Source organism: Xenopus tropicalis, chromosome 3 (genome assembly GCF_000004195.4).
Source record: "Xenopus tropicalis strain Nigerian chromosome 3, UCB_Xtro_10.0, whole genome shotgun sequence".
Classification (NCBI taxonomy): Eukaryota; Metazoa; Chordata; class Amphibia; order Anura; family Pipidae; genus Xenopus; species Xenopus tropicalis.
Window position 1 is genome coordinate 41,492,391 of NC_030679.2, and position 144,179 is coordinate 41,636,569.

Genomic DNA, 144,179 nt, shown 5'->3' on the forward strand with positions numbered 1-144,179 from the left:
ACCCTGCCTGTGTGTGCCATACTCTGCCTTCCCTACCCTGCCTGTGTGCCATACTTGGCTGGTTTGTGCCATACTTGGCCTGTGTGTGCCATACTCTGCCTTCCCTACCCTGCCTGTGTGTGCCATACTCTGCCTTCCCTACCCTGCCTGTGTGTGCCATACTCTGCCTTCCCTACCTTGCCTGCGTGGGCTATACTTTCACTGTGTTTGCCATTCTTGGTTGGTTTGTGCCATACTCTGCCTGTGTTTTTAATTGCAGTACCACCTCAGTATATTTTCTTTTTGTAGTGTGCAGGGATTATTTGTGGGTTTCTACTGCTCCTGAGGTGTGAACATGGGAACAATGGGGGTGATTACAGCCTGAGCCTGAGGTGTGAACACTGCAGGGGGTGAACAATGCAGAGATTAAAAGGTGTGAACAGTACAGGGGATTACATATTTAAACAATACAGCCTGATTACAGCCTGAATCTGAGGTGAGAAACATGCAGGGGGCCAGTTAATCACAGTACTGATACCATTTAAAGCTTACACAAGAGTAAGCCATCAAAGCAGCCAGACAGGTGGGGGGCCACACAGAGGGGGGTCGCGGGCCGCATGCGGCCCGCGGGCCGCCAGTTGGACAGCACTGAGCTAGAGGATTGTTGATGCTGAGAGGAAGTGATGAGCCACACCACCCTGCCATTTCCCATAAGTTACAATTGCATGTTCCATAGATTAAAAGTCCCAGGAAAAATACTGCCTTACCCTCTGCAGACCTATTCATGTAATCAGTCTGCCATTTCTGGAAGGATTATGAAGGGACACCCTATCTCTTGTGCTTATTTATTAAAAAAAGATCCACATGGGTTGATCACTAGTAAAGGTCTTTTCGGGCATATGCCTAACTTGCACACAACATACTAACTTATCTTGCTGGCCAAGTAATTACTGTAGACTGTACCCTCTTTCTGCTTCATTATGGGGTGTATTCCATAAATGATATGGATTTATGCATTTTTTTTGCCCCAGAAGTATTGTTTTATTTTGGTCCCTATGTACAACAGTATTCACCCACGTACAGCAGTATTTGCCCATGTGGAGCAGTGTTCACCTTTGGCAGTATTGGCCCATACACAGCAATATTCACCCATGGATCGTATTTGCCCATGCGGCGCAGTATTCACCCCTGTGCAGTGTATTAGCCCATGCGCAGCAGTATTTGCTAATGTGCAGAAGTATTTCCTGTAAGCAGAATGTAAGTATCATTCTTACGTTCAAATTAGTTGAAATTCAATTGCTATAATTCCCCTGCAAGGTGGCTGTTGATACAACAGAAGTTGAGAAGGATTATGGGCTGCTATTCTTTCTTGGAATGCAAGAAGAGACATGTACATGTTGGAGAAAGTATGTATTGTGTATTTCTATTGTATGAGCTTAGTAGAGGCATGTAGCTTAGGGCAAGAACTCCCGAGATCAGGGGCGAGGTGGCTTGGCCCACCCCCTCTCATGTGCTTTGGTTGGGGGGGAAGTGCGATGGGTACAGGTATGTTTGATAATAAGCGAATTTGCACTTTGGGCAACAAAGTGCCAGAGAACATCTTTCTCTTGCCCTACAGTAGAACTACAGATGGTGGCATTTTCATGAGATTCATATTGGTTGGTTGCAATTCCCATTCAGATCAAGCAAAAGGCATTTTGGGGAAAGCAATTTCCCTTGGACACCAAAGCACCTATTGGTAAATGTACTTGGTATTGAAAGCAGTATTTATCCTTTCCTATTATTTGCCCTGGTGGCTCTGACTTTTAAAACAATGTAGCAGAAGCCAACTCATTAACAGACCGGTCTACTTTCCAATACGAATGTATTAACATTTTTAGTGCTTTAAAAGTTATTTGTAAATGTAATTGCTATTGAAAGCAGTATTTGCTTAACTCCTGCTTATGACTTTTTATACAATGTTGCAAAACCAAAGCCATGCGTAGTCCTTTTCACTGTTAATTGCCTTTGTTGCTGGTGGAAAGGCATTTCAGAGCAATTAGTTACCCGCAGTAGCAAAGATCTATCGCAGGCAACTAAATTGCTCGGTGGGAAATTAGCCTTAAGGTCCCCATACACGGGCCAATAGTAGCTGCCAATATTTGTCCCTTAGACCGATTCGGCAGCTACTTGGCCCGTGTATGGGCACTACCGACAGGCCTGCCCGACCGATATCTGGCCTAAAATCGGGCAGATATCAATCGGGCAGGTTAGAAAATCTAGTCGGATCGGGGACCGCACCGGCTCGTTATGACCCGACATTATAATTTGATTTACCCTGGGTTCTCCCGATATCGCCCACCTGTAGATGGGGGATATCAGGATAAGATCCGCTCACTTGGTGACACTGACAAGTGAGCTGACCTTATGCTGTATGGGGACCTTTATGATGGCCACAAATGGGCCAATTTAGCAGCTGAGTTGGTCTGGAAGTATAATCGGCTTGATCGTCTGATATGTGGCCAAAATCAGGATATCAGTAACCCCTTTAATAATTTATATTTGCTGTATGTGCAACTCGCACAGCACAAGAACTTATGCTCACTACTCAACTACTCAAGATGGACTCTGTGGAGCTGATTTTTCTGCTTTCACAAACTACATTCGCCTCCTGGTGGGAATCTCCACACACTGACCCGCTTTTATACGCCACATTGTCACATGATCTTATTAACGCCGAGATTTTAAGTTCGTCGCGGAAGCAATTTGGAACCAGAGGCTTCTCCCAAGTCACGTGTCCCATTGAGAAACAGAAAGATTGAGCTGGCAGAGCGCTGTGCCCAGTGGGTACCCCCGCTGTATGGCCCAGCCCAGCCTGGCACAGAGAGATGAATGAATGCGGAGCCGGCCAGAGACCAGCCCTCAGTCCCACTCAGTCACCCCTCTGCCTCTACAGCGTGTGCTGTTCCTGCAGCTTTAAATAGTGGGCTGACTTTTCCAAGTGTGGGAGGGGAGGGGTGAGGAGGAGTGCGGTTCTTTTCTGAAACTGTGGAAGAAAGAAAAGAGAGACAAGGGGAAGAGAGAGGGAATAGAGTCCGGATCCTGTGCCTCTGTCTAGGCGAGCGCCGCTCCTTTCTTTGTCGCCCCCGACTGAATGCAAGATCCTCTCCCCCAGCTGGATGTACCCAGGGCCGGACCGCCCCAAGAGAAGTCCCAGGCTCTGATCTGCCCTTTGTTTGCTGCTGGAGAGCAGGGATCCAGCCAGAGCCATGCCCAGGAGAAGCATCGTGCAAGTCAGTGTGCAGGACGTGCAAAAGCGGCGCAGTCCCAACAAGCATTATGTGAGTAAGCCTTTGCCTTATAACTGCAGCCGAGGTCTCTGTCCGACCCAGTGCCATGCTGCAATACGCCCATACTGTGCAGGGGCAGCCTTCTAATGTTGGGAAGTGACCAACTGCACGGAAGTATTTCAGGGTAGCTATAAGCACAAATCAGTGGCAGGATCTGCTGTTACTCTCTAGTAAGTTAGAATTTTTGGAAAATTGCTCTACCCATAGCATTGCACTATAGATAGAGGGTGGGAAGTACAGCCTGGAGGGAGATGGTTCAGGCATGAGGAGCAGATACTGTCCAGCCCTTCTCTGGGAGGCATTGTCAGGAGCACAATGGAGCTGCATATTACAATTATTATTAACACATATTCCACAGCACTAAAGGACAGAAGAGTGTGTCTATTAAACATACAATAACTGATCAATATGGCAGGTCAAGGGAAATACAACAATTTCATCTATAGGTTCCCGAAATCTGGCCAGTGAGCAAAGTGCCCATGGGAATTTTCATTCAAGGAAAAGGTTGCCCTCTACATTCTTTTCTCTGATATACTACTGTGATAGACTTAATAGGCACTTTGTTTAGAATCTGAGACAAGGGCTAAAGGTGCCCAACCTTTATTCCAAGCGCTACTGTTGTACTGTCATTTTTAGTGTCCCCCATAGAGCAGACCATCCTTTGGGATGGAGTCCAGCAATGGCCAATGTAGATATAAAATTCCATGGGGGCTGATCAGCAATTATAATCCAGAGCCACAAACTGTGAGCACTAAATCGCAACTGACTTTCAATTTTTATCCGTGTCTACAGAAACTGCTCAATATTTATTTAACCCAAAAACATATACGCAAAGAAGATACATAAACTGAAATAATGTCTGATGAGTGTGACATGCAAATAGGTTACTGCGTGAGTCCTGTTAAATATGTCACAGCATTTATAATACCTAATTGGAATAAGGATCTGTGGTTTAAACTGGGCAGAAATTTGACATGGAATAGAAGACTTGAATTTAGGACTGGCTGAGTCTGCCAGTGTGCGAGAAAGTAATCAGCCTAATTACAGACTGGGTCTGGCTCTCCTTGGCAGTTCCTATTCCCAAATGAGCTGACAGTAGAGATTTGCCTGTGTTGCAATGTACTCTGTAAAGGCAAAGCAAAAATGTAAAAATAATGTAAAACCTTGGTAGTATTGGTGGGTCAGGAATGCACTGGAAAGTGCCGGCACGCTCTCACCTACAGAGTGGGATGTTGGGCTTGTCTTTGTCAGAAAAGGATGGCTAAAAGCTCCAGATTGTGTATTGATTTGTATGTATGCATTAGTCTGATAGAAAGTATATCCAGCTGTAAGGCTTCCATTTAGGATCATTACAAGTCATTTGGTGCTTTCAGAGTACTTAATCCATCCACTGTGCTATGTTATTGTGCAAGTCCCACTGAGCACTGTATAAAGGAGCCCATCAGTATATCAGCCATGTTCCAAAGGCCCTGCACTATTCATCTGTTTTTACATCTCAGTTTAAAGGGGAACTCCACCCAAACACAATTTAAGCATTTTTAAAAGTAAACATAATTGTAAGCAACTTTGCACTATACATCAATTAAAAAATATGCAGCTTTTCACTACTTTGATGTAATAATATGTGTTGAAAAGTTACCTAAGCCCCGCCCCCTGTTCTCCTGCTGATCTGGCTGACTGCTTTGAGACTGTAAAAAATGTAATCATAGTTGACTGTCCTCAGCCTGCCTCCAGTCTGCATCCTCCAAATCCCACAATTCCCTGCACACGTGATGTCAATAAGAAAAGTAACATCACAGTGCAATGCATTGCGGGTTATGTAGTTCCAGTATGCTTGCCTGTAAGCTTTGGAGAACTTGTTACCATTTGTAACATCAGTGTTTTTGTCCATCCTCCTTGCCAGGATTTCAAATGATATAGAAAAAGAAGAATATTGGCATAAAAATTGGTATTTATTCATATTTTTTAAAGGAACAGATTACAGTGAAGTATAGGAAGAGTTCTTCCTACAGATTATAGGTATAGTTCACCATATAAACTTTTATGTTCATGCAAGATATTTAGGAGCAATAGCTCTGATTAAAGAACAGGGGGGCTGAATTGTACATGTGCAGTTGCCAGTAGCAACCAGTTAATTCTTAGCTCTAATTTTCCAATTTGTAGTAAACTGTTCAAAATGTAATGGTGATTGGTTGCTGCTGGCAACTGCACTCATGCAATTTAGTACCTATGTTTGTGAATTAGCCTCGGTGAGAGAAACAGTAACACAGATATATTCATCTTAGATTCAATAACCTATGCAAAAGTAATACGATTTGAGGTATATTAAATGCTTTTTAGCTGACTGAGGACCTGTTTTCTGTAACATATCTTTTTTGCAGTAACTTACAAGAAGTGACAGGTCATTCTTCAAAAACAATATCATACATCTCAAGAATATTGTTCCATTTCTACTTTTAAAGAAAACTGTATTGTTGGCTTCCTGTCTTGGAACTTCTCTCATGCTTTTGTCATGCTGGAGGAGTCGCCAGTTGAATAACAGGAGCAGGTGACTCCAACCCTTGAGTATGTGAACTTGATGTGCCCTATTGTGATTTCTACGCTAACCAGTGTATAGGGTGGTCATGTAAAGTCCTTGATAGCCACACACACAAACAGAATTTTTGGAATGACTCATTGTTGCCCTGTTTAATTTGTATTTTAATTAAGTATAGGGGTGATTATTCAAAGTTGTGCTAAATAATTGGCATTCAGATTCCGAAGTTTGTCTCCTTTTAACTTTATACACATGATTTATTTTAACGCTATGGCTGTTTAATGACTTTGATATATGACATTTTTGAGAACAACTCAATGGCCATTTAAAAATGGGTTCTGGTATATGGAGAAGACTTTCTCATTCCTCTTAAAGCTTAGTCTAGAGGGTGGTGCTTGAAAATGGCATAGTATTAGGAGCAACTTGAGAAACTATAGCAAGTTCTTATAGAATATAGATGATCCAGAAAATAAAAAATCTCCCCAAAAGAGGAAAACACATGTCCCTGCTGACAAGGTGCATCAGCGGGTTACATTTTTAGTTTGAACAGATTAACTGTGCACAGAAATGTCTGTCAAAGGTTAACTGCTGAATGCCCTGGTCATAAACCTAAATGCTCTTTACGACCAAACATGGTCATATGTGGCCAGCTTTAAGCAGGTAATAGAATGGCTGAAATTGCCTCAGGCACTCCTGACCGAGTCTGTGGCTTATTAACCTGTGTATGCAGCCACACAATGCCCTCTATGAATGATATCTAAGGGCTCTGGCACACGGGGAGATTAGTCGCCCGCAACAAATCTCCCTTGTCACGGGCGACTAATCTCCCCGAACTACCATCCCACCCGTGAAAATGTAAGTCGCCGGTGGGATGGCACACGCTACGCAGGCGATTTCGGCAAATCGCCAAAGTTGCCTCGCGAGGCGACTAATCTCCCCGTGTGCCAGAGCCCTAATAGGAGTAGTGCAGATGATGATCAGGCTGTCTGAATGCTGGCCACTCCATCTGGTTATATATAATCAACTTGTATTTATAAAATGCCAACATATTCAGAAGCACTGTACAATAGAAGGGTGTATACATCAAACACTTAAGTTACATAGAGAATTACAACAAATAGAAGCGTTAAAGAGGTCCTTGCCCAATAGATTCCACAGAGGTCCCCCTTGCTGTCCAAATTGGGCAAAGCTCTGCTCATCTGGCAGCCAGATAAACTGAACCAATTTTCCAGTGTATGGCCAGCTTTCATTAAAAAAGAGATAATGAACTCTGTGTAAACAAACCAGTCTCTTCCTATAATTCTGGACGTGTCACAAGTTTTTACATATGGTTTCAACATATAGGGGTTTTACTAATAATTTACTAATAATTTGTTTAACTTCCTTCTCCTTATCCTAGAATTTCTCTGAAGAGAAGTGGGGTTAAAGCATACAATAAAAACAGCTACCATTTGTCACGTCTGCATTGTTTTGTGCAAGATATAAAAACAAGAAATGTTTTCTTGATTAAAGGTGGCTATGCATAGGCCAATAATAGCCACTGACTCCAGGCCAAGTTAGCATCTTATTGGCCTCTGTATAGCACCCTTCAGAGGGCCTGCCTGACTGATATGTGACTGGAAATTGGGCATATATATCTGTCAGGTTAGAATATCCTGTATGGGAAAGACCATGTCAGCTGCAGTATGAGTTGTTAGGCTTTGTGCCTCACCATATGGCCCTTTAGGTGTATGGCCAGCTCAATACAGTAGGCATAATGTATGTCCAGAACAAGCTGTTACATACAAGTGTCTATGTGCCTCTTTCTATATTGGCTTGTATGTTGATAATAAATTGCTATTTTTTAGACCTTTTCTTGGATGTAGGCCTCGACTAAGGGTTGTTCTGTGGTTGTTTATGTTTTGGAAATGGTAGGACCATAAAAAGTTAAAGAGAACTAAGTGGCCCACATCTTCCTAGACAGTGCTGTATATATGGATTTGTATTAGATTGCCTTTGCCTACGCTGACATTTCTGAAGAATCATGTTGCCCTTAAAGTAAAGTTAAGACTAACCGACAAATACTTCATTCTTTACTAAATCCAATAAGGTGCTTCTATGTGACCCAGGGTAGCCAAGACCTGACCACACATGCTCGGAATCTTCTCCCACACTGTATGCATTCCATAGCAATGGTTTGTTCCTGTCTGCAAGGCAAGGTCTCCAGTGCAGAGCTGTAATTATGATGTGAGAGCTAGACAGCTTAGAGGCCATTCATTTCACCTTATCTTGACTTCCACACAAAGGAACAGCTAAAGAAAGAGATGTATGTTCTGTTAAATCAAAGTAGCCGTTGCATATACAATAAGTGCCCATTTGTAAAACACTTGTTACTCTTGTAGACAGAAAATCAGCAGCTAGGCAAAACCTGAACGTGCCCCATGATCAGGTTAACCCTTGTCTGACTGTGAAGACTGCATTTTTTTTAATGTTTGAAGTATGAATGGTGTTTTTATACAGACTGGGTGGCCTAATGGTATAAAATACTGTACATCTGTGTGTCAGCATATCCCACTCATCCCTTTCATCTTGCTTCTGGTTTCCCACTGCTGTTTTTTTTTTTTTGCCATCCACAATTTCTCTATTTTCCAATGAACTCTGGGATACTGCTTTCTTTCTTAGCCCTTCCATAATATATAAGTAATAAGGTTGAGATTTGACTGGAATGCCTATTTTCTCTCTTAGATACTACTGGAAGCCCAGACTGAAGCTCAGTTAGTATAAGATTTAGGCTTAATGTGTTTTTGCTCTTAGTTGTCCAATACACCAAAGCCATGTTACAAGCTAATAGGTCCAATGTTGGAGGGGCTTGAGCTACAAAATCCTGAAAACTGTTGGTATAGATTATGCATGTAAATATTAGAACTTCTATATGAGGATGGTTGATGTACAGATTTTTTAAATTTGACTTGAGTCGTCTGAGTGTATTTGTTCTCTTTGTTTGAGGTTACCACTTTTACTTCTGCAATAAGCATTTCACTGGGCCCCTCCTCTTTTCTTTAAGCCCTAGAACATGACCTCTTTCACTTTTGCACCAGTGTATTAACTAAGCACTCCCAGGCAGAGTATGGCGCAAACAGGCAGTATTCTGCCTGCCCTACCCAGCCTCTGTGTGTGTCATACACTGCTTGCCCTGTGCTGCCTGTGTGTGTGCTACACTCTGCCTGTCCTATGCTGCCTGTGTGTGCCATAATCTGCCTGTGTGTGCTACACTCTGCCTTCCCTTTGCCGCCTGTGTGTGCTACACTCTGCCTGTCCTATGCTACCTGTGTGTGCCATAATCTGCCTGCCCAATGCTGCCTGTGTGCTATACTCTGCCTGCCCTATGCTGCCTGTGTGTGCTACACTCTGCCTGCCCTTTGCTGCCTGTGTGTGCTACACTCTGCCTGTCCTATGCTACCTGTGTGTGCCATAATCTGCCTGCCCTATGCTGCCTGTGTGTACCATACCCTGCCTGCCCTATGCTGCCTGTGGGAAGTGAACCTGGCAGGGGTTTGTTCTGCGAGTTTGTTAGCCTTTGAAATTAGTCATTATATGGTTCCTAAGGTGTGTAATTATGTGCTGGGTTGCTGTGTTATCCACAGGGGAGGAGGAGGCATATGGATTTAAGGTCAATATGACATAATATAATCCTTATATTAATGTGGGTATGGTCTTAAAAGCTCTTATGATAACATGGGTGTGGTTTAAAGTGGGTGCAGTTTAAAAAAGGGGCACAAGTTGGAGAGCACTGCTATAGATGGTTGAAGCTTTGGTGCTCTCTCTAAAACTGACCAGACAGCTGGGCTCTTGAGTATACCACCTAAACATCTGGGCATGTATGGCACCTTGAGAGGTTAGGATGGTTGACAGAACAGGCTGAAGTTATTTTTCCAAATGAATAAGTAAATAAATATATAAATAAATAAGTAGATGTTTGTTAAAAAGGAATTGGGCTGCCGCTGCTTCTTGGTCCTGTATATTAGGCCAAGGGATTTAAATGATGGAAGTTCATAAAACAGCTAAAAAGACACGTATAATGGCCACAAACCTGATTTCCCAGATATAGAGTTTATTTACTAGCTCTGGAACATATCCAAGTCCATTAGACTAAGACTTAAAGGGAGTCATTTCTCGTGAATCAATGCAGTGCTTGCTTCCAATATCTCAGCTATAAAAGAAGTAATCCTTTCCATGTCTATATAAATGACTCTGTAATAACGTGTAACTATATACAAACCAAGTGGTTTTTGCTTAATATAACAAATATGAGGATATGGTACACCTATTTGCTGCTGGATACTGAATTTATATTTTCATACATCGGTTTAGCCTCCTTTGTGTGAGACTGTGTAACTGTATGAAATGTAAGCAAGTTGTTAATGTAATACTAATGCAGTTCATAAGCAGAGATGTTTTTTTTGCTATAAAGAAATCATCTTGCTCTCAAGAGGAAAACACCTCTATCCAGAATGATATTATGATCCACATCCCAATCTAATTCCAGCTTTGCTCTTCCGCCTGTATCTACCAGCAGTTGGATGATAGGAGAGGTTCCATATCCTACTGGATATTGTTATGAATGTAATAAAAAGAGAGTTTGATTCACTAAAAACTGTGCACGTGAATGTTAAGACTTCTGTCCTCATTTTTTATTCAGAATTGCTCATCATTCCATTTACATGCCTTTGTTCACATTTGGGTAGAAAATGATTATTTGAACTAGCATATTTTACTGCCAAGAGGTTGGACCCTCAATGCAGCCAACCTAACACCACGTATATCAAATTAGCCTAGCAGTTTTCTTATATATTCTCCATGTGCTTTAGAAGCTTGCCAGATTAAAGAGGCAGGTCACCTTCCAAAATTAATTTTTTCAGTTTCGTTCTTTACAAATACTACACCAGAATAGCAACTTAAAAAAAAAAAATTCATTCTGAACTTCCAGAAATACATTTCTTTTACACAGACATCTGCGAGATCTCTCTCTGCTCAGTTGGACTGGTTCTACGCCCCCTTAGGCTCACAGTGTAATAAAACCCCTCCCTTACTTTGTTCCATTGTGAAGTGATAGATTGTGGGACATGAAGTCTTTCTGCTTTCCACAGTTGGTGGTGCACTGGTTCTCTGAAAAACAGAGGCACTTCAGGTCTCAGAATCTATCACTTCACTGTAGAACAAGATAAAGGAGGGGTCACATTACACTGTGAGCCTAAGGGGGATGTAGAACTAGTTCAGACAGACTATCATGGTTTCGTCGGTGCACCTTTCAAAGTTTCCTCTCAAGGCAACTTCCGCGATCTTGTTGAAATCGCGGCGCCGCATATTCCATCCCACTGGCGATTTAAATTTCTCCGGTGGGATGGCAATTCGGGGAGATTAGTTGCCCGCGAAAAGGGAGATTTGTCGCGGGCGACTAATCTCCCCGTGTGCCAGAGCCCTTAAGTCTAAGCAGATTTTCTGTTTATCTTTGGTATACTTATCTCCTAGGCAATGCAAAGCCTAAACTAATTAATGATGAAAAGAAAGCTAAACATATGTGAGTTTATAATTACTGCAGAAATCACAAGTAATTGCATATTCTGTTCATATTGAGGTACAGTAGCCACAAGGATATCCCTTCAGAAAGTGGCAAAAGAGATTTAACCTTCAGCAAGGATAATAATATGGTATTTCCTATATCTGATGTATTGGCATATGCATAATGTAACATGGATGGAAAGTGCAGCACAAGGAATATTTACAACACAAAGAATTTCTTTCAATACAAGCAAAATCTTGTTCTAGATAGAAATCAGTCCCTGGAATGTTCTTCCTTGAGGCAGCATCGCTTCTAATTTGGGTAGTTTGTGGTTTAGTGGCAAGGGTTGCATCAAAGGAAGTTTTTCAACTTTTTTTAGATTGTTATTCTGTGGCAAGGGTTTTTTTTAAAGCATCAGCAGAAAACTAAGCTGGCTATTATATGTATTGTTCAGTCACTTAATTGAGTTAGTATTTCCAATGATATGGAAGCGATTGTAGTTCCTTTATTTAACAGAGCTGTTGCATACAGGGTATTTTACCTGCTGCAGGGTTCCTGCCTGTCACCAGTTCCACTGGAAATGCTCAGCTTTTGGCAGACACTGGTGATGAACATTCCTGATCAGTGCCAGTCTGTCCCAAGTGCTTTTAGTTCTTTGCTGTGGGAAGCCATCACGGGCAAGTAGGCCTATGCTTTGCAAGTTGCCCTGTGTGCTACAGCCCTATGGAGTAATTCATTATGGGTGCCACCATGGTAAGGTTACCATCAGTCCCCGTTTCAAGGGAACTGACCCACTTTCGAGTTCCCTGTCCCCTTGGAAGATTAACCCACAAGGTATCCTCGTTTGTGAAAGCTGTCTCTGGCTGTCCCATTGGCGACAGGGCCACCCCCCAGCCAATTATTGCTATTCCAGTGATGGAAGGAAGGAGTTATCTTCTGTCACCTGACCCCCTTCCCTTTTCTCACATCCTTTAGACTTCCCTCACCAGCTTTTCTTTTGCCGCAGAATGGAATATCTATAAAATTATTTTGGAGCTTCTCCAGGGACAAATATTGAGATTAAAATGTGTGGCTGTGATTTTGAGTGGGCAAAGGGGCGTGGCCAACAGTGGGTGTGGCACCGCAGGCCCATTTCACTTTGGAAATCCAGTCCTTACAGCATGACCGCTATTTTACATTGTGTGTGTACATCCTGCATAGGGAATTAAAGGATAGTGTAAGTGTAAGGACCACCAGAACAGTTCCAAAGCCAGGCGTATTGACTTAGCAGTAAGGTCTGTCTTGTGTTGTGTCCCTTAGCCAGTGTTTCTGTGCCACTAATGTTTGAACCCATCTTGCTCCACAAAAAGAACTTAACTTGCCATGATTTAACAGTCGAGTCTGTTGGGGAGTTACAGGTTGATCGGGGGTGTATGTTGGTCTGCTGCTGCTCAAGGCTGAGTACCTCCTGTGCTTTCCTTCATTGCACCAATCGGGGAGAGAAGTGGTTGAATTTGCTTATAGAAAAAGCTAAATTTCCTGTAAAAAAACAAACAAACAAAAAAACAAAACTGCTCTTTGAAATAGAGATAATAGCAAATTGTTTAAAGGAGGCTTCCTATAGAAGGCGTTCCACTATGTATAGTTCCAACTACATGAACTGTTTTGGGGAGGCTAAGCATCTGTTGGTGCTATTATGTTTATTGGTGCTAAAACAGTCTCCCATTATATGAATGCGGATATATACTGAATTAATCACCTATGCCCCATGATTTGATCTTTCTATTAAGTAACTGTTTATGGGGGGGAAAACTGAAATCAAAGTCTTTTTTTAATAAATTGTTAAGGGCTGCCCAACTGGAGGATTATGGGCTGAATGTATCAATTTAAGACATTTCTATGGCACTACGCCTGCGAAGGGCCGCTATAAGGTACCAGCAGGCACTGGGAAAAACTTGATTGGTGGACCCCAACTCTAAGAAATTTGTGATAGGATAACCCTCAAGCACATGAAATTCAATATAGTAAGGCAGGCAGTTAAGAAATGGGCTGTGCTTACTGAAGTAGACATGATCCTCAAGTGTGCTGCCCTGGACCAACAGCCCTGGGAGCAAAAAAATGACAAAATAGTGCTGTCACAAGAAAAAAGGAAAAGAAATAAACATACTGTAGAGCTCTTCTAGTTGATTAAAATGAGGAGCCTGCCATCTCAGAAGATGCCAAAAGTTATCTCAGATGAAAGTTGTGCTAATGGGCCTATCCTGGTGGGTCCTAGGCTATTGCCCCCTTTTGCCCATTTATTAAAACGGCCCTGAGCCTTCCCATGGACATCTTAGACTTCCATTTATGACTTAATTGTTTCAATATGATTTGCCCAGTGTACATAGTAAATATCAGATAACCGGCACTTGAAAAACTTGTAAAGCTTTGAAACAGGGTATAAGCTTTTCTGTAACTGGAAACGTTTCTCTGTATTACAGATGTATTTGGCAGACTGGGGACCAGTTGTTCAGTTATTACCCATTATCCAGTTTTGAAGAGTAACATCTAGAACTGTTTGCTTGCACAAAGGGGAAACAGTGTTTTCATTTCTGCAGTTCTTCCCTAGAGGGCATTGGTGATGTTAAACTCATGCTTCAACTTCAGCTCATTTACACATGGAGGCACAAGTGCAGTGTGCTAGTTTTGGGCCCAAAATTGAGAGGGCATTGACTCTATTTAGAGAGGTACTTGCTGCTTTGCCGTTTGTGGCGGAGAGCCACGTAGCCTGCTCAGTCTGCTCTGAAGAAGTGCACCCATTTATGGAAGCTAGCGGTGGACTACTGGCAGTCTGAACCTGCTGAGAGTTCCAGGGTTTCTTTAGGAGAGAGCAAACACCTCCGCAGTGCTACCATGCAACTGCTTAATTGACCGTGTTAATAAACCAGTTGTTTTGCAGCATAGCATTGTAATGGTGTTTATTTAAAAACAATTCAATGTAAATTAAATTGTCAATTTAAAAGAGTGTAAGTAGCCATTTGATTGCCTTTGTCTAACATTTCTATTTAGCCACAAAGAGTATAGCACTATGTAGATTTGTATGGCACATGGGGTGAATTTTAGTTTGCCCACAAATTTCTGGCTACACAAAGGAAATAGAAAGCATAAAAAAGACTGTTTAGTGTGTAGCCAGAAAGAGGTACAAAGGTATGAACGAAAGCCCACAACTGTACCCTGGTGTTTCCCTTACAGTCATATCGCCTAATAGAACTATAGTGTGTGGCCATATGCAGAAATGAACTATGAAGAGAAAGAAGGGATATTCCTACTTTAGTCAGTAGCTGCCATAACTAGATAAATTCTTCAAGCCCCCTACTTCAAGACATGTTCTATATTACTTGATGCCACATACTTTGGGTAAGAATTTTACCTTATGCATAAACATAAAACAAATGAGACCAATACTTTCAGACTTTGGGGACATTAGTTGCCACTTAATGCTTTTGTATTCAAGTTTGCCACCAGTTGCTTCCCACTTTTTGAAGATTGCCCTTTACAATGTAATGATATGACCATATTTGGGCAGATTTTGGCTACCCACTTGACTGTGTCACCATACTGTTGGCCCATTCATGGGACCAAACCAGTGGCCTCCCTGAAGGAAACTTTTGTTTCAACTCTTGGCTGATGGTCCTGTTTGGTCTCCACCATACATCCAATCATTAACCCGGGGGCTGACTATTTTGATCAGTCCTGCAAGTAGTTAAATGAGTATATCTTTCCTTGTATAGCCAGTTGTAAACTCGTCAAATAAAACTGTGTGCCCCAATTATGGATTGCTTGTGTAGATATACTAAGCAATTACTTTGGAACAGAGCATATCGCAGACACATGTGTATACTTGTTTTACTGAATAGGAAAAGCCATAAATAATAGTTAACTAGTTTTAAAAATCCATAAATGACCAACATAATGTTTCTTTAATTTGCATCCCCATTAAGTGAATGTTTAAAAAAAAATAATGAAGCCATTAAGCTAATGAATGAAATTAGGTTATATTCCTGCTTGCCATGACAGATGCATATTTCAAAGTGGCCTAGCAAGTGCACTGACCCAAGGAGAAGTGAGAGGAGTGTCTCTAAGAAATATCTGTTTAGATGGAGAGTTCAGAAAGTCACAAATACCTCCCTATCCCACACATGTGTTATTCCTTTCCTGGCACCCTTCCCACTGGAACACGCCTTGAAGTGCAGAATATTTTCCTTAATAGTCAGGTGTCCTGCTTCTGCCTGTAGAGCTTCGGAGGGTATTGTCCAAAAAGCAGGATGTTTCAGGGGTCCTATATCTAATATTGTACACATGCATGCTGTATGTGTGTGTGTGTGTGTGTGTGTGTGTGTGTGTGTATATATATATATATATATATATATATATATATATATATATATTCAACAGCTGTCGGGAGTGCTAGGAAAGTCAATGGCTCCTAGAAGTCTTATGGTGGCCCATTACTACAGTTTAACATTGAAGGTCGATTAATAACACAGGTGCTAAACCGTGGCAGTCTAGTTACCAATCAGTGAAAGTATAGATTTGATCTGATTTGTTGTTCTACGTAATTACACCTATGTGTGTGCTGTTATTGATAGATCAATGGTTTATAGTAATTAGGCCTCAGAGTGCTAATTTCATAAGCGCATATTTGGATAAAACTAAATAAAATTTTGCCCCACCACTTAATGTCAGGTAAAGCGGACCTGACCTGCCTGCCCGCTTCCTTCCTTCCTGAGCAATAGTCTTTTACTTTTACTAATTTTGTTTTAGAACTGTTTTAACTTTTGCATATTCAAAGGCTGCAGGCAACCAGATTAACCGTATGATTTTCTCCCTACAGTTTTCAGTGCCATTTTTGCTGTAGACTGTATGTCTAAAGCTAATTCCACAGAGAGGCACAGGCTTTCCTATCCACCTTAGCTCAAATGGTAAAATGTAACTTGCCGACAGCACTTTTCAACCTCATAAACAGAAAGGACATATTTATTCAATCTAACCACAAGGCAGAAAATGTGTAACTTCTGGTTGTGGTAACAGTTCATGACTTGTACTGTATTGTGTATTTAATGGGTACATTACCATAGTAGTTTAATGGCTGAATTTTTTACCTCACAAAGCCTGTTACTCTTGTCCTAGTTGGATCAGTGTGATTCACATTAGGGAAAGCTGACTTTGTGTTTTTCCTATGCAGCCTTGGACTCCTAATGTGGGACCGGGATGACTGCTCGTGAGGGTGTGGACTCCAGCCAGCAGCCATAGCAGCCAAGAGGAGAAATCTCTTTGTTTCCTGGCATCTCCATCATTGCCTCTTACAGTTGTTTTATTTTCCTCTGACTTTCCATTTTCCATAGAGCCCTCCCTTTCTGTGTTCTTGCCAGCAAGACAGCTACTAAACAGAGCTGTACTGATTTAACATCTTAAGTACCAAATCTTGGTCAGTGGTCTCCTAATGAGCCTCATTGTTTGATCCAGTCGTGCTTATATAGAATAATATTACTTTGAGACCAGGCCGTCTCATTGTAATGCGATTTTACACACAATTCAATGTGACTTTTTAAGGAGAACTGGATTTTTTAATTTTTTTTTAATGCCCAAGACATGGCGCCTTGGAAATACATCCATCTTGATAGGAAAGTAATGTTCTCATTCTAATTCTGATGCCAAAAAAACCCCAGTTGTCATCCCTCCTACCGACTTGGTAACTATATATGGTACTGGGCCCCACAGCAAATTTTATTTAGGGCTCCAAAATATTGGTAAGCTCATTCATTTTGCCAAGATCTATTGAAACTGCTCGTTAATTAGGGCCTTGTAACTGGCCTTGTACAGTTATGGGCCTCCTTACCAAAAGGGTCTGCTGCCTCTGTGGTTACACCCCTGGCTGCATTTTTGTACAGGGTAGTAGGTTTGACAAATATTGCATAATGTTTCAGCATGTAGTTGCTTGTATGGACAGCCCCACAGATAATGTGTCAAGTGTGACTTGGGCGCACAGGTGGGGTCAGATAGTGGTTGACTTTATCATGTTTTATTTAAAGCGATACTGCCATCTGAATACAAAGAACTTATTTTTGCTTAAAAACTATGTGAGATATCATATTTTCCAACGATACTCAGATGTCACATGACAAGGCGCTATTTTAGTAAAGCTAATTTTGCTTTATGGCACACATATACCCACGGTATCAGAGCCCCAAATACTTACATCACAATGAAATACCTTTTATGTGAATAGACCCTAAATATTAACTACACTGCTATTTGGAATGACTGACTTAAAAGGTAACTATACCCCTGAGCATTGCAGGTCTTTATATTAATACATTGAATAAAACAGCCCATATTTCAAACCCTGCTTCATCTAAATAAACCATTTTCATAAAAATCTACATTTCTTGTAGTATGTGCCTGCAGTAATTCTAAAAACAATAATACCATTTTATATACTAAGGGTCATCCCCTGGCTCATTCCATTTACTGTTCTCACACACAATCCAAGGACACCTATACATGCTAGGTTAGATTAACCAATGAATGGACAGAGCCTATTCCTGCTCCACTATCCACAGCAAATAACCCCTTTAATTTAATAAATTTAATAAAACTCTAAAGTTTTAAAATTTGACTAAACCCATTTCCATGAATGTCTTACATTTACTAAAAAGTCTGCACAAAATAAGTTGCAGAAAAGTTGTGAAAAATTCACATTTTTCAACGCACGAAAACGGCAACTTTTTAAAATTGTCACGCAAAAAAAAACCCAGTCAAAAATCCGAAACCTCTAAAGTTTAGAAGCAAAAGAAGAATCCTCCAGGGAAGGGACATGTGCTATTGACTTCTACATGATCTCGGCAAGTTTTTAGCTGGCGAATTCGGAGTCGGATTTTTATCCGTTTGGATGCATAGTAAAAGGCGTGACTTTTTTTTCTGCAACTTTTAGCACTAAAAAAATTCCAACGGTTTGTAAATGGCCCCCCTAGATATTAGAGAAGAAAAAATACCCCACATGGGAAAGGAAGGCTAGAACACAGCCAATTATTTGGCTGTATGTAATGTAGTGTTGTTTTTTTTCTTTGACATAATTTATATAATTCTGTCATAATTTCAAATTATAGGCTATTCCAGGGTCACTAGCAGCTCATCCTAAATCAATATTGATGAGCATCTGGAAAGTACTTCTGGAAATATTTCTGTGTAAAAGAAATACATTTCTATTGAGTGGCTTTACCCAGCACCCAGTTAATTAGGAGGCAGTTGCTTTACTTGCAACCTAAACTCTTCTATATATCAGGTATTCTTTTATGGCGAACCACAATAATCTTGGCTTTTATATAACACTCTCTGCCAAGGGCACCTTTAAGTGGTATAGGAATTCATTCCATATGTGCTTCTGTATCTTAACCGCTCAGAGACATGCTACAAAGTTTCCTTATTTCATTTTAAGGGTGCTGTAAAATTTCAAGCATATTAAAATGTTCAATAGTTCAGTATAAGAGAAACACAAAGCGGCATGTGTATCAGCAGTGAATGCCCTGTGGCACTTCATGCCCTCTCTGGGCCACATAGGCCAGAGCCTTTGGCAAACCTATATTTTACAGAAGCCCAGTAAGTAAAACATACTGTTAATAGGTTCTGCCAAAAATCAAGTATCTTTTTGTCTATTTTGTATTTAATAATAATTCTAGGTATTCATAGATATTGCCATGAATCTTACAGAGAAGAAAAGATTATAATGGGGCAGCTGCTAGGTATGTGCATTTTATTTATATAGCACTACTTATGTACGCAGCACTGTACAGCAGAACAAAACAGGGGGTTGTTACAATAATAAATACAATGTACAATTCCATTAAAGAGTTAAGTGTCAAAGAGATAAAAGGAAGTCGGTCCCTTCTCCGTAGAGCTTACAATCTGTGGGATTTGATACGCTGTCTTTTTGCTGTTCTGTCTTTGAAACTGTTGTTGTAACTAACCACCAACATATGTTATTTGTATAATGAGCTGCTCCCGATCTCACAGCCTAACAGGCTGCAGCTGGAGGAAGTTTGGGACTTGTTTATACAGAGGGCTTCTTTGTGGATTTCTAATTTGTTTTCAGCTTGTATGAAGAAAAAGTAGAGTGGTTTTACTTTAGGGATGTACCGAATCCAGGATTCTGTTTGGGATTCAGCCAAGGTTCGGACTTTTTCCGCAGGATTCGGATTTGTATGGATCCATGCCTCTGGCCGAACTGAATCTGAATCCTTAAAATCATGTGACTTTGTATGTGATTCTTTTTATCTCTTCCTTGTCTTAATTTGTGTGCAGGATTCAGATTAGTATTTGGCCAAATCTTTTGCAAAGGATTCGGGGTTCAGCTGGATCCTAAAATAGTGGATTTGGTGGATCCCCATTACTTTCATTTTAAATTACCCTGTTTTATGCAAGCAGTCACAAAAACTGTATATATTTCCTAATTAAAGGTCTAGGCAAAAAGTATGCTCAGCACAAGCCATATTCGTTAATCTAATGTTGAAAAAAGTGATACTGCCCCTTTAACAGAAGCATGTAAAATGTTAGGAACCTAATTCTGTGCATTAAACTGAACAGTAAATCAGTGGAGGAAAACAAGGCAATGTTCTTGACGTTAGCTAACCCTAGATAGATGGACTGGAAATCTCTAAAAAGAACATTTGATATATGATTTTGTTAATAGTCAAAGTAAAGCTGTTTGTTTCTGAATGCCTTTTCTTTCTGAAATCTGATTTCTATTTAAGCCAGACACAGCTGGAAGCAATAGTCCTGGAAATAGCACCTGCGGTATATCACGAAGTGCTGCTATAACCATGCATATATCTAGTGGGGATGGGTGGTGGTACCAAGAATTCCTCCTAGCAATTGGTCATTTATAAAGCATCTCTGGGACCACATGACTTATTTAGCCATCTGCTTTGCAGTAGTGTAGCCAGTAAGTCATATGGCAGTGCTTTCCTGTAACTCCTTACAGTCAATTGAAAATACTGGATCCACTATTCCTTTTTTATAGCATCTGTTTGCACTATGGTGATTTGCTGTATCAGTCTAATTGACTAGAGCTGCTGCCGAAATTCCATGGCAATGTTCATTTCCTATATACTTTTCATTATTCAGTTATTATGTAAGGCTGGAATATAACTCTTTTTCTGCTTCTGTGAAGCACAAAGTACAACCTTTTACACCATTAGTCATTTAAGGTCTTAAAGGATCAATACACCCTATATATAAAGATGCACATTGATCCTTATTTACATGCATATTAAACTTGTAATATGATGTTGAGAGTGCTATTCTGAGGCAATTTACAAATGGACTTTCATCATTAGCAGGTTTTAGAATTATTTAGCTTTTTATTCAGTAGCTCTCTGGTTGCTATAGTGCAATTTAATCTGGCAACCAGGCAACCATACTGGAATATAAATAGAGGATGGTCTAAATAGAAATATACTGTAATAAAATGTAACAATAACAATAAAAAAACTGTAGCCTCAGAGAGCAATGGTTTTTCTGCTGCTGCGGTCACAAAAAATTAATCTGGAGGATAACAACCCCTTTAAATGTCAATTTGTACGAATAGGAGACGCTATGTTAATGTGTATTTATTTAATCTAATCCAGCAATTCTAATGGAAAAGTGTGACTGTGACAAATGGTCATGAAAACGTATGTATTGCTTTACCAGGCTGTAATTGGTAAACTCAGCATATGTTTAACAGGGAAAGCCTAGAAAAACCTCCGTATACTGTCCTTTTAATGTAGGCATTCATGTGCAATGGGAGATTCAGTTGGTTGCTTGAATAATGAAAATGCATTATTTTTGCTTTCTTGAACAGAGCAATTTTAAACTGTATATAAATACAGAACTCAAGTTTCCTGCTGTTTCATATAGACGGCTATACATTTGCTATACAGATATGGAACCCGTTATCCAGAAAGTTGTACCAAACATTTGAAAACACAGATGTTTTTGTTTGGCACCATTGTTGAGTTCCACGGTACTTTTAGTTGGACCAACTGCTTTAAGTTTCCAGACACTGTGTGTGGCCTGTTTAAAGTTTGCATTGCTGTATGCATATTGAACCAGGTTGTAGCTAGGTGATTGTTTTATGCAGTAATGAGCCTAAACAAGAAACTGTTCTGAAAAGGGAGTATTTAACCTCATCAAATTTAAAAACATCATGCTTTTTTATTCTTTTCTTTTAATGTGAAAACATCTTGCTTAGGCAGAAGAGCGTAGGGTTACTGTGGGCCTTTAACATTCTTTTTGGGCAGGTTTGCATTTACACCAAGGTATGCTTTATATATCTTCCTACTGGGTGGGGGAAAAAAAAATATAATATATGAATTCCTGCTAAGATTGCAATGTTTCTTGGCTTGGAAGCATAAATCTGAGAGTGTTCATGCTCCTTTAAATAAACTGGTAATATGTTAGAAGAATCACTTGTATTTTCAGTAACCCATTTTGCATTAGTAAGGCATTTTAGTACATCATGATTCTTCCGCTTTACAAAGGCAATGGTAATTAACACATAATTGTTAACGGAGATAGCATGCATTAAGTTAATTAAGCTTAACTCCCATGCACAATAAAGCACATGTGTATTGTTTTGCCCCTGTGAATTATGCATTGAGTTAATGTAGTAAAATAAATGGAGTGGCTGCAGTTAGTGTTATGTTCTGAAGCGGCTTTTCAGGCAAGGGAAATTAGGGTGTGTATGTTCCCGTAGTGACTAAAATGGCCTACCATGAGTGAAGTCATACTGGCCAGTGATCTCACCATACCTACCTGGTTTTATTCTTAGTTGTGCTCGATAATACTACAGGTATAGAATCTGTTATGTAGGATGCTTTGGGCATTTAGTTTTTCATATAATCTATAATTCTGAAATTTGGGACACTATGCCTGGCTATGAAACAATAGAAATTCCATTTTAGTGTAAAGTCCCATAATGTACAAGTATATCTCAGCAAAGTATACGTGGGGACCAGGTGCACATGCCCGAGACCTACAGCAAGAGGAGGATCTTACCACAACCAAAACAGCAGGCACTCATGGATCCCATGAACAGGCTTGTGTAAAACAATTACAAACTTTATTATAGAGCCTGCCAGTTGGATCCATGAGTGCCTGGTGTTTTGGTTGTGGCACTATGAATGGGTACCCTAAAAACCTATAAACAATAGGATTTTGTTGTCACTGACCTGGATTTCATGTATTTTAGTTAACATCAAGTACAAGCTACTGCCTTATCACTACTGAGAAAAAGCAAGTTAATGGGAATGTTAGTGTCCATAGGAGCAGAGTGTTGCCGCATGTTTACCATAGATCAAAACCAGAAAATACAGGGTAGGCTATAACTTTTATTATTTTAGCAGATTATCAATTACAAGTTTTCGGGACTTCTTAGGTCTTAGGCATGGAGTACATAATCTTCACACATAACTGGAATTATTGCTTATTTAAGAAAATATCACTTTTATTCTTGTTATTCCAGAAGCAAGTTGCTTCTGATGAAGTGGTGTGAAGCCATAAAATGTGTCAAGCGTATGGTGTAACATTCAACCTATGTGTCTGGATGTATTACTGTTTTAATGGAAGGTATAAAAGTGATATTTTATAAAATAAACAATGTTTCCTGTCCTCTATGAAGATTATGTACTCATTGATTGAAATTGCCTGACCTGGACGTGTGGATCGCATGGTAGCATGGGACATGATTAATCTTGGTGTACTGGTCGGGTGAGTGCTCTCCATAATTTCATGTTAACCTCAGGCATGGACTATGCGTATAGCAGGGACCTCAGAAGTCCAGAAAGCTCACATTTTATAATCTACTAAATTAGCCCATAAAGGTTATCGCCTCTTTCCACAGTTGTACCAAATTAAGTGGCAAAAGAAGCCTGGATGCAACAAGTAACAGATTCACACTATTAATTCTTCCAGCAGAAAGCCAATGGGAATGGAGTTTAATACAATATAACCACATCACACTTATTAGACAGCCAGAAGTCATCCAGTAGGTAGGCAGCTCATTAAAACTGACAAGCGTGTTGGCCTCTCAAATGGCTTGCGTGGCTAACTGAAATAAAGTACTAAAAACCTTTTTGAATTCCAAGCAGCACCTTGAACGTACTATATTGCTTTTCTGATCCCAGAAAGTGGTTCTCTTTCAAACCAAAGGCACATTAGTCGGTTTCTTCAGGACAAAGGCCAGCAGTGATATAACTCTGTAAAACCTGCGTTCACATTGGGATTTCAGCAAAGCAAAACTGCCCGATTACATGATGTCATCTGGCAATTCTAAATGGGCTTAAATAAAAAGCCAAATGTTCTGGAACACGCTCAAGGATTTTAAGGGCACACGGCTTATACATCTGTGCTAGCCCTTTTCCATCAATGTTATAATATTGTTTTATTTACAGTTGGCACATAAGCAGAGTTTAGTGCAACAGTATAGTGAGTATTGTGTGACTATAAAGTGACTTTCTGTTTATTGGCACCGTCTTGTCATTATTCAGAATAATGTTCAGCTCTTCTTTCTGTCTTTGAAGTATGTCACTATAACTTAGGTAGTAGTAGGCATGCACAAATTCTGTTTTATTTGTCTTTGGACAAAAAAATGCTATTTGGCTGAATACAAGCACATTGCCAACATTTTGTTCAGGAACAACCACCACATTGAAAAGCCAATCCCTAATTGGTTGCTATGGGTTACTGCCCATGGGCAAATTTGCCCACTGTTAATAAATCAGCTCCAGTGTGTTTAACAAAAAAATAAATTAAAAACCATGGAGATCCACATTTACTTTTGCACATTGCACTTGCTTTTGTAAATGAGCCTTCATGAATATCTGCCATCACTGCAGGCATAACAGACCAAGATAAGAAAAGCAACCCATATAAGCTACTTGTTTTGTTGGAAATACTCGTGGGTATTGGTGCTTTGCAGCCAGGCCTCAATCATTGCTTTCTGCAAGTTCTGAGATTTCTTAAGAGATAACCTCTGTGTTCATGAGCTGAATCTAAGATTGAAGACCTAACAAACATTTAATGTTGTTATAGTCCCTTAGATCTCCTCGATCTGCAGGCTGGAAGGAGACGCTCGGTTTCCTGCAGATGGGAATATGTACATTTTTTTGGTTTCCTGCCCATCTGTCTCCACTCCTGAATTTGTTGAAAAATCTCCTTGATAAAATTGGAACTGTGGAAATTTAGAGGATAAACAGAGATGATATTTACTCCTCGTGATCATAAATGTTGAGCGCAACTTTGGATTTGGCTACTACATTTTACAATTTCCTCAAACGTATATTTATAAAATCTCTAGGTGTGTTGGTGCATTAGGAAGTAACAGTAATTTATTTTGTTTAGATGAGTATGCATAGTACTCTCTGTAGCTGGCTTAGAAATCAGCCTTCTACTTTGCCTTCACCTGGAACTCAGTCCGAGTGCAGGCACACACAGCGGATATTGGCTCTGAAATGCAAACTCTTGCGAGTCTTCTACGGTATCAGCTGTGTGGACCGACACAGTGGTTCTGGGTGCAGGCAAAGAAGAAGGGGTTGATGCCAGTGTTGGGGCTGATTCTATGTTTACATTTTTCTTCAAGCTGAGAATGAGCCATGTGGCATCAGCCTCAGGGCAAGTCCATAGGGGCATTTTTATGATGTAGTGTCCTAAATACACCCAAAACATAGCCCCATAGGCAATGATAGGATACACATCATTGTAATCCCACGAGGCATAAATGAAACGGCGTCCGCCAGAGTACACAAACTTTCAGCCAAAGCGCCAATACACAATGAAAACTCTCATCCCTAAAACAATGTGAAATCCACAAGGTAGAGGATACATTAGGCAAATGGGGGCAAAACTCTCACAAGGTGACATGTGGTGGCATATATAGTATATATATATATATATAACAAGAACAAACGGAGCACACCCTATTGAAATTCAAATGCCCAGGGTCCTAGCAAAAAAAATATAAAGCAAGATAATGAGCTGCACACACCAGGACTTGGCAAAAATATAATAAGTTTATTTAAGAAAAGAGATCCAACGTTTCGAGCACTAACTGTGCTCTTCCTCAGGGAAAAAACCTGAGGAAGAGCACAGTTAGTGCTCGAAACGTTGGATCTCTTTTCTTAAATAAACTTATTATATTTTTGCCAAGTCCTGGTGTGTGCAGCTCATTCTCTTGCTATATATATATATATATATATATATATATATATATATATATATATATATAATTACAGTAGATATATGTAATGGTGTCTTTGAGTGTGGATGTTCTGTGGGTACTTTTGGGAGATGGTATTTTTGAGCGTCCGTGCATGAATTGCATCTTGGGAGTGTAAATATGCCTGACTGAAAAATGCATGCAAACAGCGCTGTGCACTTCTCTGTGTGAGTTTGTGCCACTGGCCGTGTTTTTAAAAATGTACGGTTAAAACGCCCTGTGTGCCCTTTCCCTTTAGGTGGCTTAATGGGGGGGAATGTATATTCTGCATCAGACTTACATAATAGTGGATAAAACCATAGGGGGAAAAGTGACATAAGTGCTATTGCCACTGCAAAATTAAACCAGTCTCAGATTCAAAGGAGGCATATTTTAGTTTTGCTTGATAAAGTGGTTATTCTCTATCTAAAGGTTTCTGGATCCCTTACATTTGAAATTTTGCATGTCTAGGGTAAAAGTGTTCTGCCAAAACTTCAATTACTTTTTGTATGTTATTGCAGTTATCAAACATTTGCTAATCAAAAATCCCCTATGTATGCCTTTGGGCAGTGCATAGACTTTAGATGGCGGGGAACTTTTAAGATAAACTGAAGCAATGGAAATTTTAAACTGTTGGCAAACACTTTGCAGAATATAGGAACCTCACTGGCTGGAGCACATGATAACAAGCAAAGACCAAATGCAGCTTTCCCATGCACTATTCATTCCTCTGCCAGTGGGGGGAAAAGTTTCAAAGACCATGGCTTTTTCTGCCTAAATCATGGTTATCTGAGTGTTCAATAGCCTCAAGTTATGTGTTACAAGGAGCCTATTTAATACACATACCATGGTTAGGGACAACCCTTTTCTGTCACAAATATTATTAAAAAATAATTGTATGTTCCTGTATTGTGACTGTAATTTCTCTTTCTCCAAACAGGTATACATCATAAAGGTGACATGGTCTAATGGAACAACGGAGGTTATCTACAGGAGGTACAGCAAATTCTTTGACCTGCAGGTAGGAGGTTAACCTGGAGAAAAATGTTTTTTCTGTATCCAAATGTGATGGGTGTGGGTCTGCAGCTTTGGATTTTTCCTTGGACCTGTGAGATTAAAGGGAAACTGTAGCAACTAGTACCTAGTCCAGCTTACAGTTTTACTCTAATTCTCTAACTCCCTTACTCTGTATTAATCGGGTCCTGTGAGCTAACTGACATGATCTGATGTTCTTGCTCACATCAGGGAAAAATGCCTTTCCCAAGGTGAGTTATTCAGAGCACTGGGTCCATTTCTGTTTGGTGGTAGGACTGAATTATTAGTGAAGCAGAGAGTGTGTTGGAGGGAAATTACTCCTTCCCTCTTGCTGTCAGTACAGAGCTAAAACCTCTTGGAAAACAAAAGAAGCGCTATGAATAGAATACTCCGCCTGCAAATCCAGGGGGGCTGCTGGCATTACAGTTTAGGGATAGTTCTGCTAGCTGCTAAGTCTTATTATATACAAGGGAAAAATCTGCTAATAACACAGGTGAAGTTTTGCCTATTCCAAATGATGTCTCAAGATATCCCAGATACCTAAGTTTCTTAGCTGGATTCTTATGGGTTCAGTTGCTTCAGATGGTTGCAAATCTTTTGTAATGCTTACCTTAAAGTCCAAAATATTTGAGCTATTTAATAAAATAACCCTTGGCAATCCAGTAAGAAAACCTATCTGGGATATTCTGAGAAATCATGTGGGATAGTTTTTAATCTGTATTGTAAAGAAAGTAAATTGCCAAAGTGCTTTGTAGCCTCCAGCCTTGTGCCTTTAAATGGTAATGGGACTTCCTGTAATTCAAATAGCTCTGAATTATGGGAAGATCTTCTCCGATAGATTCCATTTTAATGAAATCATTTAAAACTTTAAAATATATTTCCTTTTTCTCTGTAATAAGAAAACAGTACCTTACTCATTACTGGAGGCAAAACAATCCTGTTGGTTTTATTGTTGTATTGTTTACATTTATTTTAGCAAACTTGCCGTATGGTGATCTAAATAACAGAAAAAAACTCTCAGATAATAGATCCTATACAGGTTATGGGACATGTTATTCAAAATGCTGGGGACCTGAGGTTTTCCAGATATGGGGTCATTTTGTAATTTGGATCTCCATAATTCAAGTGGCAGATTTGTCAAAATGTGAGTTTAAAGCTAAATAGATAAAAACCCACCCATGTTCTCTTCATTCTTATGGGATTTTTAGAAGCGTATTTATCAAATGATGAACTCTAAGTTTCACCCTATGCTTCTAAAAATCCCCCAAGAATGAATAGAATGTAGGTGGGCTTTTATGTATTAAGCTTTAAACTCACATTTTTATAAATTTGCCTCTAAGGGGGGAGTATAATAAAATTTGGTAACGGAAAAATTATTTGCAATGTGAAAATGTATGCCTCTGTGTGAACACATTTGCCTTTGCACTAATTTTATGTGGGCTTTGCGAACACGGAATCTGTTTGACAACCTCTTCCAACAGTGGAGCAAAGTTGGCGAATTTTATTGTTTGCGGCAGTGCGCAGTGTACGTAATAAAACTTCTTAATGAAAAAGTTGTTACGTTTGCTCCAAAATATTACGCCACCATCAAGCATGCCTTAAAAAGTTGCAATGCGCAATTAAAATTCACAATGCAATAACAGTCTAATGAACAATATTATATTGCGAAATGCAAACTTTTATTCTTTGATCGTGAGCATTTTTTTCCACATTCCCCCATAAGAGCGCATGTAAGATAGAGTTAAAATACAACAGAGGGTGGACACCCAAGCTGGCAGAGATAAACAGTCAGACAGATAGATTAGCGCAGCATTAAAGAATAATAAATGCTGAGTATTATTCTCTGTGTGCTTGGATACACTACACTGTCACACTTGCCAGGGAATAGACAGCCAAGAGTGGAGAACTACTTTACTTTATGGAAAGTACTGCAGATAATATCAGTGTGAGGAGACAAGGGGATAGCTGTATTCATAACTGTTTCTGATGAATGTGCTCTGCAATTATAGAGGACTGAAGTACTGCACACTTTGTAGATGGGAAGAAGGGAGGAGTACTTCTTTAGTCTCTCCTAATGAGATAAATATCAAATAGCAAGGGAAATTGGCATGTTATTGTATTCATTATTATTATGAAGGCCAGACTGGCGTGCCGAGTGTAAGGAAAGAGTATGCAGTGCTGAAGCAGTATTTGTATAGTGACTAAATACTCCAAGTTCACCCCCTCGGAAAGCTGGTCATACCCATGGATGGTGGAATTGTATCAGTTCTTTGTGTTGCCCGGGAGTTAAATGATTAATGGGAGCAGATGCGTTTTTTACAATCTTCAGTGTAAATATTAAGTTCAGTTTAAACGTAATTGCCACTATACCATCACATTTTCTGCATAATTGTTCTTAGAACTGGGAAATAGCTATTCAGTCATAGATTTATGGTATCTCATTGGCAAGATAACCTAGAATCCTGATTAAGATACTCTGGCCTGTACAGATATAGGACCCATTATCCAGAATGACTGGGACCATGGGTATTCAGGGGTCTTTCCTTAATTTAGATCTTCATACCTTAAGTCGACTCAAAAAAAATATCACTAAAACATTAATTAAACCCAATAGGATTGTTTTGCCTTTAATAAGGATTAATTATATCTTAGTTGGGATCAAATACAAGGACTGTTTTATTTTTGCAGAGAAAAATTAAATCAATTTTAAAAATCTAAATAAAATGCGGTCTATGGGAGACAGGCTTTCCGTAATTCAGAGCTTTCTGAATAACGAGTTTCCGGATAGTGGATCCCATACCTGTACTATATTCATATATTGTAAGTTAATGCATATCTTAAACCTGCAAAGACTAAAATCTTAAAAAAAGCAATGGCAAGTAGTAAGATTGATGTGAACTTCTTCTAAACGATACTGCGTGCTGCATTGTGTTGAGTCGCTTACTTGGCCCAGCAATCTTATCTTTCCATAGCAGCCTTGTAATAATTCAGGCCATTTGCAACAAAATAGCTACGTTTTCCTTCATTTAACCACCATGGCCGTAGATAGAGTTATGTCAGCACACTGCAAGGTGAAAGCGTTCTTTGGGCTCTGCAAATGGATTCTGTAAGGTTTATAGTATGCTGTTATCGCCATATGATGTGACTAAATAGCTGTTCTTTGCTATTGACATCCTGAAAATAGGTCTTTTTCACAAAAAAGAACATTTTTTGAGTCTCCTAGAAATTGCTTTTTAGTTACAAAAAATGATAGCAGTGCTTTTTTCCCCCCCACATGACACGCTTCCCATTTGTAAATGACTAACTAATCACTCACTGCCCATATCTCTTGGCAGGGAATTCCATAATCATGCACTAAAGCATTAGGTTCTCCAACATAAAATGAAAAGTGCAGTTTAACTGCTACATCTGATGGCATTTACAGTGGTGTGAAAAACTATTTGCCCCCCTCCTGATTTCTTATTCTTTTGCATGTTTGTCACACAAAATGTTTCTGATCATCAAACACATTTAACTATTAGTCAAAGATAACACAAGTAAACACAAAATGCAGTTTTTAAATGAGGGTTTTTATTATTTAGGGAGAAAAAAAATCCAAACCTACATGGCCCTGTGTGAAAAAGTAATTGCCCCCTGAACCTAATAACTGGTTGGGCCACCCTTAGCAGCAATAACTGCAATCAAGCGTTTGCGATAACTTGCAACGAGTCTTTTACAGCGCTCTGGAGGAATTTTGGCCCACTCATCTTTGCAGAATTGTTGTAATTCAGCTTTATTTGAGGGTTTTCTAGCATGAACCGCCTTTTTAAGGTCATGCCACAACATCTCAATAGGATTCAGGTCAGGACTTTGACTAGGCCACTCCAAAGTCTTCATTTTGTTTTTCTTCAGACATTCAGAGGTGGATTTGCTGGTGTGTTTTGGGTCATTGTCCTGCTGCAGCACCCAAGATCGCTTCAGCTTGGGTTGACGAACAGATGGCCGGACATTCTCCTTCAGGATTTTTTGGTAGACAGTAGAATTCATGGTTCCATCTATCACAGCAAGCCTTCCAGGTCCTGAAGCAGCAAAACCACCCCAGACCATCACACTACCACCACCATATTTTACTGTTGGTATGATGTTCTTTTTCTGAAATGCTGTGTTACTTTTACGCCAGATGTAACGGGACACGCACCTTCCAAAAAGTTCAACTTTTGTCTCGTCGGTCCACAAGGTATTTTCCCAAAAGTCTTGGCAATCATTGAGATGTTTTTTAGCAAAAGACGAGCCTTAATGTTCTTTTTGCTTAAAAGTGATTTGCGCCTTGGAAATCTGCCATGCAGGCCGTTTTTTCCCAGTCTCTTTCTTATGGTGGAGTCGTGAACACTGACCTTAATTGAGGCAAGTGAGGCCTGCAGTTCTTTAGATGTTGTCCTGGGGTCTTTTGTGGCCTCTTGGATGAGTTGTCTCTGCGCTCTTGGGGTAATTTTGGTCGGTCGGCCACTCCTGGGAAGGTTCACCACTGTTCCATGTTTTTGCCATCTGTGGATAATGGCTCTCACTGTGGTTCGCTGGAGTCCCAAAGCTTTAGAAATGGCTTTATAACCTTTACCAGACTGATAGATCTCAATTACTTTTGTTCTCATTTGTTCCTGAATTTCTTTGGATCTTGGCATGATGTCTAGCTTTTGAGGTGCTTTTGGGCTACTTCTCTGTGTCAGGTAGCTCCTATTTAAGTGATTTCTTGATTGAAACAGGTGTGGCAGTAATCAGGCCTGGGGGTGACTACAGAAATTGATATTGAAATTGAAAATTGAAATTGATAAACCACAGTTAAGTTATTTTTTAACAAGGGGGGCAATCACTTTTTCACACAGGGCCATGTAGATTTGGAGTTTTTTTTCTCCCTTAATAACGTAAACCTTCATTTAAAAACTGCATTTTGTGTTCAATTATGTTATCTTTGACTAATAGTTAACGGTTTTTGATGAGCAGAAACATTTAAGTGTGACAAACATGCAAAAGAATAAGAAATCAAGAAGGGGGCAAATAGTTTTTCACACCACTGTAGGTGCCTCATTTTTTACTTTATGCCCTGTGCACTCCTGGCTGGCAACAAATTGGACCAAACCATTGCAGTAATGACTCCCTTCATATGCTTATGATAGAACCTTATTTCTTCCTGTCTGCAAATCATATCTTTTATTGTTCACTGGATTTAATACAGTTTTTATGGCAGTTTTTTCAAAACTCAACACAGGAGTAAGCTAGAAATGCTACACTTTTCCTCATGTAATAAAAGCCACAAAGTTTGCAGTAACCCATAGCAACCAATAAGATGTTTGCTTGGTTTTGGTGACCAGTAAATGCTACCTTCTGACTGGTTGCTTTGGTTACTTCTTCTGGACAAACTCAGTGCCTTTTTATCACATTACTCCATTAGTTTTCCCAGGAGAAGTAAACCATAGAAACCAATAAGATGTTTGGTTTTAAACAAGTGACTGGTAAATGCTACCTGCTGGTTGGTTGCTGTTGGTTGCTGCTCCTGAGCAAACTTGGTGCCTTTTACTACATAACCCCCTTTATGTTTTGCAATTCCATACTAATCATGGGTCGCTGCTTCTATTTTGATTATTTCTGTAGCTCCTTAGCACTGCCACTGGCTCTGACCTATAAAGATCCAACATGGGGAGCTGCTGTGGACAATTTTGAAGGCATTGATCAATATAGAACATCACTATATGACTTTATAGTACAATAAGTTCACTTCCTGAAATACAGCATTTCTTGTAATATTCTTTATAGGCTTTAGATCTCCTAACCATATCCTAGATTCAATGCATCCCTATTAATTTTATTCAATGTATCATATTTTCAGAAAAGCACATATTTTGTTACTGCTGGGAAATTGTATCTCAGCAGTGTTATTAATGCCATAGACCTCTCGGAGTCAATACACCCTTTCCCTGCCTATAGCTGCTTTGCATTCATTTACATGGGAAATGCACCTCATATTGCAGAAAAAGAAAATCATTTTTAAAAATCTTAACTATTTGATTAAAATGGAGTAAATGGGAGACAGACAGTCAAACAGGAGCCTACCTGTAATTTGGTGCTTTCTGGTTTCCAGATAATGGATCCCATATTTTCATAGCCTCTAATCTTTCATGTAAAAAGTTTTATTCTATACCTTGTTATACCTTGCAGCTCATTTTATTACCAGCTGCACAGTGAAGCCATTCTATGTTGCTTAGTGCCACCTGTTAGTTCTGCTGTTTGGGTTAGTACATTGATGCATTGATGCCTTTAACCCTATATTTTGGTACTACTATCCCTTGTAGCAAAAGTAATGAAATGTCCTGAGTTGTTTGACTGTGTTAGTGAGTATGTACACCATACTGTTAACACCAACAAACTCAGTTTATTGGTTTTAAAATGTTTTCATCATTGCAGAGTAGTATATTTATAAAGGTCCTGAGATGTATTTGTAATAGTGATGAGCGACAATGTCCTGTTTCACTGTGGCAAAAAATCGTGAAACTGCAAAAAAATTGGCAAACGCGGCTATCATGCGACTGGGAGTGAAGGGAGCTAAATTTTTGACACAACTGCAACTTCTTTCTCTGCTTGTTTTGCGAAAAAAATCCGTCAATCGTGAAATGCAGAATTTCACTGTGAATCCATGCCTGCCCTCATCATGTAATTATAGCACACTCTCAAGCTATAGGAGGTAGAACAATAATTGTTCAGTTGCGTAGGCGAGAGCTGAGAAAGAGAAAACCAAACAACAGTGATACAGCATTAATATATGCAATTTTGTGAGAATTATAAAGAGAAAGGCAAAACAGTCCAAACTGGTAGTTATATTACTTTCAGCTCCCTTCCTTTCACCCCTCTGGCAGTTACTACACCTTCTTCTGAAAAGTGAGCTAGCTACACACAGGGCCCTGTGCCATTGTTAGGGGTTAGTTGCAGGGTTCGCTATGGGAGTATAATGAAGGCACAGACTTGTTGTTGTTTTTTAAGGGGCCATTCACCTTCAGATTAACTTTAAAGTGAAACTGACACTAAAAAACTACTCTTCAAAATATCAATGTACATAAAAGTTACCTAAAGGTCATGTTGATTATTCTTTTTTGCTGATAGGGCTGCTTTTGTAAGTAATTGTTACTTAAAATATTGCCAACCTGTCCCTTTTCAGCCTGACAGTTACAGCTTCTAATGCTAACAGCCTTCTGCTGCACAAATATGGCAGCCCCCTCATAGAGGAACATGGGGGATCAGATAGGTAATATAAAACCATTGGGCAAATACATTTATGGCAAAATTAAAAAGATCATGCAAAGACAATGTTATGACAGTTGTAAAAAGAGTTTAATTTCTGGTGTCTTTGTTACAGAATGGCTTGGCACAGGCACTTGAAAATACATTTTAAAACCATTACTGGTGTGAATTATTGGGCCAATGGATGAAAACCCATATAATAAGTTCATATATAGTTTTGTATGAACTGACCTTTACCCACAAGTTTGTATCCAAATAGGAACCTAAAAACTTGCTTTGGGAGAGACTGACATACAGCTATATTGGAAAGTAGTGTTTAAGCTTTATAGGGCATAATCTAGGCTTCCCAACCATTCAAATGCAGACCCCCAAAGTCATATTAGGAATTCGGACACTGGCAATTTATTTCTGTTGCCATTGTCAATTCACCAGTGAGGTTTTACCACTACAGAAACTAATGTACAAAGCCCCGACCTGTAGTAAATTCAGGGCTTGGTGTCTCCTGACAAATCTTCAGTGCAAGATAACATCTCCATTTTGTGTAAACAATGGGGCCGTGTGGGTAGACTGTGGTGTATAGCTCCTTTCCCCCATACACCATACTGTTTCTCTTATTTGTGGTATGTTTTTGTTCCCTTTTTACCGTCGAATGAACGCAATCATCAAAGCTCTAAGCAAAGCTTTAAACTAATAGAGAACATTGAGAATTTTAATCAAAACTCTTAGCGTTCCCAGGTGTATCCTGAGCAGCCTAAACCAACACAGGGTCTCTTATAGATGTAGTTAGAAACTAAATGCATAGAAGGTACAATTACAAAAAGTGTGTGATCTGCACTGGTTCTTTTGGTTCACATAATCCTACTGCCTTTAAAATGAGGACAAGCTGTGTTTTTAAACATTAAATGAGTAGAACCCACAGCTGTGATCCATTTTCCCACACAAGGATACCACATCTCCTTTCCTAGAAAAGAGCAGGACCTGATTCATCGGCCACTTATGCCAAATAGAGGAACTGACACCACTGGCCAGCTTTACAATGCTATCAATGTTCGCTGTAGTTTGAGAAAAATAGTCCCTCTACCTAGCTGCTACTTTAACCAGTGATACCAGTGTAGCAAAAATGCATTTGTTCCTATTAAATTTGATGTGGTTATGCTGAATAGATTTCATTGCACCATGTTACTACTGTTAATTTTATTAAAGAAAAACTATATATATGAAATAAAGCATTTATTTTGGGGGTATAGTTTTCTTTAATAAAGTATATCCTATTAAGATGTTCCTTAAAATGTGACCTTAGCGTCATGATAATCTTACTGCACATTTTCCTTGAGACCCCGTGGCGGATGACAACCCTGCGGTTGTGGGACAGCATCCTACTTGGCACAGGCTGCTTGTCTCAGCTTGCTGTGTCGCCTACTGTTCCAGACAACATCTAAATACAAGTGTAGAAGAGACAATCAGTGTATTATTATTATTGACCACTGAAACACTCAGGGCTTTCACAGTTTATACTAGAGCAGCGAGAGTTTCCGGTAGCTGCTCATGTTGAAGGCGCTATCCAGCATTTTGTTTTTATAGACATGATTTTAATTAGATGTAAAGTTGAATGCCTATATGCAGAAACAGAGCCTCTAGCTTTTATACTTTTTTGGGATGAATTAGTACAGCATTTGTTCTAGGTCAACCCTATATCAGATATCTTGTAGTGTTTTTTGTAGTCATCCCACCTGAGTTACAGGAATTTAAGAACAGCATATGAACTGTTGAAAAGAAAAAGTAATTATAACCACCTTCCCAATACAGACTACACAGTTTCAATGATTTTAAAGACATTTGTAGATATAATTGCTGTTGAAAGCAGTATCTGTCTGTACCGTGCTTTTTCTACACTGCTGGTTCTGACTATTGAAACAACGTAGCAAAAGCCAGCTGTTTAACAGACCTATGAAAAAACCATGCAGCCCCGGACTGGCAATCTGTGGATTCTGGCAAATGCCACAGGGGCTGCTATAAGATGCCATAGACAGTCACTATTTATTGGGCTTATGGGGGATGTTTGGGCATCTGTGTAATTGAAATGCCAGGGCCTGTTTTGAATTCCTGTCCAGGCCTGGTTGGAAGAGACCTGACTGTTATATTGTACCAGTGGTCAAAACCACCCGTTTAGAGAATTGCAAGGGACAGACATAGAGTTTCAACAGCAATTGCATCTACAAACAGTTTTAAAATGTGCAATTATAGGTTATTGGAGAGCTGTTTTTCTGTTATTAGGCAAAATTATATTTTTGGTTTATCAAAAAGCTTTTTTATTGACTGGTGTTTTAGTTTGGGATCCTAATTACTGTTATGGTTTCCACTAGGAGGCTGGACAGTCTAAAAGCAGGTCTTGTTCATGACTGATAGTGCCTAATGCAGAGATTATTTTTTTGGCATGCATCTATGAATTAGTGTCTCCTCATGTTTTCACTCCATAGAGTCATGGTAACATAGGCTTGTGTGCTATCATTGCACTTGTTTTTACTCCTTTGTATGTCATTATTTTGCATACAAAGTTGTTCATTTGGCATGAATAGGTAGCTACTTAGGCATGCTGAAAAGCAAAAGTGACCACATTGGTTGTGATTCTTTAATTTTGAAGATGCTGTGAAGTGACTTCTCTCATTGGTGAGTGTAGGACTCATGAAACACTTCTCTTGCAGTCTGATCATTCTTGATAAATATCAGTCATTTTGGCCAATTTCACCAAACTGCTCCAAATCTGTTAATTTTGTAGCCAATGTTGCTCTTTTTTTTATCAAAAATAAAATCTGGCACAGACAACAGTTCACACCAGTGTAGAAACCTAGGAATCATTTGCCTTGGACAGTTGGTATCCATGCTGTTATGTACAGATTCAGAGCTAGAGAGGTTTAAGGGAGCATTTTTACTAAATAAAGCCTGCATTTGGGCGTTGAACTGAATGGTGGGTAGAACAGTAATACTTCTTTGTGTGTGTCTCAAACCTTGCCCCAAGTTTCAGAAGAATGAAGCCACTGCCTGTTGATAGCAAGGAAGAAGAACCTTTACTCTTAAGTTTCATTCTAAAACCAGCGCATCTTCATGGAGTTTGTATATTATCCTGTGTATGTGTGGCTTTCCTCCAGGTACTATAGTTATTTCCCACACTCCCCACCATACAGCTAGAGGAAACGGGTGATGCTGAAGGCATTGGATGACTGTAATAAGCAATATTGTTCTGTCTCAGCATCGGTTCTACCTGCCACAAGCCCTGTGTAGGCCCAGCCTGTGAGGATGAGTGCAGCAGGTTGAATGATCACCTTGACAGATAGCTTACTCAATGAATAAAGACTCCAGAGGTGTTTTCCAATGCTTCTTTATGCTTCAAGGTAGCAAGGGCATAAACATAGAGACTTTTTCATAGATACATTTCTAATGAAGTTACACAGCTTACACACACTGCAACCTCTTCATAACACACTGAACCAAAGGGGAAGTTACAGCAAGAAACAGCAGGGGTGAATGGATGATACCAAATATCATTATAACAATAACATGTAATAACAAATGCTAGGCAGTAAAAGCTGCGTGGCAGCACAACTATTTTTTGTAAAGAGGTACTTCCACACTACCCAATCTGCAAAAGGCATAGATCCGTCTACTGCAGTTTAAATATTGAAAGCAAAAGCCCGATAGGCTGTGATGGGTTATACCTATGGTGCAAGTTTACACATCAGCTGTAAGATCAGATACTTGCCATTTAAAAAGTTACAAAATAAAAAATTCTTCTTACTCCATTTAAAGAACTGAAAGTTCATCTGACATGCAGCCAGTCCCACATGGTAGTGGTAAAGGAACATCAGGCAGAATGCTGTGCTCAGCCTTTTGCAGAATACGAAGCAGCTGCCAATGGACGCGTCTGCTCCAAGAGCAACAATGCAAGACCCAGATCTAACCGCACCGCTTCAGTTGCACAAGAGAGTGCGTGCATCACAGTTTCAAAGAGACAGTTGCGAAGGAGTAACATCTGTTTGTTAAATGAGAATGCTGGGATTATGAACTATAGACACACAAACTCAGCAGGAACCTTTCTACTGTCTGTAACCTCGGTGGTGCGAGAGAAATATCTTCTCCATTGTTTTACTGCACCTTAAGTCCTGCTAAACAACTTAGTCTTCCCGTGTGTATACACAAAATTGCCTTCATCGGCAAATCTCATTCTTTATTTATGTCTGCAGCTTTTTTACATTTAAAGCTCTATTCCCATCAGTGGTGCTAATGAATCAAAATGATTAGTCCTAGGGAAGATGTTTGGAATTTCAGTGGAGCGAGGCGGATCTGGCATGTGCTGCAAAGATGGCCACTAAAGGTGTTTAAAAATGCCTTCTGGCTTTATATTCTATAATCATTATGAGTCTGACATTTTGCAGCCTTTCAGGAACAAATCATCTCTTTTACACATGGTTCAGCAATTAACAGTGTCTCGTTAAAATCTGCAATCATACTAGGGGTCACTATGTCCAGTTGGGGAAATAGCTGCTTAAGTAGGTTTTAAATTCCACCAGTTGCCTCTTTATTATTACTGTTATTATTAACACATATTTAAGTAGGCTTTAAAAGGAATACTGTGTCCCTGAACAATGTATGTCTCTATAAGAATATACTGTATAAAGCAGCTCATTTTTTAATAAAAATATACAATTTTTTAAAATTTTTAATATTTAACAACTTCTTTTATGATTAGATGCAAATTTTGGACAAGTTTCCAGTTGAAGGCGGTCAGAAGGATCCAAAACAGCGAATTATCCCTTTCTTGCCAGGTATGTGATCTGTCTGTACAATACATGCATTGGTTCCTATTTCTATTCCATGTTATTAGAATTGCATTATTTTGTTCATCTTGCTTTTGGAACAGGCAGACCGTATTTAATTAATATAATTTTGTATTACTGTAGCAGGAATTATGCATGTAAGTTCTTACAAGTCACTGATGAGTTCTCTGAGCATTTGAATGAGTGCTTTTATAATGGTCATTGAAGCCCTTGGTGACTTCCTTGTATTTTACAAAGAGGGGTACCTTATTTCTTATAATACACAAGTTTTGGTAAGTCATGTAATGCACATTATCAGTTATAGAAGGATATCAGTAGCAGTGGGGGAGCAGTGGGTGTGGCTGCACCAAGACCGACCCCCATTATGGCCCACCAGAATCACCACACACACTACAAGGAGGTCTGAAGGTAAGAGCAAGTGTGTGACACATATTCCAGCTGGGGGGCCAGGTGCAGTTTTTGCACTAGGTCCCTTGGTCCCCTAGTTACACCACTGAAGGATATACTGTATTATTTGCATGTTATTCATGGCTTTTGTTATTATTATTATTTGGTATATGAACAGGCTCTGTCTAGTGTTGCCACCTTTCCTAATAATAATACTGGCCAGGACAGGCCTGGATTTCTAGCAAGACCACAAAGGCCAGGCTTAGGGCGGCACAAATTTAGGGGCCGCATGGTGCCCAGCTGCACCTAAACTTTGCTCACATGCAGGGCACTGGGGACAGGACATGCAGAAAACTTTGGCTCCCTAGTGCTCCGTATGTGAGCTAAATGGATGCGTATGAGCACGGTCCTGGGATAAGGGTGCAGCTATTTATGGCGGTAATTAGAAATCCGGCGTTGGGCCAGAAGGTAAGGAAGGGAGGGCAGATCAACTAGGGACAAGGTTAGGACGTGAAATGAGTGGGTTTGTGACACGCAGTGATATGAAGGGACCATGCTTATGGTAAAGAATATTTGTTGAGTTGAGTATGGGGGCCATGCTTATGGTAAAGAATATTTGTTGAGTTGAGTATGGGGGAAAGCCAGATAGGATAGGGCCGGCCTATTTATGGGTTCTAGTTCTTTACCTATTTACTCTCTTTACTGGCTGTTCTGTGATGTAATGTATCTCTATCTATAATTCAAATACACATATGGACACTGTGACTGTGTAGGGTTTCAGGGTTACATTTTATTTCCTTTTTTGCCATGGTGTCGCAGGCATTTGTTTTAGCACAAATTTTTCACTTGCACAACTTATTTAGTGGGTTTAGTGGTATTTAGGAAGGTTATCTGGACAGAACTAAAATGTCTACTTGCAATAAATTGGATTTACAAATTTTACCTTTTCATAAAGTCCCTTGAGTACACTTTATGTATCTCAACTAATGCCACAACATGCTGATCCACTCTGTTCAGTGGCACGCTGTCAGACTGGCAGCACACACAAACAAAGTGGATTTTGGCACAAAATCATTAGCAGAAACAACCTCTTTTTGCATATTCATGTGTATATATACAGCACCTAGACAGTTAATCATTTTTGTATTTTCCAGTGCATCCACTGCCACTAATATATATATAGTTTGGCTATCTGAGGGAGCTTGCTGAACGTTAGGTCCCCCCCCAGCTAATATGCATAGAGATTCCATGGCTGTAAGCAGTGATGTAGTTGTCTCTGGAGTCAGGACCTGAGAAAGGGTTACTGTTGCTTGGGTGGGATTGGCAGATCTTTAGTGCAGCTGCTGAGTTTCATTCCCAGAGAGTTTTCTTGCAGAACCGTTGGAAAATCCCTGTTCAACATTTGGACAAATAAGCAGATTGTGAGTGGAATATTCTGCACAGTGCAATGAGTTTATGTTCATGTTTAGGAACCCCTCCTAATCCAGCACATTTAGCAGTTCGATTTCAGCCAATTGCACCACCAGATAGAATTCTCTGATGAGCATCTGTGCATCATCTGGCATTTACCAACTAATCCAAGGAGCAGAAACAATATGCATTCACATAGCATCCTTTCAGCAACTGCTATTTTGGTAGAGCTATTGGTGTCCAAGAGAAAGGCTTATGAATGGTTTCCAAGCAGGGCACGCTGGGGAGTGACGACTCTTGCATCCATGGCATTCATTTGTGGCAATGGTCTCTCATCCCTGAAGTATTTTGCAGTGCTACACTTGCAGCCACCCACTCGAAAAATAAATATATATTTTTTACAGACACATGATTGCTCAGATTGTGAGGAAGCTATGTCCTCTCTCTGCTGCCCATTAGGCTAGTCATTCTACCCATCCCCCACTTTGTTTAGTTACAAAATGGACCCTGGGACTTAGATTAGATCTGTATGCAGGGATCTTCGTCTTTTTCTTTCTTCAACACATAGACCATAGGCTTCTGCCACACAGGGTGGATTCTTAGCCTGAGGATAAATACAAGCTGACAATCTGCCCATATGCTTCAAAAAGCTTATTGGCCTGGCTGCAGAAACAGAGCAGATTTGGGTGCAAGAACATAAAAATAACGCATTTTTGTGTCAAAATCCAGTCCGGTTGTCAGCAGGCTGATGCTGTGGCTGTCACTGTAAAAGGAGGATGGCGCAGACGGTAAGCTATGTTTATACATAGGTGGAGAGGCAGCAACATATGGCAGTAGACATAGGCTACAATTTTATTGTTATGGTTACTTTTTATTATTTTTCTTTTCAGACACCCTCCTGTTCATACTCCAGTCTTTCATTCTAAACCAGTTCCATGCTGCTAGGGTAAATTGGGCAGCTGCTGAACAAAAAGCTCATTTCAAAAACCATATAAAATAAAGACAATTTGCAAACTGTTTCAGAATATTACTGTCTGTACAATACTAAAAGCTAATGTAAAGGTTAATTCAATACCTGGATCCATCGCTTCATGTATGTATGTATGTATGTATATCTTTATTTATAAAGCGCTACTTATGTACACAGCGCTGTACAGTAGAATGCACAATACAAACAGGGTGTTAATAAGATAATAATAGATAAATACAAAGTATAACAATAAATACAGATAAATACAGCTGCAATAAGTTAAGAGTCGAGGACACAAGAGGAAGGAGGTCCCTGCCCCGTAGAGCTTACAATCTATATGGGAGGGTAACTAACAGACACCAGTAGGCAAATATAAGTGCTGTAGGTCACAGTGGGTGACGCTACAATATAAGTGCTAGTTCCCAGATCAGGTGCTGTGTGAGTGCTCCAAGAGGTAGTCTTTAAGTTTAGTTGTAAAAAGACTGGGGGAGGATTCTCTCCGGAGGAAATCAGGGAGGGCATTCCAAATGTAAGGGGCAGCAAGGCAGAAAGGTTTAAGGCGGGAAACCGCAGTAGTAGTGGGGGGCTCAACCAAGCGATTGGTCTGCGAGGAACGAAGGAGTCGACCACGAACGTACAAAGACACAAGGTAAGAGATATAGTGAGGAGCAGAGGAATGGAGGGCTTTGAAGGTTAGGAGAAGAAGTTTGTAAGATATTCTTTGTTTAACAGGAAGCCATGATAAGGACTTTAGCAGGGGAAGGGCCTGAACTCTCCTGGATGAGAGGAGGAGAATTCTGGCAGCAGTATTTAATATAGACTGTAGGGGGAAAAGATGGGAGTTAGGGAGGCCGGTTAATAGCAGGTTGCAGTAATCCAGTCGTGACAGGATGAGAGCATGCATGAGCAGCTTAGCTGTTGCAGCAGAAAGAAAGGGACTGATTTTGGCAATATTGCGTAAGGTTTTGACAGTGGTGTTAATGTGGTTAGAAAAGGAGAGACTGGAGTCAAAGATCACCCCCAAACAACGCTCCGAATCGACGGGGTTGATGAGGGTGCCATCAATAGAGATAGAAAAGGGGGGGGGGTAGGACCAGGCTTACGCGGAAAGATCATTAGTTCAGTTTTTGTTAGGTTGAGTTTGAGGTGGCGCTGGTTCATCCAGTTAGAGATAGCCAGGAGGCAGTTAGAGATTTGAGTCTCAGTTTCAACTGTTAACGAAGGGGTCGACAGATAAATTTGGATATCATCAGCATACAGATGGTATTTGAAGCCAAATGAACGGCTTCATCACAGAACAAGTTAACAAATGGGGTAAATGACAGCCAACCTATAAGTGAATCCTGCTTGCAAACCAGATGCACACTTTCATAGTTTTCTCTCAGTCTGAGGAATCTTATGTGTCTGTGAAAATACATATACTTATTTTTTAACATAAGCCCTGGTTCACCTTCAAATTAACTTTTAGTTTGAGGTAGAGAGTGATATTTTGAGACAGTTTGCAATTGGTCTTTTTTTTTTTTTTTTTGTTTATGGTTTTTGAATTATTTAGCTTTTCGTTCAGAAGCTCTCCGGTTTGGCATTTCAGCAGCTTTCTGGTTACTATGGTGTAAATAACCCTAGAAACCAGGCAGTTGTTTTAAATGAGAGACTGGAAAATGATTAGGGGAGGGCCGGTATATGAAGATAAGTAATAAAAAGTAACAACTGTAGCCTCACAAAGCAGTGATTTTTTTTTGCCCCCCATCTAAAAGCTGGAAAGAGTCAAAAGAAGTATAGAAATAATTCAAAAACTATACAAAACAAAAAATGAAGACCGATTGGAAAGAACGTCCCATTATTTAACATACTGAAAGTCAACTTAGAGGTTAACTACCCCTTAAATGAGTTTATGCCTGTAAGTGATGGGGTAGTATTTCTTTCTTGTGCTGTTCCTGACAGCAAGGTGTGGGGACACAGTACTTTATCAGAAAAAAGTTATGTTGTGGACACTCTCCAACAATGCAGAGGATTTTTTCGGTAGTACAATAATAATCTTTGGCATGCCCGCTGTTAAGAACTCCCTGCAGTGCCAGATATAACTTTGCATAGCAAGGCCTAAAACAAGTTAGGACCTGTGAATACATATGCATTCTGGCCTGTAATATATGTCATTTGTATATTACAAATGCTTGGGGGGGCAGATTGCACTATATATTCTTAGTTATTGTATTCTAGCATTAGGAAACACTCACAGCTTAGCCTGGAACAGCTCACAGCTGTTCTGTCCTTGACTTCAGTTTGATTTTTTAGAACTGCTGCAATATATTAAGGGTTGTGGGTCTTTGTCAGCACTTTTGGGGTCTTCACAGTATGAGTAAGCAATGTTATTCCTCCGGAAAGTCTGTAACGCATACATTTTGTGCCAAAATATTCATTGCGGGGATTTGGAAATGAGTGCAGCTGGTCTGCATGTTTCCCTGCGGTGACCCCTTATTGTGTACTTCCTCCCCGCACATACATTCTCCATTAACAGCGGCATAAATGCTAAAATGCAAATCATGTAGGCATATAGAAACACAGTGAAAGGAGGACTTTACATTCAGAAAGTAATAAGATTTTCCTTGTAGAAGGAACTTGTAATGTTGACTCTATTTAAACAAATAATTCACCAATTTGCCTCTTTGTTTTGGGATAAAAGAAAGGCAAAAATGCCCCTGTAGGTGTTATGCATAGGCTTCAAAGTGATGGAATGCAAGGAAAAGACTCTTTTGACCAAAGGATAAACTGATAAGGGAGTAGCAGAAATCTCTCTTGGTTATAAGGCAGAACTTATTATCATATAACGATTCCCCAGGTCAGACTGTTAGAAAGGCTTTGAAATCAATTATGAAATCAAAGGAGCCATGAAAGCAGCCACTCCAGCTGTAACCATATGTCTACCTAGTGATCCCAAGCTCCTTGTTTTCCCAGTAAGTGACATGTAGCCGCGTGGCTATGCTCTGGATCCATAGACCTAATGTGCCTGGCAAATCCCATTCTCCCTTAGCTAAAAGCTGTTAAAGATTAGTCTAGCATCTGCTGCATTGATCTCATTAAGTGGATTAGATGCCTTTCCTTTGCTTTGTAGGGGCACTTTCAAGGCCCTATTGCTGCTTAGTATATTGTGACCTTTGTATTGCGCTCAGTGGCCACCGTTTTTGTGATGGGCCCCATTTGGGTGCAGTCACACCCCCTTGCACCATTGCAGTCATGGCACTGATTTAACTTTATGATTAAATTTTAAAGAGCAGTTTGGCACCCCAAACATGTACAGCTGTACCTTGTACTTTCTTTATCAGTTAGCATGTGTTTGTCCCAGACAACTGCTTTATACTGTGAAATATTATCCCACTGGCAGAGGTTAAGGACTTGTGCTGAAATATGTATTGGCTAATTAAAGTACACTGTGCCAAGCCTTACCCACTTTGCCAAGTTGGGGAGGAAGTTGACTCGGTTAAGAATGATGACAAATTCCATTTTTAAAACCAGCTAGTCTGGAATACCTCTTCTGTCTCATTCCCACGTCCTGAGCACAACCTTCAGTTCATGGGCCAAACAAAACCAACCCTTGTGCGGGCTCTATCAGAATGGGCCAGCCATCATGTATTTAGAGATGATGAATGTGCTTTCTATCCCTCCCTCTCTGCTTCCACGCTTTTTGGGTTTCTTCCAAGTCTGTTTAGGTGAAAGTGCATTCATTGTAAAACCAAAGCTTTGGAGCAAAGGGCACTGAGCGAAATGTGTCGGTGGCAAAGGAAAAAGAAGCTTCGGGAACACTGCACTTTCTGTAGTGGCTTTTAAATTTGCTAACTCTGCTCTGAACCAGGTCAAAGATGGTATGGTGGGAGAAGAACAGGCACTTTGTAGGCTGCTGAATAGAGCAAAAAGAACCTTCACAGACAAAGAGCAAAAAGATTCATTTTAACCGTTTGAGTTCTGCAGACTACGAAGCCTATGGAATCTCTAGCTACAGCTCTAGTCCATTCCTTGTAATAAAGCAATGATACCATAGGAAATTGTTTTATGTAATCCAGAAAATATGTATCTGTAGAATACAATGTGGTTCTAAATGTATAAACCCTTTCCAGCTTTACTTTATAGCAGGAATCTAGGAGACATCAGCAATTTTCTTGTGAATGTAACATTTAGCACTGAAATAGGGATTCTAAAATAAAGTAATATATGTTAATATCCTGTGTTCTGTGGCACTGTACCTAGATATGGATCCTGACGTGTATGTGCTAGATCTGTACCCAGGAACATACGTATTAACCATGCAGCTGCTTAGGGAAGGGTTGGCCAGCTGAAGGCTGCCCCTTGCTTCCTGTGCAAGCACTCTATACAAATTATATAGGGCATCAGGACTATATACAGTAGAACTTTCAAGTTTTCCTGGAATTGACACAGTTTTGTCATGGTCCCATTCAGACAAGCTGTGTTTTTTTTCTTTCCCAGAATTACGCAGTTTTGACGCAATCCCCTAGGAAACTTAACATTGGGGGTTCTACTGTGTTATAGAATTTGGCTCACAAATAGGACAAATGGCTGATGAACAGAATTCTAAGCAAATGATACAACAGTTATCCAGTGCTATAAATTTGCATGTCTTGTTAGAACTACAGGTGGCCATATACTTCCTGGCCTTGTCATATACTGTATCTGACTAGTCAGGCCATGGACCAGGAATACAAATAATAGGTGTAAAATTGTACTGTTTCCAGTGATGTTATATTAAGATCCTGTGTGATGAGTGATGGTTCACATGAAGATTAGTCGCCTGCGTTTAAATTCGGCTAATGAGGGCAACTAATCTCCCCATAATGTCTTTCCACCAGCAATAAAGTGAATTGCGACTGCTTGCGACTTCAGAAAATGAAGCGAAGCATATGCCTTTCCACTTTATTACTGGTGGAAAGGCATTTAGGGGAGATTAGTTGCCTGTGGTACCCGAGATTACCTGTGGGTGGCTAGTCTCCCCGTGGGCCATCACCCTTAAGGTCCCCATACAGGGGCCGATTGTAGCTGCAGATATCGGTCCCTTGGACCGATTCGGCAGCTTATCGGCCCGTGTAGGGGCAGAAAGGACAGCCATAACCGACCGATATCTGGCCTGAAATTGGGCAGATATCGATCGGGCAGGTTAAAAGATTCAGTCGGATCGGGGACTGCATCGGCTTGTTGATGCGGTCCCTGAACCGACTGACCCATTGCGGCCATTATAATCCGATCGTTAGCCTACATGTTCCCCAATATCGCCCACCCATATCTTCACGTGAATCTTCACGAATCTTCACGTGTATGGGGACCTTTAAGGTCTCAAGCAGTTCAGCTCTTTTAAATCACAAGGCCACCCCCCAGATGCCTAGTAAAGAAAACAAATGGTGAGTGCCAATAGTGTAGATTATAAAAACAGTCAATTTTAATTAATAACATTTTTAAGTGTTTTTATAATCTACAATATTGACACTCACCATTTGTTTTTTTTGTATACAAATAACGGGGGTCATTTGCAGCATGTCCACCATTGTATTATATATAGGCATCATTTTCATAAGTCTCTTCCTTGAAATCGTGGTTCCCTGAGCCTGTGAGAGCTTTTGCATCTTGCTTCTGGTACAGAAACAAGTCCTCTGTGTATGGGCACTTAGCGGTTTGTTCCCTTAAACCATGTGAGAAATTAAATTTTAGAGCTTAAAACTAGCCATCATCTCATAGTACTTATGTTTTTGTTCTAGTTCATGTTAGATGAAATGGCTACATTTAGCTACATATTGTGTTCTTACAACAATTTGGATAACGTGGCAGAAGTTACACTTGTGGAAACTGTGACTCGTATCTGGGAAAGAAAGAGTGGGTTGCTACATGTAGTGGTTTGGTAGTACATATTGGACAATGTGGCAGAAAAACATGGATTGGGCCTTTCTAAATGAAGAAATGTAAATTGAAAATAAAGAGATCAGGCTGATAAATGCAGTGGTATTCAAGTATATGTTGGATAACCTGGCAGAAATGACCAACAACTGCATTTGTCCCATGGTTGGACTCTTGCTAAGCCACTAACACATGCTGAGAATATTTAAACCAAGTAAGCTTAATAAATAATAAAAACACTTTCATTCCTGCATAGAATTTCAAAGAAGGTCAGCACAGAGGTTAAAACATCAATCCCTGGCCATACCTTTAGGGTTATGGAAACACTGTCCTGTTGTATAAGGTGCAGTCAATTGCCTTCATATTTATAAAATACTGAACATTTTATGTTTCCTGCTTGTTCCAGCTGTTCTCCCTTTTCCATTTTTTTTATGTTTCTTCTGAAATGTTATAAATCATGTTATTAAAAGCACCAGTTCCTATGAAGCAACATGTGGTGCTTCCTAAAAGTTTGAATGAATATTGGAGATAAAGAATTTCCCAACTTTAAACCTGACACCAGGGTGTTGTCTAAGTTAACATATTACTTGCGTTTGTAATAGAAAAGAAAGGTGAAGTTAGGACAGAGAGCTCGTGCTGAGCCTTTTGTCTCCTGATCCGCACAATTGCTGGCTATAAGAATCTAAATAGAATTTCTCCTTCCGGAGAGCTAATGAATTGAGAGTTACGCTTTACTTCTTCAAAAATATCATTTGTTTGCACAAATCAGCAATTTTAGAAACTTTAAAATTAGTCATAATAATGAGAAGATTTGGTACATTTTACAGCTTTTTACAGGCAACATATTGGCCTCTTGGCAGCCCTGTGTTGTTTAAAAAGAACATTGATGATTTTTCCTCTATAAAGAACGCTGCAGAGGCCTTACCATTAGTGTTATTTTGTCAGTGCTAAAGAAGGACACGAGAGGGTGGGATTGGGTGGATTGTTGACCTATTAACTGGGGCCCCCTGGAAGAAGGACCCTGCAAACTAAATAGTATGTGACCCATGATTTCTCATGGAGCTCCTGAGAGTGTTGATGCTGTAGAATGCCCTGCTGGGTGGTGGTGTGATGGCAGATTCACTTAATGACTTTAAAAAGAGCTTTGAGGGCTCTGGCACACAGGGAGATTAGTCGCCCGCGGCAAAACTCCCTGTTCGCGGGCGACTAATCTCCCCGAGTTGCCTTCCCCCTGCCATCCCACCGGCGAACATGTAAGTCGCCGGCGGGATGGCAGACGCGGCGGCGCGATTTTGCGCAAATCGCCGAAAAAGACTCGCGAGTTTTTTTCGGCGATTTCCCGAAATCGCCCCGCCGCGTCTGCCATCCCACTGGCGACTTACATGTTCGCCGGTGGGATGGCAGGGGGAAGGCAACTCGGGGAGATTAGTCGCCCGCGAACAGGGAGTTTTGCCGCGGGCGACTAATCTCCCCGTGTGCCAGAGCCCTGAATGTCTTCTTAGACAGGCAAAATATTTAGGCTAAATTAACAATGTACCAATAGCAATCTTTGTTTGAGGCTTTTTTTATTCTCTAATAGCTTGTTGTAGTGATGTGCAGGCCGGCCCATACCCGAAGGACCTGCAGGGGGTTGCTTGAGGGTTGCGGGCAGGTTCAGGTTGAGTTCTTCTTTCACCCCCCCCCCCAGTAAGAGAGGGATAGCTCATCACAGCCCTTGAATGGTTATGATGGGTGGAGGTCCAGACTTCAAACGGTAGAAGCACTGGTAGAATGCAAATGCTGCTCCTTATCAGATATTGCTTGCCCTTCCCATGTCTTTATAGGGCAGCTCTAGGGTTGTAGAAATGAACAGCCATGTATGGGTTAAAATTGGTGGGATTTGGGTGCTTGCTCATCATTACGTTCTCCTGCTCTTGTAAAGCAGTGTTTTGGGCACTTTGGAAATCATATTAATCTCAGTTCTTTTTATGTCCATTCTCTGGAGTCCTCGGCAAGCCAGGATTTTAGGGAAACTGCCAAGCTCCACAACAGATTTTATTATTTTCCTGCAGCGAGGCCTCTTGAAACGAAAGCAGTACTGCACAGCATACTATCGAATGTTCTTTCTCTTCCTTTAACTCTTTATTAGGAGCCTGCTGATTTGCTGCGTTTCTTCCCTACCTTGTCTAGTACTGGCATTCAAACCCGCTGACTTTCACTCAGTATTTTACAGGAACCCAGGAGAGTGTTGTCTGTGCTTTCTAGGCAATTGCACAGCTCAGATAAGTAACAGGGGGACCCAGTGGGTTCACTAATATCAATTCTTATGGTGATATAACCCAGAAGTAACTACAACTTTAATACCTTTTCCGTATGGAGGTTTTTTGAAATACTGTATCAATATGGTCTTATAGAGGAAGGTTGCCTTTAAGTAACTATTATGTTGTTGATAAACCTATCGCATTTGGTCTGAATTATATTGTAACAATATACTGACTGTGTACCTTTTTGGTCACCTCTTCCATTTTAATTTCTTAACTGCAGCTGGTTACTGGGGTAGGTTTGTTTTTTTTTACATTTAAACTTGTATTGACTTTTCATACAATTAAGGAAAAACAGCACAACTGTAAGGATAGAGGTGACTCTCACTGGAGTTTAAATGGTTTCTGATCCATTTGCTAAAAAAATAACATATATAGTTGCCATTTATATTATTATGAATAATAAAGAATGAAACAGAGTAAAGAAACTTTGAAAACATACTGCCTGGCTCCTTTGTTTTATGAAACATATAGCCAGGCAATGAGTTAAAAAATATACATGAATCCATGATGGCCAGCCCTTTGAAATGAAGAACTGGAACCTTCAAGCAACTTCCCATCACATTAGTGGCAATGAAACCACAAGCCAATCAGATTACTGATCTTTCTGTTAATATAGTTTGATTTATAAATTTTCTTCCAAAGCTGAATGTTATTCATTTATTTGTGTATCGTAAATGTAGTATTGGGTTTCCACACCAACCCCTTTGCCTTGTGTTTTCCTTTGTAGCTTTCACCATGGTATATTTCTGTATGTCAGTGGTTCTCAACCTTCTTAATCCGCAACCCTTTAATACAGTTCCTCATGTTGTGGAGACCCCCAACCATAGAGGAGCGGTGTCTTGGTTCCTAAGACCATCGGAAATATGTGTTTTCCGATGGTCTTAGGCGACCCCTGTGAAAGGGTCGTTCGACCCCCAAAGGGGTCCCGACCCACAGGTTGAGAACCGCTGCTGTATGTGAATGGCCTTGGAAGTATCAGGGAATATCTGGAAATGATCACAAAGCTGAAAATTTTAGTTCATCTTTTCAATGCTGTGCTATGAATTAAAGCTTCCTGACTATGGCTGTGCTGTCTGATCAGCCAGTAGGGGACTGACTTTACATAATTTAGATGCAGAATTAGAAATTTCCCAGAAAGCTAATTTTCTGGTACACATGCACTGTCTTTAGGATTCAAGCAGTCCATGGCTGATAAGCTTCATTCTTGTAGGCTGTTGAAGGGACTTCCACAAGGGACTTCCAAAGTTCAAAGTTTTGCATAACATTGTCGTTGTTATACAGTGTGGCATGTAAACATTTGAATTATTAGCAATTAAACCCACTGTGAAAATGTTGCGTAACACAGCTGTTCCATTGGATCCCTTGTTTTCCTATTATTTTACAGTTCAGACACCTGGCTGGGTACAAGGAATATCCTACCCAGGGACTGCAGTATAGACCATTAGACCATCACTAATGCATTTTGAGTGCATGATGCTCTGTGTTTAGCCAAATCATATGCAGAATTAAATACACTTGTTAAATACATCCTGCGGGTTCAGTGAAATCGCTTATACGTTCTTTTGGCTGAATTATTCCTAGTGGTGTTGAATTAACAAAGCCTAATTTAATAGACACAGGTGCCTGGCACCTTCTTACTGCAAAGAATTGGCATGGTCTTTAAATTGAAAATACAGTCTGTTACGCCTTTTAAAACTTTGCAAAACACTTATAATGAATGTTAAAATGCTATTAATAATCATTTGGAATTTCAAGGATATATTTAATAGGCTGCTGCAGCAAAATAAGTCATTGCTTAGCTCTGCAGTCTCTAAATCCTTTTCTTAAGGAAAGCTAGTGCATTTAAATGTAGGAGTGACATTTTATAGAGCTGCCAAAAAGTACGGCAGTTGTGGTAATTTCACCTTTAGAAACCCACACATTGTGGGTTATCAAGGGTCATCAAGACCTTCAGTGCCTAGGTTTACTTTAGTGGGTTTATGAATTTTCCCCCAGTAAGGTCATTGGATTTAGAGAATTCAGTCAGTAGGGGTTGTTATAGGGCAGGCCAAGCCATACCACATGCTTTCAATGAAGAGTCTCTTCATTGAAGCTTTAAGCTTATGATTTTATCATAGTCAGACTTTCAACTAAAAATCCTTCTGATTATCTTCAAATGTCTCATACTGGAAACCATTTGCCAGAACTGAGACTGTAAGTGAGTACATTTTTTTCTATTTCCATTTAAACCACAGTGTAATATGTATTTCCCCGGTGTTACAAATTTAGGATCCCAAAATACTTAACCCTCAGAACACCCTTACCCCATAGATGCATTCATCCTACACACAGTGCTTGAGTGTGAAGTATTCTGACACACCTTCTAGTGTCTGAATCATAAGATATAATCAAGGACAGATGTGGGCTGGATTTTATCAGGACATGCAACTTAAGTATAGGACTCTCATTCAAAGTACCATGCAGTAGCACCGCTGACCCCAGAAAGGCAATACTCTATACAGGCCCAGACTGGCACTGTGTGGGTTCAGGCAAATGCCAGAGGGGCTGTTGTAAGATGCCATAGACAGTCACTATTTAGTGGGCTAGTAGGGACTGTTTTGGCCTCTGTGTACAGGTATGGGACCTGTTATCCAGAATGCTTGTGACCTGGGGTTTTCCAGATAAGCAATCTTTTAGTAATTTGGATCTCCATAGCTTAAGCTTACTAAAAAATAAATTAAACATTAAATAAACCAAATAGGATTGTTTGGCCTCCTATAAGGGTTTATTATATCTTAGTTGGGATCAAGTACAAGGTACTGTTTTATTATAACACAGGAAAAGAAAATAATTTTTTTGATTTTCAATTGTTAGTTTAAAATGGAGATGGTAGATGGCCTTTCTGTAATTCGGAGCTTTCTGGATAACAGGTTTCCGGATAACGGATATCATACCTGTAATTGAAATGCCAGGGACTCTTTTGTATCCCTGTCCAGACCTGACTCTATATACCTTTAATACTTTTTTTGGATTCTGAGTCCTTCAGATCCAAGTTGCAACCCATTGACTTAGATGAAAATCTCTGTATCAGAAACTGAAGAACTAATGGGAAAGCACTTAGTGACATTTAATAAATTGCCTTTAATTCTGGATCAGTAAAGACAGGAGAAAACAAAATTCACGGCTGACTAGATCAGTCATGCGCAGCATAGGAAATCTGATGCCATAACGATTCAAAAGGGCTTTAAATTATATTACATTAGTCATTGTTTTATACGACGGAGGCAGACTCCTTTGTGCTACAGAGCATGGCATATTGTGTTGAATTTTCAGTCCAATGCAAGGCACAGAGTATGGCCTGCACTATGCTATGGCTATGGGACACAGCCCTGCCCCATGGAACACTCCAGCACTTGCACTGTATGGTACTTATAGAATGTACTCTCACATCTCAATTTCATCTCAATGTGATTATTAGAATTATATGTTTTTTATTTTAAATCTTAAGTTAACGTTTTACTCACCTATTTGTCTGAACCAAATTGGTAAGTTTAGGCAGTTGCAGGTTCTGAAGCAAGGGGTTTTGTGTATTTGTGCAGTTATTACAAATGAGCAGACATTTGTTTCCTGTCATGCTGGAATTTTGGCCTGAAGAGAGATGAAAAGAGTGAACCAAAACTTTACAGTAAGGAGAATATATCAAAACCTGTTTCAGAAAGAATTCCTTTTAAGGACAGTGAAAATAAACACGGGGCAGGAAAGAATATCATATAGGACCTGACTCAGGTCTGCTGCTGCTTAAAGTAAATAAATGGATGGTGCCTTAACAGATGGAAGGAAGAAACTGCAGACTAAGAATAATTTTGTTTTATAGAAAGTATTCTTTATAGTTGAATTGCTCTGATACGGAATAGCAGTGGGAAGCAATTATATTAGGAGCTTGTGCGGGGCTGGGTATGTTACACAGTTATGTATTTGGAATATCATGTAACTGCTGTGAGTGTAGAAAAGTGGCATATACGGTAACTGATGTAAACCACATTTAAACCTACCCACCCTTGTTAGTGTGCTTTGGTGATGGGTAATGTAGAGACCATATTAAGAAAATGAATGTTGCTATAACTTCCCATTAGAGCACAGACTGCAGGTTTTGATTGGCAGGACACAGAAATGAGAGTCTACAAGCACTGTACATTATGGGAGGAGGAGTCAGGTTTATCTGTTGCCTTTGGCTTTCTCAACTAATTGTAAATGTTACATGGGTGACTAAAACTGCCCAGCCTGGCCATATCTGGAAAAGTAGATGCAGTGTTTGGTTATATGGGACAGACAGGCTTGCATTTATTGGTACAGGTATGGGACACATTATCCAGAATGCTCGGGACCTGGGGTTTTCCGGATAAGGGGTCTTTCCGTAACTCGGATCTCCTATCTTAAGTCTACTAAAAAAAAATATTTAAACAGTAATTAAACCCAAAAGTATTGTTTTGGCTCCAATAAGGATTAATTCTATCTTAGTTGGGATCAAGTACAAGGTACTGTTTTATTTTTACAGAGAAAAAGGGAATCATTTTTAAAAATGTGAATTATTTAATTAAAATGGAGTCTATGGGAGATGGCCGGTTTCCGGGTAAGGGGTCTGATACCTGTATAAGACCCTGTGAAATCAACACTGACATCTATGGCCTTGTTGCCGTAGTAAGTATAGTGCAGTATGTAGAGATTTGGTACCGTAGCTGGTTCATATAGTAACATTTAAGTTACATCATTTGTGTGTCCTAAATAAACTCAGGAAACCTTTCGAATTTATAGAGCCTCGTTGTTAAGGGAGAGACTGCGATATTTTCTCTGTAATTTATTTTTCTCACATGCAGCTTAGAGAATTGTCCCTTATAAAGTATTTGTCAGTTGTGGCGCTTATGGCACATTTAAAAGCATTCACCCCCCAGAGTATGTTTTGAAAAGATGATTGGTAGAATGTACGCTAAGGGGCACATTTACTAATCCATGAATGTCCGAAAAGCGTCCGAATGCGGTTTTTCCGTAATGATCTGTATTTTTGCAAATTTTTTTCGTTGCTTTTTCACAAATTGTCGCGCCTTTTTCGTCGCCGTCACAACTTTTCCGCCGCCGTCGCGAAAAAATCGTATTGGTTTTTCCGCAGTTTACAATTGCTCAATACGAAAAAATTAAGTCGTGACGGCGACGAAAAAATCGCGCAAAATACGGAAAAAATGCAACGGCGACTAAAAAGTCACAAAATTTTTGTTTCCAATCCGATTTTTTCCCATTCGGATTAGTAAATGTGCCCCTAAGTGTAGAAATTGTCATAAACGTGTATCGTAGACCCTTCTAAGTCCAATGTCACCGAATATGCCATTCCTTTTTATTTATTTTTTAATACCTTTTTCCCACATTATTCCAGTTGCTAGTGTAAAGCATTACATGCTTCACTGATCATCCAATTCCCTTGTTTTAAAGTGAACCTCCATGCACTATGAATGGAGTTCTTGAGTCTGTGTGTGCATTGCATCTGTCAGTGGATCATCTGTGTTGTAAGTGATTGTAGATTGAGATGCATCCCCCTTCTGTCATATATAGATTTGTTAGCATAAGGCAAGTTCAAACAGAGAACATGTGGATGAGTGATGTTTCTTTGTATTCTCTTCAGGTAAAATTCTCTTCAGAAGGAGCCACATACGTGATGTTGCAGTGAGGAGACTGATCCCAATAGATGAATACTGCAAGGTAAGTGTATTTTCATGGTGGTTAAATGGATGGTTAAAGGGGGCATATTGTGTAAAAAAACAAGAATGTGCCAGTGCATTATAAATATAGAGAAAATGTGCTTAAAAAAGATGCATTTTGGGCTGTTGTTTTGAGAAATTCCCCTACTAGTCCTGCCAATCTGTTCCATTTGCTGTTGTTTTTTTTCTAAGGCTGTGTAGGGGAACTGGCAGCTCTCAGAGGCACTCGGCACACTCTAAGATAGGAACCAATCAGCAGCTAGGCTGACCTGGTAGGGTGAATGCAGGGCTGTGATTGGCTATCCCACTCCTACTGTGCTTCTGGCAGGGACCGTTAAGACATACCCACCACTCATTTGAAACTTGGACAGCAACCATAGAAGATCTATATGGAGCACCAATAAAGGGGCTATTTTTAAGATAATGATCATTTTTAGACCAGAGTGAAATCAGCACTGTGTAGTTTTTTATTATTGCCTACAAGATCGGGGGCAATATTCCAGAATATTTTTATCAGGATGAACTTTATTAAAATAAATTGCCTTTAACATTAATAAATTGCCTCCATCGTAACCATACCACGAATAATGAAAAGACTAAGAAAAATATATAAAAATAGCATTAGTATTCCTGGCTGACCCCTTTTAAGGCTGTTGTCCTAGCCCTGGGCTACTTTGGACTTTATACACACAGTTCAGCCATACCAATAGAAGTATGGTTTGTTTTATACATATAGAGTCAGACTGCATGGGTCAGAAGGGTCAAAGTACATGCACAGAAGTGTAAATGGCTTTGTAAGTGTAGAAGAAGGTCCCTTGCTTAGCAGTCGATAACTTCTGAATGACTGAAATAAGAAAACTAAATTACCACCTCCAAAAGGAACTCTGAGCAGGTTTCCTTTTCAGTTTGCCTTTGTATTTCTTTCTTTCTCAGCCATAATTCTGGTTTGGCATTTATTTCTTTTGTGCTACATTGGCGTAGTATCATAAATTGTTATGTAAATGTAAAAACTCCTAAATCATTCCAGATTTATTCTTGGTAGTAAATATGCAGACATTTAATCTAGGATTTTTTTTTACCAAATGCCTCGCTTCAAAGGACCTTGAAAGATTTTTAATTTTTGCTTGACTCTGCTTGAAGCTGCTAATGCATCTATAAATAAATAGATTTCTAAAATCATTCAGAAATGATCATAATAGTTGTGCATGCTTTAAGGTAATAGGCCAGATAGAATTTGCCCACTGTGTGGAAAATCATTTAGCTTTTAATTTGGCCTTGGTTTGATCTTGATATAGATGGTCTGTGCCCCAAGCAAATAAATACCAATAAAGCGACTGCATTGTTCACCTTCAGCAGCAGCATCATTTATCACTCTTATCATAATACAGATTTTGTTTCTAGCTTTATTCCCATAACCCGCTTCATCACCTTTTAAAGCCATAGCTTCAATCTCAGTAATGTGTGAAAATCCTACCTCTTTAGAATCTCTTGAGGGAAGGGACTAATACCATTTGTGGATTTGGTCTCATGTTCTCTGGGGTGGGTCCAACCAATCCTGGATGGAAATGATTTTGATTGATTTGTCACCAAATTGAAATATTAAAGTGTATACTATAAATATAATAAGTTTGCTGTGCCATAAAGTCATGGCTGTATGGGTACTGCATTAAATTACAAAGCAGAAGGAAAAGAGAGAAAAGAAAAGGAAAGACAGAAAGAGAACACATAACAAAAGGAATCATCCAGAGGCAACTACAAAGAAATAACTGAGTGAATCACAAAGAGAGTTTGGTATATAGAATCCATGGGGTCCATAGCATTCTCTACAGATTCCATCATAGAGCTATTGAGAGCAGAAGTAAATTGGATTTATTGAATATTGAATTTCCTCAAGTGCAAAGATGTTTTATCCAAAAGATATGCTGGAAAACATATTTCATATTAATTCAAACTGATGCACCTTGGTGGAGTTTATATTCTTAAAGGGGTGGTTCATCCTTAAGTAAACTAAATGTGAGGCACCCCCCCAGTGATTGCAATCGCTTACCTAAAACCCCAGCCAGGGGTTAATGCAGGCGAGCGATCCTCTTCCTTCCTTCTTCTTTTCACGAGATCCCGGGGACCCACGCATGCACGCTCTTTTCTGTTAGAGTCCACTGAGCATGCGTGCAGACCGAAGAAGGAAGAGAATCAATTAGTCGCATACAGGTAAGCGAATACAATCACTGGGTGTGCCTAACATTTTGGCACCCCCCCAGTGATTGTAACTTTCCCTTTAAAAGTGAACAACTTATTTAACACCATCCATAATGGCTATTGACGATTTCATGGTTGTGTTCCAGTGCTACTAACGCATCTGTTGGCCATACAATATTCATTCCTGGATTCCATATCTGTTTGTACATTTGCATCTCATGAACACTATTCCTGTACCAGCACTATTCCAAGGTTATGGCAGATGAAACATTTAAATATTAAACTGCCAACAGCCTCCATTAAAGGCACCTCTTGCTTAATGGGAAATGACTATGTTCCTGCAGTAGCCTGACCGATTTTTGGTTTTTGCATTCTTCTTGCATAGACTCCCAGGTATGATTCATACTGAGGCATTCTGCATGCAGCAGCTGTGTAAAGTGTGGGGACTTCTCAGCAATGTCATTGTGGATTTCAGCACAAAGCATTCTCTGCAAATGTTTTTTTTCTGTATGCGCCACTGTAGCAGAATGCATTACCTATTGGTTAAAGGAAAAATGATTGGTGTAAAACAGAAAACCAGTAGAATAGAAGAGCTGTACATGGTATGAGAAGGTGGAAATATATAGCTGACTGCTTTAGCTTGCTGAATATAGACTCAAGTATTGCTATTGAGTAGTGATGAGAGAATCTGTCCCATTTTGCTTTGCTGAAAAATTGTGCAGCTTTTTTTTTTTTTTTTTTTTTTTTACACGTGCAACTTTTTTTTTCCTCTCTCCAAATACATTAAAATCAATGGGCATTTTTCCCACTCTAAGTGCATTAAAGTCTGTGAGCATTTTTTCTTGCTCTAAATGCTTAGAAGCAAGTGGGTGTGTTTTGCAGCATTTTTGTCAGAGTTTTACAAAGAAATTTACTGATGGCAAAATGCAGAATTTCGCAGTGAATCCATGCCTGGCATAAACATTTGTTCATCACTAGTATTAAGCTCAGTTTCTGTTATTGTTATGGTAGTCTGTTTTGAAACATTATTTTGGCTGCTGCAAGTAGTCAAAATAATTCTTATTTTCAGTGTTTACCTTAAGTATTTCTAAACTGCTGCCTTCAGCTATTGTCGAATGCCAATCTGAGCTTCCCACACCAGCTGCCTAAAAGGGTTTCTGGGAGTTATAGTGCAATAACAGCTTGAGGGCCACATATTAAGGGTAATACCCTACAAAGCAGATTGTTAGCCTGCATATAAACTGATGACTGGTAAAGTTATTCTGTAGCAAATGAAGCATCCCATTCAATAACTGATTGTAACACATTTTATTTATGTAGAAGTGGCCAGTGTAAGCCTGCTTTTTGTTATATGAGTTATTGCAAACCATTTGTGCTGTGGCTGAAGTAGGCAAGATAAGGTATGGATTTCTATTGTATCATTGGCTAACACAGAACTGCACTGACTTTTCCCATGACACTATAGGCCAATAGTATGTAGACTCTTGTCAGTCCGGCCTTCTTATATATTTGTGTTTTTTCCTTGCTAATAATATTGGCATCAAGCATCATAAAAATACCCACCAAGTGGCAATTCTAACCCAGAGGTTATATTTTTTTTCAATATTATTATTTTTTTTTTAATTATTTATCATCCACTTCATCGTTCAGTCTGTTAGTCTAACCACTGTCTTGTTTCTAGTTAATGTGGGACCCAAGTAACTACAACTTCCAAAACAAAAAGTTCATTGCAAATACCACAAAGAAAGTAAAAAAATACCTGTGCCCATTTACTAAACTAATAAGCATTTGCTTCTCACTGAAGTTATATATTTCTATACTGGATATGTACAGGATTGTGAGAGAGGTATATCTATAACATTCACTTAAGAGAATGCTTGGCATGTATCTGTGGTACAATCATTTTTTCCCATCCCATAAATCAAACTTGTGTTAATGAAGCATTACAGAAATGTTTATATAAACACACACACACAAAAAAAAGTAAAAGATATTTTGCAGCTATTTAAGGCTACATTGGCATTTGAAACAACACTGAAGTGCACAATTTCCAGTGCCTATACACACTATTTAGAGGCTATTATTTGAACTATAAGAATACAAGGGGGCAGGATATACACACCCATATTTCCTCTCCATTCAACATACTTAAAAGAGTTTATATGCCCAGCAGCATAAGCAATTCGTATAATGTCAGGAATAGAAATATGTGAGAGAATGAGCTCTTTTTGTTACTAGTGTACTGTTATTTTTTATACCGCTGTATAAAAGGCTTCATTTTTGCACCCTGGGTTTGTATTGACTAGGTGCAGTAATGTAGAATAAAGAATTCCTAAGAAGAAGATGAAAACAGGCCGTTATTATACCTTTAAATGAATTTTGGCTTACGTTCCATATATTATAATGGGAATTACCTGGACCCCTGTGGGGCACTCGTGGGTCAGGTGTTTGATGCTTGAAAATATACTGGCCCAGGTAATTGTAATCGCAATTAATTGGAATCAGTTCTGGTAGTGAAATCATCCAAACCAACTTTTTAAATAGCCATTCGCATAGCCTAAAGGTAGTGGCCACTTTCTGAGCTGCCACTTGGGGGGTACAGGGCATTCTCCACGCGGTGGTCTCATGGCAGGAGGGAGCACTAAGAGATGCAATGTTGCAAAGATTGGTGCAAAGGTAAGTGCAGGTTGCAGAGATTGGGATTTAAGAGAGAGCAGTGATTGTGTGGCTCATGGAAAGGGTTTTGGTATAATGAGACATGGCCAGATGGATCAGGAGCATGACCATTTTTTTTACATTTTGCCCCCATCTACTTATTGACAGGGCCCAGGGGATGCAGGTAATCAATGGGTTAATAACTGGGGTCCCTTGTGGGAAGGGACTGGCCATCTTAAAATTATGGAGCCCTATGATTACGGATAGAGGCCCTGATTACATTTATTAAATAGAGAAAAGTAACCTAATTCTTGTTGAAATAAAAAGCACTCGTAATGCTCCTTTAGCTGTCTGTTAGGTTTATCTGCAGCACGTTTGGCGTATGGCAAGGCAATGAGAAAACAATCAGGGAGAAAAAACTGGTGAAAGTTCCTCTCTTTAGAGACAACAGTCATTTGTAAATTCTTTCCTTTTGGCAGCAAATGCAGTTACCATATCTGGTTTAAGAGCTCCATCATGATTACAGATGCTAGAGCTTAGTTACTAGTTCTGGTGCAAAGCACTAGGTGAAAAAATGTACACAAATCGCCATGTTTTTACCCATAATGTAGCATCTTCCCCCTCCCACAATTCCAGTGTTATAGTAGGCACAGCCACATTGAAACTTGCACTTGATTTGCAAATATTGGAGGCAAATTTGCATCCAGCTGTCACACTGCCCAAAGTGCCCAAAGACTACATCCCGTCAATATATTTTTAAGTATTAAGTTTTTTTGGGCAGGGCTCTCTTTACCCCTTGTATTGGTTATTGGTTGCTTTATATGTTACTCTGTATGTCCAATGTATGAAACCCACTTATTGTACAGCACTGTGGAATATGTTGGCGCTTTATAAATAAATGTTAATAATAATAATATGCTATTGGGGGAAAGACCCTGCCAGATAAGGGGAGCTTTCAGTGTATGGCCATCTTTACTCCCAGGATCCCCATGTGTTTGTGCACCCTGTACTTTGTATCACAGCAGGCTGAATAGGCACGTTGGCACTAGACACAAGTTGCAGGGATCATGTAACTTTGTGGGTAGCAGCTATGCATGCAGTTTTGTGTTTGTAAATGAACCTTTTAGACTAGAATGTGAGTGATCAGTCTTCCTTTTAGGCTTTTACAGAAGATGTCAGAGTGCAGTTTTGTGTGGTCACCAAGCACCCCCCAGGCAGCGACACTTTATTAGGTGTTAGGGACACTGCTACATTTGTTACTATTACTCTTCTAAAAAACAATGTAAAATGTTTATACACTTTTCCGTTAAAATGACTGTACAATAAAAGGTAATTTGTACGCTTAAAACTCTGGCAGAGCAGAATCATTTCACACTTTCGTTGGCCTTCCATACAGGACTTGGCACGCTTTTGGTAAATGAGCTCTCCAGGCCTCGCCAGTGGCTTGACTTTATTAAGCAGTGCAGGTGTAAAAGGGCTGTAGTAAGTCTAGGAAATGAAACGAGAATTCAACCGATTTTCATTTAGATCAGGTTTGTAACTACTCACATGTCAGCCTTTCTGTGCTACTTTATTACTGTATATATATATATATATATATATATATATATATATATATATATATATATATATATATATATATATATATATAAATCCTCTTAAGCTCATTCCTTAAAAAAACACAATAGACACAAAACAGTGTTTCCTAAATAGAGCTTTTTTTTTTTTTTTTACCCTAAAAGGGGGCACATCTGCTCAGAAACAAGTACTTGTCATTGCATTTTACACCTTTAAAATTGATGGCGGTTGACTTACCATTTGCATTGCTTTAGTGAATATTTCAGCCAAATCCTTGCCAGCACCTTCTTGTGGTTCCACTGCCAACAGGCTGCACTCCCACGCTGCTCTAGAAAGCTATCTAGAATGCCAGCCATTCTCCATACCTAGGGCAGGCAGCCAATAGTCTGACAAACCTGAGATGGAACTGCATTTTTTATTTATCACTGCGTGGAGCCATAACTGTACACTGTGCTTTTAAGGAAGGGTATTAGTATTCTCCTTCTTTTATTTTAATATTTATTTCCAATAATAACCTTGGCATCAAGAACTATTTTTACTGGCCAGGTCAGTAAAATAACCACTAGGTGGAAACCCTAGCTATACGATTTTTTTGGGTGGAATTATTGAGTATATGTGCACATAGCAGTATCTATCCAAGAATCTGAAAGCCCAGAGCAAATATTCTTTATGTAGTATAACTACAGTTTATCTTCCATTCTTTGTAAAGTCAGAAAGTATGGAGTGGATATGTAAAAACCATTATTGCACTGCATTCCCATGCATAGGAGCAAATATATCGCAATCACTGAACAGATATTGGATCTGTTATCCAGAATGCTTTGGACCTGGGGTTTTCCAGATAAGGGATCTTTCTGTAATTTGGATCTTATTGTAATAATTTGTCTTATTATTACAGAGGAAAACTAAATCAATTGTAAAAATCTGAATTATTTGATTAAAATAGAGTCTATGGGTGACGGCTTTCCTAAAATTTGGAGCTTTCAGGATAATGGGTTTCTGTACCAGCAAGAGCCCTAATGTTCATAAATTATGATAAAAATGATATTGTCATGTGAAAATGTTTCCACGAATATGTTCTTTAGACAAAGTGAGTAATACCAAAGGCACATACTGCTAGAAAAGTATATTTTTATGTAAATGGTGTATGACATTGTATGTGAATCAGTAATGTCTGATTCACCCTCGGGTTTTATTAATTTTTTCACCTTGTTTTTTAAAGATATTAAATGGTATATTAGTGGCCTTTTAGCCTAACAGCCCTTTCTTGTTGCAGACCCCTTTTTGCTGGCACATTCTGGAATCTGTTTAGCAGACCTGGGGGGTTACTAACGCATATCCTCTCTACCTAACAGTTTTCACCTGGTACAGTTATCCTGGTTTGAGTCTGGAACTCTCTGGGTAAATGAGTTGTCTCATAGACAATAAGAAATATAATGAGCACATAATTAATTTAATAACATGGGCAGTTCCATTTTGTTGCTATCGGTTTGTATATTACAGTCACTTTTGTAACAGCTGCTAGCATTTATACTGTATATAGGCTACATATCATTCCATTTGCAATGTTTAAACAAACTAGTATATTGCAAGCTTTGCTATTCTTCTGACTACCCAGTATTACAAGTTACATTACATTTACTGTAAACCCAGTCCTTCTAAAAACATATTACATATTACATTACATTACATTTACTGTAAACCCAGTCCTTCTGAAAACATAAAATAGCTTTCTGTGTTATATGACATCCATATGGTAAGTAGGATAGAATGGTTCAGCAGTGATCCCTGTTCTGATCCTTTTAATTGACATAATGCAATCCTGGTGAGTCCTAACCACTCAAAAATGCAGAAACAGCCATGGTTTTCTCTTACCCAAATCACATTGTTATATGTGCTGGTTTCAAAAGATTGTTCATTTAGCCATGAATAATCACAGCTTTGGAATTTAGCTCTGAAAGGATAACAGAGAGGATAACAGAGAGGGATTTTAGTGGTTTCAGACAGAAACTCCTTTGTTAACATTTTGAATTGATATGTTATTAATATCTAGAATAAATGTCCAGATTTTTTGCAGTATACCCAGGCAGTGAAAGGGATCAAGATGGCTGAACTAGGATTACTTTAGTTTGAGCCTGAAGGTGCCCATGCATATTAAGATGCGCTCATTTGGTGAGGTTGCCAAACCAGCGGATCTTCCTCTCTGCCTGTGTACGGCCACCTTTAGGGTAATGGCACATGCGGTTGTTGCTTGTGCTTTAAAGGACCCAAAACAGCCCCCTATGTGCCATGCACAGCCGGTTCCACTTGTTCTACAAGGTTGCCCTACGGTCAATGATCCGATAATCAATTGGGGCCCACAGAAATCCATTAGACAAGAACCACATCAATGTGCCGATGTGCTCCAAGATCTAAAGGGGCCAAATTGGCAGCTTAAATTTGTCTATATATGGCCACTTTAACATTGCAATCACCTGACAACACAATTACCCTTACACATTGCTTTGCATGTTCATTTTACTCCCCTGTGCCTAGTTACACGGCAGCCCTGAGACACTCTGTTCTCATTCGGATTATTATTATAAGTTTTTTGTGCCAGAGGCACTGTTTACTATTGAACTTGTACAATTTCACCCCCAGGCACTTATCCGGCTGCCAGCATATATCTCCCAGTGTGATGAAGTCCTGCAGTTTTTCGAAGCCAGAGTAGAAGATTTCAACCCACCTAAAGAGTAAGTATAACATCTCTGAATTCTGTTACAGCACCATCCAGTATAAGGAGTCCTACAGTGCTGCACAACAATGTACAGTTTTTGTTTGTAGCTAAAAATGGCGATTGTTATAATTAGCCACCACCTTAATTTTCGAAGGTCTGTGTAATCTCACTGACCATGTTGGATAGCCTCCAAAATCCCTTTTTAAGATACAAAAGAAGTCACGCATCTATGCTGTAGTAGACTTTGTGCCAAATAGGAAATCACACACATTACCAGCCATTGTTACCTGCCAATGTGTGTACAGTAACTGCAATCTTAACAATAATGCTCTTCAGGATTTGTGTGGCATTTTAATGATTTTACTAAGTCCGCGGCTTCCATGATTGGTGACCCTTACTCTGATAATTGCGTTGTTGGCTAGATTCCTGAACAAGTTATTTGCTGAAGTCAATGTGACACAAAGGTTGGAGTGATTTCCATTTGAGGAAGGTAGAATGGACTCTCAAAACATCAGTAAATCATTTAGTGGCATGCCCCACATGCAATATAGAGGGACTCCATTTCTGCCCATAACCGCCTTTCAGCAGTTGTGGTTCAGCAACATCTGGAGAGCAGCAGGTTGCCTGTTCAAGACACATGCACACCCACACATACACAGAGTTTAGTGGAATTTGCATCCATTTATTCATATATATATATATATATATATATATAGTTACATAGGGTTGAAAAAAGACCAGTGTCCATCAAGTTCAACCCATCCAAGTAAACCCAGCACACCTAACCCACACCTACCAATCTATACACTCACATACATAAACTATAAATACAACCACTAGTACTAACTGTAGATATTAGTATCACAATAGCCTTGGATATTCTGATTGATCAAGAACTCATCCAGGCCCCTCTTAAAGGCATTAACAGAATCTGCCATTACCACATCACTAGGAAGGGCATTCCACAACCTCACTGCCCTCACCGTGAAAAACCACCTACGCTGCTTCAAATGGAAGCTCCGTTCCTCTAATCTAAAGGGGTGACCTCTGGTGCGTTGATTGTTTTTATGGGAAAAAAGAACATCCCCCATCTGCCTAAAATCCCCTCTAATGTACTTGTACAGAGTAATCATGTCCCCTCGCAAGCGCCTCTTTTCCAGAGAAAACAACCTCAACCTCGACAGTCTCACCTCATAGTTTAAATCTTCCATCCCCTTTACCAGTTTAGTTGCACGTCTCTGCACTCTCTCCAGCTCATTAATATCCCTCTTAAGGACTGGAGCCCAAAACTGCACTGCATACTCAAGGTGAGGCCTTACCAGGGACCTATAAAGGGGCAAAATTATGTTCTCATCCCTTGAGTCAATGCCCTTTTTTAAACAAGCCAGCACTTTATTTGCTGTAGTAGCCACAGAATGACACTGCCTGGCATTAGACAACTTGTTATCAACAAAAACCCCTTGATCCTTCTCCATTAAGGATACCCCCAACACACTACCATTCAGTAGATAGTTTGCGTTTATATTATTTCTACCAAAGTGCATAACTTTGCACTTATCAACATTGAACCTCATTTTCCAGTTTGCTGCCCAGTTATCTAATTTTGTCAAATCGCTCTGCAAAGCGGCAGCATCCTGCATGGAACTTATAGTTTTGCACAATTTTGTGTCATCAGCAAAAATAGAAACAGTACTGTCTATGCCCACCTCCAGGTCATTAATAAACAAGTTAAAAAGCAAAGGCCCAAGGACTGACCCCTGCGGTACTCCACTAACCACACTGGTCCAATTAGAAAATGTTCCATTTACAACCACTCTTTGTACTCTATCCTTCAGCCAGTTCTCTATCCAAATACAAATATTATGTTCTAGGCCAATATTCCTTAATTTGATCATTAACCTTCTGTGAGGTACTGTATCAAACGCTTTAGCAAAGTCCAAGTAGATGACATCAACTGCCATTCCAGCATCAAGGTTCCTGCTCACCTCCTCATAAAAGGCGACTAAATTAGTCTGGCAAGATCTGTTACGCATAAAACCATGCTGGCACAATCTAATAGTATTGTGAACTGCAATGTATTCAAGTACCCTATCCCTTATTACCCCTTCCAAAAGTTTTCCTACTACTGATGTCAGACTAACAGGCCTATAGTTTTCAGGCTGAGAACGGGATCCCTTTTTAAATAACGGCACCACATTAGCAATCCGCCAGTCTCTCGGCACCATGCCAGACCTCAATGAATCCTGAAAAATTAAGTGAAGAGGTTTGGCAATCACAGCGCTCAGCTCATTTAATACCCTGGGATGAATCCCATCCGGCCCTGGACCTTTGTTTACCTTTACATGTTCAAGTCTCTTTTGAATTTCCTCCTGAGTGACCCATGCGTCAGTAGCTAAATTACTAGAACTGGGCATATTACAAGGGAAGCCTTCATTATCTGGCTCCTCAGATGTATAGACAGATGAAAAATAAGAGTTCAAAATTTCAGCTTTTTCCCCGTTCTCATCAACCAACTTACCCCCCCGTGATAATAAAGTTCCCACCCCTTCTTGCTTCATTTTTTTACTATTCACATATATATATATAGTTAAAAACCTTAAATAAGGTTTGAAGTGCCAATACAAATAGTTATAATTAGCCATTTAGTGTTTTAAATGGACAAATAGTAATGGATTGGGATCTTTTCATAGAAATCTCTGCTAATATGACTATTCTGCCATGAATCAGGTGGTACAATTCCAGGGATCCAGGACTGACTTGTGGTATGGTCATGGTGCCAAAGGGGCTAAATCAGAAATGAGAGATGGGCAGGTAATAAATAATACAGTGGCCAATTTTCATAAGGTTTCGATGGAGATTAGACCTGCTGATAGTTAGTTAGTTACCTAAGGATGATGTGAGCTGGAGTCTTCAGCAGCTAAAGGCTACATGCTTGACATCCTTGCATTCAGGTTTTATTTACCCTTTTCATCACACATCCTTTTTCCTGGCAAACATTAACCTTCTCTCATTTCTTGCCGATAAATGACAGGCTGTCTTATTTAGCCTGCGGTTTCTTCTGCCTTTCATAGTGATTTCCAAGTGGCACATCTGCTCCTATGTCTCCACAGTAGTTCTTTGAAATGCTGATTTATTGGGTTTATTTAGCTTTAAAGGTTCAGCTAGGTAATGCGTTTCAGAGATGTTTATGCATGAGTGTGTGCTTGTGCAAGCATTTGACACAAGGGAGCACAATGGAAGTAACCCACCTTGTACCCTTATACAGTTGAACTGTAATACCCACCCTTTGGATAACAAGAATTGCCTGTAATTTGTACAACAGCTTTAGGCATGATGGTTTGACACCCCTCATATGTATACTGTATACATTGGCCATTACTATTTTCATAAGCCAGTGATGTGATTTAGTTGAGTATCTTGCAGATATTTTCTTATGGACCTTGCAGTCTATGTATGCAACAGCCGTCCGGCCCATTTCCTGTGAGTCACAATTTCTTTATTGAATCTGCGGCGCGCACAAGGGTTATTTCTTATATGAGCACGACAAAAATAGCTCTCATGTTTGCAATGAAATATTAGTCTTGTTGGCATTGATGTGGTGACCCCATGTAGCAAAGATGAAATCTCCTCACTCTGCTTCACAGATCTTATTTTGTTAATGTGATGGGTGCAGTTACTCAGCAGATTAGTTGAAGGATTCACAAATAAAAATGATTGGCAAGAGTTAGTAGGTTTGCCTTCAAGTTTCTCTTGTAGAGCTGACAAGGACATTGTGAGGAAGGGCAGTAATTTACAGAGTGCAGCCAGGCCTCAGTATGGGCATGTTTTCAAGGGCCCCAAATCATTGTCTCTCCTAGACCAAACCCTGATTATATATTGATCATAGAGGCCATCTTACTGGTACCACACATACTAGTTGTTGTGGAAACCAGTATTTATACACGTATGGCCAGCTTTATTCGCAGGGTCAGCCCCTATTAGAAAAGTAAATATAGCCAAAGACAAGGCTGGACTGAGCCGGCACTGGGGAAAATACCTGGTGGGACCTGGTGCAAACCCAGGCCCACTCCCTGCCAGGAACCTTGAGCACTTCATCCCTCTGCCCTTTTACAAGGGTGCTGTTTTAATGGAGTTTGTCATGTACGTCAGCAAATGTAATAAATGTCATTGCAGTCAGTTGCACGTAAAACCTTGAGTTAAAATTTGCTCCTTGCACTTCCATACAGTTGAGATCTGCGCTGCCTCTGTCAACGTAGCACTACTGCACCTGTCAACGTAGTAGCTACCACCACCTCTTAACCTGGCAGTAGCTGCAGGGTTTCCTTCAGGCCCAGTGTCAAAAGCCTTAAGAATAAGACGTCACTCACATGGCAAACACTGATCTGATTTACTGATGAAATATGCACACGGTTTTTGTAATTTTGTTTACTCAGATGTAACTGCGACAGACGCGTTGTCCCCTAGTGACCACAATATTTCTGGAATTGTGGTAAAAAAAAAATCTGGGAAAAAAAACATGCAATTGAGCTGTAATTTGCATTTTGCACACTTGTGGACACAAATGGGCCCTTTCATGTTTACTTAGCAAAGCAAGAAATATGGTAGCTCCTACAGATGTGCTAAAGAATGATAATATCTGTGTGGTGTAACCTCTACATATTCATAACATCTATGTACTTCCTATTCACCCCATTGTAACCATGAAAGGATCGTTCTCTTCTAACAAACGGTACAAAGGTGGCCGTACACATATATGGTACTTGTCTGTTTGGCTGGCCAGAGTACCATATGGGTCAGCCTGTGTATGGTTGCCATAGGTTACTGCCCAGGGGCACATTTGCCCAGTGTTGCTAAATGAGCTCCAACGTTTCTCGGAATGCCAAGATTTTATATGTTAAAAGCACCATGGGTATGGTTTCAATTAAAAGAGGTCAGCAGGGACTAAGTTTTAATGCTTATAGCAGAGTATAAGTTCAGTGCCTGTGCAGTTTGTCCTTATTGCACCCCTAGAATGAGTTCTGCTGCAGAAAGGCTGAGACAAATAACTGCAGGAACAAACCAAGATAAAACATGTGGCGCATTTTTGACAATGATAATCTGTTGGCTCTGTAAAATTGTTCTAGGAAAGTGCTCCATCAGTTCTCAGCGGGGATTTAGGTATTTTAATTGCACAATCTTATAATGATGCAGGCAGTCTTATGATCGTTTCTGATGTCCTCAGAGCACATCCCTTTAAACAACAATCCAAGATAGGACAGATATTTCAACATTAGCCCATCAATAGCCCATCAATAGCAGTTTCTGTCCTGAGATTGGGAAATACAGTTGTTTTTTTTTTACCTTCTTGGAACTGCCAGTCTCTTACCGGGATAAAGGCTGATGGTGTTTTTGTGAGTGCACAGGAAGTGGTTTGTCGCTTGCTGACAAATCTGTTATTATGAGACTTTATACAAACATTACTCACACCAATTAAATGTAGCCATCAGCTCAGACTTTTTGGAAAGGCAGCTCTGTATCCCATTTATAGTCAGAATGGGTTCTGAGTTTATCAAATGCTATTCTTGGCTCCTCCCTTGGCTATATCTGGCAATAAAGAATAAACAAAGTGCATTTTAAAGGAAAAACCTACCCTATTTTGGGTACATAGTTCACTATAATTTACATTATTTGATTTCCTCCCCAAATTTATCACTTTTTTTTTTAGTCTTATGATCAGGAACAGAAGTATTGGTCCTGTTTAGAGATTATTGGCCTTCAGTGAGCAAACTGTGCTGAAATCAGTGCCAGAATACATTCTCAATAAAGGTAAATGGCATGCCTTGAAGTGGAATAGGGGGTTATTTGTCCCTAAAATGCATGAGCAAGAAACGCTTGTAATTGCCTTAAGACTGTGTCAGACTTTTCTGTCACTTTATCTGAAGGTGCGCATACACAGGCAGACATGGTCAGCATATTGATTTAAGTTGGCAGCCTGTTGGTTCATGAAGGGGACCAAAACAAAAGCTTTTCTTATCATTATCTTCTCAGAGCTTGGTTAGGTAGTGATCCAGCTGGGTGTGACATGAGCTTTGATATTGAACTCTACCAATAAAATGTTCTCTGGCTCTGTGCAGCCCTTCAACTGGTTTATCAAAAACATTTTCTTTTTTCTCTGTTATAATAAAACAGTACTTGTACTTGATCCTAACTAATATATAATTAATCCTTATTGGAGGCGAAACAATCCAATTGGGTTTAATTAATGTTTATATGATTTTTAAGTAGGTATGGAGATCCAAATTACAGAAAGACCCCTTTGCAGAAGACTCCAGGTCCCGAGCATTCTGGATAACCAGTCCCATACCTGTACAAAAAAAGTCCTTTGTTCTGTTACTGGACACGGCAATTCAACCACAATTACATTTTTATTAAAGTCGATGGCTTTTTGATTTGTTTTAGTGTCAATAAATCCCAGTCTTCAACATTTTAGAAAAAGTATCATGTGCACTTCGCAATATACATATCTGGCCATTAAATACATGGCCAAAATATAATTTAGCCACTGGTCCTTTGTTCATTTTATTTTGATGTAACTACTTACATAACGCCTATTGGATGTCTGTCAATCTCCTCCTGTGCTCTAACTTAATGTATTCCCCCATAATTGTGCATAGACATGCTGTTATAGCTGCCATCATTTTTCATTATTTTCTTTTATTGGTCCTTCCCTATATGCATATGAAATCATTGGTGTGCCTTAATACTCATCTCATACCTTAGTAACATAGTAAGTTAGGTTGAAAAAAGACATACGTCCATCACGTTCAACCATAATGCCTATATATAACCTGCCTTTGCATAGCATGTATTGAGGATAGTGTGGTTGCTTTAAGAAATTGCCCCTGTTGCCTATTCATGGTTTACGGACATGAGACAGTTATAGAAGACTGTAATATTAGTTTGGGTGCCTTTATAAAACAAGAGTACTATAGAAGAGCAGTGAATCATCTCTGCAGCCCATTTTCCGACTAGTAGTGGGCTTTATTAGCCTGAGTGCACTTAAGAGCAGAGTTCATTACCTAAGAGCTCTGTCTGGCAGCTTTGATTTTTCAATCACTTAACCTCTGATCCTGCTGTTCATTCATTGACCTCATTACACTTCTTAGCTTTCATCAGTAACTGAGACAATTATTCCAGCAGGATTAGCAGCAGAGGGATGAATCGTCCACATTAGAGTCCTTCTTCAGCCCAACTTTTTTGTGAGTGGCATGCTTCTGACTCTCCTACCTTGTGGCTCACAATGTGGCATGGGTCTAGCCTAGCGGCTTACTGTTTATTTATAATGCCCACAGCTTTGTGAGGAAGCCGGATGTGACTAACAGTGCCAGATGAGCAGTAGCACTCTCATTGTAAAGGCTTTTTATTTCCCAGAAAATCATTTCCCTATGTGGCATTGCTAGACAAGACAATATATACAGGGCTGACAGTGACTGTTTTTCATTCCATTTATGTACTAACTGGGTTATCACTCTTTGCCTAAAATGGAATTAATCCAGTAAAAATTCCTTTGCAGTAGTACCAGTAACTTCCATATTACTATATTATAAAATGAATACAAATTACATTAAAGTATTTGGTTGATCTTGGAGCTGAGCCATTTAATGCAATGAGACAGTGGCACAGCCAACGTGTTCCAGGCCATTGATTTATGTGTCTCCATCCCAGTGTAATTCTATATTGGACAAAATAGAGGATCAATGTTAGCCACTACAGAATTTACAAATTCCTGGAATCTTTCAAATCTTGGAATGCGGTTAAGAGTTTACTAGACAACAAACTGACGGCTGCTGCAGAAGTCTTTTATTACATACTCAGAGGGTGAAGTAAGCACAGTGGCATGGACGTGCAGGAAGTGTGTTAGACAGTTGGACTGTGGTAGAATCCCAATGGTGGCCTGTAGACAGTAGAGGGATTTAGCCCTGAATGATTTGGCTTCTTTTCCATGCACTGCATATTTTAATGAGCTCAGAAGAAAAGGTAATTGTTGTAAGCCCTTCGCTGTAGAGTTAGGAACATGCTGGGAACCTAAGTCAGTTCACATATTACTGCACTGTGTGCTGGCCACTTTAAGAGCTCTGTCATCTTTCTTTGATGGCTTCTGTACATTCATCATCTGCAATTGCAAATGCTAATTCTGAAAGAGACCTTGAGTTTCTCCTTTGGCAGAGTGTGGCTGGAACAATTTGCATTTACCCTTGATACGCTGCCAGGAGACTAAGCAGCTGTATGTATGTGGGGTAGATATACAGAGCACGGCAGGAAATTGCTAGGCAAGCTAATAGTGTCCAAGCACAGAAAATGAAATCACTATGCATTGATCAGGGAGGCATCAAATGAGAAATGCAAAAAGACACGGTACGGTTGACCTTTGTATGGTGTTCTGAAGAGGAGAGCAGGAAATTGTTTGTGGAAGGATATACCTTTTTATAAGCTGTCCATCTTATAAAGTAAAACAGCCCAGCTTGGCGAAGCTTTGCTTCTTAGTAAATGTGCCCCTATTGCTAGCTGTGGATTTTATATCTCTCTAGATACACCTTCTAAGGATAGTCCTGTCCAGTTTTTCCATCTTCTTGGCTGTCAGGTGTCTTATATCAGAATGATCAGGTCACACAAATAATATTATGGAGTATTTAAGCAGGTCATTAAAATCTCTTGAAGGGCAACCTTAAAGGGGGAACTCTGGTTTCCAAACAAAAATTAGTTAAAGAGCCCCACACAACACAGAAACCCCCTAATATACCTATCACTGTAATTTGTTATATGCTGAATTCCAGCTTATAAACAGTTTTTCTCTTTCTGCCTCATTTTGAAACCTGGCAGGGGAGGAGGGTCTAAAACATTGACGTTACAGTTGTAACAACTTCTCCACCACAGACAGCATGCAGGAGCTACATAACCCACAATGCATTGCACTGTTATGTTACCTTCCTTATTAACATCACATGTGCTGGGGATTGTGGGAATTGGAGGATGCAGGCTGAGGGCAGTTGACTACTGTTACATTTTTTTTTGAGTCTCAAAGTAGTCAGCCAGGTAACTGTTCCAAAAAATATCATTACATTAAAAATCAGAAAAATGCATATTTTTAATGTATATAGCAAACTTGCTTGAAATTATGTTTACTTTTCAAAGAGCTAAGTTGTGTTTGGGTGGTGTCCCCCTTTAAACATTATTATTATTATTAACATTTATTTATAAAGCACCAACATATTCTGCAGCGCTGTACAATAAGTGGGTTTCATACATTGGACATGCAGAAGAGAGCCCTGCCCAAAAGAGCTTACAGTCTACAAGGAGAAAGGGTTGAGACACAAGGTAAATGGGCATGACCAGATTTGTGCACAGGGTTTTGCTAAACTAGATTAGGGTAAGCCTCTCTAAATAAGGGAAGCAACATGGCTGACAACCTCCAGTGCATGTGTAAATGAAAAATGTGCGACCGTTTTTGGTGTGCACTAGGCATTTCCCAAATAAAAAGTAAACCGTTACTTGAGCAGGAAGCTGTAATAGAGCATGCCAGATGTGAGTGGTCAGAGGCGAGCAGTAACAAACTTTGTCAGATATGATTGGCTAGAGAGGAACATGGGTTCTACCTGTAGTTTGAGCATTTCTTCCTGCACAGTTTGCTTAATACAGAGGTGGGTTTTTCCCTTTCCTGTTCTTTTTTATTGCTCTTCTGTTGTGAGTCATAAATCTATAATTATAAACACAGTTATTTTTTTGGCGCCTGAAATACTGTTGTGCCTCAGACCAGACGATTGCTAAAGATATCACAAGGGCTGCTCCAAAGCACAGCTCTATACTGTGTGTTTTTTAGATCCTTCTTTGTCTAAATGTGATCAGAGCTTTTGCCATTTTGCCACAAAATGTTTTCTGTTTAAAGAAAAAAAATGTCAGAACAGAATTAAATGGGACATTAAATAACCTTGCTTACAATCGGGGGAGTCAGTACCTTACACCAGAAGACACATAGAGCTACTAGTAGCAGCTACTTTTACATAGCTACTAAACACTAGAAAATACCCTGCCATAGACAATACTGAGAATTGCCTCTGCTAAAACACATGTAAAGACAGTTATCAGTAAATGATCAGCGTTGTCTATTTTAGTTCACCATAACAATTGCCACAGGCATAGATTTAGTGGCTCAGATCAGTCCAGAACTACAATTTAGGCCCAGAGAGATAAATAGGCAGGAATTACATAAGTGCACATGGATTGGATAGGAACACTGCGAGTATCTGTAAGGGTTAAACTAGGTTGGTACATTTATGGCAACATATTGACTGCGTTTATCTACGTTACACTGCTGAGGAGCCTACTAACTTTTCACATAAACACACAATTTGTAGCAAATATTAACACAATTTTAGTCTCATGATGGGAGGGTTTTCAGGGCGTCGAGCAATGGTTTGAATTAGTAGGACAGAGATTGCTATGGCTGGAAGCATAAATGTATTTATATAGTGTACATTGCTGGGGAATGCACTCCTAGAGCATATTAAGTGAAAAACAAGAGAAGAATATGGATCCAGACTATAAATATTTGGCAGTGATTCAGTGTCCCCTTACAGACAAGGGTCGTAGATGGAGAAACATTCAGTCTTACTCATGAATGGAATAAAAATAAAAATATTTGCTGCTTTGGATCTTGAGATTTTTATAGCAAGCAACGGCCTCTGTAAGACAGATAGGGAAAGTAGAGGCCTCCGTGTGGGGATTCTGCATGTTTGCCTCATGCAAAAACAGTCATTATTTTCTGGGATCTATAAGGAAAATAACCCCAAAAAAGCAGTCAAATCCTTGTAGTCCTTAGGACATATAATGTGCTGTAACCTGCGTTTAACAGACAGCCCAGCCAATACAGAACAACAGCAAACACTTGGTAGCATTTAGTTGGGCGTGGGTTTCTGCAAGACATTGTAAAATGATTCTGGGAGTATGGAAAAGTTTTGTGTGTTTGTACTTACTGATGAATTTGGCATATAACTAAAATAGACATTTGCTTTGTAAAGATAGAGTCTCTATCATATGTTGGAAGGCATGGTACGCCCCACAGAGGCATGGACTGATGTGAATGATGAACGAGCTCCGTAAAGCAATGCGTAAATGTGTCCGTGCTATAGGAAAAAGACCAGTAATAAACCCCACCTGCTCTTTTAGGTTATTAAGAATTCATAATGGCTTAACCAATCACTAGTCAGTTTTTACACAGTTTTGTTGTCGTGCAGTAGCTGAGCTTAGCATTTCCGTTTTCAGTCAGTATACAGGTATGGGATCTGTTATCGAAAGCCCATTTCCCATAGACTCCATTTTAATCAATTCATCCTTTTTCTCTGTAATAATAAAACAGCACCTTGTAATTGATGCCAACTAAAATATAATGAATCCTTATTGGATGCAAAACAATTCTATTGGGCTTAATTAATGTTTTACTGATTTTTTAGTAGACTTAAGGTATGGAGATCCAAATTACGGAAAGACCCCTTATCCGGAATACCCGAGCATTTTCGATAATGGGTCCTATACCTGTACCACCAGTGCCCACCAGGGTTCACTGAAATTAACTTAGTAGATGTCACCAAGGTGTTCAATGATTATATAAAGGCACCAAGCTGAAGGCCAATTGTTTTCCTACAGATAATGGAACGCCAAGGTGACTTCTTATATCCTCATAGGTATAGGATATATTTTAGAGGATATTTGTGGCTCTATTGTATAACATTGGGAATATTGTAGCATTATATATTAAGTTCTATGACCATATAAAAGAACAAGACTGCAGACTGAGTGCTGAGGTCATGGAACATGAATGACGTCTTATATCCTCATATTTTACATCAGGGGATACAATTTTCTATGTGAATCATGCAACACAAATTAAGTTCAGATTTTAGTATTCTTCCGACAAATGTTTGATTATCAATCGTACGTTTAAATGCAACAATCTAAAACTGCTAAAAATAACAAGTCGGAGGATGTTCTGAACATAATTGACAACCTTCATACCAAAGTGATTTCCGGAAATGCACTGTAGGCCAACCAAAGATAATTTCAGATATTTTTTGAACCTGTCCAATCTACTAACCAACCAATCACCATAGTACAAAAATTATTGGGATGATAATTCAGAGTCCACACACGGTCTGAATAAAGTACCCAAACGTAAGGACATTATAAGTCACTGAGGAGTTTCACGACCATATAAAAGCACAGGTTTAAAGTTATCCGAAAACCCGTTATCCAGAAAGCTTAAAATGATGGGAGGGCTATCTTCCATACAGTCCTTTGTAATTAAATAATTCCCATTTCAAATAATGATTTCCTTTTTCTCTGTAAAAATAAGGGCACCGTGTTCTTCTTGGTAACTAAGCTGAATTTATTCATATTGAAAACAAACCTATTGGGTTTATTTAATGTTTAAATTATTTTTTAGCAGTCTTAAAGTATGGAGATCCAAAATCAAGAAATGCCTCTTATCTGCAACACACATTCTGGGTAACAGTTCCCATAACCGTATTAAAAGTTATCCCTAACATAGCCTATGACCTGTATACAAATATTGGTCCTATGGCCTTGGCCAATGGATAGTCATTGACTTCCTCAGTTTATTATATTTCTATTTTACAATGCGGTGGGGCACTTAAAGTTCCTTCTTAAAATTGAACTTAATAGGTATGAAATTAGCAGGTTCTCTCCTAAACTTAAATGTGTCCAGGATTCCTTCTGTTGTACAAATGCACCTATGGAGTTAAAATAGTTTTGCAGAATGTTTATTCAGTTTTGCCACCGACAAGCACCACACATTGTGGCATATTTAGGCTTTAGTGCAGATGTGAGAGATTTATTAGGGGGCTGCAAGAACAGACACTGAATATGTTTCATCTCTAAAAAATTCATCTGGGGAGGTCAGGAGTGGGATTCCCAATTGGAAACACATTCATTACTGGTAAAAACAGCATCTGCTTTGAACGTGGCAGTGAAAGTGCAGTTTATATGACCGAATGTGTAAATTACATTTTTTTTTTACTTATTTACTTTAGCTCCACAGAGAATCTGGGGAGTGGAAATAATGACAAGTCAAATATAGTAGAATTGTGGATCACAAGCACTTTTACCCACTTTTACTTTAAATGGGCAGTAATACGGAAAAAAGGTTTTTATAAGTATTTAAACATGATGTACAGTTACCCTCCACTTTTCCAAACTGTGTCTTTGCATCGGAAAGTCTAATATAGTTTATAAGGCCTTGGGTGCAGCTATTTATATTCTGGTAAGGCCGCAGGGCTGCATAGCAAATAACAGACAAGTTGTTGACAACAAAATGTTTTAGTCATTAATTAAACAAGATGTCATTCTTTGCTCTCTGCGCAGCTATAGGTTGAGAAGTTGCTGACAAGATTTTACTTGCAGATGCATGGGCGGGGAGGGGGGGGCAAAGGCATCAAGCAAAAACAAACTGGTTTTATAATAGTTGTTTAACTAGGGGGACTGTTTAAAAGAGCACAAACCATGAAAATCTGCCTTGTATAATGACGGGAACAATTTTTTGGCCACACCCATTTCACCAACACATGCCCCAGAGATGCCAGTATAATTACTACAAAAATGGATAATAAGCATTTTAACCCCAGATGTACCAGTATAATTCCTACAGAAAATCATACCTCCCAACATTTGAAAAATGTAAAGATGGACAAAAAAGATTGAATTAAAATGGTGGGTATATGGGCTGTCCGACTGAGGGGACACATCAACGAGCCGATGCGGGCCCCGATCCAATGGGAAAATCAAACCTGCCTGGCTGAGATCTGCCCAATTTTAGGCCAGATATCGCTCGGGCAGGCTGAAATCTGCCTGTGGCCACCATTAGTGTGCTTCCAGATTAAACCGTTACTTAGTCCCATCCCTAGCTGAGGGAGCTGTGCCACTTTTTTATTTATTTATTGAGATGCAACTCTATTAAGTTAAACTAAACAAATGCAAGCAGAAATAGCAGGCTAACCAGCTGATAGGGTGCATATTGTGTGTTAGCATTATCATATGCCATCTGTGTTGGAAATGCTGAATGGTAGCACAGTATGTTCAGCACTTGTGTATATACTCGAGTATAAGCCGATCCGAATATAAGCCGAGGTACCTAATTTTACCTAAAAAAACTGGAAAAACTTATTGACTCGAGTATAAGCCCCCCCCCACCCGTGGACGTGCGTGCATTGCGTGCATGCTGCTGAAATTCCTGGCTTGAAAGGAGGCTTTCTGAAGTAGGCTGTATACTTATATAGGGGAAAACAGGCAGCAGCTCTGCTTGCAGTGCTCCTTAGTAAGTCAGGCATATAAATGTGGCCATCTGTACTGCTGAAAATCATGTGTTTTCTTTAAAAACCCTTTAGCCACCTTAAGTAGTAAGGGGTCTTGTTTTGATTCAATTGTAGGATCTGTACCACTACAGTTCAGTTAAAAGCACTACACAACTAAAGGGGACAGCTTTCATTAGCTAATAGCGTATATACATAGCCTGTACTCACCTTGCTGTACTGTACTTCTATGGGCTCTCAGTAGCAGGGACATCTTGATCCTGTAATTTTCAAGACTTGCCCCCACAAATTTTCAGTCTAAGGTCTGGTCTTAAGCTCCCTCCATCTTACCCTTAATCACAACTTGTTTCATAGTCTCTGCCAGTGAAAAGCATCCCCCCCTACATAATGCTACTGCCACCATGGTTTTATCACTGGGATGGTGTTCTCAGGGTGTAGTCGGCATGTGTGCGCTCAGGTCCCGACGTGAAGGTAGTTAACGCCAGGCCACACGACTACAGCATTCGCCTGTTCATCGCGCAAGCCACACAACCACCCCCCGTGTCGTCGCCCGTTTGCGTGCACGCTCGTGTGGCCAGGCAGCTTAATAGGTAGGTGTTTAAGAATAAAATACAAACACACACTACCAGCTGCGAGCGGCCGAAGGTACCATCACGGGGGGGCTGGTTGGAGGCTGCAAACGAGTGCGCACGGCAGCACAGGAGCTTACGCCCATGGGGGGGTGGGGTTTGGTTGTACATTGAATGAGATCTTCAAATACCGTATATACTCGAGTATAAGCGCGAGTATAAGCCGAGGGCGACTTTTTCAGCACATTTTTGGTGTTGAAAAACTCGACTTATACTCGAGTATATACGGTATATGAATAAATATGCCTGAACAATGATGTTTTCTCAACATTCCAGCTGTTTAGTATGTAGTCTTGACCATTTACATGAAACTCTGCCCTCCCTCATCTCTTCATATTAAGGCTAAGGGCACACATAGTGGCTCCCCTGATACTGCCTCCTACTGTTCACTACTTGCTGTCACTACTCATTTTCACAAGGTGGGTTTTAGTACTGATTTCTTCTTTTGTTTCATCACAGAATGGGGTCTAAACCTAAATCCTGATCTGATGTAAAATTACTTGCTTCTCTGAGTATTTTTGCAGTTTACCTCCATTTCCAGATTGCAGTTTTAGACTAATACCAGGCTTTTTCTTCAGCAGCTCTTTTTCAGACTCTAGTGCAGGTAATGTATAGTCAGTTAGAGTTGCTGACACTCTGGGTTCTCTAATACTAGCCATAGGCATGGAATATCCCCTGATATGAGCCACATTTAACATCCTCTACCCCATAGCTGTAGCCAAAATGACTGTATTCGATATTTGATAATAGCCGTGTATTGCTTCTTCCATGGGTGTCCCACTTCCTATACATGTCTGTGTGCGTCTGTTCAGCACAGACCAGATGTTAGTGTGTATTGGTGCCTGCAGCCAAGAAAGTGCTGCTTGATTTAATTGGACCTCATTAGGGAAGTAACGCAATTTCCCATGTCAGTAAATAAAATCTGCTGCTAAACCTTGGCTCCAGTATCTGGTCTGTGTATGCTTATATGGCTCAGTCTGTTCAGCATGGAGACTAGAAATAGGCCACTGTTGCAGTCAGTTTGGTTTATTTGCACACAAATAAAGATTATCTTATTATTAATAATAATAATAATATTATGTGTAAAGCACCAACATATTTTGCAGCGCTGTACAATAGAATGTGGCTTCACAGACTACAGCATGGACACCACAAGTTACTGGACTTTGTTGTAACTTACACTGCTTTTCTATTGTAGACATAACTATATGCAAACTGTGAGAATCTTGCACAACCTCTATGATAATAATGTGATATACTGCATCAGATGCATTATGGAAGAACATTCTGTGACACTGAAATACATATGTATATTTATAGATATTTTACTGATGCTGGGTTTATGCAGAATGGAATTCATTATCTTTTGCTTATTTACTCTTTGTACTTTTAAACCATTAAAGTAGTAGGTCACCTTAAATGAATTTTTAGTATGATAGGAGTATTCTAAGGCATTTTGCAATTAGTCTGTCTTTTATTATTCTGTAGTTTCTTAATTATAAACATTTTTTTGTTCTGTAACAATTTTACTCTTTCAGCCTTGGAATAGAGACTGATATCTGGTCACTAGGTATTAATCACCCTAGCAGCCAGTTCGCAATTTGAATATCACAACTGAAGAGGATGTAGGGGTGCCTGAATAGATAAAGAGAGCAGTAAAATTCAAAATGAAAATGATTGCAGCTTTTAAGTCAATTTTTTTGTTTGTCAGGGTATGTGATCCCAATAACCCGCATAGTTATGGAACCTGAGGGCTATGAGCGTGCAGGGGCATGGCAGAGTGACAGCCAATAAGGGGTTAAAAGTAGTGTAAGTACAGTAGTTCAGGGATAGGTTAAGTACAGTCACAGGGGCACGCTATTTGCTATATATATTGATTGGTTGTTAAGGGGGTCAGCTGGTGGTAACGGTCTAAGCCCGGGAAAATCTATGGGTGTAAAAGCTGTATTCCTGTGGGATACCTGCACTCGCCCACCCACCCAATTTTATTGTTAACTTTTGGGGTGGAATGTTTATCAAAAAAAAAAAAAAGGGTATTGTCGCAGCAATATGTTTATGGTAACTGGGATTTTTCCTTGGAGGGTAATTGTTACATGGTGACAAGGCGGCCTGCTGTGTAGGTTGTTATCAGGGGCTGGCTGGTACAACGGGTTGTTTGATACGGTAACAATTAACCAGTTATTTTTATTGTTGTTATACATTAAAATTAATAAAGCTGCTGCGTCCTTTTATCCCCACCAATTCATTTGTATGCCTCATTTATTCTTTACTGTAAAGTGCTGTCAACGCTTCCCATAGGCTTATAATTAGAAAACCACATAAAGAGCAGCTGAAAAGTTGGTAGGAATACCAAATTCAAACTGGGGTATCAAGGTCAGAATTGCTGCAGGTCTCTGTGCTTCGAAACGCACTGTCCCAAACAATATAGTGCTGAATGTGTTAGTCCAACCCTATATTCATTAGGGGTGGGAGGCACATAGACACTTGCACCCTAGGGAAAAATAAATGAGCCCCATTTAGATACCTGTAGAATGCTGTAGATCCGGGATCCCCAACTCCCCCCAAGGGCTAAGGCAGCCTCTATGCACACTATCAGCTTACAAGGGGCTTTGGTAGTAAATCTTGTTTTTATTCAACCAAAACTTTCCTCCAAGTCAGGAATTCAAAAATAACTCCCTGGTTTGGGGGCACTGAGAGCAACATCCAAGGGGTTGGTGAGCAACATGTTGCTCCTGAGCCACTGGTTGGGAATCACTGCAGATGATTAAAGTCAGGTCACTTATGTTTTTGGATGTGAAATAAACTTCTATGAAAGTGGGCCCTGAATGTAAGATTCTCAGGTAGGCCCAGCCCAACAAGTGAAGTACAAAAGCTATATACTTGTAGCTACTGAGTATTCACTATGTATTCACTTTATGTAACTGAACTGCATATGTCCTGCTGTTCACTAATCTCTTATATGTTTTCCTGTAGGGAACCTATTGGAAGGAAGAAGCTGGGTAAGTCTACATTTAACTTTTCAAATAATCTTTGTAATAGGTATAGAGAATAAGCCCAGAAATCACGGAATGTTTGCTGTTTGGTGCTACTTTAATCTGTGCTCCCAAACATTGTTTCTTCAAAAGTACAGTTTATGCAGCCTCTTTTTCCTTTTTATCAGGGTTTTTCAAGAAAACATCTCCTCTTAGAACAGGTAGTGTCTGGTGTGCATTAGCATCTCCATCTCTTTAAATCACACAATTCCTTAATACAGAAGTTTTGGGGGGAGATTTCAGTTGTGGCATTTGGGTGAGGCTCAGCTCTCTGGGGGCAGTAAATGTCATGACAAATTCCAAAGGCCCAGTCCTGCCATGGAAACACAATTTATCTCCATAGAAACCATTGATTCTGGCTCAAAATAAAGGTAATTTTATTTGTTCTTGCCCTTTTTCATTTCCCTCTTTGTTAAGGGATAGAGATTGTTAAATATGCGTCAGTCGGGTCCTCCACCCTAAGAGGTATTTTTGCACAATGAAAGACAGTGTTATTGTATGTTCCATATATACATCCATTAAACATTTTCAATGGGTTTAAAGTGGTTTGTAAAAGTTTTTGATGGTGACAACAGTGTCTATCTCTTTCTGTTCTCTGGGTCAGTGGTGTAACTATAGGGGACATGTAGACCCCAAATAAAGAAAAGGCAGGCACTCCAGGATTTCAGTGAAAAAGAATGCAGTTGTTCACGAAAGAGTGTTGTAAAAACACAAAAAGTTTATTATACTAACACATAGTACATTAAGCCTTACGCGTTTCGTACCTCACGGTACTTAATCATAGGCTGTGGGGTCATGTAGACCCCACTGCCGGGGAGCCAGGGGACAGGAGGCCTGGACCACAGCATCTGCTTGCTCTAGCTATAGAGAAATCCCCCCCAATTAGGCGCTCTCCGATTTGAGCAGGTGAGTGGGGGATGCCATTGTGCTCATTGAGGGCCAGGTGTGGGTTGCAAACAGGAAGCAGCAAGGGGTACAGGTTGTAATGAGCGCTGGGCATGGGGGTCCTGTGCCATGAAGTTAAGTCACTGCCTTATGTCTGACCCTTAAACCAATGTTACAGTAGTCTGTGCTCCTTTATTAGCTGGCAACATTGTTTTAGGAGTCAGAGCCAGGAGTACAGAGAATGTAAATACTGGATATACTCTAGTATAAGCCGATCCGAATATAAGCCGAGGTACCTAATTTTACCTAAGAAAACTGGAAAAACATATTGACTCGAGTATAAGCCTAGGGTGGGAAATGCAGCCGCTACTGCAAGTTGAAGTGATATAACCCCCCCTCCCAGCAGCCAATTAGCAGAACAATGTGAAAGCATCAAGATAGCGGCTCCCAGTAGATATCAGAATAGCACGCAATAGTAAGAAATCCAAGTCCGGCTTGGGGCTCCTCCAGTTACATGGGAGTAGGAAAAACAATAGGTTAGCTGAAAGCAGTTCTAATGTGTAGCACTTGCTCCTTCTGAAAGCTCAGACCCAAGCACAATGCACTGAGATGGCGCCTACACACCAATATTACAACCAAAAAAATACATTTGTTGGTTCAAGAACACAATTTTAATGCGCAACGAGTGCATTGCATCTGCGAATCCATATACCATATGTACGAGAGTATAAGCCGAGGGTTACTTTTTCAGCACATTTTTAGTGCTGAAAAACTCGGCTTATACTCGAGTATATATGGTACCTAGATACTGCTTTTAATAGACATTTACAAATACTGTAGCATTAAAATAATTGAAAATGTTTTAGAAAGTTGCTTAGAATTTTCTTTCATTATGCAAAAAAAAAAAACCCTCACAATTTTGGATGAAGGACCGATTAAAAGCTGAAATAATGTACTTTAGGTTTATTTATTGTCCCTTGTATCATGATTGCAGCAAGCAGTAGTATGGGATGCCATGGTGCCAAGCTTATAGCTTATTACTTTCCCTTTAAAATTGGACATTTTTAATTTATAGCAGATGCACAGCTATCCAACCTGCACACAGACAGCTGCTCTCATCCTTTTGGCTCTGATTAATGTTGGCTTGGTTTCTTTCCTGGGTGTAAATGTCTAATATTTTTTCATTAACAGTCTCCTTTGGATTCTAAATAACTTTGCACTTGGCTGGTGTCCTGTATTCTGTAACGGTTGATTAATGGGTGATTTTTATCATCATAAAGGGGGCATGAGATATAGCTGTCCAGGAGTGGGCAAATGATTGTGATGTAGCTTGGTTTGATCTGATTGCAGAAATATATTCCAAGTATCCCCTTTGTGCCTTAAGTCCTGAATGTAGAACTCAGCATAGGAATAGAAAAAATAGTATGTTATGTACAGATTAGTTTGTCTTTCTGTTTTTCTACAAATGATGCTTTAATAAGAATTGAAAATGTTTCTATTATTTTCAGGTTTCAGATAACTGCATTCAAAACAGATCATTTTAATATTGTTGCAATTAGTTTTCCAATTACAATCTGACCCTGTATCTGTAGCTTTTGCTATGAAGCTGCAAAGTCTGCACCAGTCCTATACTGCCCTCTAGCTGTGTTGCTGCAAAATAACAATATATATGTACTTCATTACTGTTTCCAGTCTTCATCTGTGATAAATGGGCACAGAAATACAACAAGCTTTTTTATAAAACATGCCAGAACTGTGTACAGAGATATATGCAAAAAAATATTATATTTAAGGGTCTCTGCATGGATAAGACCACCTTAATGTGTGACAAATAGGGTCTTAAGTAAGAGGGACATTATACGTTACTTAATTGTCCCAATATATAAATAAGGGGGTATATTTTGAGTAGCTAAGCATTTAGAAAACTGTAGTTATTGTACTGTAATAAGACCATTGTGCAGCTAGTGAGGAGCGGGTTGACCTGAAATCGGTGGGATGCAATTTTTCTTGTAGTTTTAGGCTACAACTAAATCTTTCCTGTGCAGGTTAGAGTGGCTGGTAAATCCTAACCCCAAATTCTGTGATATCTTTCTTTGGCACAGAAAAAAAGGACTGCGCACTGCAGGGTAATTTGGGTGGAAGTCATTCATAGAATGCATAGGGACAGGTTTTGGGTTCTTTTTTTTTTTTTTAGCTGCTTATTCCTAGCGTACATATAACATTTAAAATGATAGGTTTTTTTTTGTTTAACTAAATTAATTAAGTATTCTGCCATTAGTGTTGTTTTAGTAAGGACTAAAGAGCAATGCCAGTTCCCACATGTATTTAACGTTTCGCATATGTAGAAATTTAGTAGAAATTCCAAAGTTTAATGGAAAATGTTTTTCTTATTATGTGTTAAATGTGTTATATTTGACTATTAAAAAACAGTTCCTAGGTCTGCCTACATATGCACAAATAGCACAGCCATGCTCTGTTTGTTCAATACTTTTGGCAGGTGGCGACTCTTCCTCATCTGATGCTTTAGTCCTTGATCAGTATGTTGTGGTGGCAGCTTATGAGAAACAGGAGAGCTCAGAGATCAGCCTGCAAGTGGGACAAGTTGTCGATATCATTGAGAAAAATGAGTCTGGTAAAATGCACTTTGTTTTCTTGTAGCTTGCAATAGATGATAAGTACTGAGCCAGGGAGAATAGAAACTAATATGAACATGTAATCCCTCTGTTGGCATTATGGTACATTTGTATTTAGAAATAATTTATTCCCAGCTATCCACAGCTGGAGTGCATGGACTTTCATCATATAACATGGCCGCCTCTCAGTGCCATGGCTTATGTGAAAGTTCTGCTTAGAGTCCCTGAAAATAAAGGATTGTAGAAGAAGCCTAAACTTTGTGTGCCTTTTATTTTGTCATGGAACATTATGGTGACATCTGTTTGCTAATAATTTACAAAAGATAAAGTATTTTACAAACCAAAGTTGATTGAAACATTAACTGAAGACTTCTGTGCAGCACGGAATATTATAGCAATGCAAGACAGACCTATGATTATAAAATTATTAGTGCAACATAGGCATACTTACATTCACTGTAGTATACAGAGATTCATGAACTGGCCAGCAGGTTATTGTTCTGCTTAGTGTGTTTGAACACACCATTCAGCATAGGTTGGTTGGAGAGGGAGAAAAGCAAAGTAAATAAATATTTCTAAAAAAAAAGGTACAATTTAAGGAAAAACAATAGAAATAAGAGGGTGGGCTGAAGAGTATCAGAAACAGAAGGAGATCAATGTGAGGAAGTGACAGAGAGAACAGAAAGCTGGAATGTAGACAGGAGATGACGTACAGTCTGTAGGAAGAGGGTGAGAGTGACACTGGGTACAAAAGGGACAGAGAATGAGGAGTCAAATGCAATAAGGTGAGTGAGGGAGATAAAATCATATAAACTAATATGAAAGAGGGATACAGGGGAGGTGAGGAAAGCTGTGCCGGTTAAGAATGGAGGCAGAGTTGAAGTGCTTTCTATTAATCAGGTATATATTGCATTCATCAAATAATTAAGCTTTTTTGGAGGCTATTTATTCATCTTAATGGGTCTCAAGAAAGACTCTTAAAGCTGCTAGGTTTATTTGTGTTGCAACTGACCTCTGATATTCCCTTTTTGACCCAATATGAGTTCAGAGGTAACCCTCTGTCTGTGTTTAAGCAACGGTCATATTGCAACCATTTGTAAATGTGCAACAGAATAAAAGCCTGTTCCATTAGTGTTAGGAAATTTAGTTGTTAGAGATAGGGAAGAAGCTTAGAGAACAGTTGGGTAGAAGTACAGCAAGAAAATGGAGATAGTGAAGAAAGGACTTTTGAAATATTCATGTAGGTTCAAGAGATGTTCATGTTGTTAGTTATCAGTTGAGATACCAAAATATTAATATTAAAGAAAGTATGTTCATCCTAACACTTAGGTTTGCATTATGGGTTGTACTCCTATTGTGTTACATTGGTACTCCCATAAAGAATGATAAAGCTTAGGAAAAAGGAAATACGTGGCAAACGAAGTATATTAAGGCATATATGACATGCAGAGATATGCACTCAAACAACATAGCTGTCATCATGTTTAAAAGAGAAGGAAAGTCATTTTGGCATTTTACTGCCAATAGATTAACCACATTAGTGCACACTAGAACGCTATATTTATTCTGCAGAAAGCAAAGAAGACTTAGAAGCTCCCTCCCTTTGTTTAAGATTGCAGATGCCATTTTAGCTTGGTCTCCATAGCTTCCTGCTTTAGCTTTAGCCCTTGGTAGCTCAGATTACACATTTCTAAGGAGGAGGGGGGAGTGAGTTTTATAAATTCTTATGGGAGGGAGGAGCTTTAGCCCTTGGTAGCTCAGATTACACATTTCTAAGGAGGAGGGGGGAGTGAGTTTTATAAATTCTTATGGGAGGGAGGAGCTTTAGCCCTTGGTAGCTCAGATTACACATTTCTAAGGAGGAGGGGGGAGTGAGTTTTATAAATTCTTATGGGAGGGAGGAGCTTTAGCCCTTGGTAGCTCAGATTACACATTTCTAAGGAGGAGGGGGGAGTGAGTTTTATAAATTCTTATGGGAGGGAGGAGCAGGAGAAGGGAGAGAGGAGAGAGCTGGTCAGACTCTGTGCCCAGGAATGAAGGATTTTCTGAGAGAGGAAGTCAGATACCCAAGAACATGTTTACAAAAAAGGAGACAAGAAATCATTTGTATTTTTTGATAGAGGACGCAGTGCAGCGTTTCTGTGAGTGCTTATGGCTGTATTTACATAGACCTTTCTGATAAAGCTTACTTAGTCTCAAGCCTGACCACAATTTTTGCACTTAAATCTGAATATGCCAATAAGGATTACATTTCCATTTTATTGAAATGTTTTTGTGTAGGATTTACCCTATGTATGCCTGTTTATTTTAGGGTGGTGGTTTGTGAGCACCGCAGATGAGCAAGGCTGGGTCCCTGCTACCTGTTTGGAGGCTCAAGATGGTGGCCAGGATGACTTTGCCATTCAGCCTGAAGAAGGTATCACTAATATGTGAATTCTCCTGTGTTCCTCAGTGTATAACACAGAATACAGAGCTAGGTTTGCACTTGGGTAAATGCACCACTAAAGGTTTTGTTATAAATTACTGGAAAGATTCAAATAGTGTTTCCTCTCTTCAATCAGAGCTTTGTCTGTGTTAATATATGTTTGTCATATGTCCTCCGTAAGTTCAACTAAATTGTCTGAAAATGTCTTACTACCTTCCATGTAATACCTAGCTGAATCATAACATATATCAGTCAGTGCAGTCTTTGTGCCTCCATAACCGTTTGCATGAGCAAAGCATTAAAGTGACCAAAGTGTGAGTTTATGTGGCTCAAGGAACAAGTATCTACAGAGTGTGACTCCTCGCCGCACCCTGTTCATAAGGGGGTTATTCTGAGAACCATTGCAGTCCCTCACTTCCTGTTTTGTCACTTCCCAACATGCTCCCAGCCCCTTGGAGATACTGGTCCTTGCCCAGACATGTCGGCCGCCGACGGACCCTTGGGGATTTGTACAGCAGTGGATGGGGTCCAGGTGCAGAGAGGCTTGTTTTATTGTCTTTGTTTCCTGTTTCTTTCTCTGACCTTGTTTGCATGTGCTGCAGCCATTGGTGTATGCATGCCCTGCACGGGATAGACTTTTCTGGCAAGCAAAAAATAAATAAATAAACGATTCTGCACGTCTAAGGCATGTTTCTTAGTTGCAACATGCTATAAACAAGAACAACCATTTGAATACTAAATCCAGCCCATAGCACTTAACATCTTGAGTTCTGAGATACAGCACTGATAATTTAAGTGGTTTACTGAATCTTTGCAAAAAAGAAATAAGAAGTGGCCTTTAGCCGCAAAGGCTACATACAACTGAATACAAAACATACAGTGTGACTCCTTTGTGGTTTATTATTTATGCCTTGTTTTTCAACGCAGAAGAGAAGTATATCGTGGTCTACCCCTATACAGCGAGAGACCAGGATGAAATCACCCTAGAAAAAGGATATGTTGTAGAAGTTATTCAGAAGAACCTAGAGGGATGGTGGAAAATCAGGTAAATGTGGGAAGTGATGCCAATTGTCTTGGAGACCTTAAAGGAAAACTATACCATATATCAGTAAATATTGCCATGTTACATCATTTACTGCCATTTTGTGATGGTGTGGGATCAAAATATTTGTCTATTAAATGGCCGATGTGACCTAACATGTAAGTGTGCCCTTGGATTGTGTGTGTGCACTGTGAAGGGATCTCGAGGTAACGCCACGTATTCCGTGGGGAATGCTTACGCTTGCTTGCTAGGCATCTGGCCAGGGGACATACCAACTCAGGTTCTGGCAAGACAATACACTGATAGAGATCTTTGTCAATTAACAGGTTTCCAGTTCTCATGTCTCTATGAATACTTGTCTCTATGAAACCAACAAACTAGTACTGACTAAAATCACAACCTGTTTTGTATAGCTTTAGATAGAAAGTAAACAAAGGAATAGGAAAAAATATTCTCCATATATTCCAATTAATATAAATAAGAAATCACCCACAAGTTTCACACTAAGCTTCATGCCAGGACCCCTTTCACTGGTTTGGGATCCCTAGGAAGGGAGTGTGGCCATGATACCTTTTTCAGCAGAGCTATAGCTTTTAATAACAATACAAAACGCTGCAGTTTTATCATCAGTTTTCATCATCATCATCAGGCCAGGCAAGAAGTATGGTGGCTTCTATTGTCTTTTGCCAAATACAGTTATCAACAACTTCACTATGCACAACTTCGATACAATTTTAAGTTCCTGTAAGCAGACCATTGTGCAAAACTCACACTCATGTTTCCCCCTTGTGCTGCCCCCATTCCTCTTTATTGCCCAGCACACCTTGTAGCACCACCACCTGTGCTTCTGCCCCCTAACCCTTGGGTAGTTCTGCCCTTGTTAAAGGAATACTGTTATGGGAAAAAAATGTTTTTTTCAGATTTTTTTTATTTAATTTTGAAATTTCACATAGAGCTAGTCATATTCTTCATTTCCCAGGGTGCCACAACCATGTGCTCTGATAAGCTTCAGTTACACTTTACTGCTTAGCTGCAAGTTGGAGTGATATCACTCCCCTCCCAGCGCTGGCTCCTTCTGAAAGCTCAGACTCAGGCACAAGGCACGGAGATGGCGCCTACACGCCAATATTACAGCTAGAAAATAATTAATTTGTTGGTTCAAGATTAACATTTTAAATGGTAGAATGAATTATTTGCTATGTAAACAGTGTAATTTTGAAATAAAAAGTATGCCATAAAAATGACCGGATCCCTTTAAGTGCTGTAAATAAGCTCTAAGAATGATAAAGGCTAGGAATGATGGTTCACTAAATAATAAGCAGGAACATTCCACGTGTTAAAAAGAATAGAAATAGGCAGTAATGGTAAATAATTTCCAGAGTAAATACAAACAACTCTCTGAGATGGCTTTTGATCCAGTGCCACTTAAATCAATACTGTATAAATGAAAGTCGACTAGTCTAGGGAACTTTACATGTAATTGGAATTAATATTAGATTTCAAAGGGTATTTATTAGTGGTTCATTCATTTGCCTGTTATTATATGCAGTGATCTACAGGATTTGTTAATAAATGGCTGAGCAGTAAAGAAGAAAATATCTTTTTATAAAAAAAAAAAACTGCTGGCCAGAAACATTTATTTGACCCAGTTTATTATATATGGTGGGGTGTGTTTAGTCTCACTGTCTTACTACAGGAACCCCAGTGGCTTAAAGCATAATAAGGAGTTCACTGTACAGTGGTTTATAAGATACCGCCAATTGTTCAGCTTAGCCCATTGATAAAACTTTAAATTGCGCCGAATATGTTATCCCAAGTCCACAGTTTGACTTTATATATATATATATATATATATATATATATATATATATATATAAATAAAAAACAACTTCTAATTTGACTGGAATGTAATTGAAATTGTTAGCCAACAGCGTTATTACCTGTATAGGAATAACATTTCTTTAGGCCCCAGTACTACCCACTGTAGTAAGAGCATGGGGTTAGTAAAGGAGGCCAGTATTTAGGTCTACTGATGGGCAGTTCAATTGGCAAGCCATACAACCAACTGTCTTTAAAATGTAAAATACCATTTCTATACCATTCAATTCCGTTCACCTCTCCTGTCTTGTGTAAGCATAGACTAGCATTCATCCTAAAAGGTGGCGGGGTGTCATTAAAATGTTTTTGAGTGTTTTTTTGGGAGAGGGGAGACCTATTGCTATATTTGCTCTTGCTCTTTTTCACATTTTAATGGATTTTGTTTTTCACTGGCTTCCCTCTTGCAGATACAAAGGCTCTGAGGGATGGGCTCCTGCTTCCTATTTAAAGAAGGTTGGGGGTGACCTGTTGTCCCAAAAGCTGGCTGCAGGGTCCAGTGCTAACTCTAGTGCCCTAGACTTGGATGGAATCACCAGGCAGCACAGCTTCACAGGGCAGGAAAGGGAGAGCCCAGCTCATATGAGAGAGGGGCGAATCGATACACGGCCCCCTCATTTTGCAGATATTAAGAGGAGTAAGTATTTTTCATTGTTGAAAAGCTTATAGGGCACCATCGGTTTAACCTGTCACTAAATTCTCCCTTTTCTCTTATGTCATGGTGTTGCAAGTTGTCCATTATTCCTATTGTTGTTTTCTGGTATACTGATTACTATGGGCAGCCACAACAACAACAACCCTAATGCCTAAATCCTAATGCCTAAAATGCCTAGGCATTGCAGCCCTTTGCCTGTTATCTTCAATGGCTCTTCTTTTGTTATATATAAACAACTGTACAAAATCTAATTCTACATTCTTGTGTTACAGTTGTGGCTCTTATTCGAATTATATTTCCTTCACAGTAGTTTGTCAAATATATTAACCATGAAATACTTTTTTGGATTTTTGCAATTTCAGAATCTCCTGTATTGAGACAGAGGCCGCCTCCCCGACGTGATCTCACTATTGTAAGTGGTGCTCAGCCTTTCTTTCTGTATTCTGTTACTATTCCTTTAGCCACTATAAATACCATTAAGCCATCCATACTCCACCCCAACTGTTGTATTTATATTTCTGTCGCATTTTTTGCTCAGTGCATTTGTTCAATATCAATATTGATTGAATGCACTTTCCTAGCTGGTCAATTTGTTCTAAATTTGATCAGATTCAAACTAAGATTTAATAAATGTGGTAATAGTTTGCAAGTTTTACTTCTGTTTCAGCCCCGTGGTCTCAATCTCCCAACACCACCTACTCCCCCACATGTTGAAGAAGAGTATTACACTATTGCAGACTTCCAGACAACCATACCAGATGGTATAAGCTTCCAGGCTGGGCTGAAGGTTGAAGTGAGTGATTTTCTCTGTTGATATAAAAGTCAAAGCATATTAAATACTCTTTGCAGGGATTGGATTTGCACAGATTGGCTTCTTGAGAGTCCAATGGTCAGTGTTGTAAATGTAGTTTAATGTAAAGTTTACTTGAAATTTAAAATGCATGCTACTTATACTGTAAATGGGTTGTTCACATCAAAATTAACTTTTAGTATGGGGTAGGAAGCAGAACTCCAAGATGATTTATAGTACAATTAACTGAAATCCACTTTGTGCGTGCACTGACCCTAGTCTGTCTGTTTTTTCCACCTGGATGCTGTGCCTGTCTGCCAGCGCATTCTGAAGTAGGACTGTAAGGCAGCAGATTGTGTGTTCTTACAATGGAGGACACTAGCTTTGATACACCTATCCACAAAACCCAGATCCCTAGCATTTTTGAGTGCAGATCTCATACCTGTAGTAATGTAAATCCATTTAGGAAGTATTGATTCTACTGTGTGTCTTTCCATAGTGAAATGAGTGTAAAAACAATCTCTTCTTTTTTAATAGGTCATAGAGAAGAATCACAGTGGATGGTGGTATATTCAGATGGAAGATAAAGAGGGATGGGCTCCAGCAACATTCATAGACAAGTACAAAAAAACTAGCAGTGCGTCACGACCTAACTTTTTGGCTCCATTACCTAATGAGATGGCCCAGCTGTGCTTGGGAGATGCCAGTGAAAATAACACTGCAGATGAAGCAACTGGGCCTTGTAGGCCATTGCCTGAACCACCACAGAATGGTACAGACTCCACATCAAAATGGTCCAAGGACTGGAAAGGCAAAGATACTGGATTTAAAGGCCCTTCAGTGGATGTACGAGATCTTGGCGCAAACAGTGTGTATGATGAAGCCGCTGGTGATCTTGAGGAGAAACCAAGCCTACCACCAAGGAAAGAATCCATGTTAAAAACAGAAGATGCTTCTGAACGAACAAGCACGCATCAGCTGAGGGCTCCGCCTCCTAAGCCACCCAGCAGCATGATGGCACCCATCCCTCAGAAAAAAATGCCTTTAAAGGATGCTGGGAAACCAGAGCTAAAAAATGACAAAAGCAAAATGTTCCAGTTGAAAAATGAAATGGGGATCGAGTGTGGTCACAAAGTGTCACCGAAGGAACTAAAAAAACCAATGCTTAAGCCTGTTGCCAACAAACCAAAGCCCGAGCCACCTACAGAAAAGCCTGACTCAATAGCTTCAAATGCATTCTTAAAATCCAAGCCAGTGGTGAGGCCCAAGCCAGTGACAGCTCATAAGACTGATCCTCAAAATGATGATAAAGTTGATATTTCAAACCTGAGAAGCAGACTCAAACCAGCATCAAAATCCCTAGACAAGCCAAATGACCAGGAGTTTACAGGAAATGGTGCTTCCTCATATCCAACACCAACTTTAGGGTCTGCTGGCAGACCAGATCTAAGGCCTTCACAAAAACAGGATGGTGATAGCTCTAGAGATCCTCCATCCAAAGCACTCCCAGTACCCTCAAGAACTGCTGACACTGATCTGAAAGGTGGTTTGGTATCTGGTAAAGAACCACCACAGAGACCTGTGATCCCCCCAAGAAGGCCTCCTCCTCCTAAAAAAGCTAGTGCTGATACAACTGATGGAAAAATACAGAAGGACTCTGAACTTATATCTTCCCCAGTAGGGAACAGACCAATAATGGTTCCACCAAGAGCCAAACCATTCCATCCTTCATCAAGCAATGATGATACCAAAGTCAAACCTAGCTTTGTTCCAAAGACACAAGCACCAAGGCAGATGGATAAAGAAATAAGGGAAAAGCCAGCCTTCACTTTACCAACCCCAGAGGTTTCTAAAGAAACCCATTATGTGGCTATTGCTGATTTTGATGGAGATGAGGACACCAGCAGCTTTAAAGAAGGGACTGTGTTTGATGTACAAGAAAAAAGCTCTGGTGGCTGGTGGTTTTGTAGGGTTCTTAGTGGCGGGCCAAATTGGGAGGGCTGGATACCTTCCAACTATCTAAGAAAGAAGCCATAGTGGCTGTATTAGTTTACGCAAATTCAATAGTCTCCAATTTCATGTGTATTTAATTAGCTGATTAATTTATAGTTTTTACATAAAGCCTGCTTTTTTTTAAAACATTCCGTAATTTTTTTATATTACTATTATATGAACAACAAGAGAAGGACAGGAATTAGGAAAAATATAATTTTGTCCAGAAATTTTGTTAGTGAATTAAATTTCCCGGCTTCACCTGCTAATATTATAATGCAGAATGCCGCTAAGATTTGTAGTCCAGCAATGGTTGAGGGCCACAGGCTGGCTATAACTCCTTACCTTGAGCCCCAAGAAAATTCAGCCATGATTGTTTTAGATGTTGATAAAGGAAGCCCCTATTTGGTTTTGTTCTTATAAAACTAGCTGTATTTTATGTTAGCTAAATCCAATGTATTGTCATTTCTGATACTCCATACTGCTAAAGGGTGAAAGAGGGATGGGCAGTGCAGCAGCAAAGCTGTTCCTACGAACAGCTCATGTACCTTTTATATTCCATCAAACATCTATTATAATAGAAGCAACAAGACATTATTATATTTTTGTTTTGTTTTTGCTATGTAAATAGCTGTTAGAAAGGTGCAATCCAAAAAGAGATGTATGGAATGTGAAAAAGAAATGGAAAGAAATCACATCAGGTATAAACCTTTCCTGATGAATGTGAAATGATTTCCCCTAATTGCTTAGTTCCCCTTTAACAACAGAAAAGTTTGATTCTCTATTTTAGATGAGACCAGTGTAACTGACCAGAATCTAGAATTTTCCTCTGCTGATTTGAAGAGATGGTCAAATGTGGCTTCTTCATTCAAAAAGGAGCTGATGTTTATGCACCTTGGCCATTTGGAATCTTGGTGTATTTTATACAGTTTGGAAATGCGACTCATTGATTCTGGAGTGTTCACACTGGGCTAGTAAGGATGCCTGGTTAATTTAATCATAAGAAACTAAGGAAAGTGTCCTAGTTATCATTGACTAGCCACAGTATATGAAGGCCCCACCCAAGTGCACCTTATTAAATCTTCACCTGGGGAACCAGTCCATATGGTGAAATGCAGGCGCTCAATAAGCTAACTCCAGACTAGGCTTGTACAATGAGAGTAAATTATCTGGTACAGTATAACAGGCATTTTTAGTTATAAATACAGTAGAGTTACCTCTGTAAACAGGCTGGGTTCATCTTTCTTGGAGGACTTTAAGAGTTAAAATGACTGACCGTATGTGCTTTAGTAATGTAATTTTTTTCAACTAATATTTTTTTTTTTTTTTTTAGAAATTTGAGGTATATTTGAGAATTAGGTATTTGTTAGGCTAAAGCTGAAAGCTGTTATTTGTATGTAGCGGAGCTGTGCTCCGAGCTTTTGCTGCCTTCTCTAAAGAGAACGATACAGTGAGTAGCCAATTTGCTGCTGCCTCTCTTGTTGTTCTGTTTACTTTGACAGATGTTAATTTAAACATCAACAAGGCAAAAAACAAAACAAAAAAAAAAAACAAATTCCATGCACACATTGCACATTTGATAGTATATTATTATCCTGCAGTATTATTCTATATCTTGCTATTGCTTCACCAAAATGGGGGCTGCATCCCCCAAGTGCATGTTACTAGTTTCACTGTGGTCTGAAGACTATTAAAATGCATCATCATGAAACCAACAAAATGTTTACTTTGTGTGGCACCCTTTCCTTTTTATATTTCCTGTGTCCGTCCAAAATGACACCCCAACAGGTAACAATCAGATTTAGTCACCTGTGGCAGTTGACAGTTAAAATTTGGTGGCCTGCTTTGAGAAAGAAAAATTGTAGTTGGTTACTAGGCCTGCAACAATCTCAGACCTGGAAGTTTTGTTTTTAACCCATGCACTGATCAAACCCCTGGATGCACCCTTAAATGTGCTCCCAGCTGTGCCCAGTGCTACCTATTTTAATGGGTGAGGTTTAACATTTGGGTACTAAATACAGGGAGGGTTACTGGGATATTTGAGGGGGTTGGGGGGAATTAATTGAGTGCAGAAGAATCCATGTGAGTTGCAGTTGGCATGTCTGCAAATGTTACATTGCACCAAAGGGATTTCCTACCTACTAGGTTTGCCCGGTTTTTGTAAGGTTGTCCAGTTGAAAACTGCCTGCCCCATTTAACAATTTAGGAAATCTAGACAGTGAATGAAGCAGCCATCAGCCTGACATGACTAGACCATCCACTTAATGTCTCCACCCGACCGTAGCTGCCCCCACCAGACTTCTCTACTCCGAAATTGGCAACCCTGCTTCAACCCAGATTGTATTCTTCATGGAAAGGAATATTCCTATATAAAAAATGTGCAGGCTTTATTTACCCAAACACACCAACTGGCCAAACCCAAATTAAACTTACTCTGTGTCTAGAGCTACCCACAACCCACTTTATGGAAATTTGGCACTGCCCCAGGAAAAATGGGCCAGTTGGTATGTGTCTGCAATAATTGAAGATTTTTATGTTGTTTACATACATTGACCAGTCTCTGGTCCACCAGCTCTAGTGAAATTCCAACTCCCAGTATCTTCCCAAAAAACTTTGGCTGTGGGTGGAATGTTGAAAGATTTGGTTACATAGCAGGTTGCAGGTCTCTGATTTACGTGGGGTTCCCCCTTCTCTCAATCAGCCCCTGGGGGTATATTTGTAACTGAGCCAAAGTGACCTTGTCTGACCCCTCTCATTGTGCCTTCACAGTATTACACATCTGTTACATGTTCTCTGCTTCCTTTAACACATAATCAGCCCTCTATTCTGCCAAATTGAATTCACTTCTCACATATATATATTGTAGCAATGTTGGTGGGAGGCGTCAGCCACACCTACTGGTAACAAACCAGCCTGGGTATTACTGTTTATACCACAAGGGAAAAATGGAGAACAGACTTCAAATAAGACATTTATGACTAATGGCTTCTCTTATATAATTAGAGGGCTTATATATTTCTCCTCCAGATATTCGCTACAAAAATTGATCATTATGGATATTGTCTGTGTTTTATATATATATATATATATAATATATAATATATATATATATATATATATATATATATATATATATATATATATATATTCCTAGCTTTGTACCTGCCTATGATGCCTTTGTTTGTCCAAGCTTTCTGTATTTGGTGTTTTGTCTTCTGTAGTATGACAAACCCCAATCTCATCCTAATAAAGTGCTTTTTTAAAAAAGTAAGTTCCTGCTCTGTGCATTCTTCGAAGGTAAAGCCTACACTTCATTGCAAGTCTTAAAAGACTGGTAATGTCATAGAGTGAAAATATATATGTATACATATCTGTTAATCCAGCTCTTATTTTCTCACCAACTATTGTTTATGAAAGAGGCTTTTATTCTGTAATCCTGTAGAGCGTCATGAATGGCATTTGACCCATGTTTATATTATATTTCTGTATGACTTGATCAGGTTCCACCCACAGGCATGCACAGAAGATAATCCAGGGGTTACAAAGTCGTGAACGAAAGCAGCCCCTTTTCCTAGATTAAGGGCACTTGCACATCAGCAGTCACCATTGAAATAAGGGAGGTGGGGCCCACTGCTCCAGCCTCACCCCGCCCCTCCACCTAAGGGCCCACCGCTTTCCATAAATACCAGCGCCAGTTGAGTATTGGGCAATGCATTCCAGCCCCCTAGTGCTCCACTAGAGAGCCTGCTGGTGTGCTTGGGCCGTTGGGGCCCAACAGGACCAGGGCCCACTGAGTTTTGCTTGTTCAGGAACTCATCCAGGCCCCTGTTGAAGGCATTAACAGAATCTGTCATCACAGGGCATTCCCCAACCTCACCATGAAAAACCACCTACGCTGCTTCAAATGGAAGCTCCTTTCCTCTAATCTAAAGGGGTGACCTCTGGTGCGTTGATTGGTTTTATGGGAAAAAAGAACATACCCTATCTGCCTATAATCCCCTCTAATGTACTTGTACAGAGTAATCATGTCCCCTCGAAAGCGCTTATTTCAAGAGAAAAAAGACCCAACCTCGACAGTCTAACCTCTTAACCTAAATCTTCCATCCCCTTTACCAGTTTAGTTGCAGTCTCTGCACTCTCTCCAGCTCATTAATATCCTTCTTAAGGACTGGAGCCCAAAACTGCACTGCATACTCAAGGTGAGGCCTTACCAGGGACCTATAAAGGGGCAAAATGATGTTTTCATCCCTTGAGTCAATGCCCTTTTTTATATCCCTCTTTATTTGCTTTAGTAGCCACAGAATGGCACTGCCTGGAATTAGACAACTTGTTATCTACAAAAACTCCCCAGCTCCTTCTCCATCAAGGATACCCCCAACAAACTACCATTTAGTAGATAGCTTGCGTTTATATTATTTCTACCAAACTGCATAACTTTACACTTGTCCACATTGAACCTCATTTTCCAGTTTGCTGCCCAGTTTTCCATGGAACTTCCTGGTCATTAATAAACAAGTTAAAAAGCAAAGGACTAAGGACTGTCCCCTACGGTACTCCACTAACAACACTGGTCCAATTAGAAAATGTTCCTTTTGCCACCACTCTTTGTAATCTATCCTTCAGCCAGTTCTCTATCCAATTACAAATATTATGTTCTAGGCCATTATTCCTCAATTTGATCATTAACCTTCTGTGAGGTACTGTATCAAACGCTTTAGCAAAGTCCAAGTAGATGACATCAACTGCCATTCCAGCATCAAGGTTCCTACTCACCTCCTCATAAAAGGCAACTAAATTAGTCTGGCAAGATCTGTTATGCATAAAACCATGCTGGCACAGCATTGTGAACTGGAATGTATTCAAGTACCCTATCCCTTATTACCCCTTCAAAAAGCTTTCCTACTACTGATGTCAGACTAACAGGCCTATACTTTTCAGGCTGAGAACGGGATCCCTTTTTAAAAAACTGCACCACATTAAGCAATTCGCCAGTCTCTCGGCACCATGCCAGACCTCAACAAATCCTGAAAAATTAAGTGAAGAGACTTGGCAATCACAGCGCTCAGCTCGTTTAATACCCTGGGATGAATCCCATCCGGCCCTGGACCTTTGTTTACCTTTACATGTTCAAGTCTCTTTTGACCTTCCTCCCGAGTGACCCATCAGTAGCTAAATTACTAGAACTGGGCATATTAAAAGGGAAGCCTTCATTAGCTGGCTCCTCAGATATATACAGATGAAAAATAAGAGTTCAACATGTATAAGTGCTCCTAGTCAGGAATTAAACCCACACCAGCCCAGAGCCACAGGTAACATTTAGTAACTTTACCACTGGCCTATTTCTCCTTTCTAGCTAGCTCTAAACCACACCATTGTTTACATTATTCAGAAGAGGATTATATTAGTCTTTAGGACCATCTGTGCCCCACAGACAGTTGCCTGATAATGAGTTTGTGCGCTCATCACCTGGTCTAGGACTGCACACTTCTTCCCAATCCCAATCTAGTGATGTTACAAACTGATCCACAGACCAATCTGACCAGTTTATTAGTTGCCATAGGTTACCTTTCAAACAATCTTCTTTAAAAAGGTATCATTTTAAACAATAAGCAGTGGATGTTGTGCATCTGGGCCCCAAGGAATACACTTGATACTGGACCATACACCATTCAGCTCACCTTGCCAGGGCCACTATTGGGAGGTATGGGGGTACTGCGGTGTTGGGATTCCAAGAGGCATAAGTTTTATTTGCGGTCCACAGAGAGGACAGGGCTTGTGGGGAATGGGATTGAGGTGCATGTGGGTTTCGCCATAATGGAGTGTTACTGGGGTGGATTGGGGTATGCAGTGGAATAACTATAATAATGCTGACCACACATCTGTGGGGAGGGGTCAGGGGGCCTGGACTGGGCCTTTTTTGTTTGGGGAAGGGGGCTATCATTTTTTTTCACTGGGCCCCCAATTTACTTGTTCAACCCTGGTGAACAATGAACTAATAATTTGGTTCCCTGTGAGTGAGGACCCTACTACTAATTGCCCACTATGGCATTCACCTCTCAAGAACGCCCATAACAGAAAATGGAGAGCAATTTCCAACACTTGAAGGTATTTGGGTTTCTGCGCAGTCCTGATAAAACAAGTTGCTCTAATGTTCCCATATAACAGCAATGATTTGAGGGCAACTTTTTTTTTCCAATGGACCAGGGAAACTTTTATAAACCAAAGATATCCAGCCTACAACTCTTCAACCCCCCTGGATGTCACTGGGATAATAGGTGCATAGGATATTTTGAATTTTACTTGCTCCATTGTAAATAATAAGACCACACAACAAAATAGAGACAGATTCACACAAAAACCTTACTAGAAGCCATTGGTTACCAACCTCAGGTCTAAGATGTTTGTGGGATATAGTAATACCACCATAACATGTATCTATGTTATTGCCAGAGTCATAATACATGCCCTTATTTCATTGATTGGGTCTCCATGTGATAAAAGATATCTCATTTTTACGCTACACTTTGTATAGATCTACACAGGGTCGGACTGGGGGGTGCAGGTGCCGGCTGCATCCCCTAACCCCCCCCAACCCCCTCGCAGAGTCCCCCAACCAACGTCCTCCCTCAAGCACGCGTAAGTTTAGCGCATCAGGGGAGGAACGGGCAGGCAGAGGGAGCTCCGGCAGGGGCTAAATTATTCTGAATGTATCACATATTGAATATTCAATATGAATGGCAGAAGTGCTTTCTATTAGTGTCCAGTTACAGAAATGTATTATCATTGCAAAGTGCACAGGAGAGTAATAATTATTATTAATAATAATTCCTGATAATTATTCTTTATAGCACAAACATATTCTGCACTGATTATATATTTCATAGACAGGACATAAGAAATGTATATACACTGTGGGGAGGGGATTATTAAGTACCGTATTTTTTTTTTTCACAATTCATTTTTTTTTTTGGGCTAAAACTCAAATTTTCTATTTAAAAAGTGACATTTTTGTAATTTATTAAGCATAAAAACACTAATACAAAACTTCAAAGCTGTTGAGCTCATGTAGAAGTCGATGGGCAACTGTCCTGTTTCCAATTAAAAGATCTGCTTTTGCTTCATGGTATAACTGGTTTAACTAATTTTTCGGAAGCTCTGTTTGTGGAAAAACACAAAAAAATTATGGTTTTTGTGTTTTTTCTGTGTTTCTATTGTTCGTGCTTTTTTTTAAAAGGCTGTTAATAAATGACTTGGCATTCATGATTTTAAAGAAAGTGAGTTTAATCATGGTTTTAAAAACTACTATAACCACAGCCATGAGAAAGTTGCTAAATGGGCCTCCCCACTGTACTAAGGAATAAATGCTATTCCTGGGAAATCAATACTAGAAAATATATAAAGGCTACCCCTGCTCCAAAGTTCCTGCAGTCTGATTGGGTGTTTCTAACTACTAACAAAAACTACACATACCACATACACTTTACAAGGTGGGCATGTTATGAACATTAAGCAGCTGAACCTCTAAGGAAGGACCATTTTAGTTCCTGTTGGAACTGTAAAATAACATCTTATGGTCATCAGCTGCTGCTCATAGACATATTCCGGATTGGAAGAACCATTGTTGATAAGAAATTTACTGGTTGGTCATGGCAATGCATGAAGCCTATGTAGAAGTGTCATTTGGGATTAGATATTCAGGTGCAAAGACTGCTTTAGATGCACTTATTTGTGAATTCATTAATATTGAAAAGTAGAAATACTGCACATGATATGTCTCCATTATCTGAGATGAAACTGAGGGAGAATACCATAACTGAGTAAAGAGCCCTAGAAGCTTTCTCTGTTAGCTTAAGATTGCAGCTGCCATTTTAGCTTGGTCTCCATAGCTTGCTGCTTGCAGTTTAGCCATTGTAGCTCAGATTACACATTCCTAAGGGTGGGGGGAGTGAGTTTTGTGAATTCTTATGGGAGGGGGGAAGCAGGAGAAGGGAAAGAGGAGAGACATATGCGCAGGTTCTGGCCCCAGGAATGGTGGGTTTTTCTGAGAAAGGAAGTCAGATACCCTAAGAACATGTTTACAAAAAAGGAGACAAGAAGTCCTGTGTTTCTTTTGATAGAGGACTCAGTGCAGCTTTTCTGTGAGTGCTTATTGCTGTATTTACATAGACCTTTCTAATAAAGCTTACTTAGTTTTTACCTTTCCTTCTCATTTAAGTTAACTTTGAGAATGTTATAGAGTGGTCAATTTTCAACTGGTCTTCATTTTTTATATTTTTTTAATTATTTTCCTTCCTCTTCAGACTCTTTCCAGCTTTCAAATGTGGGTCACTGACCCCTGCAGTCAATACACTATTGCTCTGTAAGGCTACAATTATACTGATATTTTTTATTCTTATTACTTATCTTTCTATTCAGTCCCTCTCCTATTCATATTCCAATCTCTTATTCAAACTACTCTCTGGTGGACCCTAGCAACCAGTTAGCTGCTGAAATTCCAAACTACAGCTGCTGAACAAAAATTGCAAATTGTCTTTGAATAACACTCTCTACAACACACTGAAATATAAACAACATGTTTAAGAAAGTTCTGTAGGGTTAATATGGCCTTTTTTTTTGCCAACCTGACGATGAGAGGTGTGTACCCCCCACAACATAGTTTCCATTTGGTATGGTACAATAAGGCTAACACAGCAGCAAATATTGTTGTGTATTGGGCTCCCTTTATCTACAAGAACTTCTTCTGCCATGCCATTCTTTTTATGTCCATCTCCGTCAGCTGTCAGCCCATAAAAATAACTACGTGATCTAGAACCAACTTTATATCAAGATCAGCCCCAAGTGTGCTAATAGTGCCCCGGAGGAAGCCATAAAAGCAATGTAAGCAATTTATTTTTTTGATTTCCAAACCCCCACTCGGCATATGGAAGAATGTAAGGACTGCCAAAATGAGGGCCATTTATAAAGAGAAAGAACCACTGTACATCTAATGATAGCAATTTGAAGGTAGTGCATTAACTTGTATTAATGCTGATCATACATACTGTATATACTCAAGTATAAGCCTAGTTTTTCAGCACCCAAAATGTGCTGAAAAAGTCACCCTCGGCTTATACTCGAGTCGGGTGCCTTGGGTCCCTCCAGACTAGCACCCTCTGTCCTTTGTGTGCAAATTAGGCAACCCGCAACCAGACCCTCCAGCACCCTGGCCCACTCCCAGTCGCAATACTTATTCCTCCTTACGTGTCCTCCGGGACTGGGTCTGCTGACAGTTTGCCAATGCGCAATGAGCGTGGGGTAATTCTCATATTGTTTTTGTTGACCCTTTTCTCCACTTACAGAGCTAGTTTACTGTTTTTCTTTTAAATAAATATTTAAAAACATATACCCCACTGATGCCTCAATTTATGTAATTTTACTGGTATTTATTTTGATTAATGAAACTTAGCAGTAGCGGCTGCATTTCCCACCCTAGGCTTATACTCGAGTTAATAAGTTTTTCCAGTTTTCTTAGGTAAAATTAAGTACCTCGCTTATATTCGGATCGGCTTATACTCAAGTATATACGGTATGTGATTTATTTGCCTTTGTTCCAAAATGTGTTTACTATGGTGTCATTGTTGTGTTTTGATGTCATTTTGCATCTTTTAGGGGTATAAATTTGGACGGGCTTGTTTGTTCTGGTTACAAATATTGAAAGCATTTTTTTTTTTAATTTAAGTCTCTTTGGAGGTCTCTATTCCATATATATAGTAGCCCCAGTGCATGGGAAGAAAAAATTCCTGACTCCAAGAGGGGAATGTGCAATGAGCATGTGCAGTGCCACTGACACTTCTAACAGAATTCAAGATGGGTAGCTCCTGTGACAACTGTAAAACCTGGATCATTGCTGCTATTGAGATGCTAAACCTTTAGGCTGGTGCAATAAGGACATTGTATAAAACATGGCATTTCTATCCATATTCATTTTTGGGGGTTTTGTATAATTATTTTCCTTTCCGTTTGTTTCCCTTGGTTCTGTAAAGCTCTTACTGATTGCACTTGCTGTTTCAACCTTTTGCAAGATTGCAAGATGCCAACAATTACTGTGTGCTGGAAGTTGGGTATCAATTAAAAATAAAAATTTCCTTTCTCGTGCCTCTTTTTCTGGTTGATAAAGTTTTATGTTGTTTGTTTTTAAATAGGCGTTTGTAACGCCAGCCATGAATGTTAATGTAAAATCAGCCATGCTGAATGCAAGCCTTGGAAATGAACAGGGAAACATCACACATTAGTCACAGTGACAAGTTTATTTAAGACATATTGTTTTAAAAGAATCCTCAATAGGACCTTTCTCAAGGATAAAACAATAGTGTTCACACCAACTTTAAATACACTCTCAAAATCAACAAAGTGGAAATGTGCCCAATCCCCATCATCAGACCATTATACCATTATCCAATGTTTTTGTGAATGTGCAAATTCAAACGGCCAATCTCTAACCATCAGCAGTACATATATATAGTCATAATGTATAGATTATATAAATTATCACATCAGTGTTTCATTCAATAAAACATTGTGCATAGTGTAATCACATAGTTACCATACAATATAAATACATAAAAGTGCAATGCTAAAAGTATGATTATTATTAATAAAAGTGTAATATTCGATCTCACCAAAAGGTGTCACCTCTGCATCATATAAGCTCATATAGTGTCCTTGTAAAAAGTGCATTGATAAAAAAAATCCTGTCGAAAAAGTATGAATGTAACTCCTCCTCAACAATATATTCTAATATTTAAGCATGTTTTTATATGACGCTATTTAGGAAGTACAACAAAGCACAACAATAAGCACAAATAAATACAAGGTACAGTTCCAATAAGTTAAGAGTTAAAGAGACAAGAGGATGGAGGTCCCTGCCCCGTAGAGCTTACAATCTAGATGGGAGGGTAACTTACAGACACAAAAAGACAAGTATAAGTGCTGTAGGTGCCAGTTCCCAGATCAGGGGCTGTGCGAGTGCTCCAAGAGGTAGTCTTTAAGTTTAGTTGTAAAAAGACTGAGGGAGGATTCTCTCCAGAGGAAATCAGGGAGGGCATTCCCAATGTAAGGGGCAGCAAGGCAGAAAGGTTTAAGGTGGGAAACAGCAGTAGTAGTGGGGGGGCGCAATCAAGCGGTTGCTCTGTGAGGAATGGAGGAGTCGGCCAGGAATGTATGGAGACACAAGAGAAGAAATGTAGTGAGGAGCAAAGAAATGGAGAGCTCTATAGGTTTAGAGAAGGAGTTTGTTAGATATTCTTTGTTTAATGGGAAGCCACAATAAGGACTTTCGCAGTGGAAGGGCCTGAACTCTCCTGGATGAGCGGAGGAGAATTCTGGCAGCAGTATTTAATATAGACTGTAGGGGGGAGAGATTGGAGTTAGGGAGGCCGGTTAGTAGCAGGTTACAGTAGTCAAGTCGGGATAGGATGAGAGCATGCATGAGCAGCCTAGCGGTTGCAGTAGAAAGAAAGGGGCGGATTTTGGCAATACTACGTAAGACAAAGTGACAGGTTTTGACAGTGGTGTTAATATGGTTAGAGAAGGAGAGACTGGAGTCAAAGATCACCCCCAAACAAGGTGCCAAATCGACAGGGTTGATGAGCGTGCCATTGATAGAGATAATAAAGGGGGAGGGGGGGTAGGAAAGATCATTAGTTTTTCTTAGGTTCAGTTTGAGGTGGTGTTGGTTCATCATATATGGAAAGAGTACCGTTCACACAGGGACTTAATGCAAAAAAAGCAAAGAGTTTATTGAAACACTTTGCTTTTTTTGCATTAAGCCTATGTGTGTGCGGTACTCTTTCTATTCATATATATTCATAGTGGTACATCCATGGAGGAGACAAAGCATTATGCTACCAGACATACTTGGGTTTCTGACAGCTTTGTTAAAGTTGCCTTATTACTGTATATAGAGCTCTTTGTTAGATCTACTGACAACATTCATTGTATTTTAAAAAAAATACTGACTGATTAGTTCTTGTTAAATCTTATGTGTTTTTAAATATGTTCCCAGCTCATTCCGGAAATACCTACTACTGTATTATCTTATAAGAAATACTTTTTTTCAGCTGATCTTTCCCTGAAAAGTCTAGGATGCATCACTCTTGGACGATCTCATACTTGATCCTCTCCTTCACAAGGCAAGCAAAATCCGACTGCGAAGTCCATGTTGTGTTGCCAAACGCTCATGAGGCGCAATATTCTTTAAGTACCGCCTACCCCAAGTAAGTATTAATATTCGCACAGCTTCTCCAGATATTTTACGCGTTTAACAATTCATATGCGTTTGTGAATCATGTGTTAGTATTCTTTCCATTCGATAATTACCGCAATGCGTTAAAAATAACGCATTGTGGTAATGCGCTACTTAACCCATGCGATATGCGGATTAACGCATGCGAAATTACTTTGATGAATCGGTACTTATTTATTGCATGCTTTTTAATGCAAAAACCATGCGATAAGCGTTATCGCCGTTTAGTGAATCGACCCATATATTGTTTACAGAAGTGATAAAAATATCCCAGTATATTTTGAAAGCTTACATTGTCCCGAAAAAGACAGTGTATAATTTCACTAGGTAAACTAAAAGGCCCCCCACACAATGTAGCACAAAATGTTTAAAAAAACAGAAGGGGAGAGCTAAAAACCAGCAAAACAAGGGGGATATTAGAATAAAGACAAAGTTGGGGAATGACCAAATAAATGTTGAGGGTTATTTATTTATTGTCCTACTTATTCATGGAGTCTGCAGAAAGCTGAATAGAATTTTTTTTTAGTATATACAGTATAGAGATATATGTACTACTGTAAATGTGCCTGAAATGCATGTTTACCAAATATAAAGCACAGATAACTTGTGTAACTAGAGTAAAGGTCCCCATACACTATAAGATCCGCTCGCTTGGCAATGTCGCCAAGCGAGCAGATCTTCACCCGATATCCCCACCTACGGGTGGGCGATATCGGGTAGCAAGTTGCTTTAACAAAAAATAATCCAATCGTTTGGCCCTGGGGCCAAACGATCGGATTACATTTGCGGCCATGGGGCAGTCAGTTCGGGGACCGCATCAACGAGCCGATGCAGTCCCCGATCCTACTGGATTTTCTAACCTGGCCGATCAATATCTGGCCAATTTCAGGCCAGATATCGGTCGGCCAGGCCGCTCGTTTCTGCCCATACAGGGGCCGATTAGCTGCCGAATCGGTCCAACGGGCCGATATCGACAGCTTCTATCGGCCCGTGTATGGTGGCCTTAACCCTCTTTCAGGAGACACCGGCTGTTCCTGGAATTAATTCATTGTAATTACTGCAACTGACTCCCTTCCCAAAGCCTTCAAATTGGCAGTTGTAGGTCTGACCAGTGGAAGCTAATTCTAAACACAGTTCAGTAGAATCTCAGGCTTTAATTTAATTGCAGTAGAAGGTCAGCTTGGTTAAAAAAAAAACAAAAAAACTGTAGTCTCTTCCTTCATATGTGGCATTGAAAACAGCAATGTTTACTACAAGGAAGCTATGACTTTTTGAAACTGCACTGGAGCCACTCTGGATTGCACTGCTGTTATATATTTTGTTTGGATTCTTTGCCAGCTCTTAGTGGTCCATGTATTATACCTACCACATTTTACAGTGTTGTCTTTACAAGTCCAGCTGTAATGTCCCAATTTGGTTTTGCACCCATATTTTTCGGCAAATTCATAGCAACAGTCGTGCCTGCCTTCATTGGTTGTACAGACCTGTAGCAGTATTTACAAGCATTACTGGTTTTGCTTAATGACCCTGCCTTGATATGAACAAAAGGGCACACACTAGTATTCAAATATATTGCTGGTAAATAGTCTTTTGTGCTTGGCATATCTATTTGTTTTTCACTTAAAAACCTGTATTCACATTTAAAGATATTGTTTAATTCATCATACTTGATATAAGAGGGGTAATTCACCAAAGCCCTAAACGCAATGGCTAGAGCACTAAAGGTGACCATACACACCATATATAACACACCATATATAATCGGTGTGTGTTTGGTGGGAGATGAGTTGACCGATATCAAAAAAACCTTGGACATTGGTTGCCTCGTCGGGCAGGACTAAAAAATTAGTATTTATGGGGTAAGCAGGTCTTGAAATAAATGCAGACATAGGTATTTTCAATGCCTATCCTGATAGCCCTTCTGCTTCTATAGTTCTGCAGCTCCATGGAGGAATTTAACTTGCTTATTATAGATGTAATAATTATTTAATGAAAATAATATCCCAGGAAGTTGTGTGAAACTATTCTTTATCTATTTATGCTCTGAACCTTGACTGGGGTGCCTAACTCAGGAATAGTTTTGCTGACCTTTCCAACCAAATGGATCTTTCAGACTGTGGTGATGCATCCCCCCTTTGAGAACCCTAAATGCTTCCATCCAGACCACACTACTCACAAATAAATTACACCAGCAGCAATTTTTTAGTGGGGAAGGGTCGGCCATAGCTTTATTAAGCATAGTAAATAACCATCCTTGCTATTAAGTACTTAATTTTGTAAGACACTATTCAACTCAACTATTCAACACTATTCAACTATTTAAACAGAGGTTAACTAAAAGAATTTTGTAGAACTGCAGGAAAATAAAGTAAAAGAGAGAACAAGAAGGGCAAGGAGGTTGGACAAAAAGGCCAGATAGCCATTCGCTGAGTCAGAGAAAGAGGAAGCAAGAGAAAGGAAAGGAGGCAGCCCTTGGCCCACCCCACCTATTATATAATTATGTCCTGTTTCCACCTCTGCCCATCACTATTTACATGCTTGTGACAATATTACCCCACCCCATTTAGTGACATCACAGATGGCTGGTTAGGGCACGGGTACATAAATAGTGATGGCTTGGTGGGTCAGTTAGTGCTCAGAGCAGCAGTGCCGGATTTGTCTTGCCGGCGCCCCTGGGCTGCCCCCCCGTGCATTTAAAGTCCCATACGGAGCAGTGGGGAGAGGTCCCCATTGCTCCGTTTGGGAGCCAAATTTAAAAATTATGTTGTGGTGGGGCAGCATGCCACCCCTACATTTGTGCCACCCTAGGGCCTTTGTGGCCTCGCCACAGGGTCAGGGCTGGTTCAGTGCGGGCCAACTTCTTGTCAACCCACATATCACTAGCTGAAATAAGAAAAACTAAGAAATGTTATGGCGTACAGTCAGATTTGCTACAGCTTAGAGTTTGAAATCACTTTGGATACACCTGCATCAGGGACTGAGGCTGTGCTTAGATTGTGTCTACCTATGTATATGTTTTATGCCCTTAACCTTTTACCAGTTGAATACATAACAAGCCACATAAATGGAAAGCTCAGTCATTATTAACTATAATCACACACTGTTTTAAGCTACATACCAATCTGTGTTATCTTTTGGCACTCCTTGTCCTCCCAGTCCACAGGCACCCGTATCCAATGTAATGCACAGCGGATCGACCAGTTCCACATTGAATGGCCCCGGCTAACTGAATTAGCCCTCGCCGCTGCAATATGTGAGGTTTGTTCAACTCTCCATTCAAGGCTGTGATATTAAATATGACAGCATTAATTTATCTCCATGCAAATAATGGTCTTAAATATATAACTTCACATTGTGTAATTAACTTAATTATCATCAGTACATTTCTTAAACAAGTTCTGTGTACACACAGCATATGCTCTGATATAGACAAACTGCACAAAGAAACTGTACTACAAGTAGTAATATATTTATGCATTTTTCAATACAAAAACTGTGTGCAATGCAGAAATTGTAGAGTTGCCCAGGGAAATACTTTATGCATATTTAATTAATTTTAAGGTGTGTTACAATAACGCTATAGGTCATATGTGTATGAACATAATCTGGTCTCAGTTTAGATCATTTGGGCTTTTGAAAATTGCTCCACAGTTTTCATTTACAGAAAAGTGCATACAATGATTTAGTGTTTTTATACCAAACAAAAGATGATTGTATGAAGCCACTCAGGTGTGACTTACACAACAAACTCAAAACAAACTGTCTTACTGAAGCATCTGAGGGCTAATTCTATATAAATACTTCTTCATTTTATATGCACAAAAAATCTGAATGATAGGCCTGAAAAATCTGGTAAATGTAGTGATTTCCACTGCTTCTACATGAACGCATAGAAAAGCAGTTTTAATAACCTGGGGCCAAACAAGCCTTTCAAGTCAGATAAGTTAACAGCCATAACTTTTACTGAAAATGTTAATCCATAACTAAACAAAATATGGCAACTGCAGTTTCTGTCACAGGAATGAACACACCCACTTAGGAGTCTCCTGGAGCAGCGAGAAGCACTGACTCCCAGCCCTGCTTAGCTCCCCATACAATACAATATTTTCCAGGCAATTGCCTGAAAAATCATGAAATTAGAAAAAGTTATTACAACAGTAGATTCACAATAAATAACCTCATAAGAAAAAAGGGAGTGAGGGAGAGCAATTTTGTCTGCTAACATAGGCGGAGGGTGACTTTTTTGTTTGGGGAGGCTAAATATGGGCCGTACACAGACCGACCTACAGCTAATGTGACACTTAGTGGATTCGCTTCTGGTGTAAAAAATTAACCTCCCAACTACCTCTTGCCGTTCCTACTGACTCCCAGGGATACTGTGCAAAAGTGCGGGTGGGGGTGCTTTTTTTTAACCCTAAAATGCTTAGGATGTAAAAGCATTCATACGTGCACTTTTGTTAGGGGTTCTCTATACATTTGTGTTTGTGATCAGTTAGCTTCAAGGGGTAGTTAACCTTTAAATTAACTTTTAATATGATGTAAACATTGATATTCTGAGACAAGTTGCAACAGGTCCTCTTTTATTTTTAATGGTTTTTCGGTTATTTAGCTTATTGTTCAGCAGCTCTCCATTTGGTATTTCAGCAGCTATCTGGTTGCTAGGGTCTTATTTACCAGGTAGTGGTTTAAACAAGAGATGGGAATATGAATAGTTAAGGGGCCTGCATGGAAAAATAAAACTGTAGCTTCACAGACCAATACTTTTTGGTCAGTAACCCTCATTTGAAAGCTGGAAAGAGGCAGAAGCGAAAGGCAAATTATTCAAAAACTATAAAAAATTAACTAGGAAGACCAATTGCAAAGTTGCTAGGAATAGGCCATTCTATAACATACTACAAGTTAACTTAAAAGTGAACCTCACCTTTAGATGTGTTTAAGTTAGCTTTATAGAGAGAGAGGCAGCAGGTACTGACATCCCATGCACATTTTATGTAGTGAGACGCAGTCTTTAGATACAAAACCAGCACATTATATGCAGTGAGACGCAGTCTTTATATACAAAACCAGCACATTATATGCAGCGAGAAAAAGAAAAAAGAACACATTTAACCTGGCACACCTATAGTTACCATAAAAACAATTCTTTATTATATACCAAGTAAAAGGTTTTAAAATAAGGGGAAGACAAAAAGGAAATTTAAAATCTTTTTTAAATTTAAAAGCTTTCTGTTATTTCTAACGGCTGGGAGCTGCCTGAGCTCCATGTACCTGTGTACGGCTGGGAGCTGTCTGAGCTCCGTGTAAATCCTAAACGGCTGGGAGCTGCCTGAGCTCCGGGTGACCGGGAGCTGTCTGAGCTCCGCGCACCTATGAACGGCTGGGAGCTATTAGAGCTCCGTGCCGTCTGGAAGGGCTCTATCCGAGCCCTGTGTGAGCTCTTAGCCTAAGCACCGGTAACATCGTACCCAAATATTCACCCCCTGTATGATCAAGGCAGTGGGGGAAGTCGAACAGCGATAAACATACCTTATGTAAGTTCCATAATAACGGTAGTCAAATAATACAAAGTGACAGTCTTGGGTGTTGATCGCGTAGCCGGCGTCCTGAGGGCTTAATGAAGCACCTTACAGTGGGCTTAGCCCGGTTAGCTGCTGAATGATCGACGTACACCCAGACCGCTAAGCTGCCCTCCTTGATATTAAGACATTATTTTCAAGGGGATATTTGGGGCTGCGAATGCGTACTACCGTATTACTCTTCTGTTCCTGTGTGATTAAGTCAGGGCAACGAATATGACAGAGCTCGATATATTCTACTACTTGATGGGATCTGCCAAACTCTGGGTACTATGAGGGTATGATGCTAGTACACTTTATAATACTAGCGTGCCCCATGAATAGTGGTGAATAGGGGGTATAAATAGCTTATCAGCAACAAACTTTATGTGACATAAGTGCTGTCCAACGGCTTCATACTACCTGTAGTGTAATAGGTATAAGTATCTGGAAACAGGGCCCGTCGCTATAGTTGGTCTCTTACGCAAACTATATGCGTTTAGCTACTACTTATGGTGGAATCCGAGGAGCTCGATCTCCAGCATTTTTCACTTACCTGATATAGTGAACTAAGTGGGGGCATTCTGGCCACTATTCACGGGGAAATTAGGACTCCTTGGATTTCCAGTATATTTGATACTTACCTGATATAATGAATCAATTATAGTATGTTATGACCTAAATACATAATTACACACAATCTGGACAATAATAATTGATGAGTACTTAATCTCACACAAACTGTGGTATTGTTTTTTATTATATAGAAAAACGGAAATATATGTAACACAGTAATGAAAATTTGGGAAATAGATTGGATACTTACCTGTGTTAAGACAATCAGAGTGGTACGAACCCGTTACATTTGTTGCAACAAAGTACAAGTCCCCTCTATCTAAACAGGGAATTGGTATTTGGTAACACATTTGCTACTTACCTGTTAGATTTGATTAAAATAGCAACTAACCCTGATATATTCCAATAGAGAGATCTTGATCTATAGATCTGTCAGTGCGACCCCTCTCTAGGTATAGGGTATTGATTTTAAATTTCCTTTTTGTCTTCCCCTTATTTTAAAACCTTTTACTTGGTATATAATAAAGAATTGTTTTTATGGTAACTATAGGTGTGCCAGGTTAAATGTGTTCTTTTTTCTTTTTCTTGCTTTAATTACTATTACACACTGAGCACCCTATTTTTGAGTTGTAGTGCGGGGTTTCCTTCTACTATACATTATATGCAGCGAGACGCAGTCTTTATATACAAAACCAGCACATGATATGCAGCGAGACGCAGTATTTACAGTATGTACAAAACCAGCACATTATATGCAGCGAGACGCAGTCTTTATATACAAAACCAGCGCATTATATGCAGCGAGATGCAGTCTTTAGATACAAAACCAGCACATTATATGCAGCGAGACGCAGTCTTTATATACAAAACCATCACATTTTATGTAGCGAGACGCAGTCTTTATATACAAAACCAGCACATTATATGCAGCGAGACACAGTCTTTATATACAAAACCAGCACATTATATGCAGCGAGACGCAGTCTTTAGATACAAAACCATCAAATTTTATGCAGTGAGACGCAGTCTTTATATACAAAACCAGCACATTATATGCAGCGAGACGCAGTCTTTATATACAAAACCAGCACATTATATGCAGCGAGACGCAGTCTTTAGATACAAAACCATCAAATTTTATGCAGTGAGACACAGTCTTTATATACAAAACCAGCACATTATATGCAGCGAGACGCAGTCTTTATATACAAAACCAGCACATTATATGCGAGACGCAGTCTTTAGATACAAAACCAGCACATTATATGCAGCGAGACGCAGTCTTTATATACAAAACCATCACATTTTAAGTAGCGAGACGCAGTCTTTATATACAAAACCAGCACATTTTATGTAGCGAGATGCAGTCTTTATATACAAAACCAGCATATTATATGCAGCGAGATGCAGTCTTTATATACAAAACCAGCACATTATATGCAGCGAGACGCAGTCTTTAGATACAAAACCATCACATTTTATGCAGTGAGACGCAGTCTTTATATACAAAACCAGCACATTATATGCAGCGAGACGCAGTCTTTATATACAAAACCAGCACATTATATGCCATGAGAAGCAGTGGGTACGGATGGCAGATATTCAGGCCCTGGCACTATAACACTGGCACTGATACACAGCATTGGCTCCACTGTAACTAACTAGAAATGAAAAAAACAATGACAAAAGTAAAAGAAAAATAGAAAGTGCAAAAAACCATAACAAATATATAAAACCACAATGAGTTTTGTCAGGGGGAAAAGTTAACTTACCCTCCATCTGTTAGGGTAGGGGATAGGGATATTATGGATGGTGACAAAAAACAATTTAATTTCAGCTAGTGGGTCAGTCTTTAGAACATATAAAGTATAGTACTTGTGTATAGTACCTGTGGGATTAAAACTGCAGCAAAAGTTCAAAGTTGTTTCTTGGGTAAAGTTTACAGCCTGCAGATTCTTTTTTTTTGTCTTCAATTTTGCACTGCCTCCAGTTTGCAAAATCTCCCGATCCCTGTCTGCATCTGCGCCTTGATTGGTCAATTTTACTGCCTGTCAAGAAAGCTGTGCTCTGATTGGAGAATCCACAAGAAGAAAGATCCAATCAGAGCACAGCTGATTTCTGCAGAACCCGGAGAAGATTTGCAGGACAGTGCAGAAACTGAGCCAGGTTTTAAGGTGCCAAAGCAAGTTTGGGGAGGCTCAGCCTCCCCAAGCCTTATTGAAAATCCGCCTATTTCTGCTAACTACTGCTAACAGCAAATGGCAACATATAAATAATAAAGCATAGGATACAGGAGAGATTATTGAAGTTTTCTGTCTCATGGTACTTTTCGCCAGAGCGGTGTTGCTAATATTTTGTAAACCAATGCTTTACAGAATTGGCAGAGTTGTAAATCTGAAGGATATATATGCTGAAGCTAAAATAAAAAGGATCCTAAAGAAACTAGAAAAAATAATGCAAACCAATATTCACATTTTTGGTGTCTTAGTGGGCACTGTTGGCTCAATTATGAGAAAGCGGAAGTTCCATTAAGTCACCCAGACATTGCCCAGAAAAGGTCTTCCTCAAAAATCTCTGAGCAATCAATAAGTAAACTTAAAAGCCACAATCATACTAAAGGAGCTACAGAGTTATGTAATCCAGACTGGAGTATACACCAACGTCCAAAGCAATATGTGTGATGCAAATATAAACCTGCACAATACCTATGGTCTTTTTTGCATAATGTTGTAAGGCTCCCTGTCTTCAGCCATATTAAAATATTGTTAAAATGAGAAGCTACAAGTGAACCTCTGTCCGTCTTTTAAAAATACAAAAGCAAAAATGCAAAGTACCATAAATAATGTAATTTAAGAACAAAAAGTTGAATGTCATATAAAAACCAATTAAAAGCCCAGATCTTAATGCGACTGAGAATCTGTTTGAAAATTTAGGTGCTCGAACATCACCCAACTAACCTTAATGGGGAATGGTTACTATTCCTCCACTAGAGGATATTAAATTCATTTCACAAACTGTTTTGTTGTAAGTTACTTATCAGGTCTAAGTGGCTGGTTCCACCAGGAGTTATCACTTTGCTGTGCACAACAACTACAACAACATGGTTAACATGGAAAAATCAACCTTGAAACCTATTTGTAAATACTAATTATTACGTATTTGCTAGATCTCCTAGGGCCTAGCAGATAACTTGATATCCAGGGTCAATTCCCATAAAAATATAGACATAGTATAAAAATTACAGGACCCTGTTTTTAATGCTGTATTTAAAAACACAGTGCAAAAGTTACACTAGGCCCAGATACCATTACATGTTTAAAGGTGGTCATACACGGGCTGGTTCTAGCTGCCGATATCGGGCCCTTAGACCGATTCGGCAGCTTATCGGCCCATGTAGGGCATTAACGACGGGCCTGTGAGTCTCTGTGTACTTGAGATACCAGCCTATTTTGCCTCCTAGTCCGGACCTGGTTAGATAGATTATTTCTTCAGTATAGATGAACAAATAATATATGGGCTGATTTAGGTGACCACAATATATTAAATCCTGCTTTACAAAATACGGTATAGGTACATAAAACTCAATTCCAAATACAGTACTGTATACTGCAGGCTGCAGCAGTGAGTGATTGTGTGGTATTTCATTCTTATTTCTTTTTAATTTATGAATAATATTGCTTGAGAATACTAGGGAATTAAAATAAAGGAAATAAATAGATTAAGAAGAGATGAGAGACAGAAGCAGACAAGGGAATGGTATAAAAGCCATGATTCTACCACTTCATCTCTGGAGGAGGCAAAGCAAAGACGCAGCTTATATGGGTTCTACAGCCGACTATGGAACAGGGATTTACACTGACAATAACTATATATATTTTATATAACTATAACTATATATATTTAGGTCAGTTATTAATTTTCCAAAGAAAACGTAACAGGTGAAGGTAAATTTGCCCTGTAGCCATTTTTTGATCCATTCAATCAATTGTGTATGGTTCCCTGGTTGCAGTTTTCTGTAATTTTCCTTCCATACAGAGAATCCATAATTGTGCCTAAAACTTCGGACTCATTTGCTATAATAGAGCTCAAGTTCCATAGGTGGAAGGAATTCAAAAGACAAATATCAGAAAATACAGTCCCATGGTCAAATATAAAAAGCATTAAAAAAACTTGTTCTGATCATGTTAATCCGTTTAAAGGACAAGGAAATGCAAAGTCACTTGGGGGTGCCAAGTGACTTAGCTTTGTTTCGCTAAGACTAACACAATAGGCGCATGCACAGTAGAGTGAGAAGCCGACTTCTCTGTTAAAGTCGGAATGACGAAGCGCTGCAGGTACCCTGGGGAGGGGCAGTTCATGGTTTCAAGGTTAAGAACCACTGGCATCCATTTATTAAGAAATATAACACACATCTACCTGGCCTCCATATAAAGCGTGGGCTCACCCCTGAAGGATACAGTCTCATCCTGGGTAAAATACAGTGTATGGCTAAGAGCCATATAAACCTCTCTCATCAACAGGGTACACTTCCTCTTTTGCCTTTGTTATGACACAATGGAAGTGGCAGTTGGTTGAGTCGGTTGGTTGAGTCGGTTGGTTGAGTCGGTTGGTTGTCATTGCAGTGAAAGCTAAGAGCAGATACCCTCTGAGAGATTTATTGGCAGAAAAACCTTATTTTAGCTGTAAAAAGATTGGAAATATTTGGATGACACCACCCCCCAGACTAGTAGATGTTGATCCTCTCACTAATTTTAGCGAATTTGGAGAATTTTCCCCTAAAATGGGCTTTGGAGAAGACTTTAATCTTAGCGCTGGTTGGAGACACAGACCCAGGATTTGGGTATGTAAATATACACTTTTATTTCGGTCGGGCGCCCCATACTCAGGTATTGGGAGACACAGAGCCAGGATTTGGGTATGTAAATATACACTTTCATTTCAATTGTGAACCCCAGGGAAGTGGCAGTTGGTTGAGTCCATTGGTTGTCATTGCAGTGAAAGGTAAGAGCAGATACCCTCTGAGAGATTTTTTGCCAGATAAACCTTATTTTAGCTGTAAAAAGACTGGAAATATTTGGGTGATGGCCCCGCAGACTAGCAGGTATTGATCCTCTCACTAATTTTGGCGAATTTGGAGAATTTTCCCCTAAAATGGGCTTTGGAGATTACTTTAATCTTAGCGCTGGTTGGGAAACACAGACCCAGGATTTGGGTATGTAATCATACACTTTTATTTCAGTCGGGCGCCCCATACTCAGGTATTGGGAGACACAGAGCCAGGATTTGGGTATGTAAATAGACACTTTTATTTCAGTTGGGCGCCCCATACTCAGGTATTGGGAGACACAGAGCCAGGATTTGGGTATGTAATCATACACTTTTATTTCAGTCGGGCGCCCCATACTCAGGTATTGGGAGACACAGAGCCAGGATTTGGGTATGTAAATAGACACTTTTATTTCAGTTGGGCGCCCCATACTCAGGTATTGGGAGACACAGAGCCAGGATTTGGGTATGTAAATATACACTTTTATTTCAGTCGGGCGCCCCATACTCAGGTATTGGGAGACACAGAGCCAGGATTTGGGTATGTAAATATACACTTTTATTTCAGTCGGGCGCCCCATACTCAGGTATTGGGAGACACAGACCCAGGATTTGGGCATGTAAATATACACTTTTATTTCAGTCGGGCGCCCCATACTCAGGTATTGGGAGACACAGACCCAGGATTTGGGCATGTAAATATACACTTTTATTTCAGTTGGGCGCCCCATACTCAGGTATTGGGAGACACAGACCCAGGATTTGGGCATGTAAATATACACTTTTATTTCAGTTGGGCGCCCCATAAAATTGTTACATTTGGGTATTTGGGGATCCCTGTGCCACACTATAAATTACTTTATTTTTGTTGCCAGTATTGACAGGCACCTTAGAGTTTTGCCCCCAGGTATCTGCTGCTTCTCTTATGTACTAACCTTAACATGTAATTGAATATAACGGAATAAATACCAATACTTTTTCTTTTACAAAATAACATTTATTAGTATGTCTTGTGCACTCTCCCTTTATGTGCCCTAGCCACGGAGGGAAAATGGGTACATGGAAGGGGCAGTATGGACTAAAACTTTTTATCCAGTAAAACAGCCCTATGGCCTAGTTGCCCCTTGAGCACTTAGTGGCCATTTGTCCCATTACTTATCTACTATCAGCCCAATAACAAATCGTATTTTGCATTTGGATAGTTTTTCTATCTCTCTGCCCCGCATTAAATATTTTGTATGGCAGGGAGGCAATTATTAACGCTGGAAAGTAATCCAAGGTGATCAATCAAATTTTTGCTGCAATCAGTTAGCTGACCAGACCTAATCACTAACTGGTTGCTATGGGTTACTGAGCAGATGATAAATGAGCCCAACTGTATTTTCTCTTTTTTGCCTCCAACAGGCACTTTTACTTACTAGGGACACAGGGCCTGATTTATTATTTTTAACTATTGGAGAAGGTAAATCTTAGGGTGTTCACTCAGTAGCATTAAAAATTAATTAATGAATTTTAACATTTTGAGAGTCACTGACTGTGCCTTTAGGCCAATGAGTGGGATGAGAATGTTGTCACTTAATGAAATTCATCAGTTTCAATTGTACAAAGCACCTCTGTCTGTCTGCACAGCATCCAACTTCTGTCACTACCATTCATACGTATAGGTGGGAGCTGCCATACTATTTGCCTTTGTGACCATATAGCAACAGGCTATCAAAAATATGGCAGCTCTATGGCAGTGAAAACTTCTGTGTATTAAGACTAAAGTACAGAGTAGTTCAGTTCTGCACAGTATGCCTTCCTTACTATCAACAACTATCACACACTTACAGCACTGTTACTGCTCGGCTAAACTATAAAAAATGTCCAACAATAACAGAACCTTCACTGGACACATCTCCTCTTAGTGGATACAATTTACTTTCCATTCCTTCCCTTATAGGTCTAATTCCAAGAGAAAAAAAAATGTATAATTCATTTCTCACATTTCTGCTTTCTTTTATATTTCAGGAACAAAGGGAAGAGCTGAAATAATTGACCATGTCCTCTGCAGATACTAAGCTTGTCCGCAGTGGGGACCTGTAGTTTTTTGAGGCGCGTGACGTCAGACAACCCAATACAACTGCGCGGTTAGGAATGGCAGAGAGAGAGGCTACCCACAGGCAATTAAGTAAGTTCCCGGCCGGGACAATTTTTTTTTTAATATAATAGTGTCATTTGTTCACTTGGGATCTCGTCATTTCATTATATTAGCCACCTAATGTTATTCTGTATATGAGACAGGAAACCTGCTAATCCCCCAGTAACTAATCGTGTGTCTAGATCACCTGCTGGTACAGTATTAGTTGCCTCATAGAAGTCTTATACTGGGTGGGAATCCGGACATAACAGACACAAATTGGAACTGTAGAGATATCACATGCTCCAAATCAGAACTTATCATTATCCATAAAGAAACTAAGTCCTTTGACTTTTGCTTTATTTGCTTTGCTGGAAAATGTATTGGGGTGGGTGGGTGGGTGGGTGCGTGAGTGGGGTGGGAGGGTGGGTGCGTGTGTGCATGAGTGGGGTGGGAGGGTGGGTGCGTGTGTGCATGAGTGGAGTGGGAGGGTGGGTGCGTGTGTGCATGAGTGGGGTGGGAGGGTGGGTGCGTGTGTGTGTGCATGAGTGGGGTTGGGAGGGTGTGTGCATGAGTGGGGTGGGAGGGTGGGTGCATGAGTGGGGTGGGAGGGTGGGTGCGTGTGTGTATGAGTGGGGTGGGAGGGTGGGTGCGTGTGTGTATGAGTGGGGTGGGAGGGTGGGTGCGTGTGTGCATGAGTGGGGTGGGTGCGTGGGTGCATGAGTGGGGTGGGTGCGTGGGTGCATGAGTGGGGTGGGTGCATGAGTGGGGTGGGAGGGTGGGTGCATGAGTGGGGTGGGAGGGTGGGTGCATGAGTGGGGTGGGAGGGTGGGTGCATGAGTGGGGTGGGAGGGTGGGTGCATGAGTGGGGTGGGAGCATGAGTGGGGTGGGAGGGTGGTGCATGAGTGGGGTGGGAGGGTGGGTGCATGAGTGGGGTGGGAGGGTGGGTGCATGAGTGGGGTGGAAGGGTGGGTGCATGAGTGGGGTGGGAGGGTGGGTGCATGAGTGGGGTGGGAGGGTGGGTGCATGAGTGGGGTGGGAGGGTGGGTGCATGAGTGGGGTGGGAGGGTGGGTGCATGAGTGGGGTGGGAGGGTGGGTGCATGAGTGGGGTGGGAGGGTGGGTGCATGAGTGGGGTGGGAGGGTGGGTGCATGAGTGGGGTGGGAGGGTGGGTGCATGAGTGGGGTGGGAGGGTGGGTGCATGAGTGGGGTGGGAGCATGAGTGGGGTGGGAGGGTGGGTGCATGAGTGGGGTGGGAGGGTGGGTGCATGAGTGGGGTGGGAGGGTGGGTGCGTGAGTGGGGTGGGAGGGTGGGTGCGTGAGTGGGGTGGGAGGGTGGGTGCGTGAGTGGGGTGGGAGGGTGGGTGCGTGAGTGGGGTGGGAGGGTGGGTGCGTGAGTGGGGTGGGAGGGTGGGTGCGTGAGTGGGGTGGAAGGGTGGGTGCGTGAGTGGGGTGGGAGGGTGGGTGCATGAGTGGGGTGGGAGGGTGGGTGCATGAGTGGGGTGGGAGGGTGGGTGCATGAGTGGGGTGGGAGGGTGGGTGCGTGTGTCGGCGAGTGGGGTGGGAGGGTGGGTGCGTGAGTGGGGTGGGAGGGTGGGTGCGTGAGTGGGGTGGGAGGGTGGGTGCGTGAGTGTGCGTGAGTGGGGTGGGAGGGTGGGTGCGTGAGTGGGGTGGGAGGGTGGGTGCGTGAGTGGGGTGGGAGGGTAGGTGCGTGAGTGGCAGGGTGGGTGCATGAGTGGGGTGGGAGGGTGGGTGCATGAGTGGGGTGGGAGGGTGGGTGCATGAGTGGGGTGGGAGGGTGGGTGCGTGTGTGTATGAGTGGGGTGGGAGGGTGGGTGCGTGTGTGCATGAGTGGGGTGGGTGCATGAGTGGGGTGGGTGGGTGCATGAGTGGGGTGGGAGGGTGGGTGCATTAGTGGGGTGGGAGGGTGGGTGCATGAGTGGGGTGGGAGCATGAGTGGGGTGGGTGCATGAGTGGGGTGGGAGGGTGGGTGCATGAGTGGGGTGGGAGGGTGGGTGCATGAGTGGGGTGGGAGGATGGGTGCATGAGTGGGGTGGGAGGATGGGTGCATGAGTGGGGTGGGAGGGTGGGTGCGTGTGTCGGCGAGTGGGGTGGGAGGGTGGGTGCATGAGTGGGGTGGGAGGGTGGGTGCGTGTGTGCATGAGTGGGGTGGGAGGGTGGGTGCATGAGTGGGGTGGGAGGGTGGGTGGGGTGGGAGGGTGGGTGCGTGAGTGGGGTGGGAGGGTGGGTGCGTGAGTGGGAGCGTGAGTGGGGTGGGAGCGTGAGTGGGGTGGGAGGGTGGGTGCATGAGTGGGGTGGGAGGGTGGGTGCATGAGTGGGGTGGGAGGGTGGGTGCGTGTGTCGGCGGGTGGGGCGGAGGGTGGGTGCGTGTGTCGGCGGGTTGGGGCGGGAGGGTGGGTGCGTGTGTCGGCGGGTGGGGCGGGAGGTGGGTGCGTGTGTCGGCGGGTGGGGCGGGAGGGTGGGTGCGTGTGTCGGCGGGTGGGGCGGGAGGGTGGGTGCGTGTGTCGGCGGGTGGGGCGGGAGGGTGGGTGCGTGTGTCGGCGGGTGGGGCGGGAGGGTGGGTGCGTGTGTCGGCGGTGGGGCGGGAGGGTGGGTGCGTGTGTCGGCGGGTGGGGCGGGAGGTGGGTGCGGGTGTCGGCGGGTGGGGCGGGAGGGTGGGTGCGTGTGTCGGCGGGTGGGGCGGGAGGGTGGGTGCGTGTGTCGGCGGGTGGGGCGGGAGGGTGGGTGCGTGTGTCGGCGGGAGGGTGGGTGCGTGTGTCGGCGAGTGGGGCGGGAGGGTGGGTGCGTGTGTCGGCGAGTGGGGCGGGAGGGTGGGTGCGTGTGTCGGCGAGTGGGGCGGGAGGGTGGGTGCGTGTGTCGGCGAGTGGGGCGGGAGGGTGGGTGCGTGTGTCGGCGGGTGGTGGGTGCGTGTGTCGGCGGGTGGGGCGGGAGGGTGGGTGCGTGTGTCGGCGGGTGGGGCGGGAGGGTGGGTGCGTGTGTCGGCGGGTGGGGCGGGAGGGTGGGTGCGTGTGTCGGCGAGTGGGGCGGGAGGGTGGGTGCGTGTGTCGGCGAGTGGGGCGGGAGGGTGGGTGCGTGTGTCGGCGAGTGGGCGGGAGGGTGGGTGCGTGTGTCGGCGAGTGGGGCGGGAGGGTGGGTGCGTGTGTCGGCGAGTGGGGCGGGAGGGTGGGTGCGTGTGTCGGCGAGTGGGGCGGGAGGGTGGGTGCGTGTGTCGGCGAGTGGGGCGGGAGGGTGGGTGCGTGTGTCGGCGAGTGGGCGGGAGGGTGGGTGCGTGTGTCGGCGAGTGGGGCGGGAGGGTGGGTGCGTGTGTCGGCGAGTGGGGCGGGAGGGTGGGTGCGTGTCGGCGAGTGGGGCGGGAGGGTGGGTGCGTGTGTCGGCGGGTGGGGCGGGAGGGTGGGTGCGTGTGTCGGCGGGTGGGGCGGGAGGGTGGGTGCGTGTGTCGGCGGGTGGGGCGGGAGGGTGGGTGCGTGTGTCGGCGGGTGGGGCGGGAGGGTGGGTGCGTGTGTCGGCGGGTGGGTGCGTGTGTCGGCGGGTGGGGCCGGAAGGTGGGAGCGTGTGTCGGCGGGTGGGGCGGGAGGGTGGGTGCATGTGTCGGCGGGTGGGGCGGGAGGGTAGGTGCGTGTGTCGGCGGGTGGGGCGGGAGGGTGGGTGCGTGTGTCGGGTGGGGCGGGAGGGTGGGTTCGTGTGTCGGCGGGTGGGGGCGGGAGGGTGGGTGCGTGTGTCGGCGGGTGGGGCGGGAGGGTGGGTGCGTGTGTCCGGCGGGTGGGGCGGGAGGGAGGGTACGTGAGTGGGGCGGGAGGGTGGGTGCGTCAGTGGGGTGGGAGGGTGGGTGCGTCAGTGGGGTGGGAGGGTGGGTGCGTCAGTGGGGTGGGAGGGTGGGTGCGTGTGTGCATGAGTGGGGTGGGAGGGTGGGTGCGTGTGTGCATGAGTGGGGTGGGAGGGTGGGTGCGTGTGTGCATGAGTGGGGTGGGAGGGTGGGTGCGTGTGTGCATGAGTGGGGTGGAGGGTGGGTGCGTGTGTCGGCGAGTGGGGTGGGAGGGTGGGTGCATGAGTGGGGTGGGAGGGTGGGTGCATGAGTGGGGTGGGAGGGTGGGTGCATGAGTGGGGTGGGAGGGTGGGTGCATGAGTGGGGTGGGAGGGTGGGTGCATGAGTGGGGTGGGTGCATGAGTAGGGTGGGTGCATGAGTGGGGTGGGAGCATGAGTGGGGTGGGAGGGTGGGTGCATGAGTGGGGTGGGAGGGTGGGTGCATGAGTGGGGTGGGAGGGTGGGTGCGTGTGTCGGCAAGTGGGGTGGGTGCGTGTGTCGGCGAGTGGGGCGGGAGGGTGGGTGCGTGTCGGCGAGTGGGGCGGGAGGGTGGGTGCGTGTGTCGGCGGGTGGGGCGGGAGGGTGGGTGCGTGTGTCGGCGGGTGGGGGCGGGAGGGTGGGTTGCGTGTGTCGGCGGGTGGGGGCGGGAGGGTGGGTGCGTGTGTCGGCGGGTGGGGCCGGAAGGTGGGTGCGTGTGTCGGCGGGTGGGGCGGGAGGGTGGGTGCGTGTGTCGCGGGGTGGGGGCGGGAGGGTGGGTGCGTGTGTCGGCGGGTGGGGCGGGAGGGTGGGTGCGGGTGTCGGCGGGTGGGGCGGGAGGGTGGGTGCGTGTGTCGGCGGGTGGGGCGGGAGGGTGGGTGCGTGTGTCGGCGGGTGGGGCGGGAGGGTGGGTGCGTGTGTCGGCGGGTGGGGCGGGAGGGTGGGTGCGTGTGTCGGCGGGAGGGTGGGTGCGTGTGTCGGCGAGTGGGGCGGGAGGGTGGGTGCGTGTGTCGGCGAGTGGGGGCGGGAGGGTGGGTGCGTGTGTCGGCGAGTGGGGCGGGAGGTGGGGTGCGTGTGTCGGCGAGTGGGGCGGAGGGTGGGTGCGTGTGTCGGCGGGTGGTGGGTGCGTGTGTCGGCGGGTGGGGCGGGAGGGTGGGTGCGTGTGTCGGCGGGTGGGCGGGAGGGTGGGTGCGTGTGTCGGCGGGTGGGGCGGGAGGGTGGGTGCGTGTGTCGGCGAGTGGGGCGGGAGGGTGGGTGCGTGTGTCGGCGAGTGGGGCGGGAGGGTGGGTGCGTGTGTCGGCGAGTGGGGCGGGAGGGTGGGTGCGTGTGTCGGCGAGTGGGGGCGGGAGGGTGGGTGCGTGTGTCGGCGAGTGGGGCGGGAGGGTGGGTGCGTGTGTCGGCGAGTGGGGCGGGAGGGTGGGTGCGTGTGTCGGCGAGTGGGGGCGGGAGGGTGGGTGCGTGTGTCGGCGAGTGGGGCGGGAGGGTGGGTGCGTGTGTCGGCGAGTGGGGCGGGAGGGTGGGTGCGTGTCGGCGAGTGGGGCGGGAGGGTGGGTGCGTGTGTCGGCGGGTGGGGCGGGAGGGTGGGTGCGTGTGTCGGCGGGTGGGCGGGAGGGTGGGTGCGTGTGTCGGCGGGTGGGGCGGGAGGGTGGGTGCGTGTGTCGGCGGGTGGGTGCGTGTGTCGGCGGGTGGGGCCGGAAGGTGGGAGCGTGTGTCGGCGGTGGGCGGGAGGGTGGGTGCGTGTGTCGGCGGGTGGGGCGGGAGGGTAGGTGGCGTGTGTCGGCGGGTGGGGCGGGAGGGTGGGTGCGTGTGTCGGGTGGGGCGGGAGGGTGGGTTCGTGTGTCGGCGGGTGGGGCGGGAGGGTGGGTGCGTGTGTCGGCGGGTGGGGCGGGAGGGTGGGTGCGTGTGTCGGCGGGTGGGGCGGGAGGGAGGGTACGTGAGTGGGGCGGGAGGGTGGGTGCGTCAGTGGGGTGGGAGGGTGGGTGCGTCAGTGGGGTGGGAGGGTGGGTGCGTGTGTGCATGAGTGGGGTGGGAGGGTGGGTGCGTGTGTGCATGAGTGGGGTGGGAGGGTGGGTGCGTGTGTGCATGAGTGGGGTGGGAGGGTGGGTGCGTGGTGTGCATGAGTGGGGGTGGGAGGGTGGTGCGTGTGTGCATGAGTGGGGGTGGGAGGGTGGGTGCGTGTGTGCATGAGTGGGGTGGAGGGTGGGTGCGTGTGTCGGCGAGTGGGGTGGGAGGGTGGGTGCATGAGTGGGGTGGGAGGGGTGGGTGCATGAGTGGGGTGGGAGGGTGGGTGCATGAGTGGGGGTGGGAGGGTGGGTGCATGAGTGGGGTGGGTGCATGAGTAGGGTGGGTGCATGAGTGGGGTGGGAGCATGAGTGGGGTGGGAGGGTGGTGCATGAGTGGGGTGGGAGGGTGGGTGCATGAGTGGGGTGGGAGGGTGGGTGCGTGTGTCGGCAAGTGGGGTGGGTGGCGTTGTGTCGGCGAGTGGGGCGGGAGGGTGGGTGCGTGTCGGCGAGTGGGGCGGGAGGGTGGGTGCGTGTGTCGGCGGGTGGGGCGAGGGTGGTGCGTGTGTCGGCGGTGGGGCGGAGGGTGGGTGCGTGTGTCGGAGTGGGCGGCGGTGGTTCGTGTGTCGCGGGTGGGGCGGGAGGGTGGGTGCGTGTGTCGGCGGGTGGGGCGGGAGGGTGGGTGCGTGTGTCGGCGGGTGGGGCGGGAGGGTGGGTGCGTGTGTCGGCGGGTGGGGCGGGAGGGTGGGTGCGTGTGTCGGCGGGTGGGGCGGGAGGGTGGTGCGTGTGTCGGCGGGTGGGCGGGGAGGGTGGGTGCGTGTGTCGGCGGGTGGCGGCGGTGGGCGGGAGGTTGGGGCGTGTGTCGGCGGGTGGGGCGGAGGAGGGTGGGTGCGTGTGTCGGCGAGTGGGCGCGGAGGGTGGGGTGCGTGTGTCGGCGGGTGGGGCGGGAGGGTGGGTGCGTGTGTCGGCGGTGCGGGCGGGAGGGTGGTGCGTGTTGTCGGCGGTTGGGGCGGGAGGGTGGGTGCGTGTGTCGGCGGGTGGGCGGGAGGGTGGGTGCGTGTGTCGGCGGGGGGTGGGGTGCGTGTGTCGCCGGGTGGGGCGCGAGGGTGGGTGCGTGTTGTCGCGGCGGGAGGGTGGTGCGTGTGTCGGCAGGGGGCTGGGAGGGTGGGTGCGTGTTGTCGGTGGGTTGAATGGGCGGGTGGATGTAGTGTGTTGGTGAGTGGGTTGGAAGGGTGGGTGTGTGCGAGTGAGGTGGAAGAATGGGTGCTTATTGCGTGTGAGTGGGGTGGGAGGGTGGTGTGTCGGTGAGTGGGCTGGAAGGGAGGGTGGGTGCGTGTGTCGGCAAGTGGGGTGGGAGGGTGATTGCATGTGTCGGCGGGTGGATTGGAGGGTGGATGCGTGTGTCGGTGAATGGGCTGGGGAGGGCGGCTGAGTGTGTCGATGAGTGGGAAGCAAGGTGGGTGCATGTGAGTGGGGTGGGAGGGTAGGTGCTTGTGTGCGTGAGTGGAGTGGAGGGGCGGGTGGATGTGTGTGTTAGTGAGTGGGTTGGAAGGGAGGGTGTGTGTGTCGGTGAATGGGCTGGAAGGGTGGGTGTGTGTGTCATTGAGTGGGCTGGAAGGTTGGGTGTGTGTCGGTGAGTGGGCTGGAAGGGTCTGTGTGTGTGTCGGTGAGTGGGCTGGGAGGGTGGGTGTGTGTGTCGGTGAGTGGGCTGGGAGGGTGTGTGTGTGTGTCGGTGAGTGGGCTGGAAGGGAGGTTGCGTGTGGCAGTGGGTGCGAGTGGGGTGGGAGGGTGGGTGCGAGTGGGGTGGGAGGGTGGTGCGAGTGGTGTGGAGGGGTTGGAGCTTGTGTGCGTGTGGGGTGGAGGGGTGGGTGCTTGTGTGCGTGTGGGTGGGAGGGTGGGTGCTTGTGTGCGTGTGGGGTGGGTGCGTGTGTCGGCGAGTGGGCGCGAGGTGGGTGCGTGTGTCGGCGAGTGGGCGGGAGGGTGGGTGCGTGTGTCGGCGAGTGGGGCGGTGAGGGGGTGTGCGTGTGTCGGCGAGTGCGGCGGGAGGGGTGGGGTGCGGTCGGCGAGTGGGGCGGGAGGGTGGGTGCGTGTGTCGGCGGGTGGGGCGGGAGGGTGGGTGCGTGTGTCGGCGGGTGGGGCGGGAGGGTGGGTGCGTGTGTCGGCGGGTGGGCGGCGAGGGTGGGTGCGTGTGTCGGCGGGTGGGTGCGTGTGTCGGCGCGGGTGGGGCCGGAAGGTGGGAGCGTGTGTCGGCGGGTGGGGCGGGAGGGTGGGTGCGTATGTGTCGGCGGGTGGGGCGGGAGGGTAGGTGCGTGTGTCGGCGGGTGGGGCGGGAGGGTGGGTGCGTGTGTGGATGCGGAGGGTGGGTCGTGTGTCGGCGGGTGGGCGGCGAGGGTTGGTGTGTCGGCGGGTGCGGGGAGGGTGGGTGCGTGCGTGTCGGCGGGTGGGCGGGAGGGTGGGTGCGTGTGTCGGCGGGTGGGGCGGGAGGAGGGTACGTGAGTGGGGCGGAGGGTGGTTGCGTCAGTTGGGGTGGAGGGTGGGTGCGTCAGTGGGGTGGGAGGGTGGGTGCGTGTGTGCTGAGTGGGGTGGAGGGTGGTGCGTGTGTGCATGAGTGGGGTGGGAGGGTGGTGTGCGTGTGTGCATGAGTGGGGTGGGAGGTGTGCGGTGCGTGTGCATGGTGGTGTGGCGATGGGGTGGGCAGGTTGCATGAGTGGGTGGGAGGGTGATGAGTGGGGTGGGAGGTGGGTGCATGAGGGGGTGGGAGGGTGGGTGCATGATGTGGCGTGCATTGAGTAGGGTGGGTGCATGAGTGGGGTGGGAGGTGGGTGCATGAGTGGCGGTGGTGAGGGTGGGGCATGAGTGGGGTGGAGGGTGGGTGCATGAGTGGGGTGGGAGGGTGGGTGCGTGTTGTCGGCAAGTGGGTGGGATGCGTGTTGTCGGCGAGTTGGGGCGGGAGGGTGGGTGCGTGTCGGCGAGATGGGGCGGTCGAGGGTGGTGCGTGTTCGCGCGGGTGGGGCGTGGGAGGGTGGGTTGCGGTTCGCGCTGGGTGGGCGGGAGGGTGGTGCGTGTGTCGGCGGGTCGGGGCCGGAGGTGAATGTGTCGGGAGGGTGGTGCGGTGTGTCGGCGGGGGGGCGGGAGGGTGGTGCGTGGTCGGCGCGGTGGGGCGGGAGGGTGGTGTGCGGTGTGTCGGCGGGTGGGGCGGGAGGGTGGGTGCGTGTTGTCGGCGGGTGCGGGCGGGAGGGTGGGTGCGGTGTCGGCGGGTGGGCGCGGAGGGGTGTGCGTCGTGTCGGGTGGGGCGGAGGGTGCGTTCAGTGATGTCGGCGGGTGGGCGGAGGGTGGGTGCTGTGTCGCGGGTGGGGCGGGAGGTGGGTGCGTGTGTCGGCGGTGGGGCGGGAGGCGTGGGTGCGTGGTGTTCGGCGGGTGGGGCGGGAGGGTGGGTGCGTGTGTCGGCGGGTGGGCGAATAACGGAGGGTGGGTGCGTAATGTGTCGGCGGGTGGGGCGGGAGGGTGGGTGCGTGTTGTGTCGGCGGGTGGGCGGGCAGGGTGGGTGCGTGTGTCGGCGGGTGGGGCGGGTGGGGGAGGGTGGTGCGTGTGTCGGCGGGTGGGGCGGGAGGGTGGGTGCGTGTGTCGGCGAGTGGGGCGGCGGAAGGGTGGGTGCGTGTGTCGGCGGTGGGCGGGAGGGGTTGCGTCTGTGTCGGCGGTGGGCGGGAGGGGTGGCGTGCGTGTGTCGGCGGGTGGGCGGAGGTGTGGGTGCGTGTGTCGGCGGGCTGGCGGAGGTGGTCGTGATGTGTCGGCGGGTGGGCGGGAGGTGGGTGCGGTGTTTGTCGGCGGGGCGGGAGGGTGGTGCGTGTGTCGCGGGTGGGGCGCGAGGGTGGGTGCGTGTGTCGGCGGCGAGGGTGGGTTGCGTGTAGTTCGCGCGGGTGCGGGCGGAGAGTGGCGGTGCTGTGGTCGGGTGGGCGGCGAGGGTGGGTGCGTGTGTCGGGGTAGGGTGGGTGCGTGTTCGGCGAGTGGGCTGGGAGGGTGGGTGCGTATGGTGTCGTGGGTTGAATGGGCGGCGTGGATGTGGCTGTTGTTGGTGAAGTGGGTTTGGAAGGGTGGGTGTGTGCGAGTGAGGTGGAAGAATGGGTGCTTATGCGTTGTGAGTGGGGTGGAGGGTGGGTGTGTCCGGTGAGTGGGCTGGAAGGGAGGGTGGGTGCGTGTGTCGGCAAGTGGGGTGCGGAGGGTGATTGCATGTGTCGGCGGTGGATTGGGAGGGTGGATGCGTGTGTCGGTGAATGGGCTGGGGAGGGCGGTCCTGAGGTGTCTATAGTGGACAGCAAGGTGGGTGCATGTGAGTGGGTGGGGAGGGTAGGTGCTGTGTGCGTGAGTGGAGTGGGAGGGCGCGGTGGATGTGTGTGTTAGTGAGTGGGTTGGAAAGGGAGGGTGTGTGTGTCGGTGAATGGGCTGGAAGGTGGGTTGTGTGTGTCATGAGTGGGCTGGAAGGTTGGTGTGTGTCGGTGAGTGGCTGGAAGGGTCTGTGTGTGTGTCGGTGAGTGGGCTGGGAGGGTGGGTGTGTGTGTCGGTGATGGGCTCGGCCGCTGGAAGGACGGTTGCGTGTGGCAGTGGGTGCGAGTGGGGTGGGAGGGTGGGTGCGAGTGGGGTGAGGTGCGGATTGCGAGTGGGGTGGGAGGGTTTGGTAGCTTGTGTGCGTGATGGGTGGAGGGTGGTGCTTGTGTGTGTTGGGTGGGAGGGTGTGCTTGTGGCGTTGTGGGTGGGAGGCGTGGGTTGCTGTGTGTGCGAGTGGGCAGGTGGGGCAGGGTGGTGCTTGTGGCGTGTGGGGTGGGAGGCGTGGGTGCTTGTGTGCGTGGGGTGGGAGGTGGGTTGCTTGTGTGCGTGTGGGCGTGGGAGGGTGGGTGCTTGTGTGCGTGGTGGGTGCGGAGGGTGGTGCTTGTGTGGGTGGAGGGTGGAGTGCTTGTGTGGGGTTGGAGGGGGTGCTTGTGTGGGGTGGGAGTGGGTGGTGTGGGGCTGTGTGCTTGTGCGTGTGGGGTGGGAGGTGGGTGCTTTGTGTGCGTGTGGGGATGGGAGGGGTGGGTGCTTGTGTCGCGAGTGGGCGTGGGAGGGTGGGTGCTTGTGTGCGGTGGGGTGGGACGGTGGCGTGCTTTGTGTGCGAGTGGGGTGGGAGGGTGGGTCTTCGTGTGCTGTGAGTGGGTGGGAGGGTGGGTTGCTTGTGTGCAGTGAGTGGGGTGGGAGGGTGGGTGCTTGTGGCGTGAGTGGTGGGGAGGGTGGGTGCTTGTGTGCGTGAGTGGGTGGGAGGGTGGGTGCTTGTGGGCGTGAGTGGGGTGAGGGTGGGTGCTTGTGTGCGTGAGGTGGGGGTGGGAGGGTGGGTGCTTGGTGCGTGAGTGGGGTGGAGGGTGGGTGCTTGTGTGCGTGAGTGGGGTGGGAGGGTGGGTGCTTGTGTGCGTGAGTGGGGTGGTGGGAGGTGGGTGCTGTGTGCGTGAGTGGGGTGGAGGGTGGGTGCTTGTGTGCGGTGAGTGGGGTGGGAGGGTGGGTGCTTGTGTGCGTGAGGTGGGGTGGGGAGGGTGCGGTGCTGTGTGCGTGAGTGGGGTGGAGGGTGGGTGCTTGTGTGCGTGAGTGGGGTGGGAGGTGGGTGCTTGTGTGCGTGAGTGGGTGGGAGGGTGGGTGGCTTGTGTGCGTGAGTGGTGTGAGGGTGCGGTGCTTGTGGCGTGAGTGGGTGGGAGGGGGTGCTTGTGTGCGTGAGTGGGGTGGAGGGTCGGGTGCTTGTGTGCGTGAGTGGGGTGGGAGGGTGGGTGCGTGTGCGTGAGTGGGTGGGAGGTGGGTGCTTGTGGCGTGAGTTGGGTGGGAGGGTGGTGCTTGTGGCGTGAGTGGGGTGGGAGGGGGGTGCTTGTGGCGTGAGTGGGGTGGGAGGGGGTGCTTGTGGCGTGAGTGGGGTGGAGGGTGGGTGCTTGTGGCGTGAGTGGGGTGGGAGGGTGGTGCTTGTGGCGTGAGTGGGTGGAGGGGGGTGCTTGTGTGCGTGAGTGGGGTGGGGTGTGCTTGTGTGCGTGAGGGGGTGGGAGGGTGGGTGCTTGTGTGCGTGAGTGGGGTGGGAGGGTGGGTGCTTGTGTGCGTGAGTGGGTGGAGGGTGGGTGCTTGTGTGCGTGAGTGGGTGGGAGGGTGGTGCTTGTTGCGTGAGTGGTGGGAGGGTGGGTGCTTGTGTGCGTGAGTGGGTGTGGAGGGTGGGTGCTTGTGTGCGTGAGTGGGGTGGGAGGGTGGGTGCTTGTGTGCGTGAGTGGGGTGGGAGGGGGTGCTTGTGTGCGTGATGGGTGGAGGGTGGGATGTGTCGCGAGTGGGCTGGAGGAGGGTGGGTGCGTTGTGTTATCTCGTGCCGTCTCCCTGCTGTGTCACGGGATAAAAGGCTTCTTAGGCTGTTATTCTGTCTTTCTTACAATCTAAGTGGTAACCCTAATATCAAGATATAACTGCCTGGCCCAAATAACCCACTCACAGGCCCAATAAATCCCAACTGTCTACTACAGCATCTTATAGCAGCCCCTTTGTCACACAACGTATGACGTATGAGCCGCTAGCACAATCAGGGAAATACCACACGTGCCACAGGGGTTGTTTCACAGGGGTTTATTACAACCAAACGTAGATAAACAGGGAAAGGGCAATACGCATGGAAGGTCCACAAGTCCCAGTCACATCAATCCTCCTACAGGGAGTCTTCAGGGCAACCCCCCTCTGCACAGTCTCCAGGGAACAAAGGCAGAGTCTCCCAGCCCCCAATACACAAAGGTGTCCCACCCAGACAGTCACAATTACCTGGGTAGCCTCCCCAGGCAGTTCCAATGGGAATAAACAAAGTTCCTTTTTGGGTAGTTCCACAGAAAATGCACTACCTTGGTTCCAGGGCAAACAGTCCTTCCACAGGGGTTAGGGTAATCCAGTTGGAGGGAATCTTCCTGCCTGAGCTAGGATGGATCCTAAGGAACCGCAGGGGAGGGTGTCCTGCCGTAGCGAGGTTACACCCAGATCAACAAAAAGCTCCCTCTCCACCCACAACCTCTGGGTTTTCTACCCTGCTGCTGGTACCTCCCCTCTTTTCCACACCCCCTAGGATTGATTGGTTAGGAGGCTGACCCTGCTTCTGCTTAACCCAACCCTAGCAGCTCCAATTGGCAGGGTCCCCTGCAGCATCATTAGGGGAGGGGTTTAACCTAGGAGGGACATGCCCAGCTCCTCTGGAGGGGACTTCTGGGAGCTTCTTTGTTTAAAACCCTTTCGGCGGGAAAACAGAACAATGGGCTGCCACCATCTTGGCTAGATCATGCACTGGCTAAACATGGGGCCAGTATAAGGGTTTTTTTTTTGGTCACACTTCTCCCCCCTGGCGCAGGTGGTTTCCCTGGGGCTCCCCTTTATTAGGGAGGGCCTCAGGAACCACCGCTGGTCGGTTAGTCCTCCTGGCGTGAGAGTCCATCTGCATTGTGATGCTCTTTTCCCTTTCGGTGTTGAATGGTGAAGTTATACTGTTGAAGCAGGAGGCTCCATCTTAGAAGTTTCCCATTGTCTCCTGAGACCCTCTGTAACCAACTGAGGGGGTTGTGATCTGTCACAACAGTGAATTCTCTGCCATACAGATAGGGCTGCAGTTTTTGTAAAGCCCATACAATTGCCAGGCACTCCTTTTCAATGGTGGCATAGGCAGCCTCTCGGGGTAACAGTTTCCTGCTCAGGTAGGCAACGGGGTGCTCCTCACCATAGGTATTAACTTGGGAAAGTACTGCTCCAAGGCCAAAATTGGAAGCATCAGTCTGCAAAATGAAGCGCCGGGAGAAATCTGGGGCCGCCAGCACAGGGGAACTAGCCAGAGCTTGCTTTAGAGCGTTCATGGCTGACTCACATTCTGGGGTCCACACAATGGTTCGAGAACGTTGGCGACTTGTCAGATCTGTCAAGGGTTTGGCAACAGTACTATAGTTAGGGATAAATTTCCGATAATAACCTGAAGTTCCTAAGAAGGCTAATACCTGTTTTTGAGTTTTGGGTATAGGCCACTGACAAATTGCCTCAACTTTAGCAGGATCAGGGCGAAGCTGTCCACCCCCAACTCTATGTCCCAAGTATTGTACCTCGGCCATGGCTAAGTGGCACTTTTCTGGCTTAAGGGTAAGCCCAGCATCCTGAATTTGAGCAAAAACTCGCTGGAGGTGCTGGAGATGGTGCGATTAGGTAAATGGTTTAACCGCGGGGGCTGGGGGCGGTCCAGACCACGGGTGTTGACCATAGTACCTGAAGCAAGGGTAAGGGGGCGGGCCTGGGAGCGGTTCTCAATATACTCATCCGCTAGCTGGGTGGCCTCATCTAGGGTGCCTGGCTTGCGGTCACTTACCCACTCCCGTACCTCAGTGGGGCATCGTTCAAGGAATTGTTCCTTAAGGATAAGCTGGCATAAATCTTCCAGAGTGTGGGTCTTGTTGCCGCGTATCCAGTGGCGAAATGCCCTTTGTAGTTTCCCACCAAAGTTCTGGTAGGTATCTTGAGGGATTTTAACCAGGCTACGGAATGTTCTCCGGTAGGAATCCGGCGTAATGGAATAGCTGGCTAAAAGTATCCGCCGTACTTCCCCATAATTCGCCCTCTGAGGATATGGGATTTCCTGATAAACTTCATTAGCTTTGCCTGTGAGCTTACCCGCCAGGATAAGCACCCACTCCTCCTGAGGGACTCGGTGGTCCTCACACAAACCTTCAAAGGAGCGAAGGAAACCGTCTATGCTCTGCTTAGATTCATCAAATGTGGGGAAAGCAGCATGAGTCAATTTCACCACTCGCCGCTGAGCATTGGGTGACCCCACAGCAGGCCCAGAGCTCAAGGGCCCAGGCTGATTGGCCTGCAAAGTTAGGCGCCATACCTCTAGCCGTTCTGCTGGGGACAGGCCTGGGCCAATGGCAGCTAAGTGTTTATGGAACATAGTGAGAGTGCTGTCCTCACCTCCCCCCGCTGCATCTTGATGCAAGTTACACATCTCTTCTCCCCCCTCAGGAGTCTCCGGGTCCCCCTGGGTGTCGCCTTCTTGGGTAGGCTGAGCATGGGGAGTGAGTAGCTCCATCAGCTCGTGTCTCCGCTTCCCCTCTGGGTCAATACCCCACCGGTGGCAGAGCCGTTGCAGCGTGGGTAGCCGGAGCTCGGAGAGCTCATGAGCTGTAAGGTCCAAGTAGTTCCCTGATGTGCTAGCATCCATATCCGCACCACTGCCACCAGAAATGTCACACAACGTATGACGTATGAGCCGCTAGCACAATCAGGGAAATACCACACGTGCCACAGGGGTTGTTTCACAGGGGTTTATTACAACCAAACGTAGATAAACAGGGAAAGGGCAATACGCATGGAAGGTCCACAAGTCCCAGTCACATCAATCCTCCTACAGGGAGTCTTCAGGGCAACCCCCCTCTGCACAGTCTCCAGGGAACAAAGGCAGAGTCTCCCAGCCCCCAATACACAAAGGTGTCCCACCCAGACAGTCACAATTACCTGGGTAGCCTCCCCAGGCAGTTCCAATGGGAATAAACAAAGTTCCTTTTTGGGTAGTTCCACAGAAAATGCACTACCTTGGTTCCAGGGCAAACAGTCCTTCCACAGGGGTTAGGGTAATCCAGTTGGAGGGAATCTTCCTGCCTGAGCTAGGATGGATCCTAAGGAACCGCAGGGGAGGGTGTCCTGCCGTAGCGAGGTTACACCCAGATCAACAAAAAGCTCCCTCTCCACCCACAACCTCTGGGTTTTCTACCCTGCTGCTGGTACCTCCCCTCTTTTCCACACCCCCTAGGATTGATTGGTTAGGAGGCTGACCCTGCTTCTGCTTAACCCAACCCTAGCAGCTCCAATTGGCAGGGTCCCCTGCAGCATCATTAGGGGAGGGGTTTAACCTAGGAGGGACATGCCCAGCTCCTCTGGAGGGGACTTCTGGGAGCTTCTTTGTTTAAAACCCTTTCGGCGGGAAAACAGAACAATGGGCTGCCACCATCTTGGCTAGATCATGCACTGGCTAAACATGGGGCCAGTATAAGGGTTTTTTTTTTGGTCACACCCTTTGTCATTTGGCAGAATCCACAGGTTGCCAGCTCGAGCCTTCTAAGGGTTATAACTCGTATACTGAATGCACAGAGACAGTGAAATGAGAAATAATGTCCAGAAATCCCCACTGGGCATTACTGATTATCAAGTTTATGAGAGTTGCAGTCCAGAGCAAGACTGTCACACACGTTTGAGAAACTAATACACATACAGGGTGTAGCCACAAATATTGTGCCTGACAATAGCATTTATTAAGGTGCGAGGAGCTGTAGTGTCAGTTTACTCCTGCACAGCAAATAATATATATACAGATCTAGCAGTAGTGTAATAAACAATATTGTGATCTAAGAAATAAAATAATTATAATGGTTTGAACTTGCAACTTCTCTACTTATATACTTCTCTAATATATATAACTATACCCGTTTGTGTTCACACCTTGTAAAGCACTGCATACTATTTTGGTACTATATAAACAAATAAATACATTAATTCACCCCTTCACTTATTCACTGAGCTACAAGAGCACATGTACGGTATGGGATTTATTTTAATACTGATATTTATATATGCACAATACGAGGAAAAAGAGAACAGATAGTGGTGTTTCTCCTATAGCTTTTAACTTTCACCGGTAATTCAAAGGCAGCATCCATATGACTAGTTCATTACACTTCTGCACATGTAAATAATCTGTGAGTGTCTGTACAGTGTTCTAGTCTCCAGAGCTAACACTTCATTAGCATAGAAGCCAAATGTGACACTGAAAAAGATCAAAGGAGTTCCAGCAAGCATGTTCACAACCCCTTGGGTTTTACAATGTGTACTGAGTGAATACTCTCACTAGGAGCATCTAGTGGTGACCATTTCTTTTCAGTTTTGGTTAACTAAAATAGTTATATTGTGATATCACAACTGGTTGTAACCAGACATCGTTTGGGACGCCCAGCACTTCACCTGTAGGTGCGTCTGTTGGTGAGTAGACAGGGAGGGTGGGTCCGTGTGTCAGTCAGTGGGCTTGCAGAGAGGGAGGGTGCGTATGTTGGTGAGTGGGCTGGGAGGTGGGTGGCGTGTGTGACCGTGAAGTTGGGGCGGGAGGCGTGGGCTGCGTGTTGCCTGAGTGGGGCGGGAGGGTGGGTGCGTGTGTGCCTGAGTGGGGCGGGAGGGCGGGTGCATGATGTGCCTGAGTGGGGCGGGAAAAAAAGGGGGGCGGGTGCATGATGTGCCTGAGTGGGGCGGGAGGGCGGCGGTGCATGTGTGCCTGAGTGGGGCGGGGAGGGCGGGTGCATGTGGTGCCTTGAGTGGCGGCGGGCAGGGCGGGGTGCATGTGTGCCTGAGTGGGCGCGGGAGGGCGGCGGTGCATGTGTGCCTGAGTGGGGCGCGGGGGGGCGCGGGTGCATGTGTGACCTGAGTGGCAGGCGGGAGGGGCGGAGTGCATGTGGTGGCCTGAGTGGGGCGAGAGGGCGGGATGCATGTGTGCCTGAGTGGGGGCGGGAGGGGCGGGTGCCATGTGTGCCTGAGTGGGGCGGGAAGGGCGGCGTGCATCGTGTGCCCTGAGTGGGGCGGGAGGGCGGGTGCATGTGTGCCTGAGTGGGGCGGGAGGGCGGGTGCATGTGTGCCTGAGTGGGGCGGGAGGGGCGGGTGCATGTGTGCCTGAGTGGGGCGGGAGGGCGGGTGCATGTGTGCCTGAGTGGGGCGGGAGGGCGGGTGCATGTGTGCCTGAGTGGGGCGGGAGGGCGGGTGCATGTGTGCCTGAGTGGGCGGGAGGGCGGGTGCATGTGTGCCTGAGTGGGGCGGGAGGGCGGGTGCATGTGTGCCTGAGTGGGGCGGGAGGGCGGGTGCATGTGTGCCTGAGTGGGGGCGGGAGGGCGGGTGCATGTGTGCCTGAGTGGGGCGGGAGGGCGGGTGCATGTGTGCCTGAGTGGGGCGGGAGGGCGGGTGCATGTGTGCCTGAGTGGGGCGGGAGGGCGGGTGCATGTGTGCCTGAGTGGGGCGGAGGGCGGGTGCATGTGTGCCTGAGTGGGGCGGGAGGGCGGGTGCATGTGTGCCTGAGTGGGGCGGGAGGGCGGGTGCATGTGTGCCTGAGTGGGGCGGGAGGGCGGGTGCATGTGTGCCTGAGTGGGGCGGGAGGCGGGTGCATGTGTGCCTGAGTGGGGCGGGAGGGCGGGTGCATGTGTGCCGGTGGGGCGGGAGGGCGGTGCATGTGTGCCTGAGTGGGGCGGGAGGGCGGGTGCATGTGTGCCTGAGTGGGGCGGGAGGGCGGGTGCATGTGTGCCTGAGTGGGGCGGGAGGGCGGGTGCATGTGTGCCTGAGTGGGGCGGGAGGGCGGGTGGCATGTGTGCCTGAGTGGGGCGGGAGGGCGGGTGCATGTGTGCCTGAGTGGGGCGGGAGGGCGGGTGCATGTGTGCCTGAGTGGGGCGGGAGGGCGGCGTGCATGTGTGCCTGAGTGGGGCGGGGAGGGCGGTGCATGTGTGCCTGAGTGGGGCGGGAGGGCGGGTGCATGTGTGCCTGAGTGGGGCGGGAGGGCGGGTGCATGTGTGCCTGAGTGGGGCGGGAGGGCGGGTGCATGTGTGCCTGAGTGGGGCGGGAGGGCGGGTGCATGTGTGCCTGAGTGGGGCGGGAGGGCGGGTGCATGTGTGCCTGAGTGGGGCGGGAGGGCGGGTGCATGTGTGCCTGAGTGGGGGCGGGAGGGCGGGTGCATGTGTGCCTGAGTGGGGCGGGAGGGCGGGTGCATGTGTGCCTGAGTGGGGCGGGAGGGCGGGTGCATGTGTGCCTGAGTGGGGCGGGAGGGCGGGTGCATGTGTGCCTGAGTGGGGCGGGAGGGCGGGTTGCATGTGTGCCTGAGTGGGGCGGAGGGCGGGTGCATGTGTGCCTGAGTGGGGCGGGAGGGCGGGTGCATGTGTGCCTGAGTGGGGCGGGAGGGCGGGTGCATGTGTGCCTGAGTGGGGCGGGAGGGCGGGTGCATGTGTGCCTGAGTGGGGCGGGAGGGCGGGTGCATGTGTGCCTGAGTGGGGCGGGAGGGCGGGTGCATGTGTGCCTGAGTGGGGCGGGAGGGCGGGTGCATGTGTGCCTGAGTGGGGCGGGAGGGGCGGGTGCATGTGTGCCTGAGTGGGGCGGGAGGGCGGGTGCATGTGTGCCTGAGTGGGGCGGGAGGGCGGGTGCATGTGTGCCTGAGTGGGGCGGGAGGGCGGGTGCATGTGTGCCTGAGTGGGGCGGGAGGGCGGGTGCATGTGTGCCTGAGTGGGGCGGGAGGGCGGGTGCATGTGTGCCTGAGTGGGGCGGGAGGGCGGGTGCATGTGTGCCTGAGTGGGGCGGGAGGGCGGGTGCATGTGTGCCTGAGTGGGGCGGGAGGGCGGGTGCATGTGTGCCTGAGTGGGGCGGGAGGGCGGGTGCATGTGTGCCTGAGTGGGGCGGGAGGGCGGGTGCATGTGTGCCTGAGTGGGGCGGGAGGGCGGGTGCATGTGTGCCTGAGTGGGGCGGGAGGGCGGGTGCATGTGTGCCTGAGTGGGGCGGGAGGGCGGGTGCATGTGTGCCTGAGTGGGGCGGGAGGGCGGGTGCATGTGTGCCTGAGTGGGGCGGGAGGGCGGGTGCATGTGTGCCTGAGTGGGGCGGGAGGGCGGGTGCATGTGTGCCTGAGTGGGGCGGGAGGGCGGGTGCATGTGTGCTGAGTGGGGCGGGAGGGCGGGTGCATGTGTGCCTGAGTGGGGCGGGAGGGCGGGTGCATGTGTGCCTGAGTGGGGGCGGGAGGGCGGGTGCATGTGTGCCTGAGTGGGGCGGGAGGGCGGGTGCATAGTGTGGCCTGAGTGGGGCGGGAGGGCGGGTGCATGTGTGCCTGAGTGGGGCGGGAGGGGCGGGTGCATGTGTGCCTGAGTGGGGCGGGAGGGCGGGTGCATGTGTGCCTGAGTGGGGCGGGAGGGCGGGTGCATGTGTGCCTGAGTGGGGCGGGAAGGGCGGGTGCATGTGTGCCTGAGTGGGGCGGGAGGGCGGGTGCATGTGTGCCTGAGTGGGGCGGGAGGGCGGGTTCGGGTGCATGTGTGCCTGAGTGGGGCGGGAAGGGCGGGTGCATGTGTGCCTGAGTGGGGCGGCGGAGGGCGGGTGGCATGTGTGCCTGAGTGGGGCGGGAGGGCGGGTGCATGTGTCCTGAGTGGGGCGGGAGGGCGGGTGCATGTGTGCCTGAGTGGGGCGGGAGGGGCGGGTGCATGTGTGCCTGAGTGGGGCGGGAGGGCGGGTGCATGTGTCCCTGAGTGGGGCGGGAGGGGCGGGTGCATGTGTGCCTGAGTGGGGCGGGAGGGCGGGTGCATGTGTGCCTGAGTGGGGCGGGAGGGCGGGTGCATGTGTGCCTGAGTGGGGCGGGAGGGCGGGTGCATGTGTGCCTGAGTGGGGGCGGGAGGGCGGGTGCATGTGTGCCTGAGTGGGGCGGGAGGGCGGGTGCATGTGTGCCTGAGTGGGGCGGGAGGCGGGTGCATGTGTGCCTGAGTGGGGCGGGAGGGCGGGTGCATGTGTGCCTGAGTGGGGCGGGAGGGCGGGTGCATGTGTGCCTGAGTGGGGCGGGAGGCGGGTGCATGTGTGCTGAGTGGGGGCGGGAGGGCGGGTGCATGTGTGCCTGAGTGGGGCGGGAGGGCGGGTGCATGTGTGCCTGAGTGGGGCGGGAGGGCGGGTGCATGTGTGCCTGAGTGGGGCGGGAGGCGGGTGCATGTGTGCCTGAGTGGGGCGGGAGGGCGGGTGCATGTGTGCCTGAGTGGGGCGGGAGGGCGGGTGCATGTGTGCCTGAGTGGGGCGGGAGGGCGGGTGCATGTGTGCCTGAGTGGGGCGGGAGGGCGGGTGCATGTGTGCCTGAGTGGGGCGGGAGGGCGGGTGCATGTGTGCCTGAGTGGGGCGGGAGGGCGGGTGCATGTGTGCCTGAGTGGGGCGGGAGGGCGGGTGCATGTGTGCCTGAGTGGGGGCGGGAGGGCGGGTGCATGTGTGCCTGAGTGGGGCGGGAGGGCGGGTGCATGTGTGCCTGAGTGGGGCGGGAGGGCGGGTGCATGTGTGCCTGAGTGGGGCGGGGAGGGCGGGTGCATGTGTGCCTGAGTGGGGCGGGAGGGCGGGTGCATGTGTGCCTGAGTGGGGCGGGAGGGCGGGTGCATGTGTGCCTGAGTGGGCGGGAGGCGGGCATGTGCCTGAGTGGGGCGGGAGGGCGGTGCAGTGTGCCTGAAGTGGGGCGGGAGGGCGGGTGCATGTGTCCTGAGTGGGGCGGGAGGGCGGGTTGCATGTGTGCCTGAGTGGGGCGGGAGGGCGGGTGCATGTGTGCCTGAGTGGGGCGGGAGGGCGGGTGCATGTGTGCCTGAGTGGGGCGGGAGGGCGGGTGCATGTGTGCCTGAGTGGGGCGGGAGGGCGGGTGCATGTGTGCCTGAGTGGGGCGGGAGGGCGGGTGCTTGTGTGCGTGAGTGGGGCGGGAGGGCGGGTGCTTGTGTGCGTGAGTGGGGCGGGAGGGCGGGTGCTTGTGTGCGTGAGTGGGGCGGGAGGGCGGGTGCTTGTGTGCGTGAGTGGGGCGGGAGGGCGGGTGCTTGTGTGCGTGAGTGGGGCGGGAGGGCGGGTGCTTGTGTGCGTGAGTGGGGCGGGAGGGCGGGTGCTTGTGTGCGTGAGTGGGGCGGGAGGGCGGGTGCTTGTGTGGGTGAGTGGGGCGGGAGGGCGGGTGCTTGTGTGGGTGAGTGGGGCGGGTGCTTGTGTGGATGAGTGGGGCGGGAGGGTGGGTGCGTGACTGGGGCGGGAGGGTGGGTGCGTGACTGGGGCGGGAGGTGGGTGCGTGACTGGGGCGGGAGGGTGGGTGCGTGACTGGGGTGGGTGCGTGACTGGGGCGGGAGGGTGGGTGCGTGACTGGGGCGGGAGGGCGGGTGCTTGTGTGCGTGACTGGGGCGGGAGGGCGGGTGCTTGTGTGCGTGACTGGGGCGGGAGGGCGGGTGCATGTGTGCCTGAGTGGGGCGGGAGGGCGGGTGCATGTGTGCCTGAGTGGGGCGGGAGGGCGGGTGCATGTGTGCCTGAGTGGGGCGGGAGGGCGGGTGCATGTGTGCCTGAGTGGGGGCGGGAGGGCGGGTGCATGTGTGCCTGAGTGGGGCGGGAGGGCGGGTGCATGTGTGCCTGAGTGGGGCGGGAGGGCGGGTGCATGTGTGCCTGAGTGGGGCGGGAGGGCGGGTGCATGTGTGCCTGAGTGGGGCGGGAGGGCGGGTGCATGTGTCCCTGAGTGGGGCGGGAGGGCGGGTGGCATGTGTGCCTGAGTGGGGCGGGAGGGCGGGTGCATGTGTGCCTGAGTGGGGCGGGAGGGCGGGTGCATGTGTGCCTGAGTGGGGCGGGAGGGCGGGTGCATGTGTGCCTGAGTTGGGCGGGAGGGCGGGTGCATGTGTGCCTGAGTGGGGCGGGAGGGCGGGTGCTTGTGTGCCTGAGTGGGGCGGGAGGGCGGGTGCTTGTGTGCCTGAGTGGGGCGGGAGGGCGGGTGCTTGTGTGCCTGAGTGGGGCGGGAGGGCGGGTGCTTGTGTGCGTGAGTGGGGCGGGAGGGCGGGTGCTTGTGTGGCGTGAGTGGGGCGGGAGGGCGGGTGCTTGTGTGCGTGAGTGGGGCGGGAGGGCGGGTGCTTGTGTGCGTGAGTGGGGCGGGAGGGCGGGTGCTTGTGTGCGTGAGTGGGGCGGGAGGGCGGGTGCTTGTGTGCGTGAGTGGGGCGGGAGGGCGGGTGCTTGTGTGCGTGAGTGGGGCGGGAGGGCGGGTGCTTGTGTGCGTGAGTGGGGCGGGAGGGCGGGTGCTTGTGTGGGTGAGTGGGGCGGGAGGGCGGGTGCTTGTGTGGATGAGTGGGGCGGGTGCTTGTGTGGATGAGTGGGGCGGGAGGGTGGGTGCGTGACTGGGGTGGGAGGGTGGGTGCGTGACTGGGGTGGGAGGGTGGGTGCGTGACTGGGGTGGGAGGGTGGGTGCGTGACTGGGGTGGGTGCGTGACTGGGGTGGGGGGGTGGGTGCGTGACTGGGGTGGGGGGGTGGGTGCGTGACTGGGGTGGGAGGGTGGGTGCGTGACTGGGGTGGGAGGGTGGGTGCTTGTGTGCGTGACTGGGGTGGGAGGGTGGGTGCTTGTGTGCGTGACTGGGGTGGGAGGGTGGGTGCTTGTGTGCGTGACTGGGGTGGGAGGGTGGGTGCTTGTGTGCGTGACTGGGGTGGGAGGGTGGGTGCTTGTGTGCGTGACTGGGGTGGGAGGGTGGGTGCGTGACTGGGGTGGGAGGGTGGGTGCGTGACTGGGGTGGGAGGGTGGGTGCTTGTGTGCGTGACGGTGGTGGAGGGTGGGTGCTTGTGTGCGTGAATGGGGTGGGAGGGTGGGTGCTTGTGTGCGTGAATGGGGTGGGAGGGTGGGTGCTTGTGTGGATGAGTGGGGTGGGTGCTTGTGTGCGTGACTGGGGTGGGAGGGCGGGTGCTTGTGTGCGTGACTGGGGTGGGAGGGCGGGTGCTTGTGTGCGTGACTGGGGTGGGAGGGCGGGTGCTTGTGTGCGTGACTGGGGTGGGAGGGCGGGTGCTTGTGTGCGTGACTGGGGTGGGAGGGGCGGGTGCTTGTGTGCGTGACTGGGGTGGGAGGGCGGGTGCTTGTGTGCGTGAGTGGGGTGGGAGGGCGGGTGCTTGTGTGCGTGAGTGGGGTGGGAGGGCGGGTGCTTGTGTGCGTGAGTGGGGTGGGAGGGCGGGTGCTTGTGTGCGTGAGTGGGGTGGGAGGGCGGGTGCTTGTGTGCGTGAGTGGGGTGGGAGGGCGGGTGCTTGTGTGCGTGAGTGGGGTGGGAGGGCGGGTGCTTGTGTGCGTGAGTGGGGTGGGAGGGCGGGTGCTTGTGTG

The 144,179-nt window shown here is 44.0% G+C and overlaps 1 protein-coding gene and 1 long non-coding RNA gene across 2 annotated transcripts; one reads left to right on the forward strand and one right to left on the reverse strand.

The window, feature by feature from the left end:
• Nucleotides 1–3,014: 3,014 nt before the first annotated feature.
• sh3pxd2b (SH3 and PX domains 2B) lies at nt 3,015–98,183 on the forward strand. Its single transcript, NM_001016567.2, is given in 14 exon segments — nt 3,015–3,299; nt 26,575–26,655; nt 38,680–38,755; nt 55,380–55,456; nt 64,525–64,616; nt 82,560–82,585; nt 82,747–82,779; nt 86,001–86,135; nt 88,448–88,485; nt 89,446–89,606; nt 91,889–92,115; nt 92,496–92,545; nt 92,801–92,926; nt 93,461–98,183. Coding segments are annotated over 14 exon segments (2,694 nt in total). The 5' UTR covers nt 3,015–3,227; the 3' UTR covers nt 94,961–98,183.
• LOC116409717 lies at nt 53,234–57,595 on the reverse strand. The gene is made up of 3 exons (XR_004221953.1): nt 57,503–57,595; nt 56,930–57,010; nt 53,234–53,356 (listed from the first exon to the last, which is right to left on the reverse strand). It is a non-coding gene; the product is annotated as an uncharacterized LOC116409717 (long non-coding RNA).
• Nucleotides 98,184–144,179: the final 45,996 nt, after the last annotated feature.